This window comes from Medicago sativa, chromosome 1 (assembly GCF_051527215.1).
Source record: "Medicago sativa cultivar Bolivia chromosome 1, Bolivia_mono, whole genome shotgun sequence".
NCBI classification, from domain to species: domain Eukaryota; kingdom Viridiplantae; phylum Streptophyta; class Magnoliopsida; order Fabales; family Fabaceae; genus Medicago; species Medicago sativa.
In genome coordinates this window covers 5,416,207-5,531,482 of record NC_140749.1, presented here as the reverse complement: position 1 = coordinate 5,531,482, position 115,276 = coordinate 5,416,207, and the positions used below count along the sequence as shown (strand labels likewise).

At 33.4% G+C, this 115,276-nt stretch overlaps 10 protein-coding genes and 1 long non-coding RNA gene across 14 annotated transcripts; 5 read left to right on the top strand and 6 right to left on the bottom strand.

Annotated features, from left to right (window-relative positions):
• Nucleotides 1–11,788: 11,788 nt before the first annotated feature.
• Nucleotides 11,789–18,679, bottom strand: LOC146952003 (Protein phosphatase 2C family protein). The gene is made up of 10 exons (XM_085757520.1): nucleotides 18,494–18,679; nucleotides 17,761–18,136; nucleotides 17,023–17,194; nucleotides 14,632–14,785; nucleotides 14,479–14,542; nucleotides 13,742–13,849; nucleotides 13,260–13,385; nucleotides 12,816–13,051; nucleotides 12,532–12,731; nucleotides 11,789–12,440 (listed from the first exon to the last, which is right to left on the bottom strand). Exons 2-10 carry the CDS (start codon nucleotides 17,959–17,961, stop codon nucleotides 12,412–12,414), a joined length of 1,290 nt encoding a protein of 429 aa, XP_085613646.1. The 5' UTR covers nucleotides 17,962–18,136; nucleotides 18,494–18,679; the 3' UTR covers nucleotides 11,789–12,411.
• Nucleotides 18,680–26,265: 7,586 nt separating this feature from the next.
• On the bottom strand, nucleotides 26,266–27,604 carry LOC146952002 (uncharacterized). The gene has a single exon (XM_085757532.1). It carries the CDS (start codon nucleotides 27,520–27,522, stop codon nucleotides 26,356–26,358), a length of 1,167 nt encoding a protein of 388 aa, XP_085613658.1. The 5' UTR covers nucleotides 27,523–27,604; the 3' UTR covers nucleotides 26,266–26,355.
• Nucleotides 27,605–30,011: 2,407 nt separating this feature from the next.
• ORC2 (origin recognition complex second largest subunit 2) lies at nucleotides 30,012–33,657 on the bottom strand. The gene is made up of 6 exons (XM_085757383.1): nucleotides 33,369–33,657; nucleotides 33,175–33,281; nucleotides 32,030–32,162; nucleotides 31,598–31,874; nucleotides 30,493–30,717; nucleotides 30,012–30,411 (listed from the first exon to the last, which is right to left on the bottom strand). The coding sequence occupies exons 1-6, from the start codon at nucleotides 33,519–33,521 to the stop codon at nucleotides 30,215–30,217; spliced, it is 1,092 nt and encodes a 363-aa protein (XP_085613509.1). The 5' UTR covers nucleotides 33,522–33,657; the 3' UTR covers nucleotides 30,012–30,214.
• A 3,319-nt stretch (nucleotides 33,658–36,976) lies between these two features.
• Nucleotides 36,977–45,275, top strand: LOC146952000 (uncharacterized). The gene is made up of 7 exons (XM_085757378.1): nucleotides 36,977–37,483; nucleotides 37,710–37,798; nucleotides 37,887–38,046; nucleotides 42,641–42,736; nucleotides 42,902–43,024; nucleotides 43,204–43,466; nucleotides 44,622–45,275. Exons 1-7 carry the CDS (start codon nucleotides 37,306–37,308, stop codon nucleotides 44,730–44,732), a joined length of 1,020 nt encoding a protein of 339 aa, XP_085613504.1. The 5' UTR covers nucleotides 36,977–37,305; the 3' UTR covers nucleotides 44,733–45,275.
• Nucleotides 45,276–51,710: 6,435 nt separating this feature from the next.
• Nucleotides 51,711–53,490, top strand: LOC146951999 (uncharacterized). Its single transcript, XM_085757372.1, has 2 exons — nucleotides 51,711–52,721; nucleotides 52,877–53,490. The coding sequence occupies exons 1-2, from the start codon at nucleotides 52,545–52,547 to the stop codon at nucleotides 53,324–53,326; spliced, it is 627 nt and encodes a 208-aa protein (XP_085613498.1). The 5' UTR covers nucleotides 51,711–52,544; the 3' UTR covers nucleotides 53,327–53,490.
• Nucleotides 53,491–54,746: 1,256 nt separating this feature from the next.
• On the bottom strand, nucleotides 54,747–58,279 carry SDH5 (succinate dehydrogenase 5). Its single transcript, XM_085757369.1, has 4 exons — nucleotides 58,052–58,279; nucleotides 56,719–57,029; nucleotides 56,212–56,397; nucleotides 54,747–55,078 (listed from the first exon to the last, which is right to left on the bottom strand). The coding sequence occupies exons 1-4, from the start codon at nucleotides 58,218–58,220 to the stop codon at nucleotides 55,022–55,024; spliced, it is 723 nt and encodes a 240-aa protein (XP_085613495.1). The 5' UTR covers nucleotides 58,221–58,279; the 3' UTR covers nucleotides 54,747–55,021.
• A 9,780-nt stretch (nucleotides 58,280–68,059) lies between these two features.
• Nucleotides 68,060–71,617, top strand: LOC146951997 (NAC domain-containing protein 2-like). The gene is made up of 4 exons (XM_085742496.1): nucleotides 68,060–68,497; nucleotides 68,747–68,911; nucleotides 70,801–70,935; nucleotides 71,363–71,617. The coding sequence occupies exons 1-4, from the start codon at nucleotides 68,060–68,062 to the stop codon at nucleotides 71,615–71,617; spliced, it is 993 nt and encodes a 330-aa protein (XP_085598622.1).
• A 3,997-nt stretch (nucleotides 71,618–75,614) lies between these two features.
• LOC146951996 (uncharacterized) lies at nucleotides 75,615–75,928 on the top strand. The gene is made up of 2 exons (XR_015008715.1): nucleotides 75,615–75,713; nucleotides 75,869–75,928. It is a non-coding gene; the product is annotated as an uncharacterized LOC146951996 (long non-coding RNA).
• Nucleotides 75,929–78,914: 2,986 nt separating this feature from the next.
• LOC146951995 (LisH and RanBPM domains containing protein) lies at nucleotides 78,915–83,032 on the top strand. 4 transcript variants are annotated; one of them, XM_085757358.1, is made up of 10 exons: nucleotides 78,950–79,100; nucleotides 79,193–79,250; nucleotides 79,962–80,032; nucleotides 80,983–81,124; nucleotides 81,584–81,731; nucleotides 81,810–81,885; nucleotides 81,984–82,095; nucleotides 82,204–82,295; nucleotides 82,551–82,646; nucleotides 82,680–82,909. In XM_085757358.1, the coding sequence occupies exons 3-9, from the start codon at nucleotides 80,000–80,002 to the stop codon at nucleotides 82,596–82,598; spliced, it is 651 nt and encodes a 216-aa protein (XP_085613484.1). In that variant the 5' UTR covers nucleotides 78,950–79,100; nucleotides 79,193–79,250; nucleotides 79,962–79,999; the 3' UTR covers nucleotides 82,599–82,646; nucleotides 82,680–82,909. The 4 variants fall into 4 exon arrangements, with proteins under 4 accessions (XP_085613479.1, XP_085613471.1, XP_085613484.1 ...); XM_085757345.1 differs by having other exon boundaries at nucleotides 78,927–79,100; nucleotides 82,551–83,032; XM_085757363.1 differs by having other exon boundaries at nucleotides 82,166–82,295; nucleotides 82,551–83,032.
• Nucleotides 83,033–96,967: 13,935 nt separating this feature from the next.
• LOC146951994 (26S proteasome non-ATPase regulatory subunit 14 homolog) lies at nucleotides 96,968–100,730 on the bottom strand. The gene is made up of 6 exons (XM_085757480.1): nucleotides 100,499–100,730; nucleotides 100,210–100,387; nucleotides 99,093–99,174; nucleotides 98,121–98,297; nucleotides 97,858–98,025; nucleotides 96,968–97,322 (listed from the first exon to the last, which is right to left on the bottom strand). Exons 1-6 carry the CDS (start codon nucleotides 100,641–100,643, stop codon nucleotides 97,131–97,133), a joined length of 942 nt encoding a protein of 313 aa, XP_085613606.1. The 5' UTR covers nucleotides 100,644–100,730; the 3' UTR covers nucleotides 96,968–97,130.
• Nucleotides 100,731–102,519: 1,789 nt separating this feature from the next.
• LOC146951993 (patatin-like protein 2) lies at nucleotides 102,520–107,505 on the bottom strand. Its single transcript, XM_085757476.1, has 7 exons — nucleotides 107,204–107,505; nucleotides 105,291–105,472; nucleotides 104,956–105,145; nucleotides 104,419–104,583; nucleotides 103,455–103,757; nucleotides 103,131–103,306; nucleotides 102,520–103,018 (listed from the first exon to the last, which is right to left on the bottom strand). The coding sequence occupies exons 1-7, from the start codon at nucleotides 107,345–107,347 to the stop codon at nucleotides 102,925–102,927; spliced, it is 1,254 nt and encodes a 417-aa protein (XP_085613602.1). The 5' UTR covers nucleotides 107,348–107,505; the 3' UTR covers nucleotides 102,520–102,924.
• Nucleotides 107,506–115,276: the final 7,771 nt, after the last annotated feature.

Genomic DNA, 115,276 nt, shown 5'->3' with positions numbered 1-115,276 from the left:
TTAATTTAATAACAAAACTATATATATATATATATATATATATATATATATATATATATATATATATATATATATATATAATCTTACATGTAAAAGTATTAAAATATGCTGTAAGAATCCATACAATTACTAGTTAATCCATGGTACATTGATGTAGGTAATCAAGAGTATGTCACTAACAAAACACGATTTTTTTTAGTTTTTTTTTTGTTCCAGGAGAAAAAATAATCTTTTGAATTTAGCAAAAAGTTTTGAATTCAAACATCTAAGAATGCAATATTATTAAAACTCTTGGTGGTCATAAGTAGTCAATGTATATATCAGGTTCATAGAAAAATGTAGTCATATTCGGCTAAGCATTAATATAATACCCAATTTAAAGATAAAAAATACTGCACCAATAAAGGTGAAAGGGATACTTGAGTAAAAATTGTAATGATAAGTCAAAAAAAAAATTTAACATGACAATTATAAAATGTAGAAAATAAAAAAGCAGTACATACCAAATTTCTTGTCACGTGGTTCCTATGATCTTAATTTCATACCATACTATAACTATAGTATATATTAAATCTGCGTACGTGCGCATGATGCACCCATATCTCATTATGACTTACTTATACATATAAAATTATACCAAATTTTCATCATAAAAATAGACCAAGTATATATGTATAAATAAGTGAATAAAGATCAGTGTTATTCTTGCACTATTAGTAGTTTCAATGTGTTCTTTTTGTCTTATATTGCACTAAAACTAACACACGAGTGTTTGGCGGTGACACTAAAGTATGAGATGATTGGTGAGATGACAAATTTCACATTCTTGTGTTGAAAAATAGGTTTGGTTCTATATTTGGGACCTTACTTCTAAGTTCTAACAGGTCCACCAGTAACTACGGTGCTGGTTTAGGAAAATGAGGCTCACAAAGCTCCAAAATTGTCCACTAATACAAGATGGGATTGGCATGGCGTATTCCACTCTACAATATTGGACTTGTTTAAAATAATTGCTAGGGGCCCTATGAAATTTAAAGTTGAAGTAAAAAATGCCAAATGAAAAGGTATAAGTTTTTTATGCAAAGAAATTAGAGTGGTGAGGCATCGGATGATGAAATTGACATGTAATTGTGTTGGTATCTCAAAACAAACAGTTATCATTTGCAACACTCTAATCAGTATATGGAAATAAATAAAGGATATGTAAATCATGCAAGGAATATTATACCAAAATTCAAGAGAACAATGATGTGTCAATATACAACTGTCTTGTTAAAAATATTATCAGAAATATTCAATGAGATAAAACTTTGATATGAACCCTAAAACAAGAAATGTTTTGATGGTTAAAAAAGAAATCAGTTTTACTACATTGAGGTAGCGTATCCTAATGTTGGAATCTGTCAAGGTCGGCAATGTGCAAGTGTATGAAGGCCCTTGACACATGGTCTCAAACTTAGAGAGGCCTCAATTTTTGAAAGAAAAAAAAACCCAACTTGTATCTAAGATAAAAATTTGTCACTAAATGTCATTTTTCTGTAGGTAAAAGTCTCTAAGACAACAATTTTGCTGTCAATTATGCATTATCTATAGATAAATACATATTTGTCTGTAGTTAAAAGTTATGTTTAAATCATTGGTCATATATTTAACTGCAACTTAGTTGTCTATCTTTATTAGTGGTGTTAGATTTTTTTTTTTTCAATTTTTTTAAATGAAAAGTTGTCAAAACTATAACGGGGTCTTCGAATTGTCGGGGACGGCCCTGGGATTAGGATCCACCCAACACCTACCAAGTAAAACAGATGTAAAGAATGCATGATTGGCTATAAGTGGTCAACACAATTGTTTTCTTCTTTGAAATTGTGGCTAACTCATTGCATGTTCTTGATCGAATGGAGACGATTAAGTTGTAGGTTCCTTAAGCTCCAAGGCAACAATTAAACGAGTATTAGCAAAAGTTTTCCTAACAATAATAGAGTCTGATTCCAACTAAAAATGAGTCTGACTCCAAGGCATCGTATGTTGATTTCGTACGCAATCGTCCCTAATCCGTCTGAAAATTTAAAATATTTCAGACGAAATTCTTTTCGTCTGAAATCATCAGTTTTTTAGTAGTTCATGAACAGACAACTAACAACTCAAATAGTCTTCATTAGCTTTATATTAGAGAAGAATTAGTGCCTAAATTAGAAGGGAAACAACCCATAAAAGCATCATGTGAATCTCGAAAAATACTAGTACATGGCCAGAAAAATGCCCTTGAAGCACCATTTGTAAACACTTAATCAAATTTGGTGGAGGAGGATACCAATGAATCAGGATGATAGCGAAAGTCTTTGTACTCTTTCAACACAACATTCCCTTCTCATGAAATTTCCTTCACTGTTTCTCACAACTCTTTCAACACAACATTCCCTAATAATAACAATAACATTAAGTCCTTAAAAAAAAACAATAACATTGACATTTTATTTGTACTCAACTCTCCTAAACTTGACTCTGATCAAAGTTAGCTTTAATCCAATATTATCTTAAATTCTTAAATTTAATTTACATGTATTGGAGGCTCCTCCTAGAGATCTTCGTAGACTCTTCCTAGAAAATATATTTGACACTTCATACCTTAAAATGTTTAATTCGGTAGTTTTTTCTTCTTTTTTTAGCTTTCCCATTTTTACACCCAAAAAATATGAGTTGGTTGTGCTCAATAACTTTGCATGAGAGTGTCTCTCTCTTAACCTAAATTTTCTAATTAACCTAAATTTTCTTAACCTAATTATTAGTCGTCATTATCCTTCTTGATTGCATTATTTTTCAAAAAGTCTCATTCTATCAATAATGAGAGGTCCCCATGAAACATATGAAGAGTTTGAAAATTGCTCCACCAAATTCTCTCGATCTCTGCATGGTTCTCTGTCACTGAATTTCCCACGTGCATTCACACGTGTTTAGTATTTACAAAGTAAGAGATCAAATACTCACACTAGAATTTCTCACAAGCAAATATTTCAAACCACGTACAATTAATGTTGATTTCATGTGAACTAGTCAAATATTGAATGGCCTTAACCTTTTTCAAATGAAGATTATTTCAGGGTGTAATTGTATATATATGGAATATGTAATGTTGGAGATCCACCTTCACTTGCTAGTATATGTATGTATATACACTAAAGATATAATTTTTGGGATTCGATTAGGTCAAATACAAATTCAAAGTTTATGAAAATATAGATTGAAGTCTATCCTCACATTTTTGAAAAACAAATTGTTTTTCTTTTGAAAGGTGAAAAACAAATTGTTGATGTCATTGTTTAATTAAAATATTAATTAAAATCGTCAAAAAAAAATATTAATTGAAGGGTAATTTTGGAATGTCTTATACGCTAACTCTTTTTTGACAACACTAGTATTTTTTTTGTGACAAGTTAACTAGTTTTTTTTTTGACAAAATATTAACTAGTTTTCTTAATACGTGTAAAATTGTATAATCAGTACTATACCATACTCTTATCAGTACCTAAACAGTTAGTTTAAGGGACAAAATTAGTACTAATTAAAAACCATATTTCTATTCTTTGGATAATTTTGTATTGACTTCATTGTACAATTAAGATTACAATCTCCCATCGCTAATTTGTTGCGAAAAGAGAGTGAGATAGATGATAATGACCAAACTGTTGGGAATACTTGGGCCTTAATTAGTAGTGGACGTTTTACTAATGAACACGAAAGCTCAGAAAAAGACGGAGAGAGTCATGTGAGTGAACCCCAAAAGACTGTATCCTTAATTTGTCTAGAGCCATAAATTGACTATGTTAAGACAAAAAATAAAAGAGAAAAAACAGTTAGGTGATGGAGCCCCACAGACACGTGGATATTACGGTGGTCCATGCATGAAGGAATTTTGTAAGCATGGTTAAGGTCGACATCTTAATCATGGATCCATTATTTGGTTGGATAGGCTCACCACTTTCACCACTCAAAATCATTTTCTACATTTCTATTTCTCATTTTGAAGATAAGAGATTAAGAATTGTACTCCATAACCAAACCAAATATATGAATTACTCCCTCCGTTTCAAAATGAGTGTCGCTTTAGCCAATTGCACACAGATTAAGGAATTGAATAAAGTAGTCAAATGTCATAGCAATTTTACCAAATTATCCTAATCAACTATTGGTTTGTTTTTCATTAAAGAAAAAATAATACTTTGGAAGTAGTGTAACATAGTATTAATTGAAGGGTACAATTGAAAAGAAAAAGTTATTATTGCATTGAAAACCGAAAGTGACATTCATTTTGAAACAAATTTTTTTAGCTAAAGCGACACTCATTTTGAAACGGATGGAGTACAACGTAAGAAAATACTGCATTAGAGATCTATTTGGAAAGTGGAAACCACGCACATGACGGCTCTTCAAGAGTGGGTGGGGACCTCTCTAAAATAAAACTGGGTGGGGTCTAAAGGAAATTTGAAATAAACCTTTTTTGTTTGCAGAGAGACTTTAAAGTTAGAATATTGCTGTTCACACATTAGAGAAGGCTGGGACACACATGTAAAATACGTTTTTGTCCCTTCGGCAATTAACTGCCGAGGAATTTTAAATCCGGCTGCAGTTAACTGCCGAGGATTTCCTCGGTAGTTAACTGCCGAGGAATTCTGAACATAATCAACACGAAACAGAAGCAGTTTCCAGTTCTTTCTTTGTCTTCAAACACATCCAAATTCTCTCCTAAATCACATTTTCACGAATTGCAAGCAAATCATCAGCACATTATCACAAGTAAGTACCCTTAATCATTGCAATGTTAATGTTAGTTTGTTAGGTTTATTTTTTTAAAAAATTAGAGTAGTTTGCATGTGGTTAGGTTAATGATGATTTGATGATTAAAATAGACAATTTGATGATTGCATGTGTAGTTTTTGAATTGATAAATGAATGTAGATGTTGCCTATGCTGTTTAAATGGTAATGTGGCTTTGAATGGTGGCAAATGAACACAATTTGAATATGTTTTATACTTTGCACACAAAGTGTTTGATCAAATGCCTCAATGAAAATTATTTTGATTATTTAGTTAGTTTAGGCTATGGAAATGATAGAAGTGATGCTAATTATAGTTTGATTAAGTGTATATTGATTTTTTAGTGTATTTAGGTTATGATGTGAATGATTAAGTGTATAGAAATGATTAGGTAATGATTAGGTTATGGAAATGATGTTGATTGTTGTTAATGTTAATGATTAAGTTATGACTAGTGTGTTTAATGTGTTTGATTATGTTATGGAAAATGATGTTAATTTATTAAAAATTTGTGTAGATATGGCCGATCAGGAGCCCATTGATCCATCTAAGATGATAGGTGGTAGGCGTGCTCAGACACAAAGCTACCGGAAGGAGAAGGAGAAGAGAAACGCACATATCCCAAAGAGGGGAAGAGGTCGGAGGGGGGGGGGGATGGTTCAGGGAGTTCTCAGCCTTCTGAGGCTTCTCAGGCACAGCCTGAAGAGTCGCAGGTGGTTGACCCGACCCAGGCGGTGGAGTACCTGAACTATCAGGATCACCATGATGTGACTGATGGTGGGTACGACGAGCCAGAGCAGCCGCATATGCCAGGGGAGCCAGACGATGATGACATTGCTATGGCGGCTGCCCCGGAGGTGTTGCCTACGGACGCTCCCTTTCCTGGAGGACCGCAGGACATATCTTTGCTTCACTCTTATGCCAATCATGTGGCATTGCCGCTTTGGTATAATAAGGATGACGTAAGTATTTTTTTTTTTTTAAATGTTCTTTCTTTATGTTTAATTACGTGTTTTTTATATGTGTTTTTATATGTGTTTTTTTATATGGATGACGTAAGTAAAAACAATTATGTGTTCTTTCTTTTAGTTAACTTTTATATATGTTTTTTTTAATTCCTTTCTTTATGTTTAATTATTTTCTTTATTTTTCCTTTCTTGATTTAAATTGTTTTATTTATATGTTTAGATTATATGTTTTATTTATATGTTTTATTTATATGTTTTATTTATATGTGACTTTCTTTAAATATGTTTTATTTATATGTTTTATTTATATGTGATTTTCTTTAAATTGTTTTATTTATATGTTTTCTTATATGTGATTTTCTTTATATGTTTTCTTTATTTTTATTTTAGCATTTGTTAAGTTTAATATTTATTAGTTAAATGTTTACATTGTTTAAACTATGTTTATTTTTCTATTTTTGCAGTGCCGCAAGAAGCGTTTTGTAAAACCAATTAATCATGGCCCCAAGATTTTGAGTCTCGGACGTCCAAACCCCAATCAGAGATGGTTTTGGGATCCGCTTATGCAGAGTGGCTTACATGATTTGGTATACTTGGGCTACGCCACTGTGCCTCACGCTTTGCTGATGACTCTATGCGAGAGGTGGCATTCCGAGACCAGCACTTTTCACATGCCTATGGGGGAGATGACTGTGACTTTGGATGATGTCGCATGTCTTATGCATGTCCCGATTGAAGGGCGGATGTTGGGCCACCGGAAGAAGATGCTGAGACATGAGGGAGAGGCACTACTGATGACTCACTTGGGTGCGTCGAGGTCGCAGGCAGAGAAAATCTGCAATACTGAGTATGGTGGATACATTAGTTATCCTAAGCTGAGGGAGTTTTATACGACGCACCTTGGTAGAGCCAACCTTTTGGCGGATACACAGGATCCAGAGGAGCTGGAGGAGTTGGAGAGGGTTAGGACTTATTGTGTGAAGTCCTACCTTCTATACTTGGTTGGATGCTTGTTGTTTGGGGATAGAAGCAACAAACGCATCCAGTTGATCTATTTGACGGCTATGGCGGACGGCTACGCGGGGATGCGTGCTTATTCATGGGGAGGGATGGCACTTGCATACCTGTACGATGAGTTAGCTCAGGCCTGTTTGCCCGGAGACAGGCAGCTTGGGGGAAGCGTGACACTGCTCACTGTAAGTAAAAATTAAATTTAAATTTAATTTTTTTTGTTAACTATTATTATTTTGTTATATTTTGTTATATTTTTTTGTTAATTGTAAATTTTATTTTTTTAGTTAACTTTAATTTATTTATATGTGATTTGTATGGTTTATGCAGGCATGGTTTTTGTCGCACTTCCCTAAGTTTTACACTGTTGATCCAAACCCGGACTACATTGAAAATTTACCGGTTGCGGCGAGGTGGACTCTTCAGAAGGGTCATGGAGAGGGGGCCACGTATCGGTCATTGCTTGATCGCATTACGTTTGATGACGTATGTTGGAGGCCGTACGAAGGGCACAAGGAGTTCCAGCCTTTCGAGGAGGTATTTTGGTATTCTGGCTGGATCATGTGCGGCGATCGTAGGGTGTACCGTCACCTGCCGGAGAGGGTATTGAGGCAGTACGGATACGTCCAGTCCGTACCTAGACCTCCGACGGATGTTCCAGCGCTGACACCGGCTGAGATTGTGCAGGCCTTCACGGACTTCCGCACTCACACGCTTAAGGCGGATGATTGGGGTGAGCAGGCAGGAGAGCAACCATGGCGTATGGCAGAGGGCTATGTACGATGGTACACGGTTGTGTCTCACCCTCAGATTTTGCCACTTCTCCCGGGAGATGTTCCGAGGCCTCCAAACGAGGAGCAGATCGTTGCAGAGCAGTGGGAGCGGTACGAGGCGAGAAGCTCCCCTGACACCTATGACATGGTTAGCGGCGCTGTTGCCCATGCTGATGAGTTTTTGGGTCAGGAGGTGATGAGCATGACCCCTCAGCAGTTGTATGCGGCCTTGCAGGATGTTATGCAGCAGATCGCGCCGATCATTACCAGGAGGAGAGCCCAGAGACCGAGGAGGAGGCACCAGCAGGACCAGGACCAGCAGTAGGATTAGGACTTGTTGTTTACATTTCGGATTTTCATGACATTATGTATGTATTTTGATGACATTATGTTCTTTTTTGTTTATGACATTTTGATGATTTGGTTCATTAGTTTGTTCGTTTAATTAGTGTTTGTTAAATTGAGCCAAATTTATTTTGCCATTTAAACACAGCTGCGCCACTTAAATTGAGCCAAATTTATTTTCTTTGACTAGCTTTGGCATTCAAACAATGTGTTTACAATGTGCAAAAACACATGTAACAGGTTCTGCCTTCAACAGGTTCTGTCATTTTCTGGCTTCAGGACGACTCGGCAGTTAACTGCCGAGGAAATAATGAAACCGGCGGTAGTTAACTGCCGAGGTATTCCTCGGTACTAAACTGCCGAGGTTTTCCTCGGTACTTAAGTGCCGAGGTTTTGTTTTATTATTTTTTTTTTGAGGGAATGTTTTATTGTTTTATTTTGTTTATAATAGAATTGTGTTAGAAAATGTTAGGAATTATTTAGAAATTATTTTATGTTATTTGAAATATTGCGATAGAGTGAATTCCAATAAATATTGCGATAGCGTGAATTCGAATAAATATTGCGATAGTGTGAATTTCAATAAATATTGCGATAGCGTGAATTCGTTACATTACATAAACTATCATTACATTACATTTGGAAATGTACCTTCCAACTACAACAATTATCTTACCACTGAATGAGGTCAATTCAAACTAGCTAAAAAGCAAGACTCCAGCATTCGTCCAGAAGTGCTTTTGTTCCATTCCAAATGTTAAATTCTTGTTGGTATTGGTTTAAAATGATAGTATCTAAGTGCCAACGGAATGAGGTCCAGACCTTGACACTTCGATACCATCATTTAAACGAAGCCAACAAGAAATTAACACTTAGAATGGAACAAAAACACTCCCGGACGAATGCCGGTGTCCTGCCATTTAACTAGTTTGAATGACCCCATCCAAAGGAAGACAATTGTTGCAGTTGGAATGTGCATTCCAACTACAACAACTGTCTTACCTCTGAAATGGGGTAAATTCAAACTTGCCAAACAACAGGACTCAAGCATTTCGCCTCGCGTTCATGCTTTCCTTTGAAAAGAATAAATTTTTGTCAGATTTGATTTAGATGATGGTATTCAGGTGCCAACGAAATGAGGTCCATTCCTTGACACTTAATACCCTCATCTAAATCAGTCTAACAAGAATTTAACCTTTTCAAAGGAAAAACATGAACGCGAGGCGAAATGCTTGAGTCCTAGCCGTTTGGCAAGTTTGAATCACCCCATTTCAGAGGTAAGACAATTGTTGTAGTTTGAATGCACCTTACCCTAACTAATGACGATCTTCTCGCGGAATCAAGCTGTTGATGATATCTTCAGTTGATCTCAGCAACGTCACCCGCATATCGATCCACTGGAACTTGGTGTGCTCCCAAAACATACTCATCACGTTTTCGTCGTTCTTTAACTCCACCCAAGTGAATGATACGCTCCCCTCGTCGAGCTTTGGACGTTTATACCGAACATTTTGCACCCTTCTTGTGTCTCTTGGGTTGACTCCTTGGTTGAATTCATTCAGTTGATCCTTGAGATCTCTTAACGTTACATCAAGGCACCGAACCTTCAACCTTTGAGGTTCTCCTCCGTTGAATGTTGCATGAACGTCGATCCATCCGGCCATTGTTTCAAATCTACGCACATAGAAATTTAAAATAATCAATGAAAAACTCATTCAAACATTTCATCAAACACTTAATGTGCAAATTATACATAGACTCTAAAAATCATAAAAATAACCCTAAAATGTAATTGTCTAAAAAAAAAAAATTAACGTAAAATATAGCAAAATTATTCAAATTATATTTACTCTTAAAATAAATCATATAGTCTTACTAAAATAAAATAAAAAATATAAAACACCAAATTAAAAAATAACCCTAAAATTTTTAAATTATAACATAATCATCATGCAAACATTTTAACAAAATTAATCAACTAACATCTAATCTAAAAATGATTTATAACATGTAAATCTAATTAAAAACTAAAATAAAAAATTAATTTAAAACACCAAATTAAAATATGACCAATAAACTTTAAACTATAACATAAACATCATACAAACATTTTACTCTAAAAATGAATTATACTATGTAAATCTACTCAAAAACTAAAATAAAATAAATCTACTCAAAAACTAAAAAATAAAAACATTTATAACAACTAAAATTTAAGTTAATAGCATTATAATTACTTACTTGTGATTTTGTTGAATAAATTTGGTTGGATTTGGTTGGGTTTTTTAGAGAGATTTGTGAGAGAGATTTGAGAAAAAATTTTTGAAGATGTGATGAATAATGGAGATGAGAGAGCTTCTGCCAGACTTGTAGCAGAAGATCCTCGGCAGTTAACTACCGAGGAATTCCTCGGCAGTTAACTGCAGCCGGATTTAAAATTCCTCAGCAGTTAACTGCCGAGGGGGCAAAAACGTATTTTACATGTGTGTCCCAGCCTTCTCTAATGTGTGAACAGCAATTTTCTTAAAGTTAAGTATTTTTTTTTACTAGTTTGGGAGGTCCTTTTTATATAAATAAAATAATAAAAAATAAAGAAGCCTCTTGTTGTAAAACTTTTTTTTATAAGTAAATGTTAGTTGTTAGGGGGAATGATAGTTTCCAAAGATTAAATCCAGGATCTCATTAAATTTCATTCAACGTCTTTTAACTCATCAACCGAACTATCTATGTGTGACTTTCACCCTAAACTTTAATCTTTCGTTTTCCCTTTTAAAAAATCAAAATACAATTAATCACTTTTTCCTTTATATGCACCTTAGATATAAGGGTATATGTTGGTTGTATTTTTTTTCCCTTATTTGGTCATTTCATTGGTTAGTATAATAGCATAATATCACTCAAAATATAAGAGCCCTAGCTAAACTTGTGGCCACCCCACCAATATACGACTACACATTCGCTTGTCTCTCGGTATAAGTTGTTTAAGTGAGATGTCGATATCGTAAAGACCGTTTATGAAGTTAACTTTAGATTCTCTATTTACTCTCAATTGGAAATGTAGTAACATGATATATAAAACTTTAGAGTTTGTTTGGAGGTCATGATAAGATAAGATAAGATAAGATAAGATAAACTAAGCTATCATATATTATTTCAATCTAGTATTCGATAAACCATAGTATATGATTATTTTGTCAAAATGTATCTTATGCCTCTAGTTAAAATGTTGGAGTGAAGGCCGGATTATACACAATCAAGATAGGATAATAAACTAATTTTCTAATTTACACTTAAAAATAAATTTTCAATATAAATAAACACCAAAATATATGTCCTCGTAAACTTAGCTCAGTTGGTAAGGACAATGCATAATATATGCAAGATCTGGGGTTCGAATCCCGGACACCACCAAGAAAAAAAACACCAAAATAAACACAATTGTTCGTTAAAGTACATTTAAAACACAATATACCAATACTTCTATATACTCCCTCCGGTCACTATAATAAGCAAATTTTGACTTTTTAGGTTCATTCAATAAATGATGTATGTGGTCTATATTGTAGACTACATACATCATTTATTAAATGAATCTAAAAAGTAGAAATTTGCTTATAATAGTGACCGGAGAGAGTATGTACATAAAGGAATTAAGTGTGCTTAAGATTTTTTTAGGAAATACTTTGACATTAATTCTGTTCATTTCGAATTAGGATAGTTTTGAATTTTAGATTTCAAAGCTATTTCAATTTAATTTTTTTCTAATTTAATTTTTTTTTACTCATGTTTATTTACTTTTTTGAGACAATATTGAAATCCCTTCATTTTTTTTTTTTTTGAAAGACCCTTCATTTTCTTTTATTTAGACATACAAAGTTCAAAAAGTCGTCTTGTAACTCAAGAGACAGTGGTCAAATTTCATTTGGAACGGTTATAAAATTGTCATTACTATTATTACAAAAAAGGCTCTCATGAGCAACAACAAAGCTACAAGACCCAATCTTCATATGGCCAAAGGAATTATCCGAATCAGATGCTAAAAGAATAAATCATTCAAAAAGGTACACACAGCTATCCTACAGTATAATTGATCTATGAATGGAGTACTAATTAAACTCCCTATATCACATTACAATTGTGGAAGATCACTTTCATTAAAGGTCTATATAAATGTGATTCCAAATGACCCATATACAATGAACTGATCCCAGAAAAAGAAATATGTAAAAAAGAATGAATAAACTCCCACTTCCTGTTGTGAACTGCCACTTATAACTCAACCTTTCACAAAACTTGGGTGGTTGCCATTACACTTCCATGTAAGAATTTTTCTAACAAACTGCTTTTGGTTTTCATTATGTATTTTCATGAGGCATTCCAAATTAGATCCATAAAGCTCCTGTGATGATAGAAGGGAGTCATTGTTGCTACGCTAGGAGGTTTGAACTTCCAGTCGAATGAACAATTTTGATCGCTCTCAAAATACAAATATACATGAGAGCTCATTCGTCACTTCCGCTGCTAAGTCTATCTGAAATGAAAAGACCAAGATAGTGGATTAGATTATGGACACATATTTCAAGGAAGATTGACAGAAATGAAGAGGAGTCGTAAAAAAATACCTAATGATCTTTTCCCTTCCATGGCTTCTTTCTTCTCCTGGCAACTAAAGCAAAGGAAAGGTCCATCCCAGGGGCGCACTTTTTGAGGGTTTTCTGCACCCTCATGTACTGAAATACCCTCTCCGGGTTTTATTTCTACTTGACATACTGCACATATGAACAACTTGAACATGTTGCATAGTGGATATTTTGTTTCTAACCTGCATTTTAAACAAGCATTCTATTGTCAAGAGAAAAACTAGGGTAAGCTGCTAACTTTGACAACAGATATTACAAAATTAAACCTCTCTGAAAGCATAGCAGAGCCTTCCTCGTACAGCTCCACTACCACATCTGGCTCCATGTATTCTTTGTCAATATAAGATGATGATTCCGAAGACTTTTTACGAAACATGGCCTTGAGCATTCCTTTTACTGGCTTCTTTTGATGTGGTACAGGAGCAGGTGGCTTCTCCTGAGGTAATATATCGACAACAATACAGGTTGTATCATCTCTAAGTCCCTTTGCTTGTAAAGCTTCCTGAAGACATTAAGTGAAGTGAGAATAAAAGAAAGAAATGCGCAATTCATAGTTTCATACCACTATATGACAACGTCATCAGGAGAAACAAATGCAAACAAGGTATATCTTATGATGTTGAAATCGGAAATTACTATTATACCCAACATCAAAACAGTCCCACAAAAAAAAATTATAAAATGATTCAAAAGATGACCATTTATCTCACTTTTACAATCTGTGGTGCAGCAGCCTCTGCTGACATGCCACGACAACAATCAAGGGCCACTTCTGCAGGTAAAGCATCCCAAACACCATCACTGCAGATAACAAGCCGGCCTCCAGCGGTAGACAGCTGAATTAAAAGAAATAAATTAAATTCTTCATTCAAAAAAATGCACACAAAGATTTCTTGGAAGCAGACAACAATTTCATAACCCCTCAAGAATTCAATCATTTGATCCTCAAAGTTTCTGAAACAATGCGGTTAGCAGAAACGCTTGCTAAGAAGAAACTATACATGCACGTAAAAGACAAAACAGCGGTGAAAACATGTGTAGGATTAATTTTTTGTATGCCTGTGTAGGATTAAACAAAAGAGAAAAGAAATATACAGAATAAGTAACCTTGAGAGCAAACGGGGTGCAAATGGAAAGTAAAGTATTAACATAAGCCAAACACTGTCCTGTGTGTAAGATTGAGTTGACTAACCTTCACTTGTTTTACATATGGTACAGGGACAACAAATTCACCAATATCCATATCTCCAATAGACCGTGAAAGACACAAGCCACCGGGCCAACATCTCAAAGGACCAACCTGCAAAAATTCTTAATCTAGTCAGCCAGTTATATTAGTAATATTAACTCAAATGCAAAAATCTTCTAAAGAGAGTATTGGTAAAATGAGGAGTGCTATGGACACTCTTTCTAACACTCACTCTCGTATTGAGTGAAACCCGTGTGAATCCCTCACTTTGGAAATGGCTCCCACATAAAGTGGTGAGACCCACATGAGTTTCACCCAATAAAAGAGTGAGTGTTAGAGAGTGTTAGAAAGAGTGTTCCTAGCATTTCTCTTGGTAAAATACATAGGGGAGATAGTTACCTATCATCTAAAGATTCTAAACAAGAGTTTCCAAGAAAGGTTGTAAAATGTTTTAAAGAGATGCAATGAGTACTATATTCTTAATTTTATATGGCCTAGTAATCAACAAGACGCCCGCCTCTCAGTTTACCACAGTACGGTTCACATTACTCTCTTCATCTCTGATTATGTGGTTTAACAGGGCAAACATTGGGTACCAAAAATTAAAGTATTACTGGATGCATCAGACATATGAACAAGCTGTCCTCTTCTCTTTATCTTTGGAAGAGAGTGGGGTGTTTAAGCTTGTTATGGAACAAAAACATATGAGTTAAAAAGGATAAAACTAAAAGAAAATGTACCTCTGCACCTCCCCCTGTATTTAAACGACCAACCTCACCGCCGCTAGAAGTGATACGAACCCTCCTGATGAAAATGAAAAAGGGTGATGCCATTAATAACGAAACAATTCCAAACAGTTGCTCAACAAAAATAAAAAATGATCTACAACTTACTCTTCTTCATTTGTTTCTAGCCTATGATCTGCTGACAAGTAATAAATCCCTCCTTCAGAAGATTCTAGTACGCAGCGGGAATCGCCGACTGATGCAACTGTTACAACCCATCCTTCTATAATCACAAAGGTGACAGTTGTTCCTGATTTTTGTCCTGTAATGACAAAATATAGAAATTAAAAAACATTAATTGAGAAGTATAAAAACTATCAATCACAGCTCAGTCACACCATCTTAATAACTTCCATCACTAGTTAATGTGATCTTAATAATTTGGCAAGTAACTAGATATGGAATGGATATGAATACTGCAGAATATTATTGAATGCCTGCGGTTATAACTTCCAGCAGTGCAATTATTCAAATGAAGCAAGTTACAAACTGATAAAATTAAAAACACAGCAACTATTACAAGTACTCTAGGAATTAGAGAGCCTAGTCTCTCCCAATCAACGGCAAATGACAACCAGATGCCTTTACATGAGATATCCTTATTCTATTTAAAAACACAACACGCTAACAAATGCATATGGAACTACTTATTTGGGCCTACGCCTGACATATACTTGTCTAATAGGCGGTCTACTAACATAGGGGGCGTTTGTTTCATGGTTACAAATTGAGTTCCCAGGAATCTAAGATGGGAATTATTTATTCCCATGTTTGGTAGACATGCACACAAAAATATTCCAAGGAATGAATTATTCCCAGCAATATTTTTTACACTATACTGCATTGTTTTTATTCCCAACAAATCCCGGCGGTTAACATCCTTTGTGTTTGGAAAGACCATTTCTACCCTCGTAAAACCGCAATATACCCACGTTTTCTTTGGTTATATATCCACTACCTTTATATAGCAATTTACGTGCCACCCAGAATTTATTTCTTCTCTGCACTGATTTTGCCATGGAAAAAGATCATACAACTTTTAATATTTGTTTTTTCGATTGGATGTTAGTAGGCAATGCACTTTTATTGGAACAATAAATGTCATATTGTTTTTTTCTTACAAAAGTCATATTATTTTGATTGCATCAATAAAAGAAAACATAGATGAATTGATGTATGAAATAAAACTCTCAAATATACTGGTTTAGATTCTTTTTGATGAATTACATGTTTAGATTGTTCATTGATATGAATAGTAATAATTTGAAGTAATAGAGAAAACCAAAGACACGTCTCTTTTACCAAATATGATACGAGGGTATTTTGATAATTATATATATTTTTTAAAAATAATTCCCAGGAATTCAAATTATCAACCAAACATATTTTTTGAACATTCCTTGGAATAAAGTCCACACCTTTTATTCCTGGGAAAAGGTTAATCCTGGGAATAATTTTGGTAACCACGAAACAAACGCCCCCATAATGTTCCTTCATCAACCATACAATACTCTAATATGCCAACTACTAGCATGTGGTTTTAAAATGTGGTTGCAATGGCGTTGTGGGTATAGTTGTTTGATGCGGACTAATGTGGTTCTCATATCAAGTAAGATGCAACAGTGGCAGCTGCTTTATATGATAAGATGTAACCGCATTGCCTGATGTAGTCCACAACTTAAATCATGTGCTAACTATACGGTCCATATGAGTAAACAAATGTTAGTATTGTGTGGGAGGTGGAGATCAAACCCTCTCTCCTTATCACTCCCCCCACCCCAACCACCAAGCAAACAGTACATCTCCTACGTGCCTACAAGCTTTAATCAAGGAAGTGTCGAACACTCAAACTACATAAACTGCTTCCAAACCTGACAGGAATTTTTAAGATTTAACTTCTGTTAAGAAAAATGACTTTCTTGATAAATTTGTATAGTCGAGCCAAAAGCAATGTCGCATTGTTAAAGCTAGTTAGCACTGATGCCTTAACAGGCAAGACTCGTGTCCAGAGTCTAAAATAGGCAAAGAAGCTCAGCCTAAGCTGTTCAATTCCAGTACCCAATCCTAACAAATATGGTTATATATAAAAAAATGCCCTGCTTTGAAAAGGAGTTCCCTCATCTATTATCATTTACAATCAAACCATAACCATTAAAAATCAAAAATATAATAGCAAGAGGAATATTGTGATAGCTTTGCTCTCAAAAGGATCTAGGGTCAAATCTTCAGGGATTTTAGAAATACAAAAGATTATACCAAGGTTTCAAAATATAGTGAGCACTGAACAAATTATCTGCAACCCTTTTTTCTCTCTATTATTTAACATCCATAATTACTCTGAGAAGCTCCGGGTGATAGATGAAAATAAAAATAAAAATATTTACAAATGCTTTGTGTGATATACCCATTAAGGTTGCCACTGCTGCACATTAATTTGCTTCTTATACAAATAATTAAGAGACAACAGAGCAAACACTAAAAGAAAGAAATTATCCATACCTTTCTCTGCAAAATCTTTATCAGTTTTCACAAATCCAGCAACCAAAGCTCTAGGCAACGCTGCTAACCACTCATCTCTGTTAAGATCCGGAGGAATTGCACTGACAACATTATTTAGAAGATTCTCCTTAGAATAAATAGCAGCAGCAGATCCATTGTGTCCATCAAATAGCTGTAAGTAAAACTTCCACATGAGAAAATGAAACCAGGGAAAAACACACAAAAACTATGAAAAATAACAACAATGCATTCAGTGCATAAATGGCTAAAAACTTTCTTGTCATCCAACTGAGAGGAGTGCAAATAAACAAAACCATAACAATTGGGGAACAGTTCACACTTCACATCAATAGAGTCATAAATTCAAAATCTCTGTGTATTGTCAATAAATCTATCAAAAGTAACAACTCCGCAAGATGAAATCAACAGCATTTACCATCCTTGCAATGATACCTAATCTCGTTTTTTTCTCTCGTTCATCAAGTCAAGCCATAAAATAGAATGGTAATAATAACCAGTTCAGATAAATTTTCCAAACAATGATCGTGTAATTACCACAAGCATTTTAAACAATAATTGCTAGTATAAATCAAATTTAGCTTCTCCATCTCAATATTTATGAATATCTCAGGTTTAAATTCTCTATAAAGATTTAAACCAATCTGAACGTGTGCAAAGCACATGAAATTGAAACCTGCAATAACAAAATCAGTAATTGAATATGGAAAAGCACCATACCCCATAAACAGAATATGTATAGACCCCATCACCAACCATCCTCTGACAATCAGACTTTAACAAGGCGAAATCCTCTCCTTTCTTACTTTGTCCAGCTTGACCATGAACAATCTCAGGTTTCTCAATTTTCTCGCTCATCAACTCCCGCTTCAATAGAACCGAAAGAGGTACCGTTTGATGGTGTTCACTCCTCACAGACATTGTTCTTTCCCCTCCTAAAAAATACTCAAATTCTCGATACCAACAACTAGACTCAACCAGCGACAATGCGCGCTTCTTTCTTTAATCTGCAGTTATATGCTATCACAATCAAATCCAGAATAACCTCAAGCGACAGAGTTCAAATCAATCCAAAGCCACAGAGTTCAAATTCCACCTGGACAGGTAAAATGATCATTAGTGTCACCGTTATTAATAATAATGATGATAATCAAATCCTGATTAACGAAACAAAACAAACACGCATTAATTAATTATTATTTAATTAAGAAAAATTGAAATCTTAATCATGATTTTGTTTTTGTTCATTTTTTCATGGAGGATCAATGTATCCATAATAAAGATCGAAATATAGAGAAAACGATTGGAATGAATACATTGAAAGACGTTGATGGATTGAGAAAACGAAAGCGAGAAAAACGGTAATGGTCGAGGTGAAAACGACGATAAAAAAAAACAGAGAGAGAGAGAGAGAGAGAGATTTGAAAATGGAGAATGGAGAAAGAGGTGTTACGAGGAAGAAGAAGAAGAAAACGGTGTCGTTTAGATGATCAGGCGCGAAAATGAAGAAATGAGAAGATGATGAATTGGAATGTGTGTGATCCAAAAACGACGCGGATCCCAGCGTTTTGCAAATATTCTTCTTCCATTGTTATTGTTATTGTTGTTGAAGGAGAGAATGTGAAAATGAAAGTTAAATGAAAATTATGAACACGCAAAAACTATACTTATGTAATGACGTGGCTAAAACGATTCGTTTTCATTTAGTTTTTTTATTTTATTATTTTAATTTAACGGCTCGGCGCTGCTGCGAGCCATTTCTGAGCCAGGCCGGGTAATTTCACTGTTTTTCACTTCTATTCACTTGCGGCGCTCCTTCAAGCCTTATGCTTTGTTTGGATTAAAAGAGTAAGTTGAAGGAAGGAAATAAGAGATAAAATTGTTAACCGATGCTTTAAAGGAACTCTTTAGCATTTTCCTTAAAAGTGAGTGAGTGGAAGTGAGATTATTTTTTAGTTGTTTGGTTTGATTGAAAGTAGAAAAAAAAAATAAGGAGTGAATATGTTTTTTCGTCCTTCAAAGCCATTTTCGACAAACTGAAGTGGGACAAAAATGAGCAGGGGTTGCGACAAGGTGATCACTTGTCTCCTTATATTTTCATTTTATGTGTAGAAGGCTTATCAACGTTTATTAAACAAGTTGAACGACGAGGAGACTTACATGGCATAAGAATTTGTATTGATGCACCTGTCATTTCTCACCTTTTATTTGCTGATGATTGTTTTCTCTTTTTCAAGGTTGAAGAGCGAGAAGCGTGAGTGATGAAAAATATTTTAGAAACTTATGAGGTTGAATCTAGCCAGGCCTTCAGTTTGCCAAAGTCTGAAGTTTATTATAGTACCCGCGTGGAATCTCCTCTAAAAGATTTCATCACTAACACTTTAGGTGTTCAGGTTGTTATGGGAACATGAAAGTATCTCGGCCTCCCTTCTATGGTAGGACGCAAAATCAATAGTTGGAGTAGCAAATGTTTGTCTAAAACAAAAAGAGAGATAATGACAAAATCGATACTACAATCCATCCATTCTTATATTATGAGTATATATCTCCTCCTTAACAAATTGATTGATGGGATTGAAAAAATGATAAATGCTTTTTGGTGGAAACATGGTGGTTCTATGAGAAAACGTATGCATTGGTTGTCTTGGAAGAGATTGATTGTTCATAAAAACTCATGGTGGTATGGGATTCAATGACCTTGTTTCTTTTGATGTGGCGATGCTTGGTAAACATGGGTGAAAATTTCAAACGGATGTTGACAGCCTTGTAACTAGATTGTTTAAAGCTCGTTATTTTCCTAACAATGATTTTTTAGGGTCAAGGTTGGGAAGTAACCCCAGTTATGTGTGGAGAAGCATTTTTAGTGCTAAAATGGTTGTAAAAAGAGGTGCAAGATGGCGCATAGGTACAAGAGATAACATCCCTCTGTTTGGTGCACCATGGCTTAAAGATGGATTGTCTTTTGCATATGACAATCCCATCTTTGCGCCATTAGCCCATGCTAAAGTGAAAGACATTATTGACCAGCAACACAAGGTATGGATGCTCCTTTAATTTATAATTTGTTTGATCAAATATGGCACAACTGATTCTAAATACAATGCTACAACCTCTGGTTACTGAAGATAAGTTAATATTGAAAGCATAAAAGAATGGTATGTATTCGGTGTGTAGTGCCTATATAACTTGTGTTACTGAAATCGCAAATAATTTTCATCTACATTTACTAGGCCGATGGCAACTTAGTTGGAGATTAAAAGTCCCTCCAAAGATTAAGAATCTTGTTTGATGAGTTAATCAGAGTTGTTTTCCTATTATAGCTCGCTTAAGCAATAGAGGTATGCATTGTCCTATTGATTGTGTGCTCTGTGATAGCAATTATGAAGATAATATCCATGTTCTTTTAGGATGTCCTATTGTTATGCATATATGGCGTGAGGTTAACCTTTGGGACAAGATTTACCATGCGCTTAGGCAAAATTATAACATGGACGCGATGGTATTTACTATGTTGTCTACACTCAACCCATCTCAAAGTGCTCTTTTTGCTACAATTATGTGGAGCCTTTGGAATAGAAGGAACTAAATGGAATAGAAGGATCTAAAAGTTATGGCAATAGAATGTTGAGACGAATGCTCAAGTTTTGACTAGGGTGACGACTCTCCTAGAGGACTGGAGGTCTGCGCAACTCATCAGATAAGCAGGTGGCACAATTCCAGCTGTATCTCATCATGAGCCAAGCCGACAAGATATGATCCGATGGGAAAACCAACAAGAGATAGATACAAATGCAATATTGATGCCTCCCTCAACTCCTCTCTTAACCGAGTCGGTATTGGAATGTGTATCTGAGATGATGCAGGTTATTTTGTTCTTGCGAGAACTGGTTGGTTCTCTCCTCTATGTGATGTTACGATAAGAGAATCAGTTGGGTTACACGTGGCGCTGCAATGGGTATCAAACCTCTGATTTGATAATGTAGACTTTGTATTAGATTCACAATAGGTTATGGATTCTTTTCATACAAGGGTAGATGATGATAGTGAACTTGGATGTATGATTACTGCATGTAAACAGTTATTTCAGGATAGTTTTCAAAACTCTCATGTCGAGTTTAATAGGAAACAAACTAATGGGGTCGCTCACGAATTAACGAGGATAACCCCATCTGATCCTGGCTCAACATTTATGATGATGTGCCGTTATAAATTTGGCATCTTTTAGCTAATGAAATGAATTGATTCGCTTCCTTAAAAAATAAGCATCCTAAAAACTCAAAAAGCACAATTTACTAAAACAATACATGCAAAATAAAAATAATATGTACTCAAGAAATAGAATTTTATTGTTGACGTGACCTTATAGACAAAAGCATTGAAAACCGATTCATGAATAAGAACATTAAAAAATATATGTTCACTGTATAATATGAACAACAACCGTATTTCGTCCTCTCGACGACAACATCAAAGTTTGAAAGAAAATATGAATTGTTAGCAAGTTGGAAGTAAGAATATCGCGATAAAGGTGAAAACAGCGGATTTAATAGGTATCGTGGAATACAATTAACATAAAGCTAGGGATCATGAAGATGATCACGGTATGCATGAGTATTGCTTACTGGTATACAATGGCCTAATTGTGTATGATCCACTTGTGTTCACGCAAACGAGTGTTGATGATGGTTCCTAAATCATATGTCTTGATCGGCATGAGCACAACTTTTGCAACTCGGTGCATATCAAGGATTGTTTATTCGATCAATCTACTTTGATATGTCGAAGGCTGATGTTGGAGGAGGAGCGGCACAGGTTGAAGGATGGTAAGTTCCTTGAATTATTGTATTGACTTCAGTTCCATTTTGTTTTATGTATAAATTCCATTGGTTTAAGTTGATTTTAAGTAAATTTTAAAACATTTGTATAGACTTGAATATTCGAGACATATATGATTAAGTCATATTTCCAAAGTATTTGGTAGTTTGATCATATATGTTAGCAACTTTATTTGGTTGTTTGATTAAACTAAAAAGATTACAAAAATGTACAATATTAAGGGTTAGAATTTATAATTTTTTTAACTTATATATTTATACTATATATAACTAGCGAAAAGATTGTCACTCATGTGTCCATCTTTCTGCTCTTTTACTGCGTTAACGTTTGAAAATTACAAACAATATTTTTTTATGAAATTTTGATTTTTATTAAAAGTATAAATATAAATGTTTGTTGCTTTCAAATTATAAGAAACCAAACTAACTGTATTTGTTTATTTCAATGACACCAACAATATAAAAAAAAAATCTAAATTTTTAGTTATTAGTTGGTTTGTGGTGTTTGTTTATGGTTGATAGACCCCTTTGGAAGAAAAATCAATGAAGGAATTAACCAATAAGGCTTGTGAGTTTGGTGTTAAAGATTTGTTAAACCAAATTCTTCCACTCTTGATGCAACCTAATTTGGAAAATCATGAGTAGTGGTGACCCTTGGCATGGATGAGAGGGACATCGTCCAGGGAACCTTTTTAGTAGATAATAATAGGTATATTATGTATACATATTTGGAGGATCGTTATTTTCTAATAGTATATGTAAATAGTTTTTTTTTTAAGGAAATATATGTAAATAGTTAAAGAGGTATCAAATTTTGTTTTAATGCTAACAAAGTACCCCAAGAGTTTACACAAGTATATTTTATTTTTACATACGTGTGCAAAAAAGTTAAAGAAGGAAAAAGAGGAAAATATATAAGTATAGTTGAAGAGAAATAAGATATCAAGAAATATATTATGTTCAAAGTGGTAATTGAAAGAATTATGATTTGTCCAGACAAATGAAATCTTACAAAATTTATGTGATTATAAATGATAAAAATCTCGGTTATTTGATATATAATAGATATATAATTTATAAATCTAACGAGGGTTTGAATTTACAATCACTTTACATTTTTAACTAACAAATATAATATTCATTATCACCTGAGATGTATGACTCTATGATTCATGTTTAAAACATGAAGAATCAGGAAGAATGAATTCAAAATTCATGCATGTATATGGTTGGTGGTGTTCATGATTGATATGCATGGAGTAAGTTGGTGTTTTTTTTTTTTTGTCATGTTATTGGTATGAAGTTTCCGCCTCCGTTTAGGAGTGACTAATCTCCGAAGAACCTGTGAGACACACAAGGTGGATTCTCCTCTCTCAGTTTCTTGCACATGCACAAGTCAGGGATTAAACCCTGACCACCTGCTTAAGAGGCCTAAGTCACTTTCCGCTTGAATCAATCTATTGTTGGTGGTGTTTTCTATGACAGATATACATGACTCTAAGAATAATATTTAATATATACGAACGAGAGAAAATCAATATGTATATTTATCTAATATACAAAACTTATTTTTTTATTTAAATTTATTGATATATTATTTGTATTTTCGTCATTCCGTAGCACTTAAATTTTTAAACCAAACGTAAAATTTTCAATTTTATATTAAGCTCAAAATTAATTATCGATCAAAAGTATTCAAATTTGATCTTGAATAATTGCATTACTTTATTTTATTTTATTTTATTTTTACAATATTACTTGATATGTTTTACTAACCTCCAGATTGAATTTCTGACAACTAGAATTTTTTTCTTTGAAAAGTTGAGGGATAAAAAAAACTTAATCAAATAAACTATTTGAAATATCAATAGTCTAATCTTCATCCAAAAGTAGTGGAACGAGCTCAAAGGAGATCAGAATCACTATTTTTCTTCCAAAAACTTTTTGTCAACGAAAAAAACCTAATCCTTTGAAATCAATTTAAAGACCCGGAATTATCGCCTCCATTTACAAGTAATCAATGGAACCAATCAACCAAAGGAAGTGCCATTCTCATCCGTGCGCGTGATTATCACTGCCCATGTGATTGATCAAATCAAAGGAAAACATATGAAATGAAGGTGGTCAATGCCTAAAGCTTAGACCATCTACAATGGTTAAACAACATTTTTTTGTTTAAACATCCACTTTTTCACTTCCCAACACTCCACATCATTTTCTCTCTCTTCCACCTAAACATTAAACAAACATTCACAAATAACCATCTCCAATGGTTAAACAACATTAAACAATCTACCCCACCAACACTCTACCCCACCACTTTTTTAATTCATATTCTTATTTAATTTTATTATTTAATTTTATATTTTTATATTTTTAATTACATAAAAATAAAAATATCAATTATAATTAAATTAAAATAATATACACTTAACGATTATAATTAAACAAAATTTATTTAAATATTTAATTATTTTCTTAATTTGAAATGCAATACAAGAAACTAAGCACGCGGCACACAAATAACTTAAAATGCTAAACAATAAACTAAGCACACAACACACAAATAACGTAATTAGTACGATACAAATTATCTTCAATTCCTAAACATTCCAAACTTTGCCCATATGTGCTTTACTAGATCTGCTTGCAATTGATGATGAACATTTGAATCACGCAACTCGGATCTAGCACGTACATGATTTGCAAAAGCGGGTAACACCTCGGTCGAGTATGGTGGTGGTTGCGGTGTACTAGATCCACTTTCCTCAGATTGCTCAAAATCGGTCCAGCGTTGAGAATATGTATCCCGTTCATCCTCAACAATCATATTATGTAATATGATGCATGTCCTCATGATGATACCTAAATCGCCTATGTCCCACAAGCGAGCTGGTTCACGGATGATTTTAAATCGAGCTTGAAGAACTCCAAATGCACGTTCGATGTCCTTCCGATATGCCTCTTGATATTTTGCAAATAACTTATCGGGTTCACTTTGAGGAAGTCTAATGGATTTGACAAAAGTTGGATAAGAAGGGTAGATACCGTCAGCTAGATAGTATGTCATATTATAGGGACGTTGATTCACGAAGAAACTCACACTTGGAGCCTTTCCCTGTTCCACATTATCAAACACTGGCGACCGATCTAGAACGTTTATATCGTTCAACGTTCCCGGACATCCAAAAAAGGCATGCCAGATCCATAGATCATGAGATGCAACTGCTTCAAGAATGACTGTGGTGGTTCCCTTATCCCCCCTAGTAAATTGACCTTCCCATGCTTTAGGACAATTTTTCCACTCCCAGTGCATGCAGTCAATACTCCCGATCATCCCTGGGAACCCCCGCATTTCACTAACATGTAGTATTCTTTGCAGATCATCTTCGGTTGGTACTCTCAGGTACTCTTGCTCGTACAATCGTATGATTCCTTGACAGAATCTACGTAAGCACTCCAATGCTGTAGAACCTCCAATTTTGATATATTCATCGATCGCATCTGCTGCCACACCATATGCTAACATTCGCATTGCTGTGGTACATTTTGCTAAGGGAGATATACCTTCTTTATAGGCTGCATCAAATCGTTGGGTGAAGTAGTCATCACTACTTGAAAGGTCCTCAACGATTCGAAGGAAAACATGTTTTTGCATCCTGTACCGACGACGAAACATTGCATCGTCATATGTAGGCTCATTGGCAAAGTAGTCCTCACTTAGTCTTTCGTTTGCCGCTGCATGATCTCTATTGATATATTTTCTTCTACGAGATGCATTCTTTTCCTTTTCCTCTGCATTTTTTCGACGCTGAATAAATTGGTTGACCATAAAAGTGTCTTCATTATAACGGTTTTGTGTGTAGGCTTCCATATCATCAAAAGGATCCATTGATAGTTTTTTTGAAAGATTGGAAGTGGAATGAGATTTGTGATATAGGAAGTAGATATGAATGAGATTTGTGATATAGGAAGTAGATTGAGATTTGTGATATAGGAAGTAGATATGAATGAGATTTGTGATATTGGAAGTAGATTGAGATTTGTGATATAGGAAGTAGATATGAATGAGATTTGTGATATTGGAAGTAGGTATGAGTCTCTATATATAAGCATATTGTGTGGATGACATTCTCACGAATAGTAGGTGAAATAGTTAGTGAGATTTGTGTGGTGGATATATTAAAGCAAACAGTGTGGATAATTATTAAAGCAAACATTGAGATAGTATGGGAAATAAAGTCACGGATAATTATTACAGTAGGGACTAGACAACACTGACAATTTTTAAAGCAAACAGTGTGGACTAGACAACACTGATAATTATTAAAGAAAACATTGAGGACTACACAACACTGATAATTATTAAAGCATACATTGGGGACTAGACTAGACAACACTAATAATTATTAAAGCACACACTCGGGACTAGACAACAATGACAATTTTGACCGAATACAAACAAATTTTTCCAACAAATTCAAAACAGCTGTCGCTTCAACATTTCCAACAAATTTTTCTTTTCGTCATCGAGATGCTCTTCGTCTCTTAACTTTAGATACATTTCCATTCTCTTTAGTTGGTTTTTCTCCTTCTTCACCAAGGTTAACTCTTTCATTTGTTCAATCTCAGTCTCCCTGATTTGTTTGAATTGAACCCACTCTTTTGCCACCTCCTCCACGCCACCGTCCTTGCTTTTCTTTTTAGCCTTTTTTTTAGCTGCCTCCCTACCCATTGGACGAGCAGTAGATCCTACAGAGTTTGAGCCAGATGCATCACCGTCGTGAGATCTCTTAGATCCACTACTTCCTGAGCCAATATTTCCTCCTACTTGACTCAGATAACGTGGTTGATCACGGAGAGCTTGCCATTCTTCCATCAAAATAAATTTATTAGTCCCTCCACATGCATATAATTCCTGCGCTTTTCTCAAAACATCATTTTCCGACCAACCGCTTCCTTGCAAACGCTTAGCGCTTTCATAAGCACCAATCCATTTATTTATTTTGCTGCTCATATAATTAAAACGGTTTCGGCATGCAATATGATCGCGTGGTTCATCAAATGAGCAATACTCATTACAAGAATCAGCAACAAGATTCCAAAATGTTGAACCTCTCTGATTTTTGCCAACAATACTGTCTGTTCCATATTTAATCCACGCACTGATTAACACCAAATTTTGTTGCGTGGTCCATCCTGGTTGCTGGCTTTTCTTGCTCTTAGGAGTTGAATCTTCTGGATCAGGAGTGACTTGATTAGCAGCTGCCATGCCACCAGGAGTTATTTGTGTTGAAAATCCTGGAAATTCAGGTGCACCAACACTCTGAACATTTTCAGTCCCCATTGGCATATAACCAAACGAGGGTCTTTGAGATGAAAATCCCGGGGGTGTTTGAGATGAATATCCCATCATAGATCCATATGGAGTATAGTTTTGAGCAGAGGATGACGGGTTCATATATTGAGTATAGTTTTGAGCAGAGGATGTCGGGTTGAAACTTGATGGAAAACCATAGTTAGGCATGTTTTGAGGAGGATGGTTGAAAAATTGATGATTTTGATTTTGAAAATTGTTGGGATTTTGGTAGCCATGTGGGTAACTAGAAGAATTCTGGTTGTTGAAATTGTTATTATTGTTCTCCATTTCACTACAAAAATAGATAACAACTTCACTAATTTTGCTAATTGAAAGATAATAATAAGACTAATATAGTGAAAAACTTGGTTTTTTTTTCTGTGTCCAAATCAAATAAACCAAGTCTCTATTTATAGAGAAAAAAAAATCATGAATTTTGGTATTTTTTTTTATTTTTTTAAATTAATTTTGGACGAAATAATTGAGGTGAAAGTATTAAAATGATAAGAATCCGGACAGCCAATAAAAAACTGCCACGTGTCCATTGTTATCCGTTGGAGATTCTCTCTCTTCTCCCTCCCTGCTGTCACGCGCCTATGTATGCGCGTGTAGCACACGCGCCGGATTGAAGCAATTAAAGCTGGACGCGTGTCCGTCGCTGGCAGGAGAAAAGTTGTTTATTCTGCTAAACAATTTTTCGGTTTCAACCAAACTTAAACAACCATTGGACTGATTTTTTTGGTTTATTTTGGCTTTCAACAATAATTAAACAACCATTGCATATGGTCTTATGCAAATGCAATGTTTCTTTTTCTCTATTTCATTTGTGATTTTCACGTAAATCTAGATTTTTTTCCTTCTTGATTTTTTCATGGGTCATGTTAACCAGTGCGCCCCCGGGACACTGGTTAAGGAAGCCAAAAGTGGAAATTTTAAGTTAAAAAGAACACTTTTTAAGCTTTTAATGCAATGACAGCATTTCAATACAAGATACTACTATATTTAACTCCTTAACCAGTGTCCCAGGGGCACTGGTTAACATTTCCCTTTTTTCATTTGTGTAGTGTTGAGTTGTTTGTCGTCTTATGCGGTATTGTGTTGTTCGTCCTCTTATGCGGGGTGGTTTGATTGCCGTTTTGTTGCGATATTCATTTGATTCATAATCTCCTATTTAATTAATGATTTGAGCGTCAATATTGCATATCCGATGCATAAGTATTTCAGCTACTTTAATTTTATCATATTATTTGTATGTGTTTCGTTGTTGTATATTATTAATTTGGTAAGGACAATGCATAATATATGTAAGATATGAGGTTCAAACTCCGGACACCACAAAAAAATTTGGATGCAGTGAATTTATTCACAGATCCGTCATTTATGTTTTTAATGACGTTGAATAGTTACTACATCGATTTAAATGAATAAACATCGTTGTTGTAAAAAAAAATCATGTGATGTTTAACATGATTATGTCGTATGACCAAATCTTTGTATACAACTTTTTGAGCATCATCATAGTATATTGGACTAAGTATGATTAATTTCATCTATGAAAAATATACTCCCTCCTTTTTAAAATGAGTGTCGTTTTAGCCAAAAAAAATTGTTTTAAAATGAATGTCACTTTACATTTCCAATGCAATAATAATTTTTCTTTTCAATTGTACCCTTCAATTAATACTATGTTACACTACTTCCAAAGTATTATTTTTTCTTTAATGAAAAACAAATCAATAGTTGATTAGGATAATTTGGTAAAATTGCTATGACATTTGACGCGACACTCATTTTGAAACGGAGGGAGTAGATTGGATTCGATGGAAAGCAAAGTCATGATTGCATGCAGGCGCGTGAAGGCTAAAAAAAATGAATCGGATTCATTGGAGCAAGTCATGAAAACATGTTCTTAAAGAGTCAACTATGGATGCAAATAATCATTAATCAGTTATTATCAGGTAGTACAAGTGTACAACACTTATATTTATCTATACAAGTGTCATTTTCCACTTTTCCTTAATCAACCTAGAGAAAATTAACCTATCAAAAACCATGGCTAATTTTTCATGGCTCAAGCTCAATGTCTTTTCATATAATGGCTTTAAGCTTAAGCCTCATTTATATGAAGAGTAGACCCCAATAATATGATATTATTCTTTGTATTATTATTAATATTAATTCTTTTAGGCGTATTAGATGCTCAACCAACTAGTCAAGCCAGACAACATAAAGTTTTGCATGTTTTTGCAAGCTGTAAACATTCATTCTTATGATATGAAGTGAGTGTGGTCTTCAAATATTAATCTTTCAAATACGCGTATTCCAGTACAGCACAACTCACATCACCCCATTACTTGCGCTTATACTAAATATTATTCAAACTAGTACAATCTAGTTTACTTATACTTGTATCCACGAAAAACAATGTAGTGATTATTATGTTCCATTGAATATCATTGGTGTGACTTTGTCAAAAACAATTCTAAATTATTAATTAATGATACAACATACAGTCATACACCCATGTTATGTGATTTGGATTGAAAAACACATGGTTTCTATTCTCCTGACATAATGGTCCATCTCATCAGGTTGAGAAGGGGACATGTCTCTTTTATTTCTTCTTAATATGTGATACTCATATTTGATGCTTTATTATCATAGCAGAGTGTTATACAATCCCATGTAAGCAATCCGAAAGACGTAGCAGCTGGTTCATTTGCACCTTTAAGGAATCAGAAATGGTCAAAACATTTTCTCAGAGCAACAACAAAAACTGATCTAAATGACTGTAATTTCCTTCATAAAACATGCCTGAAAATACAAATATTTTAAGTCTCCTGATCTAAATGAGATTCAGATAATTTGAATTCCATTCAATATATGATGCCTGTCATACAATTTTGGAAAGTGACTGTATGAACTAATTTGTTTGTCCCCATACAATTTCATTGGAATCATAAATTTATAATCCTCACTACTAACTGATCTCAAGTAGAACTTTCTGAAGTGCTTCGGTTGTAAGAGGGATGTGCAAGCAATCTTGACCATCGGAATGCCTCTTGGTTTTGACCAGCTCATGGTCTTTAAATTCTGTCAAATGAGAATTCAGGGTAACCTGGCTGCTAACAAGGAAACGTTCACGGCAGACTGAGTAGAGGTCACTGATCGGCATTCCTGGGAGGGAAAAATACAGTTAGGACACCTATATATGAAAAGAACAGCATATGAGATCCAAGTAAAATGATAAAAACTTGCCTTCATCAGGATTGGAAATTTGATATTCAGCAAGAACTTTGAATACACTCTGGGCATTGGGTGTCAAACTTTGCAAAACTATTGCAGCTGTTTTGACACTTTGGCTGGCACTGCCGTGTGCAAGAATCAGAGGATAAAACATGCCTTCAATCTTATATGGGGCAAATGTAGGAACATGATGCCAGCACCAATTGAACTGCGTGTGAGCCATATTCTTGTCCCAAACTGCCAACAGAAGATGTAACTGTTAAGCAACTAGAAGAGGCAGCAGAAAATCCTTTATATAGTCGCATATACTTCATTTTTCTCCCTACTGCAACAAGAGTCATTTCTCTACTCCTAAATAGATTAAATGATGCCATTATATTCTATCAACACTAAGTCTTGGACAGGAGCAACCATTTAGATCCTAGTCATTTTTAATAGTTTTGCTTTTTTTTTTTTAATCGTCTTATACATCTGATTGTGCAGGTTATTTTTCATTTGATCAATTCTTATTTTTTGGTCTTTTACTCACTTGACCAAACTATCTTACAGATGTCACTCTACCACTTTTGCTCAATATGTGCCGCTCCTAATTTCTCTAATACGATCAGTTTTAATCTTGTTCATTTCTTTCCTACAAACGACTATAAAGCGGAAGGGTAAATAAATAATAGTAGCGATTTTAAGTCTCAAGAACAAGAAAAGTTTTGGTTCTTCAACTTTCTAAAAGGGTGATGCCAGTAAGTCCTATTGTCTGGTTAAACAGATATAAAAACATAGGATCAGATCCTCAGAGCACAAATCAAACAAAAATTTCAATAAAATGTTTCAAAAAGGCTTTATACTTTTGGATTGTGAACTAATAATGAAGTAATTGATTTTATGCAAATTTAATTCTAAACTGCACTATTGAAGCTCCTATTTACAATTCAAATTTAAGACACCCAAAATAAACCTCCAACAGATGATAATAAAACAATTCCAACCTGAAAAAAAATTCAAGCAAACATAACATGAAGACATGCCTAAAGATGATGAAATATGGCAAGACTGACTACACTAACAATTTACAAGGAATATATTCAGCACAAGATAATGTCACAATATTAACTAAACTTACACAGGGGAGCATTAACATGATCAATAGAAGCAACAATGCGAATATGGGTACAAGAAGCCAGTCGAGCAAGATAGTGTTGGGTTTCAGAGTCCCTTAATCCTGGTCCATCAATATTGTGAATGACTACACAAACGAAAGAATCGCTGTCTTCTACTTCCACTTCATACAAAAATGTAAGAAGATCTTCCATAGATTGAGTACTGGATGTCTGCCGGCTGGAAACCTTGCGTTTAGCTTTCACTTGATCACATAGAAGTTCAGTCAAAGCTATCAGAACCTAATATGTTAAAAAGAAAAAAACTTAGAGCATAGCACACTCGGGATCCTTCACTAAGACATTCATCTGTCTCCATTTTTGCCTTAACTTTTCACTACCAAAGAGCTATAATTACATGTTTCTGTGGAATGCAAGATGTTAGGGGCAATACAAACCTGTTTTAAGTTAATGGTCTGAAGATACCCATTAATGACAACTACAGAATATTCAGTCAGTGTCTTTGAAGCAAAGTCTTCAATCAAAGCCTTCTTAGATCCAAAGCCATACATCAGAAGAGCGAAGCCGCATCTGGCTCATTAAAAAAAAGTGAAGGTCACAATATTTCCAACGTAAAACTTAAAAATGCACATCTTAAAGTCACTTTTTAAAAATACAAATCTAATTCAACAAGCTATAATACATTATACAATACTGAAAGAGTATAAATATGTACTTAAAATAGCTTATTTGGACTTATGTCATGATATAAATTGTGTAATATTTTTTGCAAGGGTATACATAAATAGTTTATGATTTATAATTTATTTTAACAAACTCCCAGATAGCTTATGAAGACTGCTTACATAGCACATACTTCATACTTCGGTTCACCTTTGATTTCATTTTCCATCCATTTCAAATCCTATGTTTATCATGGCAATAGTTAGAATAGCAAGTCCGGTTCTAAAGTAAGAAGATAAAGGCACCAGAACATAACGATTAGTCATGAAGTTCAGCCAATTATGCCTACGTCAATGATAGCAAAGTGGCTATTGCACTTTTTATTATGCAAAGAATTAGGGTTACAAAGTACAGAGCTTTATTTAAATACTACTGTCCATCTCAACTTTATCAACTTGCAACGCTAGAGGGTCTGCCCAATTATAAGCGAATATGAGTTATACTCAATTGAAACATGTATAACGAACAAACATTTAAGTGCATAAGACAAAACTTTTTGGTATGTTAAACAAACACTGCATCTTTGGTTCCACTTTTGGAGGAGTCAAAATTGATTCTAGAGATGTAGAATTGATTTTGACATATTTGGTTGATTTAAAGAAGAATTGATTTCGCTTGCAGAATTGATTTTGGAGGTGTAGAATTGATTTTGACATGTTTGGTTAATTTTTCAATTTTACATCAATACATCCAAACATAAATCACATTACATTCAACTCACTTTTACCCAGAATCAATTTTACAAAATCAATTTACGTTACCGCATAACCAAACACACACATAACATACTTCTCACTCCAAACACACTCTAGATACATACACTATTATTTGAATGATAAGAATGAAAAGAGAGTGATACCTTAGGGAGAGAAGCCATTCAGGATACATAGCAGCATACGAATCGATTAAAAGCCCAATTTCCTTTTCATGTTTAGGTTGAATATGCAATGAGGCTTCTCTAAGTTCCTAATCACATACAAAATCAAAAACTAAGTATAAGCAGAAATTCAATAGAATAAAAAAGTTCATTTTCATTCATCAATTGATACTTACCTGTTCATCAACAACATCGATATCAGTAATCTTGTGTTTGGATTTCTTCACGGAAGATGTTAATTCCTTTGCTAGAAAATAGTTTCTTGAGAATTCTAAATCCTCTTCTTCTTCTTCTTCTTCTTCTTCTTCCCAATTCTCGTTGTCATTCATCTTTCGAAAATGGAAAGAGCGGCGGTTAGGGTTATGAGGGTAGTGTTGTAAATTTTCGCCACTGACAACGATGCTCCGGCAAGGGTGCGGTTGCGGATTTAGAGAGGTGAGGTTACTGTGGGTGATTTTCCCGCCATTTTAACTTCGGGTTGATTTAGGATAACCCGCGTAATAAATCAATCGGGTCGGAGGGTATAGGTATGGCCCAATAATTCTAACAGTGAGCTGGTTATCATTTCATTTTTTTTTGGCCGGGTTCGAACCCGGACCTTACATATTTTATGCATTGTTCATACCAACTGAGCTAAGCTCACGAGGATTAATTATCATTTCATAAAGTTGAAGGATAATTAACTATTGATTTTCCACAATCAACTTGAGGATAATGCTCTTTACTCTTTAGTCACCTAGTAATTGCTCACAGACATCAAAAAATACCTCAAAGCGTAATTAGCTATTATTGATTTAGAAAGTGATGTGAATTGTAGTTAATTATTGATGACGGTATTTTCAATAGATTGAGGTACATGTGAATAATTTTTAGATGTCTAAAGAGTGAAGAGCATTATCCTCAAGTTGATTGTGAAAAATTTACCATAGACCCAACAATTATCTCTTACAAAACTATAAAAAAAATATCAATTTTCAATATTTTCAACTTTCTTGAAGTTGTATATAGTTATGGTGAATTAAGACAAGTTACTAAAAAATTATTTTGTCATGATTCATCTAGAGCTAACCTGTAAATTAAATAGTGTAATGGTAGGTTTAAAAGGCTTCACTTAATTATTTAGGGTGTTTTTGGTTGTGAGAAGAAAATTAGAAGAGAGAAAGAGGTGAGAGAGAGTAAGGGAAGAGAGAAAGAGGTGAGAAATAGAGTAGATTTGAGGTATTGTTTAGTATAAGTGAGAGGGAAGAGAAATAGAGAAGAGAGAAGTGTTGATTATTTTTGAAAGTACAAGAATGTCCTTGAAAAAAAATCCTCTCATCAAATTATTTTATTTTTATTCAATTAATTAATTGAAATACCTCAATTATTAAACTGAATTTATTTTATTTTTACTTAATTTTAATTTAATCAATAAAATAATTAATAATTTAATAATATTAATTAAATAAACCCAAGAAAGAAAGAAAAGAGACACATAATATAATAGGTACAAGAGAAGGGGAGCTGCATCACAAATTAAATGGCAGAATGGTAAAAATAAGAAAACCAGCAATTTCCCATGACTTTCTTCGCTGTCCTGGAAAGAAGCAAAAAGGTGGTAGGACCCACCAATATTTGATCTCTCTTCTCAATTTCTATTGTGTTCCAAACTAAAGAAATGCCTATTTCTCTTCAACCTCTCTCGTCCCTAACTCTCTCTTTCCTTTTTCTCTTCAACCAAACATAGTGATGAATCCTTCAGCAAACTTTAAAAGGAGTCAAAGATCTACTACCTTAGTTCCTTTTTAATTGTCACTATTTGATATTGACATAGTGATGAATCCTTCAGCAAACTTTAAAAGGAGCCAAAGATCTACTACCTTAGTTCCTTTTTAATTGTCACTATTTGATATTGGGAAATGTTAACCAGTGCCCCCGGGGCACTGGTTAAGGAATCAAATGTAGAAAGTTTAGCATTGGAACTTGTGTTGTCAACTCATCAAAAACTTAAAAAGTGTTATTTTTACTTTGAAATTTCCTCTTTTAGTTTCCTTAACCAGTGCTCCGGGGGCACTGGTTAACAAGACTCTTTGATATTTTACACAAACCAAAACAATCAATAAATGTTACTACTTTTGATACAATTATTTTACTTTTACTATAATGACATGAGAAATGCTAGGGTCACACCCACTAACACTCTCTTTTAACAAACCCAATAAAAATTAGCCATGTGTCCCATTTTTTTAATTCACTTAACTTGTTACCGGTTCAGCCATTTCTAAACATTTGATTTTTTTTTTAATAATTTAACATTTGGAGAGAGAAAGAGAAGAAGAAAAAGAAGAGAGAGAGAATAGGGTTGAGAAACAAAATGGGTGGGTTTGGATCTGAAGCACAACGACGTTCGTCACTCTCTTCGCCGTAATCTATAGCCTTATTTGTTTGTAAATGAGGTGAATTGGGATATTATTTTTCTTGCAAGCATCGATGACGCTTTCCAGAAAGTGAATTTGGGACAAGCAGTGGAACTATGATATTATCATTGTTGAAAGCATACAATCACATTTTAAGTTGTTACATAACATTGACATAAAGGATTAGTTTTTCTTTTGCAGTATCGTGGATTTTAATAGACAATGACTCATAATTTTGTTAAGCTAGATGATGACCATCAAAGAAGGAAACTTTAACAGAGAAGAATCTGAAGGAGAACGTGAAGAGACTGTGTTCGGGTGAGATTCAGAAGAGGAAATGAAAAGTTAAAAAGGAATTTAATAATAAAAAATAAAATAAATAATTTCCAACACCAAATGGCCAAACCGGTTACAAGTTGAGTGAATTAAAAAAGTGGAACACATGGCAAATTTTTATTGGGTGTGTTAAAAGAGAGTGTTAGTAGGTGTGACCCTAACATTTATCATAATTTCATATGTTTCTCTCTCCACAATAAATGTCTAGGGGTAATATTGATAAAACAAAATTTAATGCTGCATTGAACTTTGAAAGTAACTATTAAATAGGAACAAAAAATTTCTCTAAAAATGACAATTAAAAAAGAACAGAGTAATAACAAGCTATGACGGTAAGCCAACCTTAGGTGCTCACCTCTACACAAAACATGGTGTGGAGCTACACCCTTGCACCATTTTGGGAAATCATCAACATTGATGTGTTCCACCGTCTTTAACACCAGCAAACTATTCAATGACCATTGAGTTATTTCTAACATCAGAGAGTCACTCAAATCAAATACTCCCTCCGGTCACTATTATAAGTAAAAGTTGACTTTTTAAGTTCATTCAATAAATGATGTATGTGGTCTATATATAGACCACATACATTATTTATTGAATGAACCTAAAAAGTGAATTTTTGCTTATAATAGTGACCGGAGGGAGTAGGTAGCAACGTCTATCTCGATTTCAATTCCTCAAAACATTGAAGACACTATCAAAATACACTACTATAAATAAGAGGTATTCTCTTCGGTATAATCACTCAATACATCACCCAATATAATCCCTATATTTCATTTTAAACATAAAAAACCAATTTTTGTAATAAAATGATTTTAAAAAAACTTAACACAAGCGTAGTAACTAAAACATCAACCATAATTTTGAAAAACTTTTAAAAACTAAATCAAATTAATCCCTTAATCCAATATAAATATAAATGGCAAATTTAATTGTTTTTAAAAACTTAAATACCGATCGGGAAAAGTGTGAAAGGACAGACATAAATTTCACCTAGATTTTACAGTATTTATGACAAGCGCATTTTAGCACAAAGCATAGGCTCCAACATTAATGATGACGAAAACTACCGAAATGATTAGTTGATCCAAACCAAATCCCACCACTCTCAGACAACAACAAGCGCACGTTAGCACACAACAACATCAAAAGATTCAAAACTTTCCAATCCCACGTTTCGATTCACACGAGGTAGAGCCCAGTAACCTTAACCCACCTCTAACAAATCCTAGGTTCTTGTCCCTTTTCATAGATCGATCTATTTTGGTGCCCAAACAACTTTTAACGTTGAAAATTCGTTAAAGTTGCAATCTTTTTGGTCTGAGGAAGAGAAAAAGAATCAAGGGCAATGGTGGAATGAAGATAATAAAGGGTTATGATGGCAAGAAGTGAGTGGGGGATTCAACTTCAATCAAGAGGAGGTGGAAAGTGGGTTTGTTCTTACAAAAAAATCACTATCTTAGTTTGTCTTTTCAACATTGCTATTGCTCTCTATTGTCTTCGTTCTCTTTATGCTTCTCTTTATATCTACTCTGGTAGTGTTTCAAGAAACAGTAAGTTCTTTTTTTTCCTTTTTTTAAGCATGTCATGTTTATGTCTTTTTTTATTTTTTATGTTTCCTGTTTTTACTTAAAACAGAAAAGACTAAAACAAACTAAAGGGTATTCCAAAAAATTGTGTTTTTAAGGTTTATGGTAATTTTTTTAGACATCCCAAAATGGAAAGACTTAGACTATTGCTTTGCATGTTTTTAACTAAGATTGTTGTGTGGTTTTTCAGTTGTGGTGTATAAACCAGATCAGATTCGGAAAATGGAAGAATCGAATCGAATTAGGAAGTCATACAAACCGGTGAAGTTAATGAAATTGGTAAGAATTAAGAAGTAATCAGTTGTTGTTTACGTGGCTCAAAGTTTGTTAATTAATGTTATGTTATGAATACTTTGTGTGAAAAAAGGTGAAGGAATTAGAAGGGGAGTTTTCAAGCCAAAGTACGGAGGTTGAGTTGCCTCAGCACTTGAAACAGAAGATAATTGATGAGGTCTTGCAGAGACTAGTTAGTTTGAATAGCAGAAGCAATAATGGATCTCACTCCCAAGGCATTGCTATGGAGCGAGGTTAGTGTATGCTGATAGATTGTGATGATAATAGTCTATTGTTTCTTCAGTGATTAAGCATTGAGAAGATTTTGATATATATTCATATTTAACAACAACCTTGAGCTAAAAACTCGACACAACAAACGGGAATGTGAGATGGTTGGACTTGGAGCTATCATATTTACATGATCAATTTCATCTGTAGGTGATTGGAAAATTGACAGTTCACTGGCCAACTTGATTTTTAGGTAGAGAAGTATATGTGAAATATGTCAATTGTGAAGTTGATTGCAATCTTATTTATCTAAATTAGTGTTAGAACACTTAATAAAGAGATGGGGATGTTTTGTTGGATGTTTGGCAAGACACGGGATAAGATTAGACATGATAGCATTAAAGAGAGAGTTGGGGTAGCACCTATTGTATAAAAGATGGTGGAAACTAGGCTTAGATGATTTGGGCACCTATTGATACTGTAGTAAGGAGAGTAGATCAGATGCAGGGTAGTCAAATCACTAGAGGTAGAGGAAGACTTGGAAAAACTATAAGAGAAACTAGTAAAAAAGATCTAGAGATTAATGAGTTGGATAGAAATATGGTATATGATAGAACATTAGGGCGTCGTTTGATCCATGTAGCCGATCCCACTTAGTGAGTTAAGACTTGGTGGTTGTTGTTGGAACAGTGTTGCAATTGTAGATAGCTGAAAATAGTGGATTGTTAACATTCTGCTGCCCAACAGTGCTATAGCCACTATTTGACAACATTTTGTACTAAATAGCATATCGCGGAACAATAATTATTTGTTCAAATTCCGCTATGCTACAACTCCTCTATATCCGTGCTATTTAACAACACTGATTATAATGAATGACATCATTATATTAAGCTAGGAGATCAGGATTTCATATTAATATGACCATTGACCCTCGGAACATTTGATGTTTTTTTCTGTCCTTAAGAACACATTGATCTCTATGACCCCTTTTCTGCTGCGTACCGATCCATGATTATTAGGTCTGAAACATACATGATTTATAATGTATTCTTAGATACATGAACTACTAATCCAGTTCTATTTTAATGTAGCCGTTACTTGTTGGGTGGTCATAATTTTTTTTCTTCTAGAGTAAACTGGCTGTTTTATGTTTCAATCATAAATTGGACAGAATAGTTGCTTTATGTATGTCTTAGGGTCAAGTCACAAATTAGAAGCATAATCGTCTATCTGTTTTTCTAATGATTTTTTATGAAATTCGTTTGACATGTTTTTTCTTCTTCTTTGGATAGTATCAATTGATTTTGGTCCTGGTTCAATTATTCAAATGTCTAGGAAGTATAGTTTGATTGACCTAAACCACTTCTGGGTATATTCCTCATGAGAATCATTTTATATAACTTTGAAAGGAAAGGTTTAATGTGAGAAAATGTCTTTATTCATTTGGATTGTACGCAATACTGAAATATTTAAAAATTTGGCTTTCTTTATGTTTTAGTTGAATTGTGGGAAAAAAAAACTAATTGTGTGTTGTTTACAATCCACATTGATTAAAATATTATGGCCAGAGTAGTCCTTATATGGCTCGGGTAGTCATCACCTCACAATCTATTTTGTGTTGAGTTAGGACTAGAGTTCAAATTCTTAGATGATATCAATGCCCCTTCTAAATATGTTATTGGGCCACCTGTTTTTTCCATGCTCTGAATGTCCAATCCTAAGCATGGGGAGGTGTTGTTATTGGGTAACCTGCATTTGTTCACGTTCCAGATGTCCTATTGGAGGCATGCTGAAATCCCACATCGACTAGAGATATGGTTAAAGTAGTCATTATAAAGATTGATAGTCCGCACCTTACGATTGCATTTGTGGGGTTGAGTTAAGCCTAAAGATCAAACTCTAAGACATGGCTTGAGTATTTTTTCATTTGGAAATAGGTATTAGTCGAAGTATGGAATAGTTTAATAAAATTGAACTGTGGTGGAAGGGGCAAAAGTAAATATGGGGTTATGGAGGTGCCAAACTTAGTTTGAAAACATTTTTTGGTTGAAAATATCATATTTAACCTGGTATCAGTAATTGATGGTACCGCATTTTGTTCACTATGAACTCAAGGAATGTGGAGAGAGAGGGCAATAGTCGATCAATTGAAGGATGAAACTGCACGATGGAAGATAAAAGCTGTGAATCACTTCGGAATAGGAAGATGACGGCGGTCACCTGCAAAACATCCCAACACTCACAACAGTCTATGATTAAGGTGGTGGGTGTGATTCAGAATGAGATGCACCTGAATAGGAGGAAAACTATGACATTTTATATCCTTGTTTACCATGATTGCTATGTAACTGTTTCAGATGTTCTTTATTGTATACAACTATCTTGGGCTTGAGGCCCACACTGGGGGACTCCCATGTGGTTTGATTTGGGCCTTTAGGGACTCCAGATCTAGTCCAGAATAGATGCCCCCAATTTGATATAAGCGTGATTACAGTACAACACCCTATATTTGCTTCCACTAGCATTTAAGTTATGGCAATCATGCCTACATCACACGAGTTGAAGCTCATTCTCGAAGAGATTTGCTCTCAAGTTGTTCAAGTAAGAAAGATGAATCTTGAGTGGAATGAGAAATGCAGCCATCTTGAATTTAGCTCTTACGACTCTCACCCTTAGGGATAAACTTGAGGCAGAGGTTCGTAAGTTGCATTAGATCAATGACATTGTCAAATTGTGCATTCTCCCTCTCAGGAAGTTGCTCTTAGTTCTTACGAAAACAATTGACTTGGGGGCATCTGCTCCCTCTCTGATTGGGACTTCTTGGAGGTCAGTTTTTTTTACATTCTCTAAATAGGATACATGCTCAAGCCCCTTACCTCGAAAGCAAGAGACAAGATCGTCCAGCTTCTCTCGATCTTGCATTTGGTATGTGGGTCCAACGGCCCAATAGACCACTGGATAACTCAACACAAGGAGCAAGGCAATGAAAAACACTCTGTACGTGTTGTGTATATTATAATCTTGTAGGCTGTAGACCTTGACTAACCTTGTCGGTGGATAACCTTTTAGATGCCAGTCTTGCTTATCAGTCAGCTCTGCATCAGCAGCTTACTTGAGAGAATCTATTCCGGACTGGATTTGGAGTCGCTCAAGTCCCAAATCAAACCATATGGGAGTCCCCCTAATGTGGGACTCAAGCCCAAGACTATACACAACAATGAATCACAGACACGTTACATAGCAATCATGGTCAACAAGTCTATAAATTGGTGTAGTTTGCCTTTATTAAGTTACATCTCATTCTGAATCTCATATCCACCTCAAACTTAGATTGACATGAATGTTGGAGTGTTTTGCAAGTGACCGCCACTGTCTTCCTCTGCCGAAGTGATTCACCATCTTTGTTTTCCATCCTATGTTTTCATCCTTTCATTGATCCATCACTGCGATTTACTCTCTCTGTATCTTTCTGGAGTTTATACTAAACACATTTCACCTTTTTCTCATTGCTTATGGGTACCTAATTCAGAATTTTAGTTTAGCAGTTCTTATATTTTAGTATGATGTGTAGGACTGAAGCGAACTTTTCCTCACAACTGTCCAAATGCTCATTGTGTTACTGATTTGAGAAAGGTCATAATTATTTAATATTTTCATGTTTTATTTGTCTAGGGTGCTGAAATATATACACTGAAAGTTCATTTATCAACTTAATTGAACATTTGTTATTGTGCATAACTAACTGCAATTTTTTTTACCAAGTTTGTTCACAATATTTTAATAATATATTAAATAAAATATCTAATAAAAATAAATTGAAAGTCGGAAATTATCATCGACAGATAGAAATACAGATATAGACCAACAAATGTATTTGGCATGCTGTTAAATTATGAAAGATGGGAGGGGGTTTGGCATAATCTAGAGCATCAAGTCAGTGTACCTAGTTTTTTTAATGTCCAGTTGAAGCTTCCATCTGGACTGTTGGATCTATCATTTCCTTTTGGCATTTACAAAGTAAGGAGATAGAAAACTAGAGAATAAAAATTTTATAATGCATAACTAAATTGAAGGAGGCCCATATCATTGTTCCCTTTCCTCATACAATTCCTTTAGTGTGTGGATTTCAACAAGAAAACCACCAACCCCCGTTAGCTAATATTGAGATGGCGTCAATAAAAGAATAATTTGTATATATTCAAAAGAGAGCATCGTTGCACCACTTCTTGTGAATATTCAATAAGCATGTCTAGAACCAAAATGAAGAAAAAACACGAGGGTTCATTGGTTTACATTTACAGTCACCGGAAGATCTATATTCCTTCGGGTGTTAGACCAACAAAAAAAAAAAGGGAAAATCCCAATTTTTATATTGAAATTTTTATGTATAAAATTTTCCAATATGTAAAGATTTAAAGAATGCATAATGAATAAAATTTCTTTAATGTCACTCGTGTGGCCAAATTTGTGTGTTAGAACAAGGCCCGTCTTTTGCAACTATTAGTCACATTCTATTTTTGACACTAAAGTTTGCAGTGTTATGTGAACGGTAATTTTGTGTAATCTGGAAGATATTTTATTGCTTATTTTTAACATTTGAGTCATTCTATACAGATGCAGTTGAAAATTGGCGCAAGGAAAAATTGGAAGAAGTTAAATTAGTTTCTGCGGGAGGGATTTCCAACTCTACCGTTTCTCAAGAAGAGGCAGGTATGGATTATGGACAACAATTATTTTTGCAGTGTTGCTAACATTTGAGTTGATTGTGTGACACTTTCAGATGAAGCTTGTGTGTTTGCATGGTAATAAATAGTTATGAACGCTTTACAAATCTTTGACACATTATGCCTGATATTTATTTCAACTTACTACTAGGGATGCTAGTTAAAGCTTTGGAGTCTGATTGGGCTGTGCTTGCTGAAGAAATTGGCCTTTGGATACCTGTTGAGGTTGTGAATGTAGAACATAATGACAAACCTGATGGTGCAGAGGATTTAGGTAATCGTTTTGGTAGCTTAATTTCTGTATCTGATCTCATCTAGCGGGAAAAGACATCTTGTTGTGATAGTTGTTTTCTGGAATCTTTAATGCCTGTATCGTGTGTTAGAATATGGAACTGTGCACATATTTTTCCATCAAAATTAATCTTTGTATTTACTGTGTATACATTTCTCCAGAGGAGGAAGTTCTTCCAGGCAGGGCCCTTCCACCTGAGTGCAAACCTGAACTTCATACAGATTATGACGGTTCTGCGGTTAGATGGGGTCTTACTCACCATAAAGATAGTGCAGCTGATTGCTGTCAAGCTTGCTTGGACCATGCTAAACGTGCCAAAGAAGGTGAAAAAAAATGCAATATTTGGGTTTACTGTCCGTCAGAATTTGGATGTCATTCACCAGATATTTATCAGCACAAACATATGGAATGCTGGCTTAAATATGTAAGTTCTGCCCTGATGAATATGATTCCTCTTTTCTATATAAAGGACCTGCTTGGATTGGCTTATTTACTGGCATAAGCACTTGTGCGAATGTTTAGAAGAGCTTTTGAAAACAGCTTATGACGTGCTCATAAGTTCTTTTCACCTTATTTTTTTTTGGTGGTGGCCGGGGTTTGAACCCCGGACCTTGCATATTTTATGCATTGGTCCATACCAACTGAGCTAAGCTCACGAGGACCTTTTCACCTTATTTTCGTAAGCTTTACAATATTTTATATATTATGAAAATAGCTTATAGTTTTTAGGCTAAAATATGGTATTGGTCCCTGCAAAATGGGCCAGTTTTGGTTTTAGTCCCTGCAATTTTTTTTTATAGTTTTTGGTCCCTGCAAAAATAGGTCAGTTTTGGTTTTAGTCCTTGCAATTTTTTTTTTATAGTTTTTGGTCCCTGCAAAAAATTTTATTTTTGGAAATAGTCCCTGACCCCAATTATGTGATGATTTGTCACTTTTGTGCATATGTGGCATATGTGTTTACTTAATAAAAAGTATTATTTTTTATAATTTATATAACAATAATTATTTTTTAATTAAAAAATAATAATAAAACAGATATAATAATTATTTTTTAATTTATAAAAGTGACAAATCATCGGGGACTATTTCCAAAAACAAAATTTTTTGCAGGGACCAAAAACTATAAAAAAAATTGCAGGGACTAAAACCAAAACTGACCTATTTTTGCAGGGACCAAAAACTATAAAAAAAAATTGCAGGGACTAAAACCAAAACTGACCTATTTTGCAGGGACCAATACCATATTTTAGCCTAGTTTTTATGAAAAAAACATCCTCAAAAAAAAAAAGTTTTTATGAAAACAGTTTGACATTATTTTATCTTTTGTTATAGAAACAGCTTATACAAAGCAGTTATATGATAGTACTTATGCTATAAGCATTTAATTGAGCTGTTTATCCAAGCAGGTCCAAAATGCTTAATTAATTTTGAACCTTTGATACTTCTATTTTGCAAATAGTTTTGATTAAAACAGTTTCCTTCACGACCGTGTTTTTTTTTTTGTTTTCGTCCTAGCTAGTATACACTTAATGGTATTCTGAATCCAGCTAATATACACTTATTGGTATTCTGAATCCAGGCAGAGAAACCAAAACTAAATTTTAAGGATAGGTATCCCGAATGGTATCGAAATTCACATCCATCTGCACCAGTGATTGTTCCATGGGCCTCTGGAGTTGTTGCTGCTTGAGATAAATAATAACCAGCACAGAAGGCGGTATGGTATAACACGAGCAATCTAAGTCCGGAGCTACCTTGTAGATTATTACAGGCACTCAAAGCTAGCTTTGGCAAAGCCTTTGTCATGCTTTGACAAATAGCCTTTGTCAAAGCTATTTGTTGTTCAACATGTTTTTGCCTTTTTAAATTAATGAGATGGGGGAGTAAAGGAAATTTTTCGGACATGGTTTTGGTCAAAGTGCGATTTTCGACAGGCTCATAGTATCCATCCTAAGAATTTTGATATACGAATGGATGCCTTAAACATCAGATTTTTCCCCAACTACATGTGTAACAGAGTTTTAGATTCTTGGACGGTGTAATCGGAGGTTTGATCACAGAAACAGATATTTACTTTCTTTACGTAACTGATGAGGAAATTGTTTTGTTGTGTGAGCTATCTCATGATTCATTGTAATAGGAATTTAAGTTCCTACTCATAATATAATTCATGTTCGAGATATTGTTATTATTGATGATCATTATTCATTATCATTTATCTCTATTTGCCTCATTTTTATTTGTCCATTACAAACTATGCATCTATATCGGCATAACGTGTGAATATATTTATACTTTTTTGTTGATCAAACAGTTCGGGTGAAACGAGTTTAGGAGCTTTCAAAGGCAGGCCTTGAGTTTAGCTGAAATGCGCAAACCGTTCAGGAGATAACTCTTGAACGATACTGTATGTTTTTAGATAACTCCCGAAGGTTGTTTCTTAGGATAAAGAGCAAATATGGGGGAAAAAAGAGCAACGATCTTATTATTATAGATATGCGTCTCAATGTCATTTTTACCGTGAATTTATGAAACCAAAAATCCTAACTTCAAGTATAAGTGTGTCAAAAAAATAGAAGTGTGTCTAATACCATTTCTGCAGTTGAATCAAACATATCAGTAGTTTATATCTATACTAGATTTTACACCTGTATTTTAAAGTTTCCTCTCTTGCCCCATCCCCTCTCCTTTTTTGCTTGCACAGGACCATTGCGAATCGCAACATCAGCTCAGCTCAAAATCAGCTTAACTATTGTTTATCCAAACATTACCTTTATAGTATTTTTTTTTTGAGGAAATTACCTTTATAGTATTCTTGTGAGAAAAATGTGCAACTTAATTTTATCATTCATGTAAAATAAAAATATTAGGGGGTGTTTGTTTCATGGAGTCATTTTTTTTTTTTTTTTGGATTTATAAATATGAAAATCATTCTTGGGCATTTGTAAAAAAATAAAAAATGTTTCACATGTAATTATACGTCATTAATTGAATGAATATAAAATTTAAATTTTTACTTATAATAGTGATCGGAAAATGTACTTAGAAAAAAGATAGTGTACTTTTAAAAATCCACATTTTCACATAGGAATTGTGAAAGTTACCCTTATCCCATTTTTGGAAATTTTGTGAGGATAAAGTGTGATCTATGACCATTCTAATTCTTTACGACTAAAATAGACTTTTTCTTTGGGTTGTGATCCATGTGTACTCTGCACACAACTGCACGAATCCATCAATCTACATTGTATACGAATTCAAAACCATTTTAATTAAACTAAAAGAGATCATTTATCATCTTATGCAATTGTTATTTTTTTTTTTTTATAAAATAGACCTCTTTATTTATTTATTTATTTTTGGGTAGGTATAATTAATTATTTGTATTGTGCGTGTGTCCCTGATAGAAATGAATGGAACCAAAAGAAAAGGAAGAAGCGTGTGAGAAAGAAAATGAGCTAATCTAAATCTAAATCTGTGATACAAATTCAATGACGCACTAACATTCTTCAACAACCAATTAATCAATCATTATGGGTTCGGTAGAACGAGGCAAGAACCATTGGAGCGTATACGACGGCGTAAAGATAATCGCTGCAACACCAGAAGCTTTAATGTCAGAAATCGACTCTGCAATTTCAAATCTGGAATACACACGCGCCACCGCCACGCTCGACGCCGATCAAATACACGACGCACGCACGGCTGACGAATCGTACAGGGCAGGTTGCGCTGCCTTGGCAGGTGGGAAGTTGGATGAAGCTCTGCGGTGTTTCAATGTTTCGATCTCCAAATGTCCGCCTGATAAGACTGCTGCTGTTGCTAAGCTTAGATCTTTGATTTCTCTCACTTCTCAACACCTTCAATCTTCTTCTTCTTCATCTGCAAATTAATGTGTATCTGCAAAATTTGCATTGTTTTTGTTGTAATTTGTATGAATTAATTAATTAATTAATTAATCATGGTTTTTCAGCTTATTTGTAATTAATTCGTGCAATGCAATATCACATTTTAACTCCTTTATTATTATTAATAATCAACCAATAATATTGATAATAGAAGAAAATCAATCAATAATTTAAGAGTAAGAGAAATTAATCAATACTAAAAGAAAGGGTAATCAATCATTAATATTGCCCTTCGTCGGCTTTAAATGGCTCCCAACAAGCGGACAATGAGTCATTTTAAATTAATTAATTGTTTGATCGGATATTGACATTTTTTTTTTTGAGAAATGATATTTGAACATCCATTTTTCAACAACTTTTGTGACAACTCTCTCTCTCATATTTTCATTGTACTTTTATTCTCTCTCTTCCTTTTGCTCTCTCTATTGTTATTGTCCAATAGAAAGAGAGGAAAAAGGTTGTCACCAAAAGTTGTTGGAAATTGGCTGTCAAAATATCATTCCTCTTTTTTTTTATTTGACACCAGTCTTTTTGCACAATCAAAATTTCACATTTGAATCTAAACTTGAGCATAACACTTTGACGTCCATTTAAGTCATATACAAGATTGAGGAATGAGTACTTACATGGAGATACCAAATAAAAAAAAAAAAAAAAATGGTAAAGAAAAGGGTAGCATTGTTTTTATTTATAGAACTAGTGTTTGATTAATTATGGTTCTTGTATCTCTAGCAGGGTTGTTCTGCAAATTGTGGTTTAACTGAAAACAAGGATCATTTATTTTTTTAATGTGATTTTTACGGTAAAATTTGGCAGCTCACATGTAGTTGGGTCAATTTCTCTACAGCTTTCCACGAAAAATTTAATGTCTCTTCTCACTCAATATGGTGGTCTAGGGGGATTTTCGACTAAAGTTAGATATTCTTCGCATATTATTTGGATCGCGATGGTTTGAGTCATTTGGAAAGAGCGGAATCGTCACATTTTTTAGAATAAACAGGAGAACATTCAAGCATTGTGTGAAAGGGTTAAACTTCTATCCTTTTGGTGGTTAAAGTCGAAATATATTACTTTCGATTATGATTACCAATTTTGGAGGCTTAATCCTATTCTGTGTGTTTCAGCTCTCTTGTAATGTTGCATGTGTCTGTTTTTTTACGGATTGTACAGTTTTTTGATTGATTGTTGTTTTTGACATTTTGGTGCGTTGTTTCTAACACATCTTGTGCGCAAACATCATATCCTTGTTATTATATCATTATTTGGCCTTTTCAAAAAAAAACTTTTAACTAAGTTATGAATATTAATTAACGTTTAACTAGAAATTTTTTTTTCCCTACCCTACTTTTTTGCCAAAAATCCAAAAATACCCTACTTTTATAAAAATTTCCGAAAATGCCCTACTTTTTCTGGTCAACCTGACACCCCACAACTCCAAGTTGTGGGGTACCCTGAAAGTTGGTGAAAATTTTGTCTTTATTATACCCCACAACTCCAAGTTGTGGGGTATTTTATTTTTTTTTTAATTTTTTAAATACCCCACAATTTGAAGTTGTGGGGTATAATAAAGACAAAAATTTCACCAACTTTCAGGGTACTCCACAACTTGGAGTTGTGAGGTACCTTGAGGTGCCGCAAAAATGTGTCTCCCACAATTTTTTTTTCTTTCAAATTTTTTATAATATGATAAAAAAAAATCAGAAAAAACATAATTTCCTAAAAAAAATATATATAACAAATAAAATTACAATTATTATATAAAAAATGTCCTGTTCCCAAACCTTCTTCTTGCGACTTGCCTTGGATCATTACGACGCGGTTAGGGAATTGTGAGACGACGATTTCTTTCATTATGATTTACTATATGGTCATGTTGGGATTCATCATTGTTATCTGTAGTTGATAAAAAGAATAAGAAAGAACTTAATTAAAATAGACTAATAAAATTATATAACATATAAAATTACAATAATTTCCTTAAAAAAAAACAATAAAATCTACAATAATTATAAAAAATGTCCTGTTCCACACCTTCGTCTTGTGACTCGACGGCGATTTCTTTCACGATGAATTTCTTGAGGGTCATGTTGGTCTTCATCATCGTTATTTGTAGTTGATTGTATTTGTGTACTGTGACCCAACGTTAACGACACATCATGTTGGTCTTCATCATCGTTATTGTTTTTTTTAAGGAAATTATTGTAATTTTATATGTTATATAATTTTATTAGTCTATTCCAATTAAGTTCTTTCTTATTTTTTTTTATCAACTACAGATAACAATGACGAATCCCAACATGGCCATATAGTAAATCATCATGAAAGAAATCGTTGTCTAACAATTCCCTAACCGCGTCGTAATGATCCAAGGCAAGTCGCAAGAAGAAGGTTTGGGAACAGGACATTTTTTATATAATAATTGTAATTTTATTTGTTATATATTTTTTTTAGGAAATTATGTTTTTTCTGATTTTTTTTATCATATTATAAAAAATTTGAAAGAAAAAAAAATTGTGGGAGACGCATTTTTGCGGCACCTCAAGGTACCTCACAACTCCAAGTTGTGGAGTACCCTGAAAGTTGGTGAAATTTGTCTTTATTATACCCCACAACTCCAAGTTGTGGGGTATTTTAAAAATTAAAAAAAAAATAAAGTACCCCACAACTTGGAGTTGTGGGGTATAATAAAGACAAAAATTTCATCAACTTTTAGGGTACCCCACAACTTGGAGTTGTGGGGTGTCAGGTTGACCAGAAAAAGTAGGGCATTTTTGGAAATTTTTATAAAAGTAGGGTATTTTTGGATTTTTGGCAAAAAAGTAGGGTAGAAAAAAAAAATTTCCGTTTAACTAACTTATGAATGTTGATTTGATATGTTAGAGTATGTTGTCTCATGTTGAATTCTCTCTAATGCCAATTTTAATGAATAGTTTGATTTCTTTAAATAAATATTTGAATTTGATTCTCCACATTTTCTCATTCTCTTGTTTCTCGTGCTATGCTAATTATTTCAATTTTTTTACACAAATAGAAGGCAAGCGGGCAACAAAGCGCCGCTAGACCTTTTTGGACAACAAAACCAATCTTCGTAAACACAACATTCATGGTTCTAGGAGTCATGAAATTGTTTTGCATGACCATTTGAACCCTATGTAGAAGATCAACAACCTCTGGTGCTAGGAAAAGGTATAAAACCATGTTTATGGTCGGAACACGCTTTCTCATATTTGACCATTTTGTTTTATACAACTTTTAAGACTACCTATCCTACCATAAAAATCACGGCCCCTAAACCCACAAGTGGCTTTACATCATAAAAATTACCCTGCTATAAGAAACTAGAAAATCCTCAATTATTTTAAAATTATATAAAACACACGTCTTACTATTATTTTAAAATATCTGCAAAATGTCAACTTAGAATAGTTATGTAAATCATTTTATTATTATAGATGTAATAGTGATAACTGTAGTAGTATAAATACCCTCCTTTGATTCATGTAAATTTGCACCATTTAAAAAAAAAAAGATATATCATCATACTTTCTCTCCAATATCAATTTAGGTGGGCTAATTTAGCTTCTTAAAAAAAAAAAAAGATATATCATCATACTTTCTCCTCTCTTTATTTCTTTAGTTTGATATATCATAGCATTATATATATTTGTAGACTTATAGTGGCTCAGGGACAAAAGGAAAGGTAGAGAAAATAGAGAAACTCTCTAATATTCTCAAAGAAAAGATTATATTATTTGATTATTTCTATTCTATGCTTGATGATGCCAAAACACTAGGTGGTGAGCCTTATTTATACTACTCTAGGAAGACTCTAAATTACAAACTAGAAATATCTAGAAACAAAGAAAAGTCTAGAGATATGGATACTCTAGTACATAAGACTAGAAGGATCTAGAAAAGTTAAGACTTCCCAGTAGCTTCCTTATTATTCCCTAGTATTCTAGAGATTTCTATATTATTCTTTAGTGTTCTAGAGACTTTCACATTATTCTCTAGAATTCTATTCTCTAGAATTATAGAGTCTTCCATATTATTCTTCATCATATAGTATTATATAATAATTAGAATACTAATAGTCCCGTGAGCATAGCTCAGTTGGTAGGACAATGCATTATTATATGCAGGGGCCGGGGTTCGAACCCCGGACACCCCACTTATTCACCTTATAAAGTGAATTCTAGCCACTAGGCTACCTGACAAAAAAAAAAAGAATACTAATAATATTATCCTATCCTATTAGATTATCCTATTATCCTATTAGATTATCCATCCTATTAGATTATCCTATTATCCTATTAGATTATCCTATTAGATTATAAATATCATCAAAGTTTTCAAATATCCGATTTTTTATTAGACCCATATTTTTCCTCTTCTAGTATAATGTGACTTTGACAAAAATGACCCATAATTTTTCCTCTTCTAATATAATGTGACTTTGACATTGTCTAAAGAGAATGAGTTGTCTTTTTCCGTATACGGTAACTCATAAAGGACATGTCTCTTAAGTTATGAAGAGGAAATGTGGATGATTAATGCTATGACTAATACGTGATATTGGTCCTTGAGAAACAATTAGCCCTGAGTGTATTTTTTGAGACAGGATCCCTAGTAGAAGGGCCATGGCAGAGCATTAATATAGCCGCATTATTTGTTCTATGAGTGATATGTAGATCAGATTAATTTGATAGAAATTTGGGGGTGTGAGGTGTCTTGTTTCTGGGCCAGCCATCTTTATTTGTTCTCCATTTTAATTGATTTTCGATTCGGGTTGAAATGCCTTTTTTTTTTCTTACTAAAGAGTCGACCAAACTCACATACATAGTTGAGAAGTGGAAAATTCAAACTCAAATTTGCGCCACTACATATTATATATCTCTATTTACCATCTAAGTTGTACTTACAAAACACGTTGAAATATCTCTTATATTCCCTTTTGCTTCTTAGAAAGAAAAAAGCTAGACCCTATAAAATTAGCAGTCTCTATTCTATTTTTTTCCCCCACTTTTTGTAAGCAAAATAATTATTCTTTTCTTTTTCCTTCCAAAATCTTGTGTATATAGAGAATCCCCTTTTATGTCATGCAAGTCAATTTCAACTTTAAAAACCACTTATCCCAAAATGTACCGACGCACTTGTCTCTTTCTGAATTATTTTTCACGAAATAATTTCAATTGGATAATAACTTATCACTAGCAATATCAGTTCGGTAGCACGTCTATTAAGCATGACTTTAGCTTCAAGTGTAACTCTAAAACAAGCACTACCACAACTTATGCATAGAAATAAATAAACATGCATCAATTAAATTTTCTTAGGTGTTTACTATGTGTAGTTGTCAAACAAGCATTTATTTCACAAGTTGAATTTTCTTGCCATAAAGTGTATTATTTTAGGGCATTTTTAACTTAACTTTACCTTAAAGGACGGAATGCTCTAGTGGGGTTTCAATATTGCTGCAAGGCCACTATCAATGAAGCAGGTCAATTAAAGGATCAACACAAAATCAATTAGTTTTGTACCAATATATAAACATCTTGCATAGAAAAGTTGAACAATTTACTTTCAGTTTCACAATGGGTGTTTTCTACCATGAGGAGGAGCAACCAAACCATTCCAAGAGATGCAAATGCTTTGCAGCTGCTCTGAAGGAAGTTTTTTCCCAGTGTCAAACTTTTGGTCGAAGTCGAAGGTTTTCGACTACAAGCCTTGAAGAGGAGTTTCCAATTAGTGATCTTGATGAAGAACAGGAAGTATATTAAACATTCACTTCAACCTTCAACCTTAAAATCAAACTATTTTTGAAAAACTAAGATACTTTAACATAGTATATGTTTGTATATCGTAATTAATTCGACGTTAAACTTTGAAGTATAATTAATTATCGTTCTTTTGTGGTTTTCTTCAGGTGATTGTCTCGGCGGTTAGAAGCCGAGCTATGGAGAAACAAAAGAACAAGCCAAGCCTACTGAGAGAGAGTTTTTCCTGGGTATATTCTCCTGCAACAAGAGAATTATGTGTTACTGGGAAAATGGAACCAAAGGCAAAGGAGGGAGGTAATGAAGAACAAGGTGAAAGAGAAGAGTTTTTGTCGGTTAAAAGCTGTTTCTCAGTGTATTCTTCTAGTGCTAATGGGGAAGGATTTTATTCTGTGAAGACTAACCTTTCAAGATGTTCAAGCTTGAATGATTTTGATTTGTCGGAATATTGGAAGCGTTCTATAATTCAGGAGTTTTGTCATTGTGAAGGATGGCCTTTCGGTCTCTGTCGTAAAGCTGTGTTACTACCACCACTGCCTAAGTCACCATCTGAATCATGGTTGTATCGTAAAATACTACCAAGTACCAAAGTTACTTGAATTTATATGGATGTACTTTATTGTTGTTTCCTATTCTGATTAAAGCCAGAAATGTAAGAATCAGAACTGGTTGAACATTATTGAATAAGGAATAGCACAAGCTTTGAAAACAGACTATATGTAGTTACTATCTTGCAACAAACAATTGAAAGTTGACTTGTTAACTATGCTGGCAAAATAAATTCATATTTTTTCTTTAAGTAGCAAAACTTATATTAAAAAAGGAATGCACAAGGTATTCCAACCCTCATACAAGAGCAACCACAATAGGAAAGGCATACAAATACAACAATACAAAATCAAGACCGAAATAGACAAATCATCGGCTAACGATTTCTAGAGATACATTCGATAGGATTCACACTCCACTTATAATAGAGACAGGTTGACGATTTAGATCGAGCCAAAAACCATTTTCAGATATGAATGCACCCACAAAACTGAATGCAAGATTAATGACAAAGCCACTTGATATGAATGCACACTCTACTTGATATGTTCTACTACCTCCTCAAAATCACTCACCCTATTAGAATAATTACATACATTCCTTGTATCCCAATTCACCCACAAAACTGCATGCAAGACTAATGACAAAACCATTTGAACCATGCCTGATGGGTTGAAGTCACAAAACATAGAAAAGAGTTGAGAGAGATTATGGGGAATTACCAACACAAGTCCTAACTAGTGGAAGAAAAGAGAAATCACAACATGCAAACAGATGAAGACCAGATTCACTATGATCCCCACACAAAAGGCAAGCAGTACCCAATACATCTAAAATCACTCTCCTATGAAACAAGTTGACTCTTGTAGGGATTCTATTCAACATCAGTTGTCAAGCTAAAGTGCATACCTTGACGGGCACAAAACTTCTCTACTGCCTGTCTAGGACAAAGACCTCACCATCAGAGAGACCAGACTGATCAAAGAAGCATCATAGAGAAAAGAGAGCTGGCAAACTTAACTGTGAATGCTACCCTGTCAACACCCTTTACCTTCATCAAATGAGAAAGAAACATATGACAACATATTCATTAACTCAGCAAGCAGAGCACACTAACCCAGGCAATTTTAGTCCTCCTGCTAACCACGCCTCACCAAAAACTGCTCTAAATCTGAACCATTTATTTCCATACTTTGATCGCCATTTTTAAAAAGGAGAGCTAGAGGGTACATTCATATTTAATTTGATCGTTTGGCAATGTCAAACAATGGGGGAAAATGAAAACTTCCACCACCCTTTTTTGCTTGGCCATGGTATATTTCATTCATTTATCTAACACATGTTTTTACAGACACGAAGATATGCAGATTTCAATGAAACATGGTAGTATGTCCTTACATGTACATATTATTTTCCTGTATTTGTGCTTGCAAGTGATGAATGTAGAAACAAATGAGGGGTAGCTCAATATAAATAACCAACCACCTGACATGTTATTTTCATATCCTCAGAAAATATACAAGTTCTTATAATTTCACCAGCATTTTCAGCTTATGGAAAATGACATTGAAAATGATGGAAAATATTCCCAGTTGACATAGTTAAAAGCCACTATTATTTCCTTGTGATTAAACACATAACAAAAAAAAAAACAGGAGAAGACGAATCGAAGGGTCTACATGCATCAAGAACATGATACAAGCAACAAACTATCCATTGCATGCACTGTTTCTAAAATAATTCTTCTATGCTCTTTGCTCGACATATGAACCTGCAAGTCCAGAAGTTCCAAGAACCGTAACCTGCAACAGAAACCCCAGATAGGATAAAGGATCAGAAAAATATCTGTAATTATTAACAGAGCAACACTAAGTTTGTAGAACTACTATCCCACATGGCAAATAAGTAATTAATAATAATCAATCATACTGGGAGAGAGAGAGAGAGAGAGAATAAAGAAGAAATGCAACGGATTTCTTTTATTTTTCTCCTGTCATGAGTTATTTTACCTTTTTAACATTTTCTAATTAATGACTACACATGGGATAGTCTACCAACCAAAAATGTCTGAAAAAATAATTCAAGGAGGAGTTTGAGAAAGGGCATGAAAAAGTTAAATTTGATATTCCTGCAATTGTGACATATATAATCATTTAACTACATATTTTCAAGGTAAAGAAATTGAATGATTGCAACTGCAAATAAAAATTTGAAATTGTCGAAACGGGTAAAAGGAGAGGGTTGTGTTAGGCCTCGACAGCCAACGTAAAACTTTGTTGGATCTCTATGACATGGACAAATATCCCCACTTAGTGGGATAAGGCTTGGTTGTTGTTGTTGTTGTCGAAACAGGGGTTCAAATAACGAGAGTGGCAGCCATTGATTACAGTGCTAAGCCTCTTAAGTTCAAATAACAAGAAAAAGCAAGCAGACAGAAGAAAAATCTAAAAACTATAACATAAAACTACAGCTTTGAAGCTCTTTTCTTTTATCCTTCATTCATAAATATTTTAGTATTAGTTGAAGAGGAGTGATAGCAACACACATTCTAATACACACTTTCCAATACGCTCTCTCCTACTGATTAAAATTCAAATGGATCCCAGTAAATCATATAAGTCCCACATAATTTTGGTAAGATCCATGTGAATTTTAACCAATAGAAGAGTGTGAGTTGGAAACATTGTGTGTTCCTAGCATAATTCTCAGCTGAAACATATATTCCAGAAGGTCATGATCTTTCACAATTAAGGAAAACTAACAACAAAAGAACTTGACGCCGCGCTTCAACTTGAAAGCAACCAGACTATCTGTCATGTTTCCATAGTTTTAGAAACTTGCCCCCATTGGCAGCCATAAGCCGTTGGTAATAACATTTTAAAATCAAAATACTATCAGATAAATAGATTGTAATGTGTAAATATATGTATGATACCTTTCCCCACTCGGAACCAAGGCCACTGCATCTCATTTTTAAGTGTATCATCTTTGTACCCAACTCCTGCTCCACCTTCTTCCGCAGATAGTTCTCATCAGGCCCAAAAGCATTCAAATAGGTGGTGTACCGATCAAAAATGGTACGCAGAGCATTTTGCATATGATTGGGCAAAGGTTTTACATCCTAAGTAAAAATCAAAACTCAGATCATCAACCAAATGTGATAGGTGAATGGTAAGAGAATACAATAGTGTCTCTAATGAATCGGACCAGGTTTTGCTAAACATAAAAAACTGATACAGCCACTACAGTCAGCATATTGGAATCATTGGATGAAGATCAAACAGGTCAATATTAAGATTACTTATTTCGGACGCAAATTGATGAGGTAAAATGTGAGTTGTTTGATCTCCATCCAACGATTTCAATTTACTGATGCACACAGTGACTCCGCTGTTTTTTGAACTAATTTGCCAGGTCTTATATATGTGTGAAATCAAAATACCTCGCCACTCAATCCAATGCTGTCATCAATTTCCATTTTCAAGGTGTTAAGAATGCCACCAAACTCCTCAACAGCCTGGGCAGCCCGGAACACGTTGGTCACAACCTCTTTACCAGCTTTGTCTTCCGTACTTTTAGACAATGCATGTTTAGCATCAGAAACGACAGCATCCGAAAGTTCACTCCAATTTTCAGCCAACAAATCCTTGAAAACGCTGTAAAGCTCAGGGTCTTTTATGTCAGGCATGTGAGTCACTTCTTCACTATAAAATCGCATGCTCCCTATGCCATTTGAGAAAGGAGACCTGCATTCTGTGAATGTTTTTTCAACAAAACACATTCACATATAATAGATAGTCAGATGCAGCTTCTCTAAAGTAAACACCTCTCTTTACGTAAAGTAAGTAATCTCAACCGTTAATAAGAAAAATCAAAATCAACCATTATAACTTTACATACAAATGCATAACAAATCATCATACATTGGAATATCAATTGTTTATTTTATCTATGAAACACAGACACGGTAATAATGTTTATTTTATCTATGAAACACAGACACGGTAATAATTTAAGAAAATGGAAATGATTGAGTGTATGTTTGGTTCCACTGTTGGATGAGCCACATTTGATTTTAGAGGCGTAGCATTCATTGACATGTTTGTATGTTCTTGAGTAAAATTGATTTTGCCTACAAAATTCATTCTAGATTTTTTTGATTCTAGAATTATTTTTTAGACTCAGTTTATTGTTTAACTCACTTTGACATATGTATCAAAACATAAATCACTTGCCTATGTTTGGTTCCGCGTTTAGAGCAGCTAGAATTGATTCTAGAGGTGTGAAATCGATTTTGATATGTTAGGATGTTCTCAAGTAGAATCGATTTTGCCTCCGGAATAGATTCTAACTTGAAGCTAGGATTTATAGCTCTTTGAGTCTAAACATGATGTTTACACTGAAATTGATTGTTCAACTCACTAGACATTCAGCTCAATTTTTTTTAAATAAAATCAACTTTACAAAATCAATTCATTCAAAATTAATTTTTGCAACGCAAAAACAAGCATCCACTCTTCGACTCACTTTTAGCCGGAATCAATTTTACAATTATTTCAAAATCACACTGAATGTAAACTGTCGATACTCCATACTACAATAGACATAACCTAGCTAAATGCAACAGAATTAATAGCCTAGAAAAGCTCATCGGTATTTTAATTTGAACTTGAATTTAGGACATGCAGAGATTTTTGAATATGAAGGATCAAAATCTGATTAATAAAATGAAGTGTTGTAAAATCGAAATCTAATAAAATTGAGAAAATCGGTACCCGAGGAGGGAGAGAAGTGATTGGAAAAGCGAATGGAAGAAAAGGTTCGAAGGGTGGTGGTGGATGCGGTGGCGGCGGCGATGGCGGCAGAAGAAGAAGAATAAGATCTGGAAGAAGAGTTGAGTGATCGGAGGAACAAGGATCTCAATCCCGTCATCGTCGTCTTCATCTTCAAGCAGTTTTGCTGATTCGTTTTCGCCTCTTTGTTATTCTTCTTTCTGGTAAATTAATTAATTAAAAGGAAATCATGCTTTAAAAATCATTTCATCAAAATATTTGTTTTCTTACTCATTTTAATAATTTCTCATCAATGCAATATTTTTTTCTCGCTACAATTAACATGTGCGGTTTTTTTTATAATAATATAAACTTAACACAAATATTTTTTTCTCACTACAATTAACATGTGCAGTTTCTCATCAAACTATACTTATATTCTTAAATGATACCTATAATATAATAAATATAATATAAATTCTTATCTATTTAAATGACACAAAATAAATAGCATTCTTACACTTGTAGTCAAATTTTGTAAGAGTATAATCGAAAGTTAAAAAAATAGTCCAAAATCATGCATTCCTTTTATATATAGAGTATATAATAGATAACTAGAATCCTCCTTTAAAAAAAAAAAAAAAAACTAGAATCCCAATTTTATTTATTGATTGCAATTTCAATTAGAATATTCAACTCATTGTCTCCAAAAATTTTATGCACTCTCAGTTACTACCAACGAGTCGCTACTTATAATTTCATCATGAATTCGTCTTTCTACATTTGTATTTTCGCTTATTAATTGTAACATTAAAAAGAACGGATGTATATATTAGCTTACCAAGTTTTTTCTCTCTCCAAGTTATCTCTTCCATTTTCTTCATTAAGGGGGTGGTTTTGGGTTAATTTTTGGCCAAAAATTGTCCCTCTTATCTTTTTCTCTCTATTTTAATCTAAATACGTGATTTCACATAGATCTATGTTCTTTTTTCTTCGTGATTTCATCGTTTGAGTGCAACGTTGTGTTGTTCATTGTCTCGTGCCGTGTTCTTTGATTTTTAGTCTTGATGCGATGTTCATTTGATTCTTATTGAAAGATCAATTATTCAATCAACGATTTGGGCGTCAAGGTAGCAAAACCAGAGACATGAGTATTTCGTTTACTGATGACATTCTGTCATTACGTAATATTAGGGACTTATTGTGACATTTTGATAGAGTTCTCATGCAATTTATACTGTTCTGGAGTGCAAAAAGCTTAAAATTTGAAGTCTGTTCGAAGGAAATCGCGCCACGCCAATTTCAAGCCGTGCTGCGATTTTTGAAGCAAAATTACATCCTCCCTGTTTGAGGGAAATCGCGGCACGCCAATTAACAAAGCGCGGCGCGATTTTGACGGGTCAGGCCCATGACTTCTATAAATACTGCACTCAATCTGAAGAACAAGGGTTACGATTTTGGAGAGCAAAGTGCGATTTTGAGACATCAGAGACGGCTAGAAGGGCGATTTCTTCAACCTTTTACCAATTCATGTATGTTTTAATTATTTCATTGATTATGCTATTTGTAAACTCGATTATGAGTAGCTAAATCTCTTAGAGATTAGATCCGAGATGAATCTTTGTAACCCTAATTGACACATGTTGCTGTGAAACTCTATTTCGTTTATGAATTCAATTCTAGTTTATTCAATTCAATTGTTCTTAATGCTTTTTATATCTTGATCACATATAACTTGATTTCGTGAGAATGAATGACCACTGACCATGGCTTTCAACTTAGACCTAATTGAATTGTTCTAATAAACAGGGTTAGTCTAGGAATAGATAATCGTTTGTTAGTGATAATAGGTTAACGTTCGGTAAAACCTTCAAGAATTATTAGACCACCTAAGGAATTAGGGGCTGTAGTTTAAGAAGAGGGTCCTAACTCAAGGGATTGATTAGGGCTAATTTGTTAATCATCGTAAACTAGAAGAGGGTTCATAACAAATAGGTGCAGTAGACCAATTAGGGGAACTTAGAGGATTCGACGGATCTGATCTCATCTTTCTCTCTTATTTTCTAACCAAATCTTTATTTTATGTTTATTTACTTTTTACCCAAATCAAATCTACTGCCTAGTGGCAAACAAAATAACTTTTACACATCCTAAATATTAACCTTATTGCTGAATTGAGATTAACACAGTCCTCGTGGGATCGATATTTTTACTACTTCGATAGTATTTGGTGCACTTGCCAAACGTCTATCAAGTTTTTGGCGCCGTTGCCGGGGACTGTTGAGTCATTTCAATTTGGCAATTACGTTTTTATTTAGGATTTCTGTCATTTATATTTTTGTATATATATATTAAAAAAAAAATATTATGTTCTTTGTTTTCTTCTCATTGTACTGTGCTACTGAAAAGTTTATCCAAGTTTTGCAGCTATGATAGACAGGGTACTCCTCTATGACACAGAAGAGATTGCTAAGTTGCAGTATGAAAAATATATGCTATCTTTTAAGATCAAAATTTTGGACAACAAAATCTCGAGTTGTGGTCATTATGAGGCGAATCAACCAGGTAGTAATGGTGAAGGGAAGAAAGAGGTGATCAACATCGATTACAATACTCAACTTCAGAATATTTTAGATGATTTCTTGGTGTCAAATCAAGTTTCATTTGAGAAGTTTGATGTTCAGTGTGGTGATCTTGTTGAGAAAGCACATGAGTCTCAAAGGAAGCTAGTTCAGATGGAGACTGAATGTCACAAGGTTGTTGTGGAAGAAAATCCCAAAGTAAGGAGTGTTGACATTTTCCCGAAGTCTGAACCAACGGAGGTTGAGGAAATCACTCGTGTGCAGATGGATGCACGTCCTTCTCTACGGTGGGAGAGCTTAAACTCTAAAGGTTTAACGGTGAGATCATGGGAGCATCTACTTCTTTGCTACAAATTCATGGAATTCCTACCAAACAAGAGGAAGAAGAAGGATGATGTGTTCTTTCTGACATATTTGCCACCCTAACAGTGGTTGAAGCGTCAAGCTCAATGACGTAAAAGAAAGCGCTTGGTGGGAGGCAACCCACTATTTATTTTTCAGGTATGATTTTATTGCTTTCAAAAACAAAAACACAAAAATATTTTTCTTTTCTTCTAATACAAGGCAGGAAAGTTTTAAAAATTTGTTCAAGGATACCTCTTGCCAAGAAAATCATGCAAGGTACTGATGTCTTGCATGATTCTCTCCTCAAAAGTTTTTCAGAAATTAAAGGAACTCAGGCATTTTTCAAGAAAACAAAAATTTTGGCCTGAGGAAGCAAAACACACTCCCTGTTTCATCAAAATCGCGCCGCTCTGTGTATTTTGGCGTGCCGCGATTTTGAGGAACAGAAAAGCATTTTCCCTGTTTTAACAAAATCGCGCCGCGCCTTGCATTTTGGCGTGCCGCGATTTTCACCAAACAGACCTATAAAACCAGCCTTTTCCACCATTTTTCCCATTCCATTCTTCCTACCTTTCTCTACCAAAACTTCCCTAAACTTCCCATTCACTAATTTTTCTCATATTCATCTCCTTATTCACTTCCTAAACATCATCTACCCATAATCCTATCATCAATTCATCAATCCAAACCACCATCAAACCACTATCATTCCCAACTTTCCCAAACTTTACAAAATTTCCCTTTCACCATCTTAAACCACAAATGGCCTCAAACCAAAGAAACATCCGCTCAAAGAAAGCCACCAACCCCAAGCCATCCACAAGCAAAGCCAAACGCCCTCGTACCGCATCCGAACCACCCGAAAACGCCATTCATTTTATCAACGACCAAGCCCAAGAGTTCCACAAAGCCATGAAAAGTTTTGAAGTTGTGGGGGAGAGGAAGTTTGAATTCACAAAACTTGTGAATTATCCGTTCTTTGAGGCTGAGTTACGAAGGAGAGGGTGGACGAAGTTGAATGAGATGATCGATGAAGCGAACAACAAAACCGTGATTGTCGAATTCTTTGCAAATGCACGGGTTTCCGATACACCCTTTCAATCTTTTGTTTGGGGCAAGATCATTGATTTCAGCCCTGAAGCCCTTAATGCATTGCTGAATGTTCAACCGCCGGAGGAGTGTTGGGTTGAGAAACTGAGGAGGGAAATCACTGACGATTTCAATGCCACCAAGCAAGATCAAGGGGATGGCATCTTTGAAGGATTGAGGACACCGGGGGCTGGACACTCGGATGATGATGTGAACATGGGCTGATCTACTGATGGATTAGCATTTTCTGCTTTGTATTTTAATTTCAGTTATTTTTCTTTTGATGTATTTTCTTTATTTTCTTTTAATGTCGAAGTCCATTGAACTTATTTCCCTATTGTAATTGCTCCTGCACTTGTTTATTATTAATGAATTTGTTTTGTTTCATGTGACCTATTCCAGTTTAGTAACAGTTGTTTGATGAAACGGTATTCCAAAAGTTCTAAAGGAGGGGTGACTTGATTCAAAGGCGAAGTGTACGGCGTTGCTAGGTAGTCACATACTCCCAGAAATCTCAGCCATAAGGTTCATTGCCGAATTTTGTTTTTCAATTTACTTATATTTAGATTAGTTTTCCATGCAACTACATTTCTAGAACTTGCATTGTTTCTCTATTATTGATTGGTCTTTGTCAATTACACACTGAGGCAAAAGTGCTTGGTCCTGTGAGCCTTTTTGAAGCCTACCCTGTTTTAATTCGTTGAATTTATCCTTTCTTAACCAATTTTGAGCCGGTAGGATTAGAACTTTTTGTTCGGTGACAAAATACATTACAAGCCTAGAGACTTTTAGGATTTGTCCCTTAATGTATTTTCTGAGTTAAGGCATTGTAGTATGTTGCTAAAGATTAAGTTTGGGGTTGCCATTGGAATTTGCAACCAACTAAGTTTGGGGTGGGGGTACTAGAGAATAAGAGAACAAAAAAAAAATGAAAGAAATATGAAATTGTCATGCAATATATACACAAAAATGGTGTATCAAAAAAAAAAAAGAAATTGAATGATGAAAAAGGGACAAAACATTGAAAATCCGAGTAACTTCAAACTCGATTGTCCCTAAATGTTAAAAATATTCTCTAGTACCTTTGCATTGATTGTTATTCCACAAGGTGAATGATTGAAGGATTGAATTTTGTGCTTTAATTTCCGTAGGAATGCCTAACTCAAATTTTGTGTAGCCTACTTATCCAAATATATCCCACCTTTCACCTAAGCCCCGTTATAACCCTAAAGACCTCAAAAGTGTGTAATGATATTGACTTTGATTGATGTTTAGAAACTTTTCAAGCGTATGGTAATATGTAGACCTGCATGTCGACTGGTAGAAACCTATTTCATATTGTTGTGTGGAGTTGTTAATTGGTGGATGCGAACAAGTCAAACTAGCTCATCTTTAGCTAGAAGGAGAATGAACTTTTGGGTACTATCGTTTTGTCAGGTAACTGTTATTTTACTGTCATTTGTCACTGTTGCAAGCAAATTCCTTGAGGACAAGGAATGGTTTAAGTTTGGGGTTGTGATGACATTCTGTCATTACGTAATATTAGGGACTTATTGTGACATTTTGATAGAGTTCTCATGCAATTTATACTGTTCTGGAGTGCAAAAAGCTTAAAATTTGAAGTCTGTTCGAAGGAAATCGCGCCACGCCAATTTCAAGCCGTGCTGCGATTTTTGAAGCAAAATTACATCCTCCCTGTTTGAGGGAAATCGCGGCACGCCAATTAACAAAGCGCGGCGCGATTTTGACGGGTCAGGCCCATGACTTCTATAAATACTGCACTCAATCTGAAGAACAAGGGTTACGATTTTGGAGAGCAAAGTGCGATTTTGAGACATCAGAGACGGCTAGAAGGGCGATTTCTTCAACCTTTTACCAATTCATGTATGTTTTAATTATTTCATTGATTATGCTATTTGTAAACTCGATTATGAGTAGCTAAATCTCTTAGAGATTAGATCCGAGATGAATCTTTGTAACCCTAATTGACACATGTTGCTGTGAAACTCTATTTCGTTTATGAATTCAATTCTAGTTTATTCAATTCAATTGTTCTTAATGCTTTTTATATCTTGATCACATATAACTTGATTTCGTGAGAATGAATGACCACTGACCATGGCTTTCAACTTAGACCTAATTGAATTGTTCTAATAAACAGGGTTAGTCTAGGAATAGATAATCGTTTGTTAGTGATAATAGGTTAACGTTCGGTAAAACCTTCAAGAATTATTAGACCACCTAAGGAATTAGGGGCTGTAGTTTAAGAAGAGGGTCCTAACTCAAGGGATTGATTAGGGCTAATTTGTTAATCATCGTAAACTAGAAGAGGGTTCATAACAAATAGGTGCAGTAGACCAATTAGGGGAACTTAGAGGATTCGACGGATCTGATCTCATCTTTCTCTCTTATTTTCTAACCAAATCTTTATTTTATGTTTATTTACTTTTTACCCAAATCAAATCTACTGCCTAGTGGCAAACAAAATAACTTTTACACATCCTAAATATTAACCTTATTGCTGAATTGAGATTAACACAGTCCTCGTGGGATCGATATTTTTACTACTTCGATAGTATTTGGTGCACTTGCCAAACGTCTATCATTTACTATAATTTCATCATATTATTTGCAGCCATTTTGTCTATGTATACTTTTAACTTGGATACTGTGAGTTTGTTTGCAAATTCATCATTTACATTTTTAGTGATGTTGAATAACGTAATCTATCAACTTGTATGAACAAATATCGTTTTGTTTTTTTTCAAACAAAATATAAAATTGAGTAAATTACACTTCCGTCACCTTTTAAGTTAAAATATATACTCCCCTCCCTTAAAAAATAAAATTTATATTCTCCTTCCCCATGAGATGCTTGAATTACAACCCACTCACTTAATAATTAAATATGCACTACAATTTAATCTATTTTAACATAAATAAATATTTTTGCAATATCTACTAATTTTAAAACACCATTTAAGAAAAAAATCATTTATTTGTAATTTAAATGTCAATGATGAATAAATTTAAATATATTGTTATTAATTTCATAACTTAGAATATAAAATTTATTTTTAAATAATCATATTTTATCGACTTTAGTATTTTTTCTTACTCATTTTAATTTTATTTTGTGTTGTTTTATATTTTATAATTTATAACAGGGTTTAAAACTAAATGTTAATGAAATTGTGAATAAAAATAGAGAAAAATATGAATTTGAATTTTGATTATATTAAAGTGGACCCACAATAGTATTTTTCTTCGGAGTGTTCGATTTTTTTGTTAGATATATTACCAGAAATAAATAAAAAATTGTTAAGGGAGGAAATTGTAGATTTTAACATAAGAGGGGTGAAGAATGTAATTCAAGCTTCTTTCAGGGGTGAGATGTGAAATATTTTCTAGTATGTTTTGCATAAAATGGGAGGGAAGTGTATATTTTAACATAAGAGGGAAAATGACTGTATTTCAAACATCTATCAAGGAAAGGGAGTGTAATGTACTCTATAAAATTTCATTGTATATGGTCTACACAAACATAATATAAAAGTCACACTTGTTTGACAATTAATGTCATATTTATACTTTTTGAATATTTTTACTGCACCAACGTGTGTACTATAAACAATATTTTTTTTTTATAAAATATTGATTTTTATTAAATTATATGTATAGATGTTTGTGACTTTTAAATAGTAATAAACTATTTTTTTTAAAAGTAACAAAATATGTTTATCATTTACTAACAATATGTTTGAAAATTCAACCTCCCACTCCACTCGAGCAATTCGTGAGGTGTGTTGGAATAAAGGGGATGAGGATGCCATGATTCTCAATGTCGATGGAAGTGCTCTTACTAATCCAGGGAAGGCAGGGTTTGGTGGCTTGGTGCGTAACCATGATGGAACATTTCAATTTGGTTTCTATGGGAGTGTAGGTTTATCTAATATTCTCCATGCAGAAATACAAGCACTTTTAGTGGGCATCAGACTGTGCTGGCAGGCTAGATATAGGAAAGTAATGTGTTTTTTCAGATTCCTTGCATGTGGTTCAACTTGTCACAGAGGGAACATCTCAGTTTCATCATTATTCGAATGAGCTAGAGATTATTAGAGATTTCATGGCAAAAGATTGGGCAATATCGCTTCATCACACCCTTCGCGAAGGGAATGCTTGTGCAGATGTGCTAGCAAAGTTGGGAGCTAATAACGTAGATCCTTTAATTATGCTCCAAACGCCTCCTTCTAGTTTGTCATTAGCTTTGCTAGCTGATGCTCTTGGGGTGTCCTTTGTAAGGATGTAATCCCTTATTTTTCTTTTCTTTTTTCTTCTTTTTCTTTTCTCATGTAACCAAATTTTTTTTTACTAACAATATGACAAATATAATAAAAATTATTATCTTTTCATTATTCCAGTTATATCCGTAAACAAATTTATTGTTAAGAAATGTTATATTGTTGGTATTAATGAAAAAGATAATAATTTTTATTATATTTGTAACATTGTTGGTAAAAGATAAACATAATTTGTTACTACTCCCTATGTTCCTTTTTAAGTATCGTTTGAATGTGGATTTAACATTTTGATTTAACCGTCGTTTTGGTATTTTAAGGGTACAACTTGCGATTATATACCTTTTGTCAATTACTCTTATCTTTCCCAATAAAACTAATTAATGCTACATATTTGGAAAATTAAATTTGTTTTTTTTCAAACAAAGTTTTTTTTTTTTAAACAAAAATTGTTTCTTGTTATCTTAAAATTGACAATTGTTTGTTATGAGAGAGAGATAGAGTGTACAAAGAAATAGGAATTTGTTGGAGAAAATGATAGTAACTAACAATTGTTTGTTATGAGAGAAAGATAACATATTAATTTTATTGAAAAAAGAAAGTGTGTGAGTATAAAATAGGAATATATTGGTGGACTAAAATAAGGGTATAATGGAAAGTAAAGGTACAAAAAGATACTTGCTAATTTGATGTTAATATTCCAAAACGATACTTAAAAAAAGAATGGGAGGAGTATTCAAAAATCATCAAAATCTAAACATATATATCATTTTAATCAAAATCGTTCTCGTGAGCGTAGCTCAGTTGGTAGGGACAACGCGTAAAAAATATGCAAGGTTCGGGGTTCAAACCCCGGCCACCACAAAGAAATTTTTTAATCAAAATCAAAATTTTATAAAAGAAACGTTGATTATAGTTTACGCGCATTAGCAGAAAATCAAAACTCAAACCCCGGCCACCACAAAGAAATTTTTTAATCAAAATCAAAATTTTATAAAAGAAACGTTGATTATAGTTTACGCGCATTAGCAGAAAATCAAAACTTTAAATAATTGTTCACGTCACACCTTATATGCTATCTCGTTTAATAGCTCAGGTTTCTTAAAAAAAAATTGCTCACGTGAGCTTAAAAATTTGAAAGTTTTTCGGGGTTCAAACCCCGGCCACCACAAAGAATTTTTTTAATCAAAATCAAAATTTTATAAAAGAAACGTTGATTATAGTTTACGCGCATTAGCAGAAAATCAAAACTTTAAATAATTGTTCACGTCACACCTTATATGCTATCTCGTTTAATAGCTCAGGTTTCTTAAAAAATTAATAGCTCAGGTTTCTTAAAAAAAATTGCTCACGTGAGCTTAAAAATTTGAAAGTTTTTGAGAATTAGATAATATTTGATTTTAAATTTAATTTAGGTTTTTTTTAAAGAAAATTTAAATTAGATCATATTTGGTTTGTTTCAAATTTAAGTTACGATTACACTACCAAAAAAAAAATTTAAGTTACTGATTTAATTTTCTTATCTTTAATTAGGGAGATCTTTTTATTTTTGAATAAAATCTTTAGGGAGATCTTTTAGGTCAATTAAAACTGAATTATCTATATATACTTAGTTCCCTTATATTTGAATGACCACAATATAATTTGAAGAGAGAATACTCTTTGTTTCTCCACTTTACAATTCCAAATTCACAAATATGGCTCACAATTCTCGATCAAGTAAAAATTTCAAACCTACAGATGGTGAACTTCTTCGATCATTCCTCTACAATAAAGTTCACGATATACCAGTGCCCAACTATATCAATGTTCTTGAATATGACTTATTTGATACCATAAAGAATCCTTGGGAGATTTGGGAAGAGTTTGCAAGTTCTCACTCATATCATGGAAAGGACTTATATTTCTTCACTACCTTAAAGAAGAAATCTGCCACTAGTAAACGTTTGATTCGTACTATTGGAATTGGTACGTGGGAAGCTGAAGACACCGGAAAAAGTATAGTTGACAAAGAGACCGGCCAAACCCTAGGTCTAAAAAAACGTTTCCGCTTTGAGAAGAGTTACACTTCTCAAGATGGTGGATGGATCTTGCATGAATATAGCCTTCACATATCTTTGATTAACAATGCTTCGGTAAGCAATATGATCATATATTTATATTTATATTTATATTTATATTATTAGTTAGTTAGTAGTACCTATTAAATAGTGACCACCCTTACCTCATGAATTATTTTTTTGGTTGAACTAAGACCAACGTTTAAATACTAAGTTTATACTAATTAGGGTTTATTTTCTGGTTTGTAGCACTGCATGTCAAAGTGACAATTTTTCCTTGGTATTGTGCACACATTTATAATCTGCTTTTGCGTTTTTTTGCAGGCCAGCAATTATGTTCTATGCAGATTCAGAAAGAATTTGAAACCCAATCCAAAAAATACAGAAAAAAGAATCGATGACCAATCAAATTCTCACTTGATGAATAGCATTGGACAAGATAAGCAAGGAAAGACAGTTGTTCCCGGACCTGCGGAAAACGCCATATCTGTAAGTTACCATACTATAATTTGATTGGCTACTAATATTATGTTAGCTTGATTAGTCGTTAATTATAAAGTGATTTTTTTGTGTGTGGGTGTCATAATTAGTGATTTTATGCATTCAAGATTGAGTTCTTCTCAACTTTGTCCCCGTCGTATTTGTTTTTTCTCTTCCCTTTTTTTATGTTAGCTTGATTTTATGCGTTCAAGATTTACTCTTTAATGAACAATATTTTTTATGAAATTGGTTTTGATTAAAAAGGATGGTATAAACATTTTTACTTTCAATTTGTAACGAACAATTCTTATCTTTTTCAATAAAACTAAATATAACATCCTTTTAAACAAGCTTGTTTAAGATTATAATTATAAGTGAAAAGCCACCTCAAAATCTTTTTTTTCTTTCTAAAAAATCATCTATTTTCTTTATATATATTAGCGAAAAGTCGGACACTCACGTATCCATTTTTCCACTCTTTTTATTGCGGTGATGTTTGAAAATTTACGAACGACGTTTTTTTTATGAAATTTTGATTAAAAGTAAAAATATAAATGATTTCTGCTTTCAAATTATAACAAATCAAACTAACCATGATTATCTATTTCAATGACACCAACAATATAACAAAAAAATATAATCTAAATTCTTATTTTTTTAATAACACTGATAACAATCTTTATTATAAAAAAAATTGTTTAAAAGTATAATTGGGATAATGAAAAAGTATGTATAGATATATTTTTCTAGTTTGTTACCCTTTTTAAGGGATAAAGGAAAAAAAATTGAACATATATAATCATATCGTGTTTGTTACACTTTTATTTTAATATTTGAATTTACTCTTATCTATTTGTTATGTGTGCTATTTGTATTGAAAGTTGAGGATAATTTTTGAAAAAGAAAATGTCAGCCCAAAAGAGGCAAAACATGTTATTTTCTTTATATATAGTATAGAAGTATAGATATAGATATAGATATATATATTTTTGGACAAAAACATATATATATATATATATATATATATATATATATATATATATATATATATATATATATATATATATATAGAAGTATAGATATAGATTATTATTATTGTTGTTGGTGGTGGTGGTGGTTTTAGTTGTTTCTTTGTGATTTTTTTGTGGACAGTTGTTTCTTACCGAACAAATTTCTATTTTTTTTTATTTTACACTTGAAATTTTTAACAATGTTTATCTTGTTTATAAAATTTCAACTCTTCATGAAACCATTATTATTGCTAGCAATTTTTTTTTTTAATTTGCATATAACAAAAAACAAATTTTGTTGGAAAAAAACTTGAGTTTTCCAAATTAATAGTATTAATTAGTTTTATTTATTTATTTTTTTGGCTGAGTATTGATTAATGTTATTGAAAAAGAGTAAGTAAGAGTAATTGAAAAATGATATAATTGACAAACTGTACATTAACTATGAAAACGATTAAATCTGATCGCTAAATCTATATACTTGAAAAGGAACGAAGAAAATTGATTTGATTGCAAGAGTCTTTCCGGATTTTTAATTTTTTTACCCAGATTTGAATTTGATTATATCCGGTAATCTTGTTCAAATGTTATAGATTTTTTAGTTAACCAAATTTTATTTAAATACAAAATTTGGAATAAGAGTCAACTAAAAAGAGAAAATTTGGAACAAGAATGAAATTTGGAATATCGTCTCTCCAAAATTTTTAGCTGACCAGCAAAGTTGAACATGATAAAGTCTTTCCAAATCTTTTTTTTTTTTACATATTGAAATCAATTTTCTATTTTTACGATGTAATACTTTGTATATACAAATACAATCTTCCTTTCTATATGTAATGATAATTCAATTTTTTTTACTGAACACTCTTTTGCATTCTTGATTTTTAGGACATCATTGTTTCGAGGAAATTTGTTCATGAAGAACCAAAATGTCAATCAAATGGTGGACACAAAAGGAGAAAGGTGGGAAATACTTGGCCAGAAAAGACCGTGGTTCTTGGACTTAAAGCTATCACCAACATTGTATGTATTATTTGTGTGTTTCTGTATATATGTGTTATTTATTTGTTGAAGGAACCCAGGGATTTTGTTGATATATTAATATTAGTTATTCACAAATGATCATATGTAAGGTTTAATTTAAGAGAGTTTTGTCCCCGTGTGCATATATCACTTGGTATAGACAATGCATTGTTATATGAAGATGTCGGTGTTCGAATCTCGATACTCCACTTATTCACCTTAAAAAGTAAATCATAGTCCATTTATTTGATCTATTTTAACATTTTGAATTTTGTTAATTCATGTACTAACAAAAATTGTGTGTTTACTCTTACCCAAACACATTATTCAAACAATGAAAATTTAAATGAGAAACAAATATGAAATTCAAAAATTGTATTCATAAATTAACTCCTTATTATTGTGCTCCTGCATTCTCATTTTCCAGGAAAATATTGATCCAAATTCAAGAAATCAACTTGATAGTGGAAATATCAAGATTGATTTGGTTAAAAGTGCCAATACGACAGAGGAAAAATCTAACAAAGAAGATGGTGATCATATTATAAACAAAGATGAAGATGGTGATATCTCTTGGCCTGAGCTTTTTGCAAGGGAACTCATAGAGGCGAATGAAGGAAGGTTAATCGAAGAGGAGGATATTGAAATGATTCCAAATCCTGGCAAACATTGCTATGTTTAAAAGGAGTTTATGGTAGCTAATAGTACATTTTTTTTTTTTTTTTTTTTTTTTTGTGGTTGTTTGATAGAGAATGCTTGTATATGGTTCAAGGATATAAATAGCGGATCTTGAAAAAAATGGTCTGTACAAAATTGTTACACCACAATAGTTTATATTTGACATTACTTTGTTCGAAATAGAGTATCGCGCAACAACAATGATTTGTCAAAATTTCGCTACGCTAGCTATAACACCGTTATTTGACAACACCGATGTGGTTTCAGAATATTATTTCAGTATAGCTCGGTTGGAATGGACAATGCATAATATATGCAAGGTCAGAGTTCGAATCCCGGCCACCACAAAAAATGTTGGATTGTGGTGTTGGAGCTTCCACACTTTTGCAAATGTTTGTTCATCGACCTGTATTTGCATTCTCTCTCTTTCAAATTTTCACCGTTCTTGCCATGTAAGAGATTTCAATCGGCTCTTGGAAGAGTTGATTGAAGGATCTTTCATGCCATAAATCTGCATGTTAACAAGACAATTATTAACTTATTATCAACATAACATTTTCTATAGTCCTTATAAACTGCTAAGTGAAAGGTTGTGGCAATTCAAGGTTCTCATTATGTTCAAATTCACTTTTCCTTTTCTAGCAACACCATGCTCGTGTTCAAAATAAATACTCAAATTCGGCCCTCAAATATTTTGCACATCAATTTGCTCAAACATTGTTTAAAACAAACATCATTTTGGTTCCTAGATATAGCTTTGGACATCAACCAATCAATTCAATTTCATTTAGATAAGAACTGATATTCAAAATCAGTAAAAAAACGGACTTAATGTAAGGACTGGACTTAAGAATTTTCACCCTTAATTTTTAAGAAAAAAATTGTTATATATACATCACACTGACACTTCAAATTAAAGACTTATCTAATGTTTGAAAATTTTATTATATATACATCACACTGACACTTCAAATTAAATGTTTGTCTAGTGTCTAACGCGTTACCTTCAATCACTTTTAATTTCTCAAATTATTGTTGGCATGTGTTGCAACCTTTTGGAGCCTATGCATGACTATATATAATATAATTTGGTGAGATTTGTACGCAAAAGAGATTCATTATACATGCATAATAGATTTCTAGTACATATTCTACACGATAAATTTAAATTAATTTCACCGTGTTTTATAGTTGTTGGTTGAAAATATACATATATATATTGAAGAATCCCACATTGTTTAGAATTTTAAAAAGGAAGATGTAGAACAAGGTAAGCATGGTTATTTTTTTGAAGTGCAAAACAAATAAGTTGGTCCTTTCACTCAAGGTTTTACCTAGGGATGTAACGGTTCGGTTTGGATTGGTTTTTAGTAAAAAAAAATGTCCGAACCGATGAAATCTTCATCGGTTTGGATTGGTTCGGTTTTCACTGTTTTTCAAAAAAGAAACCGAACCAAATTCGGTTTGGTTCGGTTTGGATTGGTTCGGTTGATCGGTTTATTTAAAAATACAATTAAAAAAAATCATATTCTCACAAAATATTTCATAGATCTTTGTATAATTGTATTTCATATTTTGTTTTTTCATGTTCTCTATTTTTCAAACAACTTTTTATAATTAACCTTACTCTATATTTCATAGATATGATCCAAGATTCATTCATCCATCATTCTTAAAAAACAACTTCATCAAACTCAAATATTTCAATCATTCATGATCCATACATGCATCATTCATCAACAAACACAAAATTTCCAAAACAACATCCTAAAATTAAAACATAGTCAAAATAACAAATCCATGCAAACTGAAATTAAAACATCCTGAAATTTAAACATCATGAAATTATGGTCGCCATGAAATTAAATAAAAACATCCAAACTAAATCAATCCAATTCCAACGTGAGTCGTCAACTGATGAGATAAGAAGAAGATGAGAGAAAGTGAATGGATTAAAAAGTATCTTATGTTTAATTTTGAGCCTAAGCATAAGTTTGTGTAAGGCATGATAATATTAGTAAAATAAGGAGTGTGGTTATCATCGGATTGGTTCATCGGTTTCACGGATCTCAAAATGAAAAACCATGAACCAAACCAAATTAGATCGGTTTCAATTGTTTCGGATCGGTTTCAAACCGAACCAAACAAGGTCGGATATTTTTTCGGTTTGGTTCGGTTTGGACTTTCGGTTTCGTTGGTTTTGTCCGAACCACTTACACCCCTAGTTTTACCACTCGAGAGTTTACATCAACTCGTTTTATCTATGTAAACTCGATTTGTAAACTTGTACGAGTTTACCTAAAATTAAAATTATATAATATTTATTATATACAAGACATATGTAAGCTAACATAATATTGCAAATATGTCACTAATGCAAAATATGACTTCATTATAAAGGCAAATTATACATAACCACCATAATAATAATTATGTTCAATTTAACATCAACATAGAAAATCATAACTTTCATAAGACTCTAACCGGCGTCAGAATCGTCGACGTCGAAATATTTTGTCACCACCGCAACCTTAATTGTTGTGTGTTCCCCTGTTCGTCGTTTCAAAACTTAAAGAAGAGAAAAACTTTTTGGACTTTTAGAAGAAGTCAGACAACGTATAATGTTAATAGTAAAGGAACCGTTTATGTATACTTTGGGGTTGAAAAAAGAATTGGGTTTTAAAAGAAAATTGGTCCAAAAATGGCCCAAATTAAATATAAAAATTTGAACGTAAACTCGGTCGAGTTTACACGAGTTTAACATGTGTAACTCGGTAAAACTCGTCAAATATTCTGATTTTACCAAAAACCGAATTTACCTTCGAGTCAATACGATTTTAGCACCTAAAAACGTAAACTCGGGCTAGTTTACTACTCCATTCGTCCCTTTTTAAGTGTCGTTTGAGTGCAAATTTAACGTTTCTGTTTAACTGTCGTTTTAGTATTTTAAGGGTTTATATGATTTGCCAATTATACCCTTTGTCATTTTTTTTTTTTGAACAAGGCAAAATGGAATATATATATATTACCACAAATAAGGAGACCCAATAGCACAAGGTGTGCCAAAGAAACTACCAAAGATACACAAAGTTAGTCTCTCAAAGCCAAAAACAACAAAACTAATTAATGATATATATTTGGAAAACTAAAGTTTGTTTTTTTAAATAAAGTTTATTTCTTGTTATCTTAAAATTGACAATTGTTTGTTATGAGAGAGGCAGAGTGTGTAACAAAATAGAAATTTGTTTAAAAAAAATATAATAACTAACAATTGTTTGTTACAAAACAAGGATAAGATATTAAATTTATTGGAAAAAGAAAATGTGTGAAAAAAATTGAAATATATTGGTGGATTAAAGCAAGGGTATAATAGAAGCAAACATGCAAAAATATGTTTCGTTAATTTGGTGTTAAATATTCTAAAACGACGCTTAAAAAATAATGGAGGGAATTATTAACACTCAATGTGTGGAACACTGCTTTCACTTGTTTGCTTTCTTGCTTGACAAGTCTCTTAGGTGTATATATATATACATAAGCTCCATTTATTCGTTTCAAGCTGCACCATTGAAAAAACCTTATAAGTCCTTCCTTCCACTGAGAACGAGAATCACACGCCTGCGTTTTTGTTTGTTTGTGGTGCTGAAACCCTAGCCACAGTCGTTTGTCACCCTTCCTTCATTCTTCATTCTCATCTCACAGGTACGGTACCCGCTCGATCCTCTTGGAATTTGATTTCTTCTTTTTCCAATTTTGCTTTTGCTATTATTCAATTGCTGAATTCAACGTTTATTCCTGTTTGCGATTGAATGTTCAATTTCTGAATTCATGCTGTTACTAATTTTTTCATATTGTTAAAAAAACTGTCTTCATGAATGAAATTATTTACTGTTGTGTTGTTCGGTTCCCTTTCTCTATTACTATTTGGTTAGGTTTTGATTTGATTTGATATTGTAAATTCTTGTTAATTTTTTTGTTATTTTTGTTTTACAGAATAGTAGCTAGCTAGCTAGGGATAATGCCGATAATGCCAAACGAAAATCCTCACTACAAAAACGTGATTTCCGATAGACACCTATTGATCTTAGGTGAACGCAAAAGTAAGTAACCCTTGCCTTGGTTCTGAGTATTTTATTATGCACTTCAATCCCTTTAATTCACTCATCGCGTGGATATTAGAGTGAGTGTTCATGTGTGTGTCGACTCAAATAGGTGTTTGTTTTTCATGTTCTTTCTGTCTATCTACTCTTTATAGAGCCTGTGCGAAAGAAGAAACCTTCCAAGTCAAAGAAGAAACGGATTGCACGTCGAAAAAGACTAAACAAGCTGAAAATCAAACCTGAAGCATCTTCATCATCTACGATGAAGAATTTACCTGAAGATTATGATTCGGAGGTGGAATACTGGAATAAGCACGCTGATTGTATTGCTCTACAGTTGGAATTGGATAACACCCATGGTAAGCCTCCCATATGTTCTTCACACAGCTGCCTTTAACATTGATTCAAAAAATGGTAAGTATCTGTATATTCCGAATCTCCCTCCCTCCCTCCTCTCTCTCTCTCTCTCTCTCTCTCTCTCTCTCTCTCTCTCTCTCTCTCTCTCCCTTGGTGATTTATATTTTGATTGTTTTTGTTACTCACTTTTCTTATTACTACACTATGTTGATAAAACTCCTATTATCTCTGCAGATTTCGAAAATCCTATAGAGGAAGAGGAGAAGGTATTGTGCTTTTCAATGCCCTTTATAACTTTTACTCACTTTTCTTATTACTACACTATGTTGATAAAACTCCTATTACCAATGCTTGAAAGGATTCTATCCTTTGACTGAATCATGAAATCAATGCCCGGAAGGATTCTATCCTTTGAAAGTGCCCAGTTTCTCATTTTATTTTCGTCTTCATTGTTGCATAATCCATTTAGACTTTCAGTTATGTGTTTCAATGTATCAACTTTTGATCAAGTTGTTTTGAACAAGCTTATCAAAGTACATGCTATAGCTAGCAATAAGCAGTAAATAGAAAGGGAATAAAAAAAGATAAAGAGGATTGAAGAGAGCATCGTGACATTACTGGATAGTTGTTTTTCTGTGGGAAACGAGTTTGTAATGTTGTTTTGGGTTTTCAGAATTTCAATTAGTTGAAGAAGGTTCTCATAGCGAGAGAAATTAACTTGTTTCAAATATTTGAATTAGGTATGCCTAAATCTGGTGTGTTATGTTTGTCTCTAACTAAGTATTTTCCATAAGATTATGATTTGTGTCATGAATAATATTTATATAAATAAATTCAAAAACAATATTCTAACTATTCCCTTGTGATTGTTGTTCCCATTGGAAACAAATTAAAAGAAAGCTCATAGGTTGTAGAATCTCCAACATTATACATCAAAAGAGAATTTAAAAGAGAAGCTATGTGCTCAACAATAGAAATAGAAAAGGAAGAAAAAAGCCACATCGAGCCTACATATGGTCACATTTATTGGTTTCCTGTGGCGGAAAATAGATAAAGTTGGTTCAAACCGTTTGGAAGATATGTCTTTAGGCACAAGAAGGAGAGGAATGTAATTGGTATGACCTTTTCTTGACCACATTGTAAAGTGGAGGTGAATCAGTTTAAAGACAATGTTCCTGATATCAAGATTTCGTGCCAATATGATGCCCCTATGCAAAGCCCGCGTTTTGGCGAAGCGAGAGCACTTGGAAGTAACTTGCGATGAAAACTTGTTTTTTGAAACGACCACAATGATCATTCATTCAAATTCAAAAGAAGAGATTGATTGAAGGAGTTATGGGTTTGTTCCACCTGATTGATCACCTTATACTAAATTTCACGATCTAACCTTGTATAGTGAGAAAATATTAGAGAATTGCGATCTTCCCATAAAATATTTACCAAACTCCAAAAAATAGTTTCCGCAACCAAACAGACATGTCAATGTTAGGAAAAGAAAGATCTTATTAAAGCGAAGCAAAAATACCAAGATTGCAATGCAAAACTTGCTCCATAAGTCTGGTAAAACAAAAATTTCAAAAATAAAAAAAGGAAAGAGAAATCATACTAATGATCATTTTGCAACTATCTCATTTGAAAGTTTAAGTTGAACTCTATCCGTTACCTTACAAAGTCAATCCTTTAAACGTCATGGACATGTAAACCTCTTCATTGAAAAAATATATACGTGTGCGCACGCTTTTCCTTATCTTCCTTAAAAAAAATGCTTTACAATGTCTAATGAATGGTTTCCCACATCCAATTTATATATAAATCTAAAAACTAATATTATCTTAAAATGAATTTGTAAAGCAATAAAAGTTCAAACATGATAAGTTCAACTAGTTATCTAAAATGAGAATGAAATATTTAGTTTTACTTTTAATACAATTAAAAAGGATAATTTACTCATTTCACATTTAAAATCAATTTTGATCTAAATAACATCAACTTATAAGAATCAATTTTTATAAACATTCACATATAAAAAAAAAAGTAAATTACACTCTCCTCTTTTAAAAGAAACTTGAATTACACTCTCATCCCCTCTTATGTTAAAATATACACTCCCCTCTTTTAAAAAGTAAAATTTATACTCCCCTCCACTATGAGATGTTTGAATTGCAACCCCCCTCCCTTAATAATTAAATATGCACTACACTTTAATCTATTTTAACTTAAATAAATATTTTTATAATATATACTAATTTTGAATCATCATTTAAAAAAAACGAATTCATTTCTTTATAATTTAAATGTCAATGATAATTAAATTTAAATATTTTGTTATTAATTTTATAATTTGGAGTGTAAAATTCACTTTTAAATAACCATACTTAATCAACTTTAGTATTTTTTCACATATTTTAATTTTATTTTGTGTTGTTTCATATTTTATAACAAGGTTTAAAACTATATATTAATGAAATTGTGAATAAAAAATAGCAAAAAATATATATACAAAAATTGATTATATTAAAATGAACCCTCGATACTATTTTTCATCAAAGTGTGTTAGATTTTTTTTGCTAGATTATTTGAAATAAGAAAATTATTGAGGGAGTAAAATGTAAATTTTAACACCAGAGAGGAGCAGAATGTGTATCAAGCTTCTCTGAACTCAAAGGAGTGAAGTAAAATATTTTCTCTAAACTCAAAGAAGAAGTGTAATTTACCTATAAAAAAATAGATCCAAATATAAATTAATCCATATCCAATTGACTTTTAATTAAAATCAATTATTCCAAACTCAACTCTACCAGTTTTCACAGTCATCAAACTAAACACATTATTAATCTACAACTCATATTTATTCATAATCAATTCGTGTTAAACCAAACATATTTAAAATTACACGGAGTAGTAATTTATAAATAAGGATTTTTCTCTCTCTTGTGAAATTTTCTCCCTTCCCCAAACATCACCGTCGAGCACGTTCCCGACCACCGCACGCCACCATATCGGAAAATCTCTGTCATCCTCCTCCACGTGGTAAGACCATTTCCGATCACCCCTGCTCGTTTTTCTTCTCCTTACCCTTTGTTATTTATTCTTCTCCTTGTTTTATTTTCGTTCCATCACAGTTTGCGACGAAACCACCACACTCCGCCGCCACCACTCTGCTCTTATTCTTGTTAAAGGGTAAGTGAACTAATCAGATTTCACCATTAAATAAAAAGTCTCGATTTTTATTTCAAACCCTAACCCTATTTTCTTCAAATCCCAAGTTAATCATATTCTTGTGATGGGTTTAGTTCTTTATTCGATAAATCTTGTTTTGGGCCACTAATTTTGGGATATTTTTGGTTGTTGATGGTGTGATTAGTTTTTTGGGACTGTTTGGCTTCATCCATTGTGTTGCTTGTAACCAGCATTCTAGGATTGGGGCAGCAATATCATTATTTGTTTTATTACGTTGAGTTAAAGCTAATTCTATATTTGAATGTAATTACACGTGTTAGTGTCAGACATTGACGTGTTAGTGTCAAACATTGACACGTGTGGGACACGCCTCCGATTTGAGGTGTCGTTGCTTCAAAGCTTTCCTCTTTAATCACTGTTGGGAATTTAAGGATTTTTTTTAATAATCCATTGTGACACTAAAAATGCATAAGCTTAACTCTCTTGGCCGGTATTTGAATTTTAGTCTAGCCACGTCTGCTAGACCCAACCCCGTTGGTATAATAGTATAATTTTTAATGAATTATGTTTTAAATTTTTATTGTTGTTGTTATTATTACTGTTATTAATTTTGCAATCATTTGTATGGTGAAATTAATGTTACAACTTTATATGGTAGTTTGAGTTAGTGACATTTATTGTGTTTCTCCATATATCTTGTGAGTTGTGCAGGCATATTCGCAGAATCCCAATTCCACACCTATTCGACCATGGACGTTGATCCTCGCCAATACGATGATATTGTAAGTAATGTATCCCCTACTTCTTTTTATTGTCTTTTGTACCTATTGCTCTTCGATTATTCTCTTACCAGTTCTCCAATCTCCAAGGGTTACGAGTTTTGTAAACATAGGTTCCGATTTTAGTGCCCTAATATATAATTTGATGCCCAATTAAATTAATTTATATTTGCTTAGGTTGAGAGTATATTACAACTTATTTACTCTCCATTCCTCAAATTTGACTACTCTCTTTGCTTTAAACTAAGCCCAATCCTGTTTTTCACCATTTACCAAACAATAATGAGTGAATGCCAAAACCCTTTATAACCCTTCCATCCAATTTTCCACATCATCAAATCAAGCAACAATGTATGATATGTCAGAAATTTATTGAAATTATGAATTCTTAATTGCATATGCAAGGCCACTCTGTTTTACCTATTTGATATTTAGAACGATTTATTGTATTTAAGATGTTTCATATAGTTTCTGTCAAAACATAGATGTTCTCTATAGTTTGGTCGTTGCCATGATGTTGCTGATTGAAAGTTTGTGTTTGGGTGATGTGTTTCAATATCATGTTCGTTAGATGCTATTTTTGAGAAATTAAACTTTTGTTGTTTTTCTGAATTTTTATAAACTCAAGGTTACCGGGGTTTGTTGTTATGGGAGATCCATTTTTCTGCTTAGTTTATCTGAGCGAAGATGATTTTAATTTAAGCATTTCAGTTTTTGTTTGGCTTTTGAACTTGTTTTTGTTTCACTTATCATTGAGAGGAATAAAACAGAAATTGAGCTCATGCAGGATAGGTACTCCCAGCAGAACCATTACTTATATGGTTAATCTTTAGCCTATTAGGTGCTTTATTGGGTTTCTATTGACAACTATGATTTCCTGGTTGTGTATATTCTCTGGTCACAAATGATTTAGCTTATTTTTATAAATAATGAATACATTAATGTATTTACAGGCAATAAATGAAAAGGATGTCTCCAACATTGTTCTGTCATACCTTATACATAATTGCTATGAAGAATCAGCGGAGTCATTCATGGCCGGCACTGGGGCGAAGCAGCCTACCGATTATTTGGATAACATGGAGAAAAGAAAAAGTATGTTGAATTTTTCTTTCTTTCTAGTTTTGAAGGTTGTTTGAGATGATAACTTTTGATTACTTGTCCAATGGTCCTAATATCATTTTGCTTGGCTGAGTTCTCCAAACTTTCCTAAATATCACTGCTGCATAATCTGTATCATATAAAACATCAATGTTGGAGTACTGAACCTCAAATGGGAAGGATACAACACTTTTTACTCAAAACATATGTGGCTTTTTGACAATGTTGGGTGACTTTTTTTTTGTATACGGATATGTTTTATTCTTTCACACCTTAGTTAAGATAGCAAATAGCCTTCTCTTGACTTCTGTGTGTTTCCATCCCTTCTCTACACATCGGTCGCAGAAGATGCTGGGAGTAGTCCTACTATATATGCAATTAATTGTTGATGTTTTCCATTGAAGTATATTATAGGTTGTAAAGCCTCCCTGATAGTAAATTTCCTGTCTGTAGAAATCTTCCACTCTGTACTGGAGGGAAATGCACTTAAGGCTATTGAGCTCACTGAGCAGCTGACGCCAGAAATTCTAGAGAAGAATACAGATTTGTTGTTTGATCTTTTAAGCCTTCATTTTGTAGAGCTTGTCCGCTCTAGGAAATGGTGAGATGAAATTATTTTTTATTCCAAGAGAGTATGTAGCAAACTTTTTGCTTTAATAGAATCTTATGTTATTGGCAGCACAGAAGCTTTGGATTTTGCTCAGACTAAGTTGAGCGATTTCGGAAAGGACGGAAAATATACGGAAAAACTTCAAGTAAGTTTGCTCTTTGCATAACCATTTAGTAATGCATATTTGCACGTGTTTATGCTTGTTTTAAGATTGATGTGAATATTATGCTGTCCTTATTGCAGGATTTTATGGCCCTTCTTGCTTATAAAGAGCCAGAGGATTCCCCAATGTTTCATTTGCTTAGCTTGGAATATCGTCAACAGCTTGCTGATAGTTTGAATCGAACTATCCTTGGTTAGTTAACTTGACTATTTTATTACAAATTTCAATACTTTATTCTACCCCTATTAAATATAATGCGTAGTTGTCCTTTCTTTTTCCGGTGATGTTGGTGATTGGCAGCATACTTTAACCTTCCCAACTACACAGCAATGGAGAAGCTTATACAGCAAGCCACAGTAGTTAGGCAATGCTTAAATGAGGAGGCTGGAAAGGTAATAGGCAATTTGATAATTTCCTTGTTTCAACTTCATATTTTGATGGGTGCATATTTTATGCCATATCCTATTATATACAATTTAAACCGACACAAATTTCTGTCTAACTGATTAACCATTTAATTGGCCGTCATATTATATTGAGTGAAAATATGTAAGAACTTGCACAAGTGCACCTTTGCAACAAGAGCTATAACTACTACTGTCCACACATTACTCTATTCAAACTGATTCCCTATTTTCTTGCTGCAGGACGCGCCTCGAGTATTTTCTTTGAAAGAATTTCTTAAAAGGAGATGAGAAAGCAATGACATATCTTCCATGAATTGTGGATTGAAGCACAATTGCCTTTTTTTTTTTTTTGGTTACAAGCACAATTGCCTTATGCACGATTATCTTATTATACATTTGTTGCCAAATGTTGGTTGGTGTGATCATTGGTGTAATGTTGCCTGAATGCTATTCTTGTATAATTTTTTTTGCATCAGTCTGGCTATCAAGATCTTTATGGTCCCTACTGCAACATTGCAAGGTGTAGTTCCATGAGAATGGGGGAAAATGCGATTGGTATCAGATGGAGAAAATAATTTATACACGGGGAAGTTGATCTAGTGTGGAGTATTAATATGTCACCCTCCCTTGTTTTTCCCACATTTTAGACAATGTTCAATCAATCATGGGTTTTAGCAAACAAACCCAATAATTATTTTCATGGTATGAATTTTGATGTGAAACGCATGTGAATAGGAACTCTCATGAAGTTAAAGGATATTTTGATGCAAAATATATACTCTCTCCGTAATAAAATACAAGTAAAATTAACCGCTTGTGAAATATATAATCTCTCAGGATAAGATATTGATAGAATTGGTAACATGGAAAATTACTTATGTTGTGGACAGTGGCTTTCTTTCATATTCGACATTAGAATTTCACCGTCATACTTTCTATTGTTTTAATATTTATTGTATTATTTTTTATTTTTTTTATGATTTTCAAATAACAAAACAAGTCTGATTTTTTTAAGAGACTTCAATTCAATTCAATTCACAACCCAAAAAAAAAAATAGCACTTCAACTGAATAATTTACCTCATAGAGGCAACATGGTAAGTCTGCAATCTCATCCTTATTCATAGACTGAATACAAAGAAAAACATTGCCAATCTAAAGGACTTGTTGCCAATCTAAAGCACAAATGATAGAAGTGCACACTTTGTGTCAACTTTTTTTCTCTTACCAACTTTCATGTTAATATCAATACAGGTTTTTTTAAGAGAAATGATATTTGTACAACTATTTTCTGATAAATATTGAACAACTATCTCCCTCATACTCAAATTATGTTTTTATTTCCTCTCTCTATTGTTTTTTGACTAATAAAAAGAGTTAAAAAATATTGTCACAAAATAGTTGTACAAATACCATCGCTCTTTTTTTAAAATCATTTAGGTAGGAAATGTTGACCCGAATAAGAAGATTGTTTTTTGAACAACAATCAAATTTTATTAATAAGTTGACGATAAATATAAGCGGTATTAAATCTGCCTATAAGATAAAGTACAAGCAGTGCTCACCCCACCGAAACAACTCAACGGAAAATACAAGCCACAACCACCCAAACTGAAAGGAAAAAAATTTGGTTTTAAAAAAAGAGCGATTATATTTGTACAACTATTTTGTGACAACATTTTGAATATAAGCTATCTTATCGCCAAGACAAATTTTTAATGACTTCCACCACTTCTCTAACACTTATGTTTTTGAATAAGAAGATTTTGAATATAAGATACTTTTTAAAAAAAAATAAATCAACAAGGAGTGAAATAGAAGAGATAGTCTTTTGCAAAAGTGAAAGTGCGCTCAACAAATAGGGGGGAGAAGGGAATGCTCAGCAATTTGAAAATCGACAACAATTTGTGATAGAAGTGTAAATTAAGTAACACAAATATTTGCCTCTATATCTTAATTTTATCTAAAATTAATATACATTTCAGACATCTTTATTACTCCAACATATTTTATCAATACTCATGATTTTTGTTAGTAGTTTCTATAACAAGGGACATAAGAAGTAGTTTTCGATCTGTTTGTCTTAATTATGGTATGACTTGCATAGCATAATGAGATTTGACTTATTGTTACATGATTTATCCGTAACATCTCAAGTAAGACCTTTATTTATTTATTTATTTATTTTAGATTTGACTTTTTTCTTCTTCTTTATATCCACTGAAACTACTTTCAAGTGATCCTGGACATTCATGTGTTTCTAGAATGAATTATATTCCACTTGTTGACAAGGATTATATTCCATTATGTACTCATCGCGATGTGACTGTTTTTACTAATATTATTTGGCATAAAACAATTTCATTGGAGGTCACTCTTTTTTTTTGGCGATTGCTGCACAAATCACAATTGAATTTCTAACAAAGACAATTTGTTCAGAAGAGGTCGTTTTAACGGTAACGATCAACTTTGTGTAAGTGGTTGTAGTAAAGTTGAAAGCACGAATTATATGTTTCACGGCTGTGATTTATTTGGATATTTGTCAAGAAAAAAGTGTTCATTTGATTCAATTATTTAACTCCGAACACATTTTTCAATTAAAATAAAAAAACTTTGATCTGCAACATTTTAATTTCAGTTTTTGAATTACTCTGAATATAAAGTAGGGAATCCGATAACTGACTAAAATAGTTTAAAATCAAATAGATCACGAAGAAAATAACATATACTATCAAAAGGTCAACTATTTATCTTTCTCACGATTTCATGAAGCCAGTTTGCAGTTTGAAATCTTCACATGAAGATACTGATTATGACATTTCTATCTAAAGAAATTGTTGATTTTTGACTCAAAATTTGATGTTTGTAGTTCTGAAAAAATGGCGGTGCGGTTTAGAAAATCGTGACATGATTTTGGTTCAACAATTTGGAGGTTTAATTTGGTTATGGAAAAATCGAGGCACGATTATGAAAATCATGTACACAATTTTGGATCATGTTCGATACTGTACTGCGTATGAGTTCAAATCATGGAGTGATTTAGAAAATCGTGATGCGATTTGTTTGGATTTGAAACACTATATAAACAGTTTTTGACCCATTCGTTGAAGCACCATGAAAAATCTCATGTAACCAAAGGAGATAACTTTTTGGGAAGTTAAAGGCTAAAGGTTGAGGGTCTTCGAATGTGATTCAAATGATGAAGATGTGGATCTAAGGGAACCAAAAGAGGGGGTTCTTAAGAAAGAGTTTGTGCATTTTGGGAAGAGATTCATAAGGTCGGGGAACACATGAGAAGAGAATCGTTTGTGAGCAACTTGGCTGAATCTTGAAAGATCGAAAGAGAAGATCCTTATGAAATCAAAGGCCAAGAGTTGGTTCTTTTAGTTTCTATAGTTGAGAAACAATTGAGAAACATGTTGGATAATATCTCTTGACCACGAAAAAAGATTAGAAAAAGTGTAAAAATTAGGATTGTTGTGGAAGTTAATTTCTTGTAACTATTTTGTATCTTTCTTGTAAAAAACTCATTGATATCGAATTGAACAAGATCTATCTCCTTCATATGTAGGTCATTGTTGGTCCTGACTGACTGAACAAATCCTTGGTGAACAAACTAATTTCTTTACACTTGGATACTAGATTAGATCTAGATTTATTGCCCGTGTGGTTATTTTGATTATTGGTGCGATTTTTGGTCGTCGAATTCACAACATATTCATGGAGATAAACAAATGTATACAATTCAATTTACTTGTTATTTTTATGGTAAACCTCTGGTTTTTAAGGAAGATGTTTGGTAATTCGGAGTTTGATCGTGAAATGAATATAGTCTGATCAAGATTTTTTTTTTTAATCCATTTGAACAAATAAAAAGCTAAAGCATTTTATATATCGGTGTACTGTCACGTAACATGTCACATATTTGCATGCTATTGGAGTATATACTTAGAAAATGCAGTTATATATCAACGAAGATTCGGTATATTAGAAAGGGCTATAAAATAAGCATTATGCCATAAAATAAGCTCAAATGAACTATACATAAGCCAATCCAAAAAGGGTTTATATTCATAAACAAATTCAGGGGAAACATGTCCTAAATAATTCCAAATACAAATGCTTACTGGGGACATCAGAACACAAAAGTGATTATGTTTTTCATTGAGTATCTGAGTGAGGTTTCTATCTGACAAAATATTATCTATTGTTGTCAAAGTTCCAACAAAACCACAAATACAAGTCACAAATAGTACCAACATATCCATGCTGAAGAAGGATTGAACCTCTTGGTGCAGGACTGAACACATCTTGTCACCATTTAGTATATTTTCGAGTTGAAAGCGATACAACAACAAACGGAAGGAAGAGCATGAATATAACAACACTGACACCAAACTTAATTTGTGTGAAGTTAACCTTCTTTTGTATTATAATCACAATCAATAAGAACCAGCAAGACCAAGTGAAATATACCAAAAAAATTATGAACAAATAAAGAAAAAACCTTAATATCATTAACTTGTCTAACAAAATTCATATATCGAATGGTCCCAGAAGTATCATCCTTCAATTTTTGTTTTTTAATTTTTCAACCGTTCTTTTATTTCATGTTCTTCGCCTTCCCTTCACTTCCAACCTCATAATTATTTTTTTCACCAACTCATCATAATGGTTTATTAAACAAAAAAAGAAAAGAAAACAGACACACACACACACTGCCATAACAAATATAAAAATAACAACATAGTTTACACTCTTTGTCTTCTTCCTTTGATTTTTTCTTCTAAAAAATGTCTTACCTTCAATACCATTTCTCTTTTTTTTTTCGTTCTTTTTTTCCTTATATATGATTTTAGCAATGGATACATCCTTACATGTTCAACTCAAAAACTAAAACTAACAAAATCTACCCAAATTACATAGACCTCCTCGTACTAAATTCCTACCTCTACTACATCTCTCTCGATGGTCTTTGTAGCAGCCCAACCAACTTCAAGTGGTTGAATTTCATTGGGGAAAACCCAATCGGCAAAGGTATGGTGAGGGCACACTTAATTGAAGTCTTTAAAAAATAAAACATGATTATGAAAACAGTGTACCTTACATCTTACATTATAAAAATTACTAATGTTAGATACGAGGTACAACATTTTCACAGTCATGTGTTATATTTTAAAGGCAAGTTAGTGTTTAAACACAACAATTACATGCACCCTCACCGTTCCTGAGGCGGTTGGGTTTATTCCTTTGAAACCCAAACAACTGGAAATGTGGGGCAGTTACAAAGGCCACCAAGATGGTGGAGTTTATTGGGTCATAGGTGTAATGGAGGTAAAAATTTAGTACGAGAAATTAAAAGAACAAAAATAGATCAAATGATACCTTTGGATCCCAATTATTCAACATTTAGTGGTAACCATGATTTCCCCAATCATGCACACCTTTTGGTTCATAATTGTTTTATTGCAAATTCATTTAAAAGATTCATGAAAAGTGGACGATTCAGAAGCTACACACGCATAACGAATTGCTCTAGCTCATCAATCATCATCACATAGATATAAAAGTTTAAGGAACAACGACCGCTAGTGATGATAAAGACAATGCGATAATGATGAGAATGATAATATGAGATGTGGTATATGTAAGACAGAAATGAATTCATGTTATATCCAACGAATAGAGTTACCAATGAGAATGAGTGGCTTTGAACCATTCAATTCAACGCCCAAAAAAGGAGGGATTTAAAAGAGTTTGTTGTAAACAGTGTTAATGCCTACCGAGGACATTGAATACAAAAGTGATTATGTTTTTCTTTAATTAAATAATAATTACAATATTCAAAAAATTCTATAGGCATCTGAACCATTCAATATTCAAAAACAAATTCAGAGATAACATGTCCAAAATATTCCAAATGCTAATGCTTACTAAGGACATCAGAGAACAAAAGTGATTATGATTTTCTTTGAATATGATTATCTATTCCTATCAAAGTCCCACCAACATCACAAATACGAGTCACAAACAGTATTAACATGTCTATACGAAAAGGGCTTAAACCTATTTGTGCATAACTGAACATGTTTTGCCACCATTTAGTATCTTTTCAAAAGTGATATAATAACCAATGGCAGGAAGATCAAGAATATAACAACAACATCGACACCAAACTTAATTTGAAAGGTTAACCTTCTTATGTGTTATAATCATATTTAATAAGAACCAGTAAGATTAAGTGAAATATACTAAAACTTAATATCATTGACTTATCTAACAAACTGTATATATCAAATGGTTTCACATGTATCATTCTTCTATTTTTGTTCTTTTAATATTTTAATTTCATGCTATTCACTTTCCATTCAATTACAACCTCATACTCATTCACCAACTCATCATAACTGTTTATTAAACAAAACTAAACAAAAAAACACACACACACATACACAAACACAAACACATACACACTTGCATAACAAACATAAAAATAACAAAAACAACATATTTTATTTCTCTTTTTTCTTGTATCTATGTTTTATATCCCTTAAATGTGATGTATCTAATTTCCTCCTTGAGTGAGCAATTTTCGTGGTTGTCTTTCAGCAAAGTTTTGAATAAAAACCGTTGGATTTTTTGTTTTCACCAGGTGTCAATTGGTACTCACCTTTCTTGCCAATTTCTTACAAACCCGTTCGAGGTATAATCCCAGGGTTCGATTGTAAGTTTAAGTTTTATCTACGTGCTTCCAAGGATTTTCTTTATGCTTCTAACTTTAACATTTATCTAGTAGATACAAGGTACATCTGCAAAATGTCTGCATCAGGGGGCATTGCCTCTTGGACAAGTGAGATGGCAATGGGTTGGGTAGGAAAATTTGAAAAAAAGAATTGTACTTATACTCTTTAGGTACTTAAATATCGTACCTGTTACTCGCACTTTGATATAATATACTAATAAACAACAAAATATAAATGTACTTGGTTAAAAAATCGTTCAAATATCTTTAAAATCGAATCATAAAACTAAGTTATTTAACTAATCCAACATTCCTTGTCAAAAAAAAAAAAAACTAATCCAACATTCATAACATATCAAACGTGTGTCTATATATATATATATATATATATATATATATATATATATATATATATATCAAAATAATAAAGTTACAATTTTAAACATTCTTATACTTGATCATCGAAATCAAAATCTTTAAAAAAATTAATGGATAAAATATTATTATATTGTTTTAACAATATTGTGTCTAATACTTTTTACCAAAAAAAAAAAGTTGTGTCCAATACCTAAAATAATAGACTTAAATGCTATTTTGGTCCCCTTATTTTGCTTTTTTTTTTTTTTGTCTTTTCAATTTTTGCTATCAAGCGACTTAAATGCACCTTACGATTATATACTTTCTTTTCAATGTCATATGTTGCTTTTATGGTTTGTGACACACCTCCCATTGAATTTTAATAACTTTAAGTTCAATTTTTGGGTCCAAATATGATTTTACCTTCTTACATGACATAAAACACATATAACTTACTCAGGTAACAATCATTCTTGTTGCATTATAATGCAAAGAATAAAATCATATATGTAGCATGGAGAAATCTTCTCATCATATGTGTTGCATCTTGGTGTAGGCCTCCCAACACTATTAAAGATGTTGAAACACAAGTGAACAAGTTTTTGGATGGTCTTCCATCCACAACAATTATATGTGCAAGTTTTTTTGGGCATGCATATGCTAGTTTATTAAAGAAATTGTTGTCTCATCCAACTAGTGTTGAAACATGGATGTTGGTATCGCGACGGAGTGTTCAAACAGAACCGGTTGTGATGTTACTTCCGTTTAATTCTATTGTAGAAGGTATGTATTTTATTTAGGTAGATACAAGCAAAATATAAGTATTAAGCTTTGTGACGTTTGATAGGGTAAATTGTAATATTTTATGGTTGTGGTTCAAACACTTCTTCTTTTTTGATGGTGACAAACACTTCTTCTAATTACAAGCAAACTACTCGAGAGTGGGTTTGTCCATGCGGTGTTACGGTTGTGGATGGTATAGCCCCAAACTTCAAAATAATTTCGCAACAGTATTACTATATGTTGCGGGAAACTGTGTTATCAGATGAGAAAAGGAGGTTATTGCCATGGTTTAACAACTTGTACAAAATGCGACACTATCTAATTTTTTTGAAAGAACTTCAAATTTAAAATATCTCTATTTACAGCTGCATCGTTATACGGTAGAAGAGAGTAGTTTTAATTGTAAAGCCATTAATCGGTATCCCTCTTTTTACAATTGTTATAACTTTCCAGGAACATTGGAAATTCTTGGAGATTTGTTGGATTCAAAATCTTTGACTCAGTACTTGAAGACCTTCTGAAGAAACTAAGATCTGAGTTTGAATTGGTTATTAATGAGAGTCTAGTTAAAACTATTCTTGGACTTCTCTAAATATGGAAAATCTCCGATTTACAAGTGGGGTATTGTTAAAAGCAGCCAATGTATCTCAAAAGCAATCCTTTGTGTTTGAAGAGACAATAAATTTGTTGGGGGTAGATGATTATACCAAAAGAGGTCCTGTAATACTTGTGTTGGACTATGACATACAAGTAAGTTATTTTCTAGTAGTCTTGAAATGATTTTTAATGTATGTTATGTTTGTGCGATTTGGAATTTCATTATTTAGTGATAATGTGATATTATACATGAAGGTAATAAATTGCTTCTACTTTCAAATAATTAATCCATATACACGTGCTTTATAATTGACATTTAAAGCGGCAATATTTTAACATATAAAATCAATTGTATTTTTGGTTTTAAATATAGTCTAATATGTGTTTAGCCTATTTATACCGACATAAATACCAATGTTGTTGTGATAGATGTTCCCTTGGGAAAGTTTGAATATACTAAGGATCCAGGAGGTTTACCGTATGCCTTCAGTTGGAAGCATCTCTTTTGATAGTGATAAATGTAGCAACAATAAGGAACAAGTGAGAAGGAAGAAAGCGCCATTTGCATCGATAAATCCTCTACATGATTTTTATGTATTAAATCCCGATGGAGACCTCCCTAATTTTCAAGAGAAATTTGAGAATTTTTTCTTAGGGCAAAAACTTGAGGTATTATATACATTTAAATTTGAGAATAATCGAAAGGGAGAACGACTATATATTTGTATTTCTGGTAATTGTCTTATGTGCAAAGGTAGTAAATGTTTATGCATTCATTTTTTGGCTTTACAGGGAATTGTGGGTTCTAAAACCATTCTCAAAGTATTGGTTGTCGCCTTGGAACGTTATGACTTTTTTTTTTTATATTTTGGGCATGGCTCTGGTAAAACTCAAGAAATTATATAAAATAACACAGTATATTTGTCATATGTCCTATATTTGCCATATTTATAAGGGTGTTCAAATGTGATTTACAGGAAACAAGCACCTTCTCGACGATGTGGTTAAGAAACTAAAGAAATGTTTTGCTGCATTGTTGATGGGATGCAGCAGTGGTACCTTAACTTTACAAGGGAGTTATGCACCGATATGTACTCCATTGGTATATCTAATGGCTGGTTCTTCAGTCATAGTCTCCTTGATTGAGAAATCTTCGTGGTTATCTTTCAGAAAAGGTTTGAATAAAAACTGTTGGATTTTTTATTTCCACTGGGTGTCAATTGGTACTCACCTTTCTTGTCAGTTTCTTACAAACTCGTTCGAGATATAACCTCAGGTTTTTGTTGCAAGTTTTAGTTTTACTTACGTGCTTCCAAGGATTTTCTTTATGCTTCTAACTTTAACATTTATCTAGTAGATACAAGGTACATCTACAAAATTTATGCACCAGGGGGCATTGCCTCTTGGACAAGTAAGATGACAATGGGTTATGGGTAGGAAAACTATAATATTGATACTCATACCTGTAGTTTGAAAAAGAAAAAAAAATTGTACTTATACTCTTTAGGTACCTAAATACCGTACATGTTACTCACACTTTGATACAATAAAATATAATTGTACTTGGTTAAAAAGTCATTTAAAGATCTTTAAAATCGAATCATAAAACTAAGTTATTTAACTAATCCAACATTCAGAACATATCAAATGTGTGTGTATCTAAATATATATATCTAAAATAATAAAGTTATAGTTTTAAACATTCTTATACTTGATCATTAAAATCAAAATCTTTAAAAAAAATTAATGGATAAAATATTATTACATTGTTTTAACAATATTGTGTATAATACCTTTTACCAAAAAAAAAAGTTGTGTCCAATACATAAAATAATAGGTTTAAATGCTATTTTGGTCCTCTTATTTTGTTCTTTTTGTTTTCTCTTTCCAATTTTTGCTATCAAGTAACTAAAATGCACCTTACAATTATATGCTTCCTTTTCAATGTCGTATGTTGCTTTTATGGTTTGAATGTTAATAACTTTAAGTTCAATTTCAAGGTCCAAATATGATTTTACCTTCTTATATGAGAGAAAACACATATAACTTACTCATGTAACAGTCATTCTTGTTGCATTACAATGCAAAGAATAAAATCATATATGTAGCATGAAGAAATCCTCTCATCATTTGTGCTGCGTCTTGGTGTAGGCCTCCTAACACTATTAAAGTTTTTGAAAAACAAGTGAACAAGTTTTTGGATGGTCTTCCATCCACAACAATTATGTATTATAAACAAGCTGCGTAGAATCATTCTATCGCAAGGATAAAACTATAACTGAAAAACAAAAAAAAAATATTTTATTTTAAAGAAGCCTTTCACTCAAGTTTTGTAAAAGTTTTCATTCAGTTATTCATCACTTTTTCAATTGAGTTAGTTGTAAGATTATGAATAAAAGAGGTGCAGTAGACATTATGGTAAATGCTTGTGTGTATATCTGCAAGAAAGAATAATATTTGTTAAGAACTAAATAAATATGAATAATATTTATTTTATATTTATTACCATAATTATATAAGTTTTTTTAGATATTTGTCCTTCAGCTTGACTTGTTTTGATAAAGGAAAGTTAGGGTGTTTTGTCCAAACAAAAAAGGTGTTCAATGTTAAAACACACCTTCTCAAAAATTGGTGGGTGTATTGTAGTACTACCCAAGAAGTACAGTCAAGGATGGTTGCTCAATAAATTTATTAGATTGCTCACAGGCCCTTCAACAGATTGGATCGTAACTTTCAATTGATTTTTTTTTTGTGTGTGAACTTCAATCGAGTGATAACTCCTGATTGAACTTTTCATAAAATGTGAACAATTTGAGAGGCTTATTAAACATCCAACGGCTTGTAGTACTCCTTACTATTCCATTAAGACTTGGGAGTTTTGCTTATACTTCTTTTCTTACTTATAATAAACATCACACTATTATTGACCAACCTAGAGAAGAAAGATTTACAATCAAGCATAATTTGACCAAATCAACCAAGATTAAACATTAATATTACACATAGCAATGATATATGAATCTGACTCAATAATCAATTTCTTTCAAAAAGATTTCAATAATCACATTGTTAAGTTGCTTCTCCTAAACCACGGTAGGTACCACTTTTTGTTTTTGAGAAAGAAACAAAACGAGAAAAACAAATAGGGAAAACTATATTGAGTTCATGCATAAGCAACATTTACGACATCAACAATAAGAACAATTGTGCGAAATATTCATGGAGTCATCAAAGAAAGCTCCAGTCTAAGCGAGCCAGCCTACACATTCATTGTAGGTACCACTTTGATATGGTCACATACTAAGTTGATTTTTAATCTCGAACAAAAGTAAGAAAAAGTACTCACGTTTAGTGATCTCAAATATAAATAAATACAACTATTCCAACACATGCAAATGGTAAATTTGTAACCCTGTGATGATAAATGAGTTGATTGAGTTTGATGTACTTCAAGGGTGGATTCTAAGGTGCACGACACCCTCATATCGTATATTGTGCAAGAGCCAAAAAGTCACGAGTGTATTGTACACTGAAACTGATCAGTATTGTATCTCTCTCAACTAAGGTTGTTAAGTCACGAAGTTAACTAATGGAGTCATAAGATTCTAGATATCAATTTTGAGTTGACTTGGTTGCAAACTTGGAAATGAAACTGAATTTACTACTTTGTTGTAAACTTTGTTTTTTGGCAAAATTTTGAAAACTTGATTTAAGAATTTACCATGAAGTGTAAAATATTGAGGGGCTTGTTTTTTAGATTCGGGTTTTAATTTGATTAAGCATGTCAATGGTTTGTCCAATGCATCATAAGAATTCATGGAACGACAATAATTATCCATTAATCGATGTTGTGGGCAAGCCTTAGCCTCATTCAAGTTTATAATTGGAACATTGTTACATGTGCTAAAATTTTTTGGCGGTGTTAGGAAAGGTTAATGAACATTTCTTATTGAGAGTGATAAGCTTGGTTAAGAATTTTTACTCCAATGTACCAAAAACATAAACAGAAAAAAAAAAAAATCAAATGCATTTTAAGACTCTTCTCGGTAGAGTCTCGTCTCCATAGCTAAAAATATGATTCACATCTTATTTGAGTTGAAAAAATTCTAATAATAACTGTGCAATAAATAACAATCTGTTAAGAAATACATCAAATGAAATAGAGTTTGACATCATGAAGGAGAATACAGTAAACGATCCTAACTCTAGAACATAATTGTGTCAAGCATCATCCCAAAGTCTGAACAATGTTTTATGACATTAAATTAGAAACATGCTCTTCAAGGTGCTTCTTTCTCTGTATTTTTCCTTCCAAAAAATGCATTCACATTCAATACCATTTTTTTTCTTATATATGATTTTAGCAACGGTAACATCCTTGCATGTTCAACTCAAAAGCTAACCGTAACAAAAATCTACCCAAACTGCATAGACCTCTCCATACTAAATTTCTACCTCCACTACACCTCTTTCGGCGGTCTTTGAAGCGGCCCCACCAAATTCAAGTGGTTGGATTTCATGGGGAAAAACCCGACCAACACAGATATGGTGAGGGTGCAACCAATTATTGTCTTTAAAAATTAACTCGTGTTTAAAAAATAACACATGACTATGAAAACAGTGTACCTTATATCTTACATTACAAAATAATTAACATAAGATACAAGATAGAACGATTTCGTAGCCATGACTTACATTTTAAAGGCAGATTTTTTTTTTAATCGCAACAATTACTTACACCCTCACCGTTTTTGTAACGGTTGGGTTTATTCCCAATAAAACCAACCAACTGAATATGGTTGGGCCACCACAAAGACCACTCAGAGGGTGGAGTTTGTTAAATCGTGGCTGTAATGGAGGTAGTGCGAGAACTATTCAGTTTCGAAGAACAGGAAATTAAATAAAAATATTGTTGAGAAATTAAAAGAACAAAAATAGAAGAATGATACATCAATTAGTAACTAGTGATAACAACTATTTCCCCAATTATGCACACCCGTATTCTCGCCAATTCATTCAAAAGCTTCATGAAAACCGGATGATTTAGAAACTACGCACAGACAACGAATCGCTGCATCTCATCGCCACGTCGATCTAAATGTTTACTTCCGGCGGAATTTGTCTACATTGAAGTTGAAGATTGGCGGTGGAAATAACTTTTTTTTTTTTTGTGAAATATAAAATTTTATGCAGACAAGTGTAAGATATTCCTAATATTCATGTCTTCATAGCATTGGTTCTTGTGATCTCTCTTGCCCCTCTCATAATTTTGTTTGTCACGGATTCCCATCGCCATGACACATGCTCACGGGTTGAGTTCAGCATAACTGAGGCCTCAATCATGTAGTTCAGTCTCACAAGCAACAAGATTTAATTGCGGTGATGTGATAACTGAGTTCAGCAACTTAACTGAGGTGATGTGATAATAAATTAAGTAATTTGACATAAAAACGAATGATTTAATTGCGATTTCTTCTTGTGGTTGGCTAGTTTTCTTCTAAAAAGTATTCTAATTGCTTCTCATCATGACTTCCAAGATTTGTTGTATTTTGGGGTTTTTCATTTGATTCAACTAATACTCTTTGCATTGGAACAATTTACTCCAGCTAATATATTCTATGTCACCAAACATATATCTAACCTGATATAATTCATAACTAAATGTACAGCAAATGAATGTAGAACAAACTCCATTTGTGGCCCTTAAATTTCTTTGATTTTTCATTTTTCGTCCACTCCAAACTATCTAATTCTCTTTTGATCTCTTTGTGATTTGTCGAGTCATGTTGAATTTTGGCCAACACTCCAATCTATCTAACGATGTGTTAACATGTTAATGAGGAATTAAGGATTAATAAGATACGTTGAATTCTGATAAACCATCCTGACAAACCATTGCAGATTTGAATTCTGACAAAATAATTTAACAAATCCGAAGATTAGTGTCCTATTTCAAAAAGCAAGCTCAGAATTTTAAATGTTGTTGAAACTAATTCATTCATTCACTAAGACATGTAGAATCTGCGAAATTAGTGGTAATTGTGTTGTACGCAAAATGCAAACGATTTTACATATCCTAAAAGTTCTTGAAGGTGTCAGTAATGGTAATGTAAGGTCGATGGACATTACAATGTATCAAAAGCATAAACAAAACAGAAATCATGTGCATTCTAAGACTCTTTTAACACGAATTTCATCCTGAAGCATTTAACTCTGAAACATTTGAGATGAACACATGCAAATAACTTTGTAATAAAAAAAAAAGTGTTAACAAACAGGTAACGAGTGTTAATGAAATATTAATGGACATCATGAAGGAAAATACAGTGGACAATCCTAACTCTAGAACACAACTGTGTCGAGCATCATTCCCAAAGTCTGAACAATGTTTGATGACATTAAATTAGAAACATGCTCCTCAAGGTGCTTCTTAGCATCCTGCCTTCCGACATTGGCAATTGCAAGTTTTTCTGGTGACAGCTCGTCTTCCTCCTGCACTGCCTTGTTGTACTTGGTTGCTAAACTCAGCATCTCCTGAATTGCGCAAAAATCATGAAAACAATTAAGATTTTCTCCTTTGATTACAGTGAGTGTGTGTCTGTTCAATGGAGATTCTACTAATTTAAGTCAAGGTAGTAGACTAATGAGCAATCTATCATCAACTACAGGATATTCCATTCTCGAGAATAAACCATTAAGCAACCCCTCAGGTCTACACCCACAACATCATACACGAAAATACAAAGACAGGGAAAATACAAAGCAACATGACAGACCGATAAAATAATGTTTGTGAAATTTACTGAACCAAGTGAGCAAAATCGTTCACATCTAAATTTAATTGTTGCTCATAGGTGGTCAGACTTAAACAACGCGCTATGTCAAATATCTAGGAGACTAGCATACCTACAACATGATGAAACTTATGTATTACATGCACAATTATATCATATATATGATGAATCCAGATAAAGAAAAAATAAATAAAGTTGAAGTGTGAAGAAGAGAACAGAAAAAAGAAGGTTGAATGATCTGTATTTCTATTTCACACCCAAGAATCTTAACATACCTGAACAGTTTGTTCATTAGTTTTAGAATGTGAATCAAATCGCCTGAGTGTCAAACCATCAGTCCATTTCTTCTTATGAAGGTTAAGCAACATCTTCTCTTCAAGCTCATTCTTCCTGTAATTGATTGCTATTGAGTAATAATGTCGGTTCAAGCCATGGATAAGAGCCTAAAAGGAGAATTTGAAGTCAAATTTAGTAAAGTCAACAGACAAATAAATCAAAGCAGAAAATATACTTTTGAACAAATTTTAAAGACACTCACTTGGATAGATGGCTTGTTCAGATGGCCCAAGTTGGAGGTTGTCTGTCGCGGTTCTTGACCCAGCATCATAGTTTGTGGATTAATCAGCCGGAAAGCATCAATGACCACCTTGCCTTTAACACTCTGAATAGGATCCACCACGACAGCCACTGCCCGTTGATTTAAAGCCTCAAAACTCTGCAATAGATAAAAGTAGCAAACATATCATGTGAAACTTTCTAAAAATAACAGCACTATCCACACAAGGCATTGTCATGGCTCAAATAAATTCAACTTTTCATTTTATTATATAAAAACTCCCTAGTTTACAGTTAGTTTCAATTACAAATTCTCCAGGCACTTCATAATCTATAAATTAAACATTTAAATCACATTGCAGTTGCTTTAAATCACAACAAAAAAGATACTTGAGTATTGCACAACTTCATGACTGAAGCAGTATCATTTATCCACAAGTTTATACCACCCAGCTAGCTAGCTTGCTAGTAGCTCAACATCCCAATCTAAGAATGTGGGGTAATATGATGATGAGCCTTGGAGGTTCAATGCTACAACGGGAAACATATCCTCTCCTATTCAAGTGCTTGCACCAATTCTTATACACATGTAGAGATTAATGAGTTGGATCAAAATATGGTTTATGATATCATATAACAATACGGCGTAATTTGATCCATGTACCTGACCCCACTTAGTGGGATAAGGTTTGGTTGCTGTTGTTGTTGTTGTAAATGAAGCAACACTCATCTTAAGTCATGAACAGAGAACACTAAAGCATAATCCAGGAAATAAATTTACTTTTCTATACATCCCATCTTTAGCAATAAAAATACTTTTCAATCTTCATTTTTTGCCCCCCAGAAATTTCATAAATATCATCTTTTTATTTTACTTGTTTGGTAAATAAATTAAAGAAAAAGTTATATATAAGAAGCTATCATGATTAAATGAAGATTGAAGAAAATTTCGAACCTGTTGTGTGTTAATGTCCACACCGGAAAGCCAGCAGCCAAATCCAGGATGTGAATGATACCAACCTACAACCATCTCTGGCCTGAAACAGAAAGTCTAAGTTTCAAATAACTGATGTAAAGCAATCAAGTCCAGACATTATTCATGGAGATAAACATAAAATATGCAATGATGAAAGTCTTCAACTATTTTCTGAAGTTAGTTATAACTTGTAAAACAGTTGCCAAAGTTTCAACTCTTTTCCGCCCAAGTAAAGTTGGCTACAAGAACCAAATGACATGATAATATCCTGTCTATCATGAATAATGTCTATTGACAAATCATTTGAATCAAAATCCCTCTTAATGGTTTGGCCTATAGAAAGTTCCTCCCTCCCTCTATCTCTAATTTGGACGTCTCTCCCACTTATCTCTAATTGCCTTATAAAAGCTTTATAAATGTCATCAATACATACCCAAATCACCTAAAGCAAGATTCTAGTCTACCACATCTTCATAAGAGATGGTACCCCAACTTTTCTATCCAATGCAATCATCCCTAGTTCTATATTGTTTTGTGTATCCACACAACCATTATAACATTCACATTATTGCGAAATCGAGCTGAATTTTTTGTTAGCTCTTTACTACCAACATCTCAATTTTTTGCTTAACTCACAACTTGCTTAAATCCTATGGTTATGGTTACATCTCTATCTTCCCTATCATTTTACTTATGGTATGATATGTCTCCAAGTTTCATAAATTCGTTTTACTTATTAATACTCATCCTGTCTAACTTAAATGAAATATGTAATGTAACGATGCTATGTGCTTTCAAAACTCGTCTAGATTACTGCGCTCTTTGAGCCTCAAGGCCTTCCCTAACCCAAGTGAGCCTCTGAGACCAAACTCATCTAAACTTTTATAATGTAAAAAAAGAAACTCATCTAGATTACTTTCACTGTTCTTTGAACCATGAAGCCTGCCCTGATCCGGGTGAGCCTCCGAGACACAACTCATCTAAACTCTTTAATATTAAAAAAGAAACTCATCTAGATTCCCATTTAAGAAATGCAAAATTCAAGAGAATTCTTCACTAAAAATAACAACTTTAATAAAAATAAATAAAAAAATACCTTCCAGTTTGTTTCAACATATCAAGCATGTTAGTTTGAAAAACATGATCAACAGCTTCAACACTAACACCAGTACCACTCTGAGGCATAGCAAAAACATCAACAACCCTAACAGTATACTCATCAACGAACTCCCCCAACATTAAACCCATAACTTCCATAGGTACACCAGCCCTACCTAAATTCACCAAAAAAATCCCAATAAAAAATTAGGGTTTAAAAAATTTGGGGGTATGAGAAATTGAATGAAGGGATTGAAAATTCGAGAGATGAATTGAAGAATTTTTACCGTGTTTGAGCATTTTGAGAAGTGCGAGGGAAGAGATGTAAACTTGCTCAGATGAATCTAGGGTGGGGGAATCCGGTGGTGGATGACCACCGAGTGCTCCACCTGCACCCGCAAACATTCTTTGAAGTCTTTCCATACCTGACATGATTGTTAGAATCGACAATTGATGAAAAATATAAGCTTTTCTTTGGTAACAAGTTAAGAATGGTTTTTGGTGTGAAAAACACTCACTGAGAGAAGAAGAGAAAAACGCAGTTAAATACGACACTGCAAAGTTTGCGTTTTGATCAAGAAAGTGTAGTTTAAGGTTCATATTACATGGCCCAAAGTCTTATAGGGGAGTGATATACTGATACCTACACCCCCTCTAATTATCTTGGTTGTTTTTTTCTTTCACTCTAATGATTACTTTAATGGGTCATGTTAGCTAACAAGTGTTTTAAGAGCATGGACATCAGGTTTTTGGTATCGCATCTTTACAAATTTCAATAAAATTGTATCAGGCTATATCGATACTTCACTTTGAGGAAGTATTCCCTAATTGTAGGTCGTGTCCGGCAAAGAAACAATCTTTAATGTTTTGTTAGATAAAAAAAACTAATATAAAATATAAAAATTGGTATGTTGTGGAGTTAAGTGGATCCCATTTTAGAATTGTTAATGAATAGTGTCGATATTTAAAAAATGTAGTTGGGTTGTTTAAATTTTAAATCATTAGAATGTGAAATAATTTAAAAAATTAAAAGTTATGTTAACTAGTGTCCCGAAGAACTTGTTAAGGAAACGTTTTTGTATTGTAAAGAACATTTTTTTTTACACTTTTAACCACTTATTAGCATTTCCAAAAAACTTAAGTCAAACCCATTTAAATTTATAGAATTCAAATGGCTAGGATGGATTTGTTTTTATATTAATTTTCTTAACAAATTCCTTAAGAACAACCTTTAATATTTTCCAAATTTTTAAAGAAATTATGTGAATGATATTCATATAATATGTCAATCGCCCTTTCAATCAATTTTGAAAACATTTTATAATTTCTTTAAATAAAACATAAATTTTCTTTTCCTTCAAAATTCAACTCTCAAATTTAGTCTTAAGAACGAATGACCTTTTGTCTAATAGATGGCTTTTGCACATATCCTTTAGGAAAGGTTCAAACCTTACGCTTGAAGACTAGTTTCCTTGCACATATCCTTTAGGAAAGGTTCAAACCTTATGCTTGAAGACTAGTTTCCAATAGTATAAAGAAAACATAGCTAATTTCTAAGAGCATAAATAATTGTAAAACCCCTTAAAAAAAGTTCATGACGAAAAAAGATGGCAAAGGCTGCAAAAAGAGCTGAAGGTGTTAATGTACTAGCTAATGAATAGGATATTTAGGTAAATTTGGTTTAAAGTAAAAGTGGTGTGGATGTGCAAAGTGGGAAGTATAGGTAGCACCCAATCTTTGATGCATTTTCCTATAGTCAAATTAGAACATTTTACAAAGACATTTTGGGAGGGACCACTGTTTCGCAAGGTTCAATAATAATCAAATAGTATTAATTAAGGGTTTTTTTTTTTGGCACCACTAACCTTTGCTTATACGCTCTCTTAACCCCATCAATATAAATTATATAATAGTGCTAAATTGGGTATGAATTTCATTAGCACAAGTGAAAATTATAGTAGAGTGTTTTAACCAATTAACGGCTTGGGTAAAACAAATCATTGGATCGTAAAAAATGGAGAGGGTGTTTACTCAATAACATGAAAGAGAAATGTTATTGAGTATCCTTGTGGCACTCTTTGAAAACTTTTAATACTAGTAATTTTTTGTGAAAAACTGTGTATTCAACACATTAAAATTTGTAATTTTAATTTTTTAAAAGAATAATTTTTAAATTTGAAATCTTTCAAAAGTGTTTGAGACACTCATTAGCGACACCCACGTGAAAATATAAAGTAACACCACACTTTTGCGATATTTAAGTATAAAAACATGCTGATGACAAATATCATTCAAACACGGTCTTGTATTGATTCAATGACAAATCTATATTGGAGTTTTATTCATTGAGGTGGTCTTGAATACACATAACTTTAAAGGAGTATCAAATTGACATTTACACTGGAAATTGAAGAATAACAAATGAATTGAAAGTAAGATTAAATTATTTTCACTGGACACGCAACTGATACACAAAGCTTTAAAAAATAAAACATTTTATAATACATGGTCAAACATTTTTTTTTTTTTTGACAATGATACACGGTCGAACTTTTTTTTTTTTTTTTGAGAGAATACACGGTCAAACTTATGATCTCAAACATGTTGCATTTTAAAAATCTCACTGAACTTGTCATGCATGTATCTTACAAGTTACAAATATTGTTTCTTCTACAAGAAACATATTTGAAAAGTCTTGAAGCTGATGAATGAATCATGAAACTAGATGCCGGGCTTTCTTGCCTCTACTTGGGTGTGGGGATCTCATTTCTCTAAGTCTCCTCTCTTGTGAAAGTATTTTTGCAAGCCTGAATGTATTAGAATAGAATAAATATGTTATTAATATAATAATAATTGTTGCACAATTATAATTTGGGTGGTAATTAAAATGTACCATCTCTACTAATTAATCTTAATTACCTCTTGAGAGCATCTTCATTGGTTTCTCCGGTTGTTAGTGGCTCAAAATGACCATTTTCTAAATTGACTCTGGAGACCGGTTTCTTTAATAAATTCTCACCAATTTGGCATAGTTTCTTCAAGTTCTCCTCCGTAGCAATGTCTACTGAAGAATCTATTCCTGTCAATGTATCATCCTGCATTTTGTTGAATTTGTTATGATCACTAGATATAGCGCAAGCTAAGTGGTTGATGTACAATATATATTAATGGCGTAACCTCTGAGGTACCGAATTCGACTCCTACTACCATAAAAAAAAAAAAAAAAAGGTATAGGAATTTTACCTGAATTCGAAGGTAATTATCAGCTGAATGAAGAGCTTGAGTGACAGCAGATAAATGAAAATCGACCATATCACCACTTGATTGAGTAAAAACATCAATTAAGGGATTAGAACCACTATGTGTTAGCCAATCTAATAATCCCCATTTGGCTGCCATTTGTGCAGTGAACCTCTCCTCATTTTTTGCAGTCCCAGTGCCTATTGAAATGATCAGAAAACGACCATATTCCAGAGGCTTGATTGGAAAGAAATCAGGACTTTGATTTATAATCTGCTTTGTTACTTCATTCATGGCAACTAAAGCCTGGATCATAAAAAATAACAAATTAGTTTTACCTTCAATTATTAATTAAATAATATAATATTTTTCTCGTGTAATTTTTTTTACTAAACCTTATATGAGTTTCTTTCTTCAACTTTTTACTATAATGTAAAATACGTGTAATTACACAAATGTGTCGCAAAATAAACGAGTTTAATTTTTATACACCGTTAATGTAAAAAGTTTTACCATATCAGCGCACAACAATCTTTCATATGTGCGAGTTTATAAGTAATTAATCATTTGCTTAAAAAAAGTAATTAAGATCATAAAAGTAAAATATTTTTCATGATCAAACAATTATAATCGATTGATAGTGTAAAAAAAAATTACACTTTAAATCCAAAATAAAAAGTGCATACATCCATAATGTAATTGGGATCTAGTAAGACAAATTGTATATTTTATTCAAAAATAAAAGACAAAGTGGATTTAATCATGGACCATATATGCCATTGCATAATACAAATTTTGAAAACAACTTGTTCGCATTATGAGAATGTATTATATGAAATGCAATTGTTTATTTATATATTCGTTGGCATATAACTAATTTATTAATTAATTAATTAAAAGTTAAACACTCAAAATAAAATTTCCAATCAACAACTAATTAATTTATTAATTGATTATTTGCACATACCGGATTATTTGCGCAAACACCACCATCAATGAGATTGAACTCCTCTTCTTTTCCAGCTTCCTGATCTTTATTTGTGAAGTTGTGAGCAGGGAGATAAGTAGGAGCAGCTGAAGTGCTAATGCATATGTCTGAAAGTTTAGCATCCAAACAAGGGGATCTCTGAAGCTGCATAAATTTCAAACAATTTTAGTCTAGGTTTAATCTTTGAAATAAAACTATTGTTGGAAAAAAAGTAAGCAAGACAAAATATATAATTTATTTGGTCTTAAAACTGTGGTTTTTCTAAAGATAGGTTTAGCCTGATCAATAATTGTTTCAGCTAAGATTAAAAATCAAGTTCTCCCAAACGATTCTTAACTAAACTATTGTGAACCACTTGAGTTCAATAACATGACTAAATATATAATTAATTTAAAACAATTGATCTTCTTAAAAACAAAAATTAAAACAACTGATTATGTATTTTAAATCCACAATTGGCAACATTCCATTATATATAAAAAAAAATTAATATAATCTCATAAGAAATAAATTAACCTGATAAGATGAGAAAATGATTGGCTGCAAAGTCTTGATGTCAAATGTGGGAACAACAATGTTGGTGAGTGTTTCATGCAAGCGAATGTCTCCAAGTTTCTCTCTAACAACTTGATGAAGGTATTTTCCATCATATTTGGGTCCTCCAAGAGATCTCATTACCTTTGCTAATAGTGTCGCACCAAGTCCTCTACAAAAAATTGAACCAATAAAAACTTATTTTTTAGATATGAAACCATAAAAAACTTGAATTCCTCAAGTATATACACCTCAAATAATTACAAATAGAAGTAAATAAATAAATATCATTTATGATTATTATATATATTAATTACCTATGTTGTGGGAAAATTTTAGGGCAATGTTCAAGGTAAAAGGGCTTGATATCTTTGGCAGCAAAAAGTGGACGATTATTTTTATCTGGAGCAGCTAACATGGCAGTTACAAGACCTCCTGTACTTGTTCCTGAGATCACATCAAAATAATCTGCAAGCCTTGCATCTTCACCATCCAACTCCTGCACACAGATCAACTTAATTAATTATATAGTTTCAAATAATAAAGTAATATTGGAGTACATTATTATCATTTAATTTCTTTGAGCGAATAATATACACTACTGTGAAAAAAAAAAATTAGTGACGAAAAAACGAAATTTCTCTCTAATTCTTTGCCGCAAAATTCTGTGACTGAATTAAATAGAAATTTCACGATTTCCATCTCTAAATTTCTTTTGCTAATTTATGTTTATTTTTCGTGGCTAGGTTTATTAGTAGTTGGTTCCCTATTAAGTGTTAGGAGCGGTGCTAGGAACAGATGCTTTTGCACTCGCCTACAAACACTCTCTCACTGAAAGAGCCACGTCATTAGTGTTTTATGGGTTACCGGTTGCTTTTTTTTTTTTAAACACTTTTTACTTTTGTTTTTTAATTATTTAAATTAAATAACGATATGAACATGTCTTTTCACCATTACCACTATTTTCACAACTTCTTCCCTAAAAAATCCAATTGCCCAGATTCAGAGTCACCATTTGTATTGGACTATCCTCTAGTCACTACTAAACTTGCTCAACTCAGTCCTTTAACTCACCATCCCAACTTCTCAACAAAAGCCACCGCCACCTGTGGCCTAGAACAACCATCGTTCCCAACTTCTCAACCAAAATTGCCGCCGCCTGCGGCTGAAAGCAGCCACCGGCAACAGATAGTGTTTTTGAAAATGAAAAGACGAAATTAATAGCTTATTGTGTCGATTTGAAATCAAAATTCCACAATAGCCTTTATAGATCTGGATCTTATTATTTTCTTGCAATACTTTGAGATACTTTGGATTTGTGACCATAAATGGTACTGATATGTATAAGGATGAAGAATTAGATTATTATTGTAAGGATTTGGTGCAGTTGGTTGCTGGAATGCTGGTGTTAGACATGATCACGAGAGGTGGGAAGAAGTTGAGCTGTGGAGATTGAAGTTTATGGCGGCGGCTTTCTTCCAGGTTGATGGTGGATTGCTCAGGAAAAGATTAACAAGACGGTGTCCGACGTTTGAAGGATATGTGTAATTATTTATTGATGTAAAAAAAAAAAAAAAAAGACACAACCTATAGAGCCGGTAAACCGGTCAGCAGTTTTAATAAACTTGCAATGTGGCCCAATACAATCGCGTGTAGCTAATAGCGGTTGTCCAAGCGACTGCAGCTAGCAGTCCTCTAAGTGTTAGTGTCTGAAGAAAGTATAAAACACTCTTATAAATTCATTTTATCTATATGTTTTAGGATTCAGACTCATACTGCCGTTGTATAAACTGTTAAATCTAGAGAGACAAAAGACAAACTTTTTTTGAGAGAACAAAAGACAAAAAATTCCCCTAAAAAAGGACACTTTTTTTTTCTCTAGATCTAACCTTTCATAAAGTAGCTGCACTAACCTCACCAAGATAGTTTGCATAATAAATAGAGTTTACTCTCATCCCTACTGCCATTATTATGGAACCAACTTACATATAAAAACTTTCATAGTAATAAAATTAGCACTTTAGTTAAACAATTCGCTCAAGCATCTCTAATTAGCAAATGTTATAAATATTTTTTTAACTAGAAATCCATTTATGCAAAAAGAAAACAAAAAATTATATATATATATATATATATATATATGTATGTATGTATGTATAGTTAAAATTCTAACTCTAAGTAGGTTAGCCATAGCCAATATATACAAGGTACTTTCATATATATAATATACCTGAAGGTGAGATTCAAGGAATTCAATAATTGCAGCAGGGATGAGGCCCCTAATACCTCCCCCATCAATACTAAGAATGGTTACCAAGTTCCCATAAGTAGGGGGCTGAATTTGTTCAACAGATAAATTTGTGACTCCCTCCATCGAAATTTTATGTAATTTCTCTTAAGTTTTTTTTGGAGTAAAGATTAATGGTGTGATGAAAACAAAGGCTGTATAGAGTATGGTTTATATATTTCAGGGCAATAAGTGCTATGCAAATAAAGAATTAATGTTGTTGTAGAAATATGAGTTTGTGATATGATATGATGATAGTTCATGATGATATTTATAGTGGGTTGGATGCAAGTAGATATTGACTCCGTTAGATTTGATTTGATCCGGTCCATGTTGAACTTGAGCCGTCAAAGGGGGCTGCGGAATGGTTTAAATTGTAGAATAATGTAACCCTGCGGTTTGAAAATGTCCTAGTGGCTACTCCAATCAATTCCAAAACATTATAATATAAACCGTGCAATTATTAGAATGCGTAAGCATAGTTTATACTATTATTATTATTAGGTTTTTTTAACCAAAACATTATAATATAAACCGTGCAATTATTAGAATGCGTAAGCATAGTTTATACTATTATTATTATTAGGTTTTTTTAACATACACAAGCAAAATATTCTTCCTCATGCACACACATCTTTTTTTGTCATCGGATCATATCATTTCTCATTTAATTTAATGGTGAAATTTATTAATCCAATGATAAAAACTAATTTATGTATAATGTAATATTTGTATCATTTGTGCACAATAGAATTAACCTATTATTTTTATTTATTTTTATTTATTTTTGGTCAAGAGAATTAACCTGTTATTATCCATTGTTACGGATGGCTTAGTGTGTATCCAAAACTATCATTGGATTTAGGATTATAAATCAATTTAAACTCATATATTATATATATATGGGTAGTGTAGAGAATTAACCTGTTATTATCCATTGTTACGGATGGCTTAGTGTGTATCCAAAACTATCATTGGATTTAGGATTATAAATCAATTTAAACTCATATATTATATATATATATGGGTAGTGTTAACTTGTGCCCTTAGAGCACATGTTAAGAAACCTAAAAAAAGAAATATTTTATAAAATTTTGTGCATTCAACTTATTAAAAAGTTAAAGATTAAATGTAATTCACACATTCCAATGAGTTATTTCTATATTTGTTTCATTAACTTGTGCCTTAAGGGCACAGGTTAACATTTCCATGCATATATTAGTTAAAAGCATGTGTAGTTATGAAGAGCGTGAGTGGCACGTGAGATGATAAGAAATATTGTAGACGTAGCCACCTTAGAAGAGGTGGTGAAAGAAAAATCTAGATTCAAAGGAGACTTGTCAATGATACACTTAGAATTTTGCATTTACTATTACGTGTACGAATGTTTTGGTTTCTTCCTACAATTTTTTTATTTAGGAATGATAAGAACAGAAAATGAAAAACTGAGACAGACTGGCCTAACTTAGTCGTATATATGTGAAACATTTTGTCCAAGCAACAACTCAGAGAAAAAACGTACTCCCTCCGTTTTAAAATGAGTGTCGTTTTAGGTGTTTACACACATATTAAGAAATGCAATGATTAAAAAAAAGAGAATGGTTATTTTTCCAAATTATCCTTATTAACTATTGGTTAGTTTTAAAAGTAATACTTTAGAAGTAGTGTGTAGAGTATTAATTGGAGGGTACAATTGAAAAGAAAAAATTATTATTGCATTGGAAACTGAAAGCGACACTCATTTTGAAACAATTTTTTTTGGCTAAAGCGACACTCATTTTGAAACGGAGGGAGTATATGTTAATGTTGGATAGAGAGTCTATCCACGTTATCAAGAGCAATCATAAATTTATTGTTTTAAAACAATAAATTTATGGATCGTTCTTAAAAAAAATATATGGATCACCTCACTTATATGTTGTTTAATTTTTATTTTTTTAAGTGATGTGAAACTTCTAACTGACCTCATAGTTGCCATAATAGCTCATTGATCTGTATGGTTTATGAAAGAAAGTTAGAAGAAAGAAAAACTAGAAGAAAATAAAGAGAATGTAAAGTGGGATGAACTTTGATTATTTGATAGAACATAAATTGAAAGGAAAGGAAGGTAAAAATATTATCTCCTTTGTTTTATTGAATAAAGAGTGAGAGGAAATAAAAAAAATGTAAAATAATATAGGCAAAATTACACAATTAGTCCCTTAACTTAATTTTAGGTAACACTTTCGTCCTTTATCTTTTTTTTGTCACGATTTAGTCCTTTGTGTTATAAAATGATAATATTTTATCATTTTTTATGAGATTTTTTCAATGAAATTTGATTTTCTAGGCTTGTATGATGAAGATTTGTGTTTGTCTATGAGTTTGATCAATTTTTTTGGAGTTTTTGATTATTTTTTTCATAAAAAAGGATTACTATGTTGTTATTTTATATCATAAAGGACTAAATCATTAAAAAAAAATATAAAGGACGAAAGTGTTACCTAAAATTAAGTTAAGGGATTAATTGTGTAATTTTGCCAATAATATATATACACACACCCTTAAAAGTAAATGCTACTACAGAATAAATGCGCTCCTCATCTACTTTTTCCTTATGAATAGAAAGTTCACCGTTAATCCAATATAAAATCGACAAAACAAGGAAGGTGATACGGTCATTGAAGAAATGGGCCCAGCAAAGCAAGACAAAAGGCCCATAAACAAACCAGTTTGGATGAGGGACTACACATCAAACTTCTAGAATGCTCTAGTTTATTCTGTTTTGTTTTCATTCAGATTTTTATTCCTTGTATGCCAGTATGTCATAGCTGGATTTTCCTAGAATTAAGGGTCAAGGCATCTTAGATGATTGCCATCTGTTATAGGCTGTTATGCAATATTATATAGTCACTTGATATATATATGTAACAGGACTGAATGAAAGGGATAAGAAATCATTTGATCAATCATTAGTTCCTTCTCTCTCTAGGCTTTCCCAGATACTGGGAATTCAATTTCTAACATTGGTGCTCTCGTGTTCTGTAACTCACCTCCACCGTTAACATGCCGCCTCGCCAAGAACGACCGGAAAACACCCAAATCCAAGAAGCCATAACCGCCCTCATAGCCGCCTTTCACGATTTTCGCGCTCAGCAAGAAGAACGCCATGAATCTTACCTCAACACTTTTAACATTCTCCAAACCCAGATTCAAGACTACCAAAATCCCACAGCCACCATCCAGCATTCAACACCACCACCACCACCACCACCACCACCACCTCACTTTCCGCCGTTTAAACCACCCAAACTCAACCTACCAGCGTTCGACGGAACCAATCCCCTCGATTGGCTCTTCCAGGCCGAACAGTTCTTCTCCCACTACCAAATCTCACCAGTCGTTCGCCTCCAATACCTTTCCACATATATGGCCGGCGATGCTCGCTCTTGGTTTCAATGGTTATGTAACAACAACATGCTCACTACTTGGAACTCTTTCATCAAAGACCTTGAAATACGTTTTGGACCATCCTCTTACACAAACCACCAACAGGCCCTTTTCAAATTAACCCAAACCACTACTGTTGCTGAATACCAGAAAGAATTTGAAAGACTAAGCAATAGGGTTATGGGCTTATCTCAGCTTGCAGTCCTTGATTGCTTTGTCTCTGGCCTGCGATGGGATATCAAAAATGAAATAGCACTGTTACAACCTACCACCATCTCACAAGCTATTGGGCTTGCCAAACTTATTGAGTCCAAACTATCAGCCACTAAGCCCAACCCATCCACATCTCAGAATAAGTCTTTTTATCAAAAACCAAACACTCTTCATTCCAACAACACACCATTACTACCACAGCAGCCTCCACGCCTAGCTCTACCACCACCAACAACACCTAAGGTCACGATGCCGGTTCGTCGTCTTCCTCCAGCAGAGATGCAAGCTCGCCGTGCAAAAGGGTTGTGCTTTAACTGTGATGAAAGGTTCGTTCCAGGTCATAAATGCAAATCTCGACAATTTCTCTTATTACTTTCTGATGAACCAGATCCACCTCCATCACCCACTGATACCACCGAAGAAGAGGTGTTCTTTCTCACTGAATCCTCCACTTCACACACTGAACCACTAGAAAATACTGAACTTGCTACACCACCACCCAACCCACCAGAGAACTTCCACCTATCTTTACACGCCCTTATCGGCCAACATTCACCATGCACACTGCGTTTCACTGCTTCCATTTTTGGACATAATGTTGCTATGTTAGTTGACTCAGGGAGTTCCCACAACATCATCCAGCCCAGAATTGCTCAATTCGTCCAACTTCCTCAACACAACACTGATCCCTTTTCTGTTATGGTTCGAAATGGGGAACAAATTCACTGCTCTGGTATTTGTCCTAATGTTCCCCTGTTAATCCAACATCACCGATTCTATATCCCTTTTTACATCATACCAATCCAAGGTGCTGATGTTGTTTTAGGGGCACAATAGCTCCAAACACTTGGTCCATTTTTATCCGATTTCACCATTCCTTCTATGCAATTTTACCACCAAGGAGAACTCATCACTATTGAAGGTTCAAATACACCAACCCTTACACCAGCAACATTTCACCAACTCAACCGCTTAATTCAAACTGATGCCATTGATACACTTCACACCATATCCATGCTCCCAAGTACCAACACATAAACACCACCCACTCAACCCAATACCAACACCTACTTTACTGATGCTGACTTAGCTTCACTTAAACAAATCCCTTCAGATCTCATTACCATCTTGAACCGCTATTCCTACATCTTTACCATTCCCACACAACTTCCCCCAAACCGACCCCATGACCATCATATTCACCTCCTTCCTAATTCAAACCCGATCAATCTGAAACCATATCGCTACCCTCACTATCAAAAGGAAGCCATGTCCACCCTTATTTCTGAAATGCTTACTTCCGGCATCATACGACCTAGTACCAGCCCTTATTCGTCCCCGGTCCTCTTGGTTAAAAAGAAGGATGGCACTTGGCGGTTCTGCGTGGATTACAGAGCACTGAATGTTATCACTGTTAGGGATCGTTTTCCCATTCCTACCATCGAGGAACTCCTCGATGAATTACAAGGTGCCACTTATTTTTCAAAAATTGACCTACGATCCGGTTATCACCAGATCAGATTGAGAGAAGAAGACATTTCAAAAACTGGATTTCGCACGTTCGACGGTCATTACGAGTTCATAGTGATGCCATTCGGACTTTCGAATGCTCCATCCACCTTTCAAGCTTCAATGAATGATATGCTCCGTCCATATTTACGCAAATTTGCGTTAGTTTTCTTTGATGATATACTAATTTATAGTCCTTCTTGGGTTGATCATTTGTTACATGTGGAACAGGTTTTATCATTGCTGCACGCCAATGAATTCTTTGCGAAGTTATCCAAATGTCACTTTGGTGTCACTTCTGTTGACTATCTAGGCCATATTATTTCTGGATTAGGAGTTCAGGCAGATCCAGAGAAGCTTCATGCTATCGCAAAATGGCCAACTCCCACTTCTTTGACGGCTTTACACGCTTTCCTTGGCCTCACTGGATTTTATCGCCGCTTCGTCAAAGGATACGCCACTATTGCCAATGTCCTGACTGATTTGTTAAAAGGGTCATCTTTCAAGTGGCCACCAGAAGCAGAATCTGCATTCCAGCAACTCAAAAAGGCTATGATGCAACTACCCATCCTTCAATTACCAAACTTTGCGCTACCTTTTGAAGTCACAACTGATGCTTCCACACTTGCTATAGGTGCTGTGCTATCACAACAACATCATCCAATCGTCTTTTTCAGCAAAAAGTTGACACCAAGACTTGCAGCTGCTTCTACATACGTGAGGGAATTGTATGCGTTAACCGAGGCGATAAAGAAATGACGCCAATATTTTTTGGGGAACACCTTCAAAATCTATACTGATCACAAGAGCCTCAAAAGCTTGATGACACAATCAATTCAAACCCCTGAACAACAAAAATGGCTGACCAAATTGATGGGGTACAATTATGAAATCTGCTATACACCAGGAAAGGAAAACGTTGTTGCTGATGCTTTTTCCCGTATTGCAATTCCTGAAGCTAGTTATGCAGCCATCAGTTTTCCAACAGTTGCTATTATCAAACAGTTGCAGGAATTTTATTCCAAGCATCCCAAAGGGCAAGAATGGCTTACCAAACTCACACCTGATGATAATGATAATCAAGGCCACAAGTTCACAACCAAGAAGGGTTTGCTCTATTTCAATCACCGCCTCGTCATTCCAAGCGAAACCAACCTCATTCCATCATTATTGGAAGAATTCCATTCTTCCCCAACATGTGGACATTCAGGCGTCAAAGCTACTTTGGCTCGACTGGCTGCAAATTTTTACTGGCCCAACATGCATAAAGATGTTCGTGATTTCGTTACTAAATGTGCCACTTGCAATCATCATAAGTATTCCACTCAAAAGCCTTACGGACTGTTGCAGCCTCTAGCAATTCCTCATCAAGTTTGGGAGGATATATCAATGGACTTCATCACCAACCTTCCTCCATCCTCTGGCCGCACCGTTATTTGGGTCGTGGTAGATAGGCTGACAAAATTTGCTCACTTCATAGCTCTTCCTACAAACTTCTCAGCTACCCAACTAGCAACGGTGTTCACTAATGAAATCTACCGGCTGCATGGTGCTCCTAAAACTATTGTAAGTGACCGTGACCGTATCTTCATAAGCAGATTCTGGAAAGCACTATTCTCCTCTTTGGGTACCACACTTGCTCTTAGTAGTGCTTATCACCCTCAAACCGATGGTCAAACGGAGGTCCTTAACCGTTGTTTAGAAACTTATCTACGTTGCTTTGTGAGTGATACACCACAGCAATGGACTAAGTTCCTTCCTCTTGCTGAGTTTTGGTATAACACATCTTTTCACTCTGCCATTGGCATGTCCCCATTTGAGGCTCTATATGGAAGACCCCCTCCTTCCATAACTTCATACACTCCAGGTGACTCCAACCTCAATTCTGTTGATGATTTAATGAGTAAACATGCCAAGATCCTCACACTGTTGAAGGAAAATCTCACAAAGGCAAAACATAGAATGACTCAACAAGCCAATAAGAAACGGTTGGACAAGGAATTAAATGAAGGTTCATGGGTTTATCTAAAATTACAACCGTATCAGCAGCTGTCCTTAAAAACCAGAGGTTCTCCCAAGCTTGCAAAACGTTACTATGGTCCGTTTCGCATCCTTCGCCGCATTGGACCTGTAGCATATGAACTGGAGTTACCACCTTCTGCCCGTATGCATCCTGTCTTCCATATATCTTTGCTCAAGCCATGCCTAGGAACACCTGATCAGCAAGTAATTCCACTACCCTCTATTGAAGATCCTACCACATTGTCACCTTCACATGTTCTCCGTCGCCGTTTCAGAAATACCAACAATGGTCCAAAGGAAGAATTGCTAGTCCAGTGGGAAGGCCAGAATTCAGCTGAATGCACTTGGGAACTCAAAGAAGCGTTTGTTGAAAATTACCCCACCTTCAATCTTGAGGACAAGATTCCCTTTGAGACGGAGAGTAATGATACGGTCATTGAAGAAATGGGCCAAGCAAAGCAAGACAAAAGGCCCATTAACAAACCAGTTTGGATGAGGGACTACACATCAAACTTCTATTCTGTTTTGTTTTCATTCAGATTTTTATTCCTTGTATGCCAGTATGTCATAGCTGGATTTTCCTAGAATTAAGGGGCTGTTTGGAATAGGTGAAAGTGGAAGGAAAGATACCACTAGGGATGGAAAGATTTTGGGGAATTGAGCTTCCGTTGTTTGGAACCACAGATTAACAGGATGGAAAGATTGTTTTTTGTGGGCCCTACCGCAGATTTGTTTCCGTGCTGAAACATGAAGAAAGTTGTAGGAACATGTATCTCAATATGAAATGTCAATCATGCCCTTGCTTTGATTCTCGTGCATGGACTAACATACGTTTATTTTATT

Excerpts from the sequence above, each read along its gene's own strand:
- LOC146952003 (XM_085757520.1), bottom strand. The coding sequence starts at position 17,961 with ATGTCTGTGAGGAGTGAACACCATCAAACGGTACCTCTTTCGGTTCTA. Across the intron at positions 13,850-14,478 it reads ATACAGGGGGAGGTGCAGAG|GTTGGTCCTTTGAGATGTTG; the intron begins GTACATTTTCTT and ends GAATTTTTGCAG. Across the intron at positions 13,386-13,741 it reads CATATGTAAAACAAGTGAAG|CTGTCTACCGCTGGAGGCCG; the intron begins GTTAGTCAACTC and ends CTTTTAATTCAG.
- LOC146952002 (XM_085757532.1), bottom strand. The coding sequence starts at position 27,522 with ATGGAGAACAATAATAACAATTTCAACAACCAGAATTCTTCTAGTTAC.
- ORC2 (XM_085757383.1), bottom strand. The coding sequence starts at position 33,521 with ATGAATGACAACGAGAATTGGGAAGAAGAAGAAGAAGAAGAAGAAGAA. Across the intron at positions 31,875-32,029 it reads AGACCATTAACTTAAAACAG|GTTCTGATAGCTTTGACTGA; the intron begins GTTTGTATTGCC and ends TTAACATATTAG. Across the intron at positions 30,412-30,492 it reads AATTTCCAATCCTGATGAAG|GAATGCCGATCAGTGACCTC; the intron begins GCAAGTTTTTAT and ends TTTCCCTCCCAG.
- LOC146952000 (XM_085757378.1), top strand. The coding sequence starts at position 37,306 with ATGATGGCAAGAAGTGAGTGGGGGATTCAACTTCAATCAAGAGGAGGT. Across the intron at positions 37,484-37,709 it reads TGGTAGTGTTTCAAGAAACA|TTGTGGTGTATAAACCAGAT; the intron begins GTAAGTTCTTTT and ends GTGGTTTTTCAG. Across the intron at positions 42,737-42,901 it reads CGTTTCTCAAGAAGAGGCAG|GGATGCTAGTTAAAGCTTTG; the intron begins GTATGGATTATG and ends ACTTACTACTAG.
- LOC146951999 (XM_085757372.1), top strand. The coding sequence starts at position 52,545 with ATGGGTGTTTTCTACCATGAGGAGGAGCAACCAAACCATTCCAAGAGA. Across the intron at positions 52,722-52,876 it reads ATCTTGATGAAGAACAGGAA|GTGATTGTCTCGGCGGTTAG; the intron begins GTATATTAAACA and ends GGTTTTCTTCAG.
- SDH5 (XM_085757369.1), bottom strand. The coding sequence starts at position 58,220 with ATGAAGACGACGATGACGGGATTGAGATCCTTGTTCCTCCGATCACTC. Across the intron at positions 57,030-58,051 it reads TCACTTCTCTCCCTCCTCGG|AATGCAGGTCTCCTTTCTCA; the intron begins GTACCGATTTTC and ends AAACATTCACAG. Across the intron at positions 55,079-56,211 it reads TTGGTTCCGAGTGGGGAAAG|GTTACGGTTCTTGGAACTTC; the intron begins GTATCATACATA and ends TTTCTGTTGCAG.
- LOC146951997 (XM_085742496.1), top strand. The coding sequence starts at position 68,060 with ATGGCTCACAATTCTCGATCAAGTAAAAATTTCAAACCTACAGATGGT. Across the intron at positions 68,912-70,800 it reads CTGCGGAAAACGCCATATCT|GACATCATTGTTTCGAGGAA; the intron begins GTAAGTTACCAT and ends CTTGATTTTTAG. Across the intron at positions 70,936-71,362 it reads TTAAAGCTATCACCAACATT|GAAAATATTGATCCAAATTC; the intron begins GTATGTATTATT and ends CTCATTTTCCAG.
- LOC146951995 (XM_085757353.1), top strand. The coding sequence starts at position 80,000 with ATGGACGTTGATCCTCGCCAATACGATGATATT. Across the intron at positions 81,732-81,809 it reads CTTGTCCGCTCTAGGAAATG|CACAGAAGCTTTGGATTTTG; the intron begins GTGAGATGAAAT and ends TGTTATTGGCAG. Across the intron at positions 81,886-81,983 it reads AATATACGGAAAAACTTCAA|GATTTTATGGCCCTTCTTGC; the intron begins GTAAGTTTGCTC and ends TCCTTATTGCAG.
- LOC146951994 (XM_085757480.1), bottom strand. The coding sequence starts at position 100,643 with ATGTCAGGTATGGAAAGACTTCAAAGAATGTTTGCGGGTGCAGGTGGA. Across the intron at positions 100,388-100,498 it reads TCTCAAAATGCTCAAACACG|GTAGGGCTGGTGTACCTATG; the intron begins GTAAAAATTCTT and ends TGGTGAATTTAG. Across the intron at positions 99,175-100,209 it reads ATGTTGAAACAAACTGGAAG|GCCAGAGATGGTTGTAGGTT; the intron begins GTATTTTTTTAT and ends TTTCTGTTTCAG.
- LOC146951993 (XM_085757476.1), bottom strand. The coding sequence starts at position 107,347 with ATGGAGGGAGTCACAAATTTATCTGTTGAACAAATTCAGCCCCCTACT. Across the intron at positions 105,473-107,203 it reads TCCTTGAATCTCACCTTCAG|GAGTTGGATGGTGAAGATGC; the intron begins GTATATTATATA and ends ATCTGTGTGCAG. Across the intron at positions 103,758-104,418 it reads GTGTTTGCGCAAATAATCCG|GCTTTAGTTGCCATGAATGA; the intron begins GTATGTGCAAAT and ends TTTATGATCCAG.